General features: G+C 45.5%; 2 protein-coding genes across 2 annotated transcripts; one reads left to right on the top strand and one right to left on the bottom strand.

Annotated features, from left to right (window-relative positions):
• Window positions 1-48,129: 48,129 nt before the first annotated feature.
• On the top strand, window positions 48,130-138,072 carry CDC73 (cell division cycle 73). Its single transcript, XM_073642941.1, has 17 exons — window positions 48,130-48,368; window positions 62,120-62,225; window positions 64,377-64,446; window positions 68,698-68,760; window positions 68,855-68,907; window positions 74,994-75,082; window positions 76,712-76,928; window positions 80,851-80,949; window positions 83,854-83,932; window positions 84,618-84,682; window positions 104,516-104,573; window positions 114,850-114,885; window positions 114,972-115,059; window positions 117,788-117,949; window positions 129,970-130,070; window positions 136,166-136,307; window positions 136,586-138,072. The coding sequence occupies exons 1-17, from the start codon at window positions 48,238-48,240 to the stop codon at window positions 136,620-136,622; spliced, it is 1,596 nt and encodes a 531-aa protein (XP_073499042.1). The 5' UTR covers window positions 48,130-48,237; the 3' UTR covers window positions 136,623-138,072.
• LOC141156686 (beta-1,3-galactosyltransferase 2) lies at window positions 95,826-102,548 on the bottom strand. The gene is made up of 2 exons (XM_073642940.1): window positions 101,958-102,548; window positions 95,826-100,001 (listed from the first exon to the last, which is right to left on the bottom strand). The coding sequence occupies exon 2, from the start codon at window positions 99,872-99,874 to the stop codon at window positions 98,609-98,611; it is 1,266 nt and encodes a 421-aa protein (XP_073499041.1). The 5' UTR covers window positions 99,875-100,001; window positions 101,958-102,548; the 3' UTR covers window positions 95,826-98,608.
• Window positions 138,073-144,179: the final 6,107 nt, after the last annotated feature.

Here is a 144,179-nt window from a genome sequence, read left to right as displayed (position 1 = left end):
CTCAAGGGAGGAAATGCCGGCACATTGATACTTATGAGCAAACACTTTAACCATTCTCTTATTCTACAAGAAGATGACTCGGAGGGAAGGTGGCAACATTTAGTGATCACAGGGCCATTGGGTACTCTGAGCATACATAACGTATATGCACCTAACACAAAACAAGAGGAATTTTTTAGACAATTAGAAACAAACATTGCTAAAGATAATGAAACACACACAAAATAGTCGGAGGATACTTTAATGGGGTTCCTAACCACAAGGAAGATAGGAAACAGAAACCAGGAAAGACTTTAATGTTAGGGGAGAATGACGAACATATGGACATACCGTGGGAGGGTTCGGGTCTAAAAGACGTCTGGAGGTTACAACATCCAAGTGAGCGGGAATTTACCCACTACTCACATCCACATGATAGTTGGTCACGTATAGACCAAATCTGTTTGAGTGACTCCATGATTCCTAGAGCATATAAAAGTGTGATTGAATACCTTGTGATATCTGACCACAGTCCAATCAGCGTTAAGATACAGGATAGATGTCAAAGAGGGACAGCTATCTTGTGGTGGTTCCCGACGTTTTTACTTAGAGAGGAGAATTTTCACAGGATACTGAAGGAATGGTGGGTAGAGTTTGCAGAAACTAACAGAGAACATGAATTAAATGTCCAACTATACGGGGAAACAGCTAAAGCAGTTTTGAAAGGGCGCCTAGTGGGTATGCGTCCACGTTCAAAAGATAAACAATGGAGCAATATACTAAGACTAGCGGACTTTTGAGGGAAGCATACACAGTATTTTTGGCGGACCACTCCAACCTGACAAAAGAGAGATGGATAACAGCAAAAAAAGAGTTTGAGCTTTGGGCGGAGAGAAAAGAACAAATGACACGAACACAACAAGAGGTAGATCTAAATAGGTTCGGTGGCAAGGCAGCAAAAATGCTAGCTAATTTGGCAAGGGGATGTAGACCACTGACATTAATCCCTAGCCTGAATAAGAGAACAGGAGGCACCACCTGGGGAAATAAGCAAGATTCTGGGCGATTACTATAGAAATCTATATGATACAAAACAAGAGAAAGGGGGAGGGGGAGGGGAATGGTTAAAGAAGACTCACATGCAAAGTTTTACTGAACAGGAACTAGAGCTTTTGAATGCAGAGATCTCGGTGGAAGAGGTTAAGACGGTGATTGGGGGACTGAGAAATGGCAAGGCCCCGGGACCTGACGGGTTTGTAGGATAATTTTATAAGGCCTTAGGAGAACAAATATAGCCGGTGCTGACGGCTTGGTTTAATGCAATAATGGGAGGAGAGGCGTTACCTCAGTATACCAATTTGGCCTACATCAAATTACTGCCAAAAAATGCCAAAGAATTAGGTGATCTCTCCCATCACCGACCAATATGGATTATTAACCAAGACCTAAAAATGCTGTCAAAGATCATGTCTGATTGGCTAGCAGTGGTCTTGCCTAGAATAATTACGCCCCACCAAGTCGGTTTTGTGAAAGTACGGTTCGCCTTAACGAATATTAGGAAGGCCATGTTGATTATGGATGTGGTGAGAGGGGGACAGATAGGGGGCCTTCCAGCCATTGTCACACTAGATGCTGAAAAAGCATTTGACAACATACAGTGGCCATGGCTGGAACAGGTACTGGATGGAATAGGTTTGAGAGGTGCAATGCACACCTTCATACAGGGTCTCTACTCCAACCCCCAGGCGAGAATATATACACCAGGGTTTCTATCGGCCATCTTCCCTCTGAAGAAAGGGACGCGTCAGGGATGCCCGCTATCGCCTCTGCTATTCAACCTGACTATAGAACCACTATCGAGAGTCCTAAATGGTGGGGACAGTTTTGAAGGTATACCAATAGGGGGCAGGGAGATAAAGTCGGCACTGTTTGCTGACGATATTATCTTATTCATGAAAGATCCAAGAAAAGATCTAGGGAATACGCTAACTTTGATAGAGAAAATTTGGAGATTTTGCAGGTTTTAAAATTAATAAAAAGAAATGCAAAATTCTGGTACTTAATGATGAAGGGAAAACGGAGAGGTGAGCCGACATGTGTGGGAACCCAATAGCGAAAACATCCATTAAATATCTAGGGGTTCATCTGGGCCGCACCGCAGAAACAATACACAACCTAAACTATTAGCCTCTAATATCCAAAATGGAGAAGCAATTGCAGAGCTGGAGTGGTCTGCCACTACCCTTGCTAGCAAGAAAACACTTAATTAAAATTATGTGCTTTCCAAGATTGCTATACCCCTTACAGACAATTCCTTTACTGCTTAAACGCAAAGATATTCGTAGATTGCATAAAGCATTCACATCTTTCTTGTGGAAGGGAAAAAAAATTAGGATTAGTTTAAACACTCTTATGCAAGCTCCTGAGCGGGGAGGACTAAACACTCCTAGTGTCAGAGCATACAATTTAGCTTGCCTCACCAGACACATATTAGATTGGCTTAGGGGAACGGAGAGACATTCGGACATTAAACTAGAGGGTGAATTTTGTAGTCCTTGGGCCCTGGCCTCGCTGCTACATTCTCCTATGTCGCGTATTAGCCCGAAAATTAGAAACTCCATAATATGCTGCGACACGCTGTTAACTTGGAAAGCGGTACGGAAAAAGATGGGGCTTTCCCAAAGTGTCCAAATACTTGAAACCTTGGACATACCTGAATTTTAAACTGGGAAAGGAAAATAAACTCTTTAAGGAATGGAAGGAAAAAGAGGTGAGACGGATGAAAGATATTATGCATGTGACAGAAAAGAGATGGATGACTGAGAAGGAAGTGGTGGAATGATTTAATCTCAGTCCCTTTCAAAGTATACAATACTCACAGCTTAAAGGTTGGATTATGAAAGATTTGTGTTCGATTGAGAGGGAGTTATGTAAAAATGTTATAGACAATTTACTAGAGGGTGATCTGTATGCTCTGAATGTTTCAAGAATCTACGGCGCGTTGAGAGAAACTGTATCCCTGGCAGGCGAGCAAACAATTTTCAAGGGCTGGGCGAAACAGCTTAATGACCCGGACATAGCCAATAAGATCCTACAAGGTTGGGCAACAATGAAAAAAAACGTGATTAATGAGGCATGGAGAGATACCCAATTTAGGATTATTGGATTATTCATAGGGCCATTTATGGGTTCAATGTCCCGATTCGGGGGGAGGGTGGAACCCGACGGAGGTCCTGCCCGAAATGTCAAGAAGATAATACTGACATGTTTCACGGGTTATGGAGATGTAAAACAATTCAAATATTTTGGAAGAGTATTAGGAGCCTGATTAAGAGGATCTGGGGGGGAAATTGGGCATTAGATCCATACTTCTGGATTTTTCATTACAGAGGAGAAGGGTTTGAAGGGGAGGATATAGGTCAACGGGGACGCAGACACACTCTAATACACAGTATCATGATCTTAGCAAAAAAATGCATTCTACGAACTTGGATATCGGAGAAGGCTCCCTCCGTGAAGGAAGTGGTGTCCAACCTAAAACAGCTGATGCTTTTAGAAAAATTGGAGGCAGAAAGGCATAAGACCAAACTGACCGAGAAATTCTTTGAAAAGTGGAGACAATTCCTAGAAAGGAAATGCTCACAAGAGGAAATCATGGGGGTGGTTCAGCCATTTGCTCATTCCGAGTGGTACTTATTAAACGACATTCAAGGCACTTTGGGGATCTTGAAGATCTAGTCAGGTGGTTCCAGGACACTTGTAGCCATGTAACATGGACAATAGGGCGGACAATAATGAAAACGAAACATAGTTGCTTGGGTAGATGAGAGTTTTACTTCAGGTATGGAGGACGTTAGACATTATATAAATTGCTGCATTTTGGGAGGGGAGAAGGGTAGGGGGGATTTTCTATCTTTGAGTATTCATGTAAAGCTTTGATGTGAAATCTTTGTAATCATGCTTTATCCAAATGTTAAAACCTTTATTAAAAATGATTGTTCAAAAAAAAAAAAAAGAGGTGTAAAATTCATTAATTGGTGGGCGCCTCTCAGTGAATTCGGGACATCATGAGCCCTTCATTGAGACTGGCATACGAAAAGCCAGTCTTAAACAATTGGCCCAAAATACCCAATTTAGAGAAAAGCAGTGTATGTGCACTAATGCAACGTATCTGCGTAGTCAGATATCATCTCCATAAGGTAAAATTTTGCATGATAAAGATATGTATGTATCTGAGAGAGACTACAGCCGTGGTGAACTCCTCATGGTTGGGGCTACATTGATAAAGTATGAGTGGTGATCTAATAACTGTGTAAGTACACTACCGTTCAAAAGTTTGGGGTCATTTAGAAATTTCATTATTTTTGAAAGAAAAGCACTTTTTTTTTCCAATGAAGCTAACATTAAACGAATCAGAAATACACTCTATACATTGGTAATGTGGTAATTGAGTATTGTAGCTGCAAACATCTTGTTTTTATTGCAATATCTACATAGGTGTATAGAGGCCCATTTCCAACAACCACCACTCCAGTGTTTTAATGGCACATTGTGTTTGCTAACTGTGTAAGAGGCTAATGGATGTTTAGAAAACCCTAGAAAACCCTTGCACAAGTATGTTAGGCCAGCTGAAAACGGTTTGGCTGATTTGAGAAGCTATAAAATTGACCTTTCTTTGGGCTAGTTGAGAATCTGGAGCATTACATTTGTTTGTCCTACGAAACTCTCAAAATAGCCAGAAAAAGAGAACTTTCATGTGAAACTCGACAGTCTATTCTTGTTCTTAGAAATGAAGGCTATTCCATGCGAGACATTGCCAAGAAACTGAAGATTTCCTACAACGGTGTGTACTACTCCCTTCAGAGGAGAGCACAAACAGGCTCTAACCAGAGTAGAAAGAGAAGTGGGACGCCCCCGATGCACAACTGAGCAACAAGCCAAGGACATTAGAGTCTCTAGTTTGAGAAATCAACACCTCACAGCTCCTCAACTGGCAGCTTCATTAAATAGTACACACAAAACGCCAGTGTCAACGTCTACAGTGAAGAGGCGACTCCGGGATGCTGGCCTTCAGGGCAAAGTGGCAAAGAAAAAGCCATATCTGAGACTGGCTAATAAAAGGAAAATATTAATATGGGCAAAAGAACACAGACATTGGACAGAGGAAGATTGGAAAAAAGTTTTATGGACAGACAAATCAAAGTTTGAGGTGTTTGGATCACACAGAAGAACATTTGTGAGACGCAGAAAAACTGAAAAGATGCTGGGAGAGTGCCTGACTTCATCTGTCAAGCATGGTGGAGGTAATGTGATGGTCTGGGGTTGCTTTGGTGCTGGTAAAGTGGGAGATTTGTACAAGATAAATGGGATTTTGAATAAGGAAGGCTATCACTCCATTTTGCAACGCCATGCCATACCCTGTGGACAGCACTTGATTGGAGCCAATTTCATCCTACAACAGGACAATGACCCAAAGCACACCTCCAAATTATGCATGAATTATTAAGGGAAGAAGCAGGCAGCTGGTATTCTATCTGTACTGGAGTGACCAGCGCTGTCACCAGATCTCAACCCCATTGAGCTGTTGTGGGAGCAGCTTGACCGTATGGTACGCAAAAAGTGCCCATCAAACCAATCCAACTTGTGGGAGGGGCTTCAGGAAGAATGGGGTGAAATTTCTCAAGATTACCTCAGCCAATTAACAGCTAGAATGCTAAAGGTCTGCAATGCTGTAATTGCTGCAAAGGGAGCATTCTTTGACGAAAGCAAAGTTTGAAAAAGAAAATTATTCTTTCAAATAAAAATCATTATTTCTAACCTTGTCAATGTCTGGACTATATTTTCTATTCATTTTGCAACTCATTTGATAAATAAAAGTATGATTTTTCATGGAAAACACAAAATTGTCTGGGTGACCCCAAACTTTTGAACGGTAGTGTATATAAAGGTCACTATAGAGATTTCTCCTATAATCTGACTTTTCCAGGACTATAACTAGTTGGCATCATTTCCATCTAGTAGAAAATCATTAGCTACACAAATAAAGGGAATTCTTTACTGCGATTTCTTGAGATGTGAAGTTATTTTGGGGATTTCGGCTATGTGCCCACGTTGCATTTATGAAGCAGAAAATTTCTGCTGCATAAATGCAAGTCCTCTCCCGGAAAAACGCATGCGGAATTCCGCACGCGTTTATCGCGCATTTTTCGCGCGTTTATCACGCGTTTTCCACATGCGGAATTGCCTTGCGTTTTTTATGCATTGGACAAAGGCAATTCCGCTTGCGGAAACGCAAAATTAAATGACATGCTGCGGATTTTTGAACGCGGCATAAACGCTGCGGAAAAATCCGCAGCATGTGCATAGAACTTGCGGAATCCCATTGGGGACCATGGGGTGCGGATATACATGCGTTTTTCAAGCGTTTACGCTGCGGAAATTCCGCAGCATATACGCTTGAAAAATGCTACGTGGGCACACAGCCTTCTTCTGCCATATTTGGAGTTGGGAATAAATCTATAAATCTCCTTTAAGGTGCAGTCAGACGGCTGTATAAAATGGACTACGATCGCATTAAGGACGATGATCGCATCGCTGGGCATGTACTGGCTGGCGGCTCTCCTGACGTGAATGTGACATCTGCATTGAAATACATGTTTTCACGTCTGGTTCAGAAGAGCGGCCGGCCAGTCCGAGCATTGCAATGCGATTGTTGACCATGTTATACAGCCGTCTGACTGCGACACTAAGGTGAGGAAAAAATTTGTTCTGCCTCATGGAGGGTTCAGCTTTACAAATAGCATTACAATTAAAGGGGTATTCTCATATTATTATATTGCTTCAGTTATACAGCATGAAAATAAGCAAGTTTGTGCCTGACTTGCTTTTCCTATCTGCTGTCATTCTCCTGCTGTGAGAACGTGTATCTTTCATAGTGTACAGCTAGTTTCCATTGAGCTTGGCAACTATTGCCTGCCCAGACCCTGGCCAAGTGTATGCAGTACCATAACTCCCAACTTTTGTTGAACAGAAAGAGGGGCAAATTTTGGCCACGCCTCAGGCCACACACCAATCCACGCCCATTTACCATTATCTTTCTCCCCTGGCAGGAGGAGTTGTCAAAGGAGCACTGGTAGTGAGGGAAATTCAGCAGACGGCCGAGGCTGCAGGTTGTAGACCAAATCCAGGACTGTCTGCTGTATCTGGGACAGTTGGGACTAGAGATGAGCGGATGGATTCCCGGGTCTCTGGTCCAGTGTCCAGGTCAGTGGTACCTGGCGGCTGGAGGGAGGCCGCCAATCTCTTATCTTTCAGGGCAGCGTGACTTCATCTGTGCGTATGACTAGACCAGAGGATTTGGGATAACTCGGTACCCGGGCCTTTAGCCTGGCCTTTAGGGATGTCGCGGTGGTCGGCTCCCGGGCCCGTACCCTGGGCCTCTCCTGTAAAAGGGTTGGTGTTTTTGGTTGAGTTTATAAAAGAGTTCGTGACGCCACCTGTGGCTTCTGGTGAGGATCAGCAGCGCTGCGCAGTCCACTGAGGCTGATGATAAGGCAGCTTGATGGTATAGCTCCCCACAGGTGGAGCTGGGCCTCAGGGCAGTATAAGAACGGGGATGCAGGACAAGGAGACTCAGCCGGGCCAGAGCAAGAACAGGGATGGACACAATAGTTACTTCAGTACCTTTTACTGATGGAAATTCAGGCACTCCCCGAAGCACTGTAGGGTGAAGGGTGTATGTCCGGATCCTCCCCAATGAGCAGGTTTTGGGCCTCCTGGTTCTTGCTGCTGCGTAATAAGTTTCTGACCTGCCTGGAGCTAGGCCTAACTTTGTCTCTGTCCTGCGCTGGCTGACCTTGTGGTAGAGCCTTCTCTTGGAGTGCGCGCTCGCGACCTACGGGGCCTATGTGTCTCCTGGCTCTAGTACGTATCAGCACTTTAGCGATCCTGGGACCTGTAGTTCTCCAGGGATTCCGGTTTATCTTACTGGGTCGTGGAGATCCCGGCAAGCTCCGGACCCGGTGTCCGGTAACTACTTCTTCTTCGGGGTGAGCTAGTTATGCTCCTCTGCCCCCTATGAACTAACTCTCTACTCCTCCGCCTTCGGCCTACTCGGACCCTCAATAGGCTACTCACACTAACGGCAGCGTGCCGCTTTTCACCGATCTTATGGTGCCGGCACACCTAAAGCTCACCTCTCTGAGCTACAACTGAGTCTAGAACACGCTCCACTGCAGACTGACCTCTCTCAGGCTTCTACTGCAGGAACTCTCTCAACAGGTTTGCTTTCTGTCAACTCCAGTCTAGACTCAACTAACTGCTGCCTGGCTCCACCTTCCCTTATATATCTCCCTAACGGGCTCCCTCTGGTGGTCTGAGGTGGAAGGTGGAGATGTGTGAATGGTTATGGGGGCCTCTTGTAGAGGAATCCTTCAATACACCCTTCTAGGATCTGTGATACCAAGCACAGCTGGGCTTCACATTCCCCCCTAGTTAAACTCAGCACTCCCGGGCTGAAGTACATTTTATAAAAACAGTAACAATAGGAAATATAAGCAATACTAAAACAATCTTCCCTTTATGGGAGGCACAAATCTTAAAACGTTGCATAACAAAACAATTACAGAGTGTCCTCAGAATCTAAGTCTCTTGTGATGAGGTTCCTAAAAAGGATGTCCATCTCACAAGGTAGAGTACTTTGTGGTTTTTGAGGGACCTGTCCTAAACCCTCTACGTAGGCCCTGGGATGGCTGCAGGGTATGAAGATCCCGAATCGGACCTCCACACGTGCCACTCCAGACAGGTTTTGCTTCTGAGGTCACCTAAAAGGGCACTCCAAGGAGCGCAATTATATACAATAAGAGTTTTTGGGCTGCACACAGTCCTCAGCCACGCAGTTCATTATGCAAATAAAGAATTAATAGGAAAAAGCACAAATTGATAAACATAAGCATGCATGAAATCATACAACTATGCAACACATTACAATTTAATATACAATACCCCAGGGGTAACTATATATATTTTTCAGAAACTTTGACTATTTACTGAGTGTACCTAGCAGGGGGTTTACCTCTCGTGCTGCGTACTGATCTGCGCAGTGCTGTGGTTGGTGGAGTGTCAGTATCTGTATCCTCAGTTACTCTACCAGTTCTACGTGTAACCATGTTGTAAAGCTGCCTTAACCTCTCTCCTGGACTGGCAAGTCTACCATTGGCTGGGCCCTCTTGCTCTGCTCCTGTCGGGGATCCTTCATCCAGGGATACTTCTTGAGCTGGCTCTTCTGCAGCACTTACAGGTACAACTTCCTGTGGAGGGTTTTCTGGTTGTTCATAGAATTGGAGTACTGGAATGATTACTGCACCTCCTATCTGAGGCCAATCCGCTGGGAAGTCTCCAAGATCAGTGTGTATCACTGTTTCTTTAGGTTCTTCCTGGGTTGTGAGAGACACTTCTTCCTGAGTCTTTAGTAGATGTGGACACAATTTTAGATGGTCCCTGGACACTGTACCAGATGTTTTTCCTCCATCACGACTGATTATACATGTCTTTCTGTTGTCAAATCTTGACGGTAACACAGTGTAGGGGTCTTTTTCCCACTGGTCGTTGAGTTTGTGGTTGCGTCTTTTCCTTTTTAGTACTGTTTCACCAGGTGTGAAAGGTTCTGCTGGTGCGTTTTTGTTGTAGTGCATTTCCTGCTTTTCTCTCACCCGAGTAAGACTGTCCTTGACACAAGCTTGTACCCTTCTGTACTGCTCTTGTCTGGTGGTGTCCCAGTCCTCAGTGGTCATATCAGCTTCAGGTTCAACAACACCAAGCTCCAAATCCATGGGCAGCTTTCCTGGCCTTGCCCGCATGAGATATGCCGGAGTGCAGTTGGTGGAACTCACTGGTATATGATTGTACAGATCCACTAGGTCAGGTAGCAGGTCTGGCCACTGGTTTCTCTCTTCAAGTGGTACGGTCTTTAGCAGGTCGATGATGATGTTGTTCATCTTTTCACAGAGACCGTTTGTTTGGGAGTGGTATGGTGTAGTCCTGATCTTTTTACACCCGTACAGATGGCAGAACTCTTTGAACAATTCAGCTTCAAAAGCCAGGTCTTGGTCCATCAGCACCTGCTCAGGGTAGCCATGGGGTCTGCAGAAATACGCTTGGAACGTTTTTGCTGCTGTCTCTGCCGTCAGGTCTTTGACGGGGGGCGACCACCAGGAAACGTGAGTAGTGATCTACCATGGTCAGAGCATAGGAGTACCCTGACCTGCTGGGGGGCAGCTTGATATGGTCCAGGGCTACGATCTCCAGAGGTCGAGTCGTCTTGATGGGTTGCAGGGGTGCCTTCTGGCTGCTGAAGTCTTTTCTTCTTAGGCCACAGGGTCCACAGTCCCGGCACCACCTCTCAATGGAGCTGCGCATTCCTACCCAGTAGAATCGACACTTCAGCAGGGTCTCTAGCTTTTTCCAGCCAAAGTGCCCCGTTTGATCGTGGTAAGCTTCTAATACCATCTGGATGTCTGTCTTCGGGACCACTATCTGCCATACCATCTCATGGGTTCTTGGATTAACGTACCTCCGGCACAGCTTCTCACGGTAGATAAACAGCTGGCTTCTCTCGTTCCACAGCTGCTTTGCTTGCAGAGACGCATCTTTCTCCAGGGAGGCACCTTCTTGGGTTATCAGCTGTTTGATGCGGCTGACAACTGGGTCGCTCTCCTGGGTCTCTTTCCAGCTGTGGTGAGGAAGGGGGTTTAACAACTTTTCACGCGGCTTCCTGGAGGCTCGTTGCTCATGGATCATCCCACTCCGGTGAAAGGCAGGTAGCTCTATCTCATCCAGGTCATCCAGTTCTTCTTCTGTGTCTGACTGGTGAGGCATCCTAGACAGGGCATCGGCGTTGGCGTTCTTGCGGCCCGCCCGGTATTTAATTGTAAATTGGTAGTTTGACAGCCGAGCCATCCATCGTTGTTCCAGAGCCCCCAACTTAGCTGTTTCAAGATGGGTCAAAGGGTTGTTATCAGTATAGGCAGTGAACTTGCTGGAAGCCAGATAGTGCTTGAATCTTTCAGTGATGGCCCAGACTAAGGCCAGGAACTCCAACTTGAAGCTGCTATAGTTCTCTGGGTTCCTCTCAGTCGGACGGAGCTTCCTGCTTGCGTATGCGATGACTTTCTCTTGCCCATTCTGCTTCTGACTTAAGACAGCGCCCAGGCCTTCATTGCTGGCATCCATATACAGCAGGAATGGATGGCTGTAGTCAGGGTAGGCTAGGATCTCATCACTTGTCAGGATCTCCTTCATCTCCTGAAAAGACTCTGCTTGCTCCTTACCCCAGTGGAATGGAGGGTTTTTGCCTTTGGGGGACTGCCCTACCAGGAGGTCTTGCAGAGGAGCTGCTTTCTTTGTGTAGTCCTTTACGAACCTCCGTTAGTATCCTACTAGTCCCAAGAACTGACGCACCTCCTTGAGGTTCTTCGGCTCCGGCCACTTCTGGATGGCTGTGACTTTCTCCGGGTCTGGTGCTACGCCTTCCGGACTGACAATGTGCCCCAGGTACTGTACCTTCTTCTTGAGCAGGTGGCACTTTGAGGGCTTCAACTTCATCCCGTACCGGGACAGTGACTCAAATACCTCTGCCAGGTGTTTCAAGTGGTCCTCGTACATTCTGGAGTACACAATTACGACATCCAGGTAAAGTAACACAGTCTCGAAGTTGCAGTGTCCCAGGCAGCACTCCATCAATCTCTGGAACGTTCCGGGGGCATTGCAGAGTCCAAAAGGCATGCTGTTGAACTCGCAGAGTCCCATCGGGGTGGTGAAGGCCGTCTTCTCCCGATCCTCCTCAGCCACAGCTACTTGCCAGTATCCACTAGTGAGATCAAGGGTGGAAAAGTAATTTGCAGACTTCAAGGCAGCTAGGGACTCCTCTATGCGTGGTAAAGGGTATGCATCTTTATGTGTAATGCGATTTACTTGACGGTAATCTACACACATTCTCATGCTCCCGTCCTTTTTCCTAACCAGCACTAGGGGAGCCGCCCAGGGACTACAACTATCCCTTATCACTCCAGCCTTCCTCATGTCATGCAGCATTTCTTTTGCCTTCTGGTAGTGAGCTGGGGGTATAGGCCTATAGCGTTCTTTGATTGGGGAATGGCTGCCTGTGGGGATATGATGTTGAACCCCCTTAATCCTCCTGAAGTCTAGTGGATGTTTACTGAACACCTGCGAGTACTCTTGAACCACCTGGTGTACACCCTGTTTTTGATGGGCAGGAGTGGTGTCTGTCCCAACATGGAGCTGTTGACACCAATCCTCAACCTGGGTTGCAGGGTCATTATCCTCTACTTCATCTGGTGAGGTTAAGGACTCCGCCTCATGGATGCAGTTATTATTGACAGCATGTAATTTGGCAACAGTGGCATAACGTGGCAGTTTGACCTCATCTTCCCCTAGGTTAAGAAGACGGACAGGCACCCTCCCATTACGTACATCTACCACTCCCCTGGCAGTTAAGAGCGTGGGTCTGTGCTCAGAGCAAAGGGGTTCTACTGCCGCCTGGTAGCTCTGTCCTCTAAGACCTATGGCAGCTCTATCCTCTAAGACCTATGGCAGCTCTACACCAGATGAGCATTTCACTCATTGGGGGGATGACAATGGGTATGGGGTCTGTTACCCTCACGTTACCGATTTCACCATCTGTCAACCTTACTTGCTGTTGATACATCAGGACGCAGATCTCTCTCTGCAGTGCCCTCCTTTCTCTCGGTCTGGCAGTGTCAGCGATCTGTTGGAGTAAGAACACAACCTCTCCCAAACAGTTACCAACAACATTAGTGCCTAGTACCATATATGGGTTGCTGTCATCAGGGTTAGTCTCCACTACAATTAGTCCCTGGTCCTTCAGCTCCACTCTCCCCACTTTTACAGTCACATTCTTAACCCCGAGTAGGTTAAGGGGGAGTCCATTTGAAGCATATACAGACAAATTTGGAGCTGGCGGACGTAGATCGTCCATGGACCAGAACCTCTTGTAGAGGACTTCAGGCATGATGGTTACCTGAGATCCTGTGTCCAGCAGGGCATGCTTCGGGATCCCGTCCAGTACAATGGACAGGAAAGGTCTTCCTCCGACGAACCTGTTGTACCAGTCTGATGGGCCTGGTGAGTCTACTCCTGGGTGTCGGCCCTCGGACCCAGGGTTTTCTCGTTTAAAGGACACTTCTGGGCGAGGTGTCCGGTCCTACGGCATCGGTAGCAGGTAGGGTCCTTCGGTGGGCGGCGCTGGTCACTGGTCCTCGGCGAGGGTGGTGTTGGCCATCTCCTCCTCTGCATCCAGGGGACATCCTCAGGGCTGTCGGCTAGCAGGATCTTCCCTCCTTCCTCGGGCTCCGTCCGCAGCTGCAAGGCACTCAGCACGGTGGTCAGGGTTTTGCTCAACTGACGCACCTCAGAGCGCAGACTGTCCAGTTCTTTAGGGGATGTTGCTGTGACTTTAAATTCAGCAGCCACTGGGGATAAGGTGGGTGTAGCAGGCACTGGAGTAGCCCCACCCTGGTAACGTTGGATGGCATTTGTTTCCAGGGGCTGCAGTCCTTTTATAGCCATGTCCTTGAGATTGTCAAAGGTAGCATCCGGATGATCCAGGGACCACCAACGCACAGTCCTGCTCTCCTCTGGAGACTTCAGTCCCCGGACAAACTGTTCCTTCAGCATTTTGTTCTCATTCTCAACGCTGGTTGGACTAACCTGGTTCAGAGCCCGCAGGGCCCCTTGGAGACGCCAGGCGTAGTCCCGAACATTGTCCTCTGGTTGTTGGGAGCAGCTGTAGAACCTCATCCGGAGGTCAGCCTCAGTAAGGTCTTCAAATACAGTCTGTAGTTTTTGGAATATTGCGGACACTGACTCCTGGTCTGCGGCTGACCATGTTTCCACTTCCCGTTCCGCAGCACCAGTCAGTTGTCCTAATACAACGGCAGCTCTTTGTTTGCCGGTCATAGAGTACATGTCCAAAATACCACATATCTTCCGCTTGAATCCAGACAGGGTATCTGGTTTGCCGTTGTACTGGGGGAGCCACTTTGCTCCAGGAATGTACGGTAAAGTCATAGGAATGACAGGGGTTACTGGCGCTGCTGGTGGAGCGGCGGCTTCTGCCTGCCCATTATCGGGTGCGGGCTGAACTTCAGGGACGTTGACTGGTAGGTCGGCGTTCTGCTGTTCGACGGACATCTCAGCGCCCCCCTAGTTAACCGTGGCCTACCTTCTGGTTTTCTTCCGGTAGGCCGCAGCTCCGCAGGTGACGGTTGTGTTCAGGACCTTGCTCGCTTGCGTCCTACGTCAGAGCGTTCAGCGATGCTCCTTTCAGGACCTGGCGCTTCCCGATTTGACGTCGAGGCGTGGGGCGTGTCTGGGACTTCGCGCTCTTTTGCAGGTACGCCCCTTATTTTCCCACGGTTACGCCCTTCTTCTCGCTCGGCGACCCAACAATGGCGGCTATCTTCACTACAACTTTACGTACACAGTTCAGAATAAAGGCGCACAGTACCCGGTGGCAACGGGCAAAACACGGCGTCGTTGCAGCGGGCACGCAATCCTGTTCGTGACGCCAAAAGAGAGATGACTAGCCCAGAGGAATGGGGATAACTCGGTACCCGGGCCTTTAGCCTGGCCTTTAGGGATGTCGCGGTGGTTGGCTCCCGGGCCCGTACCCTGGGCCTCTCCTGTAAAAGGGTTGGTGTTTTTGGTTGAGTTTATAAAAGAGTTCGTGACACCACCTGTGGCTTCTGGTGAGGATCAGAAGCGCTGCGCAGTCCACTGAGGCTGATGATAAGGCAGCTTGATGGTATAGCTCCCCACAGGTGGAGCTGGGCCTCAGGGCAGTATAAGAACGGGGATGCAGGACAAGGAGACTCAGCCGGGCCAGAGCAAGAACAGGGACGGACACAATAGTCACTTCAGTACCTTTTACTGATGGAAATTCAGGCACTCCCCGGAGCACTGTAGGGTGAAGGGTGTATGTCCGGATCCTCCCCAATGAGCAGGTTTTGGGCCTCCTGGTTCTTGCTGCTGCGTAATAAGTTTCTGACCTGCCTGGAGCTAGGCCTAACTTTGTCTCTGTCCTGCGCTGGCTGACCTTGTGGTAGGGCCTTCTCTTGGAGTGCATGCTCCCGACCTACGGGGCCTATGTGTCTCCTGGCTCTGGTACGTATCAGCACTTTAGCGATCCTGGGACCTGTAGTTCTCCAGGGATTCCGGTTTATCTTACTGGGTTGTGGAGATCCCGGCAAACTCCGGACCCGGTGTCCGTTAACTACTTCTTCTTCGGGGTGAGCTAGTTATGCTCCTCTGCCCCCTATGAACTAACTCTCTACTCCTCCGCCTTCGGCCTACTCGGACCCTCAATAGGCTACTCACACTAACGGCAGCGTGCCGCTTTTCACCGATCTTATGGCGCTGGCACACCTAAAGCTCACCTCTCTGAGCTACAACTGAGTCTAGAACACGCTCCACTGCAGACTGACCTCTCTCAGGCTTCTACTGCAGGAACTCTCTCAACAGGTTTGCTTTCTGTCAACTCCAGTCTAGACTCAACTAACTGCTGCCTGGCTCCACCTTCCCTTATATATCTCCCTAACGGGCTCCCTCTGGTGGTCTGAGGTGGAAGGTGGAGATGTGTGAATGGTTATGGGGGCCTCTTGTAGAGGAATCCTTCAATACACCCTTCTAGGATCTGTGATACCAAGCACAGCTGGGCTTCACACGTATTGCTCATCTCTTGTTGGGACCTGTGGATTATTTTTTGTTCGTTCATTCACAGTTGGAGCTGCCAGAACTTTGTCATCATTATGTAGCTTCACTATACGACATCTGGCCTTTTTGTGTCTGTAAGGCCGTGTTCACACATTGCAGAAATACTGTGTTCTTTATTTTCTACAGATGTCCGCACCAAACTCCACAATAACAATCTCTTCCCCCTTATTTGATGCGTTTTGGTGCAGATGTGAAGTCGAGTTTTTAAGGTGCTTTTTATAGTACGGAAAAGCTTTGATTTTGCAGTTAATGAAGTACCTGCATTTTTTAGGCTCCACATAGAAGCGTCTGAAGACCCTACTGAACTCTGCGGTAGTGATGAGTGAGCGTGTGTTGTTAACCCTTTCGGCAAGCACGCTCGGCATTTATGTTAGTGCCGCGGCTGCATGTGTCAGGACACCCTGCATGTGTCACAGCTGTCTAACAGCCACGACACATACATCCGCAGCAGCTCAAACAGGTGCCAAACACGCCAAAAATACTCGGTGAACACCCAAGCGTGCCTGCCAAAAGGGTTAACAATACACGCTCGCTCATCACTACTCTGCGGATTTGGTGCATTTTTTCTCTATAGGCTTTTTCTGAATAAAACGCATGGAAAAAAAAAACGCTGCTGCAGAATCAAAGCTTTTCTGTACTATTAAAAAGAGTTAAAAATATCTTCCCCAAAATCGCATCAAATAAGCTGGAAAACGCATAAAAGAAACACAGCAAGCACGCCATAATCAGAGAAGAATCTTACTGCATTGTCTGCTGCTAACACCTGCAGAAAAAAGCATCAGAAAGAACGCAGCATTTACACTATGTGTGAACGCGGCCTCAGCATTACAGTTTTATTACATTTTTTATGGGTTTAATAAAGAAAAAATATCAATCACGCCATTTTTTTTTTTACGCCATTTACCGATCTCTGTAAATAATCTGATCGCTGTGTTCTGCGGGTCGTTACGATTACAGGGACACCAAATATGTCCATGTTATTTGCTGATTTGTGATGTTCATTATTTTTTACAAAACGCATTAAAAATTACAATATTTTTTTCATTATCAAATGTTTCTCTTTATTATTTTTTAGCAATTTCATAGGCTGAAAAAATCTCTTATTCTCTATGTAGAATAAAAATACATAGAAATACACTGCTGTGTACTATGTACTAGTGTATTTCTATCCTAGGCAGATCCTGCAGTACAGATCAAGTAGACAGAATTCTAGCAATCTATCACTGTAGCTTGTGGCTCTGCAGGACCCAGGACTCACAGAAAAATAAATATGTTCTTGTAATTGCTCACAAATTTACTACTTTTTTTTATAGGATCAAAAAAATAATTTTCTTCTGCTCAGTATACAGATACCATAAAAATGCATTGTTATACACAATGTATTTCTATTGAGATGTATACTCTGCTTCTGGAGTCATTGACTGCATTGTAGAGTCAAGATAACTAAATCCTCCTATACTCCCAATTGAGAGCTGTAGTTCAGTGGTTAGAGCTACAGCTCTCAATGGAAATCTGCGTTCACAGTTTGAGTCCAGGGCAGGTGTGGTCACAGGAGAAAGAAAAGGTGAGTAATATAATTTAATTTATTCACTGACCAGTGAGTGGCCCAGCCCCCAAGGAGGAGGAGCTACGGAGCAACATCAGAGAGGTGAGTATAAATAGAAGCTGGGAGAACAGCTGAGCTGTGACGGGACAGTCCCGCAGAATACGGGACAGTCCCGCAGAAAACGGGACAGTTGGAAGCTATGGCAGTACATTCCAGGAGAGGAGCCTTCAGAGCAGCATTGTAGACTTCAGCACAAACCACTGATAGCTGAATGTGCTACAGCAAAACTTGTACTGAGCTTTATAGTTCTACTACTACTACAGTTCTGCTCACCAGAACTGTCATTTAAAGGGAATGTGTCAAAAAATGTTTTAATTGTATAAAATTTGAAAAATCATTAAAAACATTTACGGAAGATATTTTCAACTTTTAAACACTAGGGGGAGCAGCAGCTGACATTTGCCATGAAGGCCTAGTGTACTGCTAGCACGACTTATGACTGTGATAAAAGTGTGTGGGATCTGCTCATGTGTGTTTCTGTCAGTTGATGCTGCACTATTCACTGTATCACACATGATAGTATTTTAGATACACAGAACTGTGTCATATGATTATATACATGGCTCATCAGATTGCATCACACATTGCGGTTGTAGATACATGGCTGGGGGACTGCATCCCACACGACTTGCTTAGATATACGGCTCCATCACAAATAATGGGACGCGACTCAGCTGACTACATCCCGCATGACAAGCTGGGATACTTGGCTCAGCGGTTCTTGTCACTCATAATGGGCTTAGATACACGGCTCAGAAGTCCTCGTCACACGTATATGCGATAACTGTCATGCTCAGACACTTAACAGCAAACAAAAATGGTATCCCCCAGTGGCTGCAGAAAAAAATAATAAATCCAGGTTTAAATACATTTTACCATATATTGTTTGTAAAATAAATGATTATATAATTATTAATTCAAAATCGCACCACATTCTCTTTAATGGGTAGAGCCAAGAGAGAACTTTAGAATACCCCTTTAAAGGGGTTGTCCGAAGGCAAATCATTTTTGCCTATTTCAAGGAGGGGCAGGGGTTGTGATAATGACCGCAGCCTCTGCCCCTGATGATGCTTTGTTTCAGGTGTTTCAGGTAGGGGCAGGGGCTGTGACAATGACCGCAGCCTCTGCCCCCTGATGATGCTTTGTTTCAGGTAGGGGCAGGGCTGTGACAATGACCGCAGCCTCTGCCCTTGATGATGCTTTGTTTCAGGTAGGGGCAGGGCTGTGACAATGAACGCAGGCATTGCCCCCTGATGATGCTTTGTTTCAGGTAGGGGCAGGGCTGTGACAATGACTGCAGCCTCAGTCCCCTGATGATGCTTTGTTTCAGGTAGGGGCAGGGCTGTGACAATGACCGCAGCCTCTGCCGTTGATGATGCTTTGTTTCAGGTAGGGGCAGGGCTGTGACAATGAACGCAGGCTCTGCCCCCTGATGATGCTTTGTTTCAGGTAGGGGCAGGGCTGTGACAATGACTGCAGCCTCAGTCCCCTGATGATCCTTTGTTTCAGGTAGGGGCAGGGGCTGTAACAATGACCGCAGCCTCTGCCCCCTGATGATGCTTTGTTTCAGGTAGGGGCAGGGGCTGTGACAATGAACGCAGCCTCTGCCCCCTGATAATGCTTTGTTTCAGGTAGGGACAGGGGCTGTGACAATGAACGCAGCCTCCGCCCCCTGATGATGCTTTGTTTCAGGTAGGCGCAGGGGCTGTGACAATGACCGCAGCCTCTGCCCCCTGATGATGCTTTGTTTCAGGTAGGGGCAGGGCTGTGACAATGACCGCAGCCTCTGCCCTTGATGATGCTTTGTTTCAGGTAGGGGCAGGGCTGTGACAATGAACGCAGGCTCTGCCCCCTGATGATGCTTTGTTTCAGGTAGGGGCAGGGCTGTGACAATGACTGCAGCCTCAGTCCCCTGATGATGCTTTGTTTCAGGTAGGGGCAGGGCTGTGACAATGACCGCAGCCTCTGCCGTTGATGATGCTTTGTTTCAGGTAGGGGCAGGGCTGTGACAATGAACGCAGGCTCTGCCCCCTGATGATGCTTTGTTTCAGGTAGGGGCAGGGCTGTGACAATGACTGCAGCCTCAGTCCCCTGATGATCCTTTGTTTCAGGTAGGGGCAGGGGCTGTAACAATGACCGCAGCCTCTGCCCCCTGATGATGCTTTGTTTCAGGTAGGGGCAGGGGCTGTGACAATGAACGCAGCCTCTGCCCCCTGATAATGCTTTGTTTCAGGTAGGGACAGGGGCTGTGACAATGAACGCAGCCTCCGCCCCCTGATGATGCTTTGTTTCAGGTAGGCGCAGGGGCTGTGACAATGACCGCAGCCTCTGCCCCCTGATGATGTTTTGTTTCAGGTAGGGGCAGGGGCTGTGACAATGAACGCAGCCTCTGCCTCCTGATGATGCTTTGTTTCAGGTAGGCGCAGGGGCTGTGACAATGACTGCAGCCTCAGTCCCCTGATGATCCTTTGTTTCAGGTAGGGGCAGGGGCTGTGACAATGACTGCAGCCTCTGCCCCCTGATGATGCTTTGTTTCAGGTAGGGGCAGGGGCTGTGACAATGACTGCAGCCTCTGTCTCCTGATGATCCTTTGTTTCTGGTAGGGGCAGGGGCTGTGACAATGACCGCAGCCTCTGCCCCCTGATGATGCTTTGTTTCAGGTAGGGGCAGGGGCTGTGACAATGAACGCAGCCTCTGCCCCCTGATGATGCTTTGTTTCAGGTAGGGGCAGGGGCTGTGACAATGACAGCAGCCTCTGCCCCCTGATAATGCTTTGTTTCAGGTAGGAGCAGGGGCTGTGACAATGACTGCAGCCTCTGCCCCCTGATGATGCTTTGTTTCAGGTAGGGGCAGGGGCTGTGACAATGACTGAAACCTCTGCCCCCTGATGATGCTTTGTTTCAGGTAGGAGCAGGGGCTGTGACAATGACTGCAGCCTCTGCCCCCTGATGATGCTTTGTTTCAGGTAGGAGCAGGGGCTGTGACAATGACTGAAACCTCTGCCCCCTGATGATGCTTTGTTTCAGGTAGGGGCAGGGGCTGTGAGAATGACAGCAGCCTCTGCCCCCTGATAATGCTTTGTTTCAGGTAGGAGCAGGGGCTGTGACAATGAACGCAGCCTCTGCCCCCTGATGATGCTTCGTTTCAGGTAGGGACAGGGGCTGTGACAATGAACGCAGCCTCCGCCCCCTGATGATGCTTTGTTTCAGGTAGAGGCAGGGGCTGTGACAATGAACGCAGCCTCTGCCCCCTGATAATGCTTTGTTTCAGGTAGGGACAGGGGCTGTGACAATGAACGCAGCCTCTGCCCCCTGATGATGCTATGTTTCAGGTAGGCGCAGGGGCTGTGACAATGACCGCAGCCTCTGCCACCTGATGATGCTTTGTTTCAGGAAGGGGCAGGGGCTGTGACAATGACCGCAGCCTCTGCCCCCTGATGATGCTTTGTTTCAGGTAGAGGCAGGGGCTGTGACAATGAACGCAGCCTCTGCCCCCTGATAATGCTTTGTTTCAGGTAGGGACAGGGGCTGTGACAATGAACGCAGCCTCTGCCCCCTGATGATGCTATGTTTCAGGTAGAGGCAGGGGCTGTGACAATGAACGCAGCCTCAGTCCCCTGATGATCCTTTGTTTCAGGTAGGGACAGGGGCTGTGACAATGACTGCAGCCTCAGTCCCCTGATGATCCTTTGTTTCAGGTAGGGGCAGGGGCTGTGACAATGACCGCAGCCTCTGCCCCCTGATGATGCTTTGTTTCAGGTAGAGGCAGGGGCTGTGACAATGAACGCAGCCTCTGCCCCCTGATAATGCTTTGTTTCAGGTAGGGACAGGGGCTGTGACAATGAACGCAGCCTCTGCCCCCTGATGATGCTATGTTTCAGGTAGGCGCAGGGGCTGTGACAATGACCGCAGCCTCTGCCACCTGATGATGCTTTGTTTCATGTAGGGGCAGGGGCTGTGACAATGAACGCAGCCTCTGCCCCCTGATGATGCTTTGTTTCAGGTGGGGGCAGGGGCTGTGACAATGACTGCAGCCTCAGTCCCCTGATGATCCTTTGTTTCAGGTAGGGGCAGGGGCTGTGACAATGACCGCAGCCTCTGCCCCCTGATGATGCTTTGTTTCAGGTAGGGGCAGTGGCTGTGACAATGACTGCAGCCTCTGTCTCCTGATGATCCTTTGTTTCTGGTAGGGGCAGGGGCTGTGACAATGACCGCAGCCTCTGCCCCCTGATGATGCTTTGTTTCAGGTAGGGGCAGGGGCTGTGACAATGACAGCAGCCTCTGCCCCCTGATAATGCTTTGTTTCAGGTACGAGCAGGGGCTGTGACAATGACTGCAGCCTCTGCCCCCTGATGATGCTTCGTTTCAGGTAGGGACAGGGGCTGTGACAATGAACGCAGCCTCTGCCCCCTGATGATGCTTTGTTTCAGGTAGGGGCAGGGGCTGTGACAATGAACGCAGCCTCTGCCCCTGATGATGCTTTGTTTCAAGGAGGGGCAGGGGCTGTGACAATGACTGAAACCTCTGCCCCTGATGATGCTTTGTTTCAGGTAGGGGCAGGGGCTGTGACAATGACTGCAGCCTCTGCCCCCTGATGATGCTTTGTTTCAGGTAGGGACAGGGGCTGTGACAATGAACGCAGCCTCTGCCCCCTGATGATGCTTTGTTTCAGGTAGGGACAGGGGCTGTGACAATGAACGCAGCCTCTACCCCTTGATGATGCTTTGTTTCAAGTAGGGGCAGGGGCAGTGACAATGACCGCAGCCTCTGCCCCCTGATGATGCTTTGTTTCAGGTAGGGGCAGGGCTGTGACAAAGAACGCAGCCTCTGCCCCCTGATGATGCTTTGTTTCAGGTAGGGGCAGGGCTGTGACAATGACCGCAGCCTCTGCCCCTGATGATGCTTTGTTTCAGGTAGGGGCAGGGGCTGTGACAATGAACGCAGGCTCTGCCCCCTGATGATGCTTTGTTTCAGGTAGGGGCAGGGGCTGTGACAATGACTGCAGCCTCAGTCCCCTGATGATCCTTTGTTTCAGGTAGGGGCAGGGGCTGTGACAATGACCGCAGCCTCTGCCCCCTGATGATGCTTTGTTTCAGGTAGGGGCAGGGGCTGTGACAATGAACGCAGCCTCTGTCCCCTGATAATGCTTTGTTTCAGGTAGGGACAGGGGCTGTGACAATGAACGCAGCCTCCGCCCCCTGATGATGCTTTGTTTCAGGTAGGCGCAGGGGCTGTGACAATGACCGCAGCCTCTGCCCCCTGATGATGCTTTGTTTCAGGTAGGGGCAGGGGCTGTGACAATGAATGCAGCCTCTGCCCCCTGATGATGCTTTGTTTCAGGTAGGGGCAGGGGCTGTGACAATGAACGCAGGCTCTGCCCCCTGATGATGCTTTGTTTCAGGTAGGGGCAGGGGCTGTGACAATGACAGCAGCCTCTGCCCCCTGATGATGCTTTGTTTCAGGTAGGGGCAGGGGCTGTGACAATGACTGCAGCCTCAGTCCCCTGATGATCCTTTGTTTCAGGTAGGGGCAGGGGCTGTGACAATGACCGCAGCCTCTGCCCCCTGATGATGCTTTGTTTCAGGTAGAGGCAGGGGCTGTGACAATGAACGCAGCCTCTGCCCCCTGATAATGCTTTGTTTCAGGTAGGGACAGGGGCTGTGACAATGAACGCAGCCTCCGCCCCCTGATGATGCTTTGTTTCAGGTAGGCGCAGGGGCTGTGACAATGACCGCAGCCTCTGCCACCTGATGATGCTTTGTTTCATGTAGGGGCAGGGGCTGTGACAATGAACGCAGCCTCTGCCCCCTGATGATGCTTTGTTTCAGGTAGGGGCAGGGGCTGTGACAATGACTGCAGCCTCAGTCCCCTGATGATCCTTTGTTTCAGGTAGGGGCAGGGGCTGTGACAATGACCGCAGCCTCTGCCCCCTGATGATGCTTTGTTTCAGGTAGGGGCAGTGGCTGTGACAATGACTGCAGCCTCTGTCTCCTGATGATCCTTTGTTTCTGGTAGGGGCAGGGGCTGTGACAATGACCGCAGCCTCTGCCCCCTGATGATGCTTTGTTTCAGGTAGGGGCAGGGGCTGTGACAATGACAGCAGCCTCTGCCCCGATAATGCTTTGTTTCAGGTACGAGCAGGGGCTGTGACAATGACTGCAGCCTCTGCCCCCTGATGATGCTTCGTTTCAGGTAGGGACAGGGGCTGTGACAATGAACGCAGCCTCTGCCCCCTGATGATGCTTTGTTTCAGGTAGGGGCAGGGGCTGTGATAATGAACGCAGCCTCTGCCACTGATGATGCTTTGTTTCAAGGAGGGGCAGGGGCTGTGACAATGACTGAAACCTCTGCCCCTGATGATGCTTTGTTTCAGGTAGGGGCAGGGGCTGTGACAATGACTGCAGCCTCTGCCCCCTGATGATGCTTTGTTTCAGGTAGGGACAGGGGCTGTGACAATGAACGCAGCCTCTGCTCCCTGATGATGCTTTGTTTCAGGTAGGGACAGGGGTTGTGACAATGAACGCAGCCTCTACCCCTTGATGATGCTTTGTTTCAAGTAGGGGCAGGGGCAGTGACAATGACCGCAGCCTCTGCCCCCTGTTGATGCTTTGTTTCAGGTAGGGGCAGGGCTTTGACAATGAACGCAGGCTCTGCCCCCTGATGATGCTTTGTTTCAGGTAGGGGCAGGGGCTGTGACAATGACAGCAGCCTCTGCCCCCTGATGATGCTTTGTTTCAGGTAGGGGCAGGGGCTGTGACAATGACTGCAGCCTCAGTCCCCTGATGATCCTTTGTTTCAGGTAGGGGCAGGGGCTGTGACAATGACCGCAGCCTCTGCCCCCTGATGATGCTTTGTTTCAGGTAGGGGCAGGGGCTGTGACAATGAACGCAGCCTCTGCCCCCTGATAATGCTTTGTTTCAGGTAGGGACAGGGGCTGTGACAATGAACGCAGCCTCCGCCCCCTGATGATGCTTTGTTTCAGGTAGGCGCAGGGGCTGTGACAATGACCGCAGCCTCTGCCCCCTGATGATGCTTTGTTTCAGGTAGGGGCAGGGGCTGTGACAATGAACGCAGCCTCTGCCCCCTGATGATGCTTTGTTTCAGGTAGGGGCAGGGGCTGTGACAATGACAGCAGCCTCTGCCCCCTGATGATGCTTTGTTTCAGGTAGGGGCAGGGGCTGTGACAATGACTGCAGCCTCTGTCTCCTGATGATCCTTTGTTTCTGGTAGGGGCAGGGGCTGTGACAATGACCGCAGCCTCTGCCCCCTGATGATGCTTTGTTTCAGGTAGGGGCAGGGGCTGTGACAATGAACGCAGCCTCTGCCCCCTGATGATGCTTTGTTTCAGGTAGGGGCAGGGGCTGTGACAATGACAGCAGCCTCTGCCCCCTGATAATGCTTTGTTTCAGGTAGGAGCAGGGGCTGTGACAATGACTGCAGCCTCTGCCCCCTGATGATGCTTCGTTTCAGGTAGGGACAGGGGCTGTGACAATGAACGCAGCCTCTGCCCCCTGATGATGCTTTGTTTCAGGTAGGGGCAGGGGCTGTGACAATGAACGCAGCCTCTGCCCCTGATGATGCTTTGTTTCAAGGAGGGGCAGGGGCTGTGACAATGACTGAAACCTCTGCCCCTGATGATGCTTTGTTTCAGGTAGGGGCAGGGGCTGTGACAATGACTGCAGCCTCTGCCCCCTGATGATGCATTGTTTCAGGTAGAGACAGGGGCTGTGACAATGAACGCAGCCTCTGCCCCCTGATGATGCTTTGTTTCAGGTAGGGACAGGGGCTGTGACAATGAACGCAGCCTCTACCCCTTGATGATGCTTTGTTTCAAGTAGGGGCAGGGGCAGTGACAATAAATGCAGCCTCTGCCCCTGATGATGCTTTGTTTCAGGTAAGGGCAGGGGCTGTGACAATGACTGCAGCCTCTGCCCCTGATGATGCTTTGTTTCAGGTAGGGTCAGGGGCTGTGACAATAAACGCAGTCTCTGCCCCCTGATAATGCTTTGTTTCAGGTAGGGGCAGGGGCTGTGACAATGAACGCAGCCTCTGCCCCTGATGATGCTTTGTTTCAAGGAGGGGCAGGGGCTGTGACAATGACTGCAGCCTCTGCCCCCTGATGATGCTTTGTTTCAGGTAGGGACAGGGGCTGTGACAATGAACGCAGCCTCAGCCCCCTGATGATGCTTTGTTTCAGGTAGGGACAGGGGCTGTAACAATGAACGCAGCCTCTGCCCCCTGATGATGCTTTGTTTCAGGTAGGGGCAGGGGCTGTGACAATGAACGCAGCCTCTGCCCCCTGATGATGCTTTGTTTCAGGTAGGGACAGGGGCTGTGACAATGAACGCAGCCTCAGCCCCCTGATGATGCTTTGTTTCAGGTAGGGACAGGGGCGGTGACAATGAACGCAGCCTCTGCCCCCTGATGATGCTTTGTTTCAGGTAAGGTCAGGGGCTGTGACAATGAAAGCAGCCTCTGCCCCTGATGATGCTTTGTTTCAGGTAGGGGCAGGGGCTGTGACAATGAACGCAGCCTCTGCCCCTGATGATGCTTTGTTTCAAGGAGGGGCAGGGGCTGTGACAATGACTGAAACCTCTGCCCCTGATGATGCTTTGTTTCAGGTAGGGGCAGGGGCTGTGACAATGACTGCAGCCTCTGCCCCCTGATGATGCTTTGTTTCAGGTAGGGACAGGGGCTGTGACAATGAACGCAGCCTCTGCCCCCTGATGATGCTTTGTTTCAGGTAGGGACAGGGGCTGTGACAATGAACGCAGCCTCTACCCCTTGATGATGCTTTGTTTCAAGTAGGGGCAGGGGCAGTGACAATGACCGCAGCCTCTGCCCCCTGATGATGCTTTGTTTCAGGTAGGGGCAGGGCTGTGACAATGAACGCAGCCTCTGCCCCCTGATGATGCTTTGCTTCAGGTAGGGGCAGGGGCTGAGACAATGACAGCAGCCTCTGCCCCCTGATGATGCTTTGTTTCAGGTAGGGGCAGGGGCTGTGACAATGACTGCAGCCTCAGTCCCCTGATGATCCTTTGTTTCAGGTAGGGGCAGGGGCTGTGACAATGACCGCAGCCTCTGCCCCCTGATGATACTTTGTTTCAGGTAGGGGCAGGGGCTGTGACAATGAACGCAGCCTCTGCCCCCTGATAATGCTTTGTTTCAGGTAGGGACAGGGGCTGTGACAATGAACGCAGCCTCCGCCCCCTGATGATGCTTTGTTTCAGGTAGGCGCAGGGGCTGTGACAATGACCGCAGCCTCTGCCCCCTGATGATGCTTTGTTTCAGGTAGGGGCAGGGGCTGTGACAATGACCGCAGCCTCTGCCCCCTGATGATGCTTTGTTTCAGGTAGGGGCAGGGGCTGTGACAATGACAGCAGACTCTGCCCCCTGATGATGCTTTGTTTCAGGTAGGGGCAGGGGCTGTGACAATGACTGCAGCCTCTGTCTCCTGATGATCCTTTGTTTCTGGTAGGGGCAGGGGCTGTGACAATGAACGCAGCCTCTGCCCCCTGATGATGCTTTGTTTCAGGTAGGGGCAGGGGCTGTGACAATGACTGCAGCCTCTGCCCCTGATGATGCTTTGTTTCAGGTAGGGTCAGGGGCTGTGACAATGAACGCAGTCTCTGCCCCCTGATGATGCTTTGTTTCAGGTAGGGGCAGGGGCTGTGACAATGAACGCAGCCTCTGCCCCTGATGATGCTTTGTTTCAAGGAGGGGCAGGGGCTGTGACAATGACTGAAACCTCTGCCCCTGATGATGCTTTGTTTCAGGTAGGGGCAGGGGCTGTGACAATGACTGCAGCCTCTGCCCCCTGATGATGCTTTGTTTCAGGTAGGGACAGGGGCTGTGACAATGAACGCAGCCTCTGCCCCCTGATGATGCTTTGTTTCAGGTAGGGACAGGGGCTGTAACAATGAACGCAGCCTCTGCCCCCTGATGATGCTTTGTTTCAGGTAGGGGCAGGGGCTGTGACAATGAACGCAGCCTCTGCCCCCTGATGATGCTTTGTTTCAGGTAGGGACAGGGGCTGTGACAATGAACGCAGCCTCAGCCCCCTGATGATGCTTTGTTTCAGGTAGGGACAGGGGCGGTGACAATGAACGCAGCCTCTGCCCCCTGATGATGCTTTGTTTCAGGTAAGGTCAGGGGCTGTGACAATGAACGCAGCCTCTGCCCCTGATGATGCTTTGTTTCAGGTAGGGGCAGGGGCTGTGACAATGACTGCAGCCTCTGCCCCTGATGATGCTTTGTTTCAGGTAGGGGCAGGGGCTGTGACAATGACTGCTGCCTCTGCCCCTGATGATGCTTTGTTTCAGCTAGGAACAGGGGCTGTGACAATGAACGCAGCCTCTGCCCCCTGATGATGCTTTGTTTCAGGGAGGGGCAGGGGCTGTGACAAAGAACGCAGCCTCTGCCCCCTGATGATCCTTTGTTTCAGGTAGGGGCAGGGGCTGTGACAATGACCGCAGCCTCTGCCCCCTGATGATGCTTTGTTTCAGGTAGGAACAGGGGCTGTGACAGTGAATGCAGCCTCTGCCCCCTGATGATGCTTTGTTTCAGGTAGGGGCAGGGGCTGTGACAATGAACGCAGCCTCTGCCCCCTGATGATGTTTTGTTTCAGGTAGGGACAGGGGCGGTGACAATGAACGCAGCCTCTGCCCCCTGATGATGCTTTGTTTCAGGTAGGGTCAGGGGCTGTGACAATGAATGCAGCCTCTGCCCCTGATGATGCTTTGTTTCAGGTAGGGTCAGGGGCTGTGACAATGAATGCAGCCTCTGCCCCTGATGATGCTTTGTTTCAGGTAGGGGCAGGGGCTGTGACAATGACTGCAGCCTCTGCCCCTGATGATGCTTTGTTTCAGGTGTTTCAGGTAGGGGCAGGGGCTGTGACAATGACCGCAGCCTCTGGCCCCTGATGATGCTTTGTTTCATGTAGGGACAGGGGCTGTGACAATGACTGCAGCCTCTGCCCCCTGATGATGCTTTGTTTCATGTAGGGACAGGGGCTGTGACAATGACTGCAGCCTCTGCCCCCTGATGATGCTTTGTTTCAGGTAGGGGCAGGGGCTGTGACAATGACTGCAGCCTCTGCCCCTGATGATGCTTTGTTTCATGTAGGGACAGGGGCGGTGACAATGAACGCAGCCTCTGCCCCCTGATGATGCTTTGTTTCAGGTAAGGTCAGGGGCTGTGACAATGAACGCAGCCTCTGCCCCTGATGATGCTCTGTTTCAGGTAGGGGCAGGGGCTGTGACAATGACTGCAGCCTCTGCCCCTGATGATGCTTTGTTTCAGGTAGGGGTAGGGGCTGTGACAATGACTGCAGCCTCTGCCCCTGATGATGCTTTGTTTCAGGTAGGGGCAGGGGCTGTGACAATGACTGCAGCCTCTGCCCCTGATGATGCTTTGTTTCAGGTGTTTCAGGTAGGGGCAGGGGCTGTGACAATGACCGCAGCCTCTGGCCCCTGATGATGCTTTGTTTCATGTAGGGACAGGGGCTGTGACAATGACTGCAGCCTCTGCCCCCTGATGATGCTTTGTTTCAGGTAGGGGCAGGGGCTGTGACAATGACTGCAGCCTCTGCCCCTGATGATGCTTTGTTTCAGGTGTTTCAGGTAGGGGCAGGGGCTGTGACAATGACCGCAGCCTCTGCCCCCTGATGATGCTTTGTTTCAGGTAGGGGCAGGGGCTGTGACAATGACTGCAGCCTCTGCCCCCTGATGATGCTTTGTTTCATGTAGGGACAGGGGCTGTGACAATGACTGCAGCCTCTGCCCCCTGATGATGCTTTGTTTCAGGTAGGGGCAGGGGCTGTGACAATGACTGCAGCCTCTGCCCCTGATGATGCTTTGTTTAATGTAGGGACAGGGGCGGTGACAATGAACGCAGCCTCTGCCCCCTGATGATGCTTTGTTTCAGGTAAGGTCAGGGGCTGTGACAATGAACGCAGCCTCTGCCCCTGATGATGCTCTGTTTCAGGTAGCGGCAGGGGCTGTGACAATGACTGCAGCCTCTGCCCCTGATGATGCTTTGTTTCAGGTAGGGGCAGGGGCTGTGACAATGACTGCTGCCTCTGCCCCTGGTGATGCTTTGTTTCAGGTAGGGGCAGGGGCTGTGACAATGACTGCAGCCTCTGCCCCTGATGATGCTTTGTTTCAGGTAGGGGCAGGGGCTGTGACAATGACTGCAGCCTCTGCCCCTGATGATGCTTTGTTTCAGGTAGGGGCAGGGGCTGTGACAATGACTGCAGCCTCTGCCCCTGATGATGCTTTGTTTCAGGTGTTTCAGGTAGGGGCAGGGGCTGTGACAATGACCGCAGCCTCTGGCCCCTGATGATGCTTTGTTTCATGTAGGGATAGGGGCTGTGACAATGACTGCAGCCTCTGCCCCCTGATGATGCTTTGTTTCATGTAGGGACAGGGGCTGTGACAATGACTGCAGCCTCTGCCCCCTGATGATGCCTTGTTTCAGGTAGGGGCAGGGGCTGTGACAATGACTGCAGCCTCTGCCCCTGATGATGCTTTGTTTCATGTAGGGACAGGGGCGGTGACAATGAACGCAGCCTCTGCCCCCTGATGATGCTTTGTTTCAGGTAAGGTCAGGGGCTGTGACAATGAACGCAGCCTTTCCCCCTGATGATGCTCTGTTTCAGGTAGGGGCAGGGGCTGTGACAATGACTGCAGCCTCCGCCCCTGATGATGCTTTGTTTCAGGTAGGGGCAGAGGCTGTGACAATGACTGCTGCCTCTGCCCCTGATGATGCTTTGTTTCAGGTAGGAACAGGGGCTGTGACAATGACTGCAGCCTCTGCCCCTGATGATGCTTTGTTTCAGGTGTTTCAGGTAGGGGCAGGGGCTGTGACAATGAACGCAGCCTCTGCCCCCTGATGATGCTTTGTTTCAGGTAGGGTCAGGGGCTGTGACAATGAATGCAGCCTCTGCCCCTGATGATGCTTTGTTTCAGGTAGGGGCAGGGGCTGTGACAATGACTGCAGCCTCTGCCCCTGATGATGCTTTGTTTCAGGTGTTTCAGGTAGGGGCAGGGGCTGTGACAATGAACGCAGCCTCTGGCCCCTGATGATGCTTTGTTTCATGTAGGGACAGGGGCTGTGACAATGACTGCAGCCTCTGCCCCCTGATGATGCTTTGTTTCATGTAGGGACAGGGGCTGTGACAATGACTGCAGCCTCTGCCCCCTGATGATGCTTTGTTTCAGGTAGGGGCAGGGGCTGTGACAATGACTGCAGCATCTGCCCCTGATGATGCTTTGTTTCATGTAGGCGCAGGGGCGGCGACAATGACTGCAGCCTCTGCCCCTGATGATGCTTTGTTTCAGGTAGGCGCAGGGGCGGTGACAATGACTGCAGCCTCTGCCCTCTGATGATGCTTTGTTTCAGGTAGGGACAGGGGCTGTGACAATGAATGCAGCCTCTGCCCCCTGATGATGCTTTGTTTCAGGTAGGGGCAGGGGCTGTGACAATGAACGCAGCCTCTGCTCCCTGATGATGCTTTGTTTCAGGTAGGGGCAGGGGCTGTGACAATGACAGCAGCCTCTGCCCCTTGATGATGCTTTGTTTCAGGTAGGGGCAGGGGCTGTGACAATGACTGCAGCCTCTGTCCCCTGATGATCCTTTGTTTCAGGTAGGGGCAGGGGCTGTGACAATGACCGCAGCCTCTGCCCCCTGATGATGCTTTGTTTCAGGTAGGGGCAGGGGCTGTGACAATGAATGCAGCCTCTGCCCCCTGATAATGCTTTGTTTCAGGTAGGGACAGGGGCTGTGACAATGAACGCAGCCTCTGCCCCCTGATGATGCTTTGTTTCAGGTAGGCGCAGGGGCTGTGACAATGACTGCAGCCTCTGCCCCCTGATGATGCTTTGTTTCAGGTAGGGGCAGGGGCTGTGACAATGAAAGCAGCCTCTGCCCCCTGATGATGCTTTGTTTCAGGTAGGAGCAGGGGCTGTGACAATGACAGCAGCCTCTGCCCCCTGATGATGCTTTGTTTCAGGTAGGGGCAGGGGCTGTGACAATGACTGCAGCCTCTGTCCCCTGATGATCCTTTGTTTCAGGTAGGGGCAGGGGCTGTGACAATGACCGCAGCCTCTGCCCCCTGATAATGCTTTGTTTCAGGTAGGAGCAGGGGCTGTGACAATGACTGCAGCCTCTGCCCCCTGATGATGCTTCCTTTCAGGTAGGGACAGGGGCTGTGACAATGAACGCAGCCTCTGCCCCCTGATGATGCTTTGTTTCAGGTAGGGGCAGGGGCTGTGACAATGACTGCAGCCTCTGCCCCCTGATGATGCTTCGTTTCAGGTAGGGACAGGGGCTGTGACAATGAACGCAGCCTCTGTCCCCTGATGATGCTTTGTTTCAGGTAGGGGCAGGGGCTGTGACAATGAACGCAGCCTCTGCCCCCTGATGATGTTTTGTTTCAGGTAGGGACAGGGGCAGTGACAATGAACGCAGCCTCTGCCCCCTGTTGATGCTTTGTTTCAGGTAGGATCAGGGGCTGTGACAATGAACGCAGCCTCTGCCCCTGATGATGCTTTGTTTCAGGTAGGGGCAGGGGCTGTGACAATGACTGCAGCCTCTGCCCCTGATGATGCTTTGTTTCAGGTAGGGGCAGGGGCTGTGACAATGACTGCAGCCTCTGCCCCTGATGATGCTTTGTTTCATGTAGGGGCAGGAGCTGTGACAATGACTGCAGCCTCTGTCCCGTGATGATGCTTTGTTTCCGGTAGGGACAGGGGCTGTGACAATGAACGCAGCCTCTGCTCCCTGATGATGCTTTGTTTCAGGTAGGGGCAGGGGCTGTGACAATGAACGCTGCCTCTGCCCCCTGATGATGCTTTGTTTCAGGTAGGGACAGGGGCTGTGACAATGACAGCAGCCTCTGCCCCCTGATGATGCTATGTTTCAGGGAGGGGCGGGGGCTGTGACAATGAACGCAGCCTCTGCCCCCTGATGATGCTTTGTTTCAAGTAGGGGCAGGGGCTGTGACAATGACTGCAGCCTCTGCCCCTTGCTCTGATGACAGTTTGAGTATCCCAGCATGCACTGGGGGCTCTCAAATGAATCGTCATCAGACAGGAAGTAATGAAAGAAATACAAAAGTAGTTAGTCTAGTTGAGGAATGGTAGGGAATTTTTTAAAGCAAGTGTGGCACCCCTGCGGGGTATTACCACAGGATCCATAGGTGCAGGGAGAGATGTACACTTGGGCACACCCAACAACTTCCACCCCAGGTCTGAGGGGAGGAGTCAGTTTCCAGGGAGACAGCAAAAGCGGCAGTTAGTCTTGTGAGGGATGAAGGAGGAGAGAGACACAGAGAGCTGTTGGCTGGGGACCAGTTAAGCCCTGAAAAACGATTATCCCTTTAGCTCACCCGGACACCGGAGTCCGAGATTGCTATTAATTCAGGAATAGCATAGAAAACCCGGACAGATCAGGAGGATCTACTCCCCCTGAAGAAGGGGAAAGAGTCGCCAAACTTGACCAAGTATAGGACCAGGGGCCCAGAAAGAGAATTGGTAGCCCCAAGGAAAGGTCCTCATTGTCAGTTGTGGAGAAGGACCCCAAAGAAAGTAAAAGGTGGCAGGTTCAGCTTAAGGCAGGACTGATCCCAAACAACGCACACATTGTTAGAGGAGGCCTCACAAATCTCCAGAGTGAATATCTCTACCTGCACCGAAAACCTGGTTACCCTCCTGAACTGTACCTGTTACCGGACATCAGTAAAAGAAAGGTACTGAAACAAAGACTTAATGTGTGTGTGTGCCTACTTTGACATTACTGGTTATAGTGTTCGTACAAGCCGTATGCCGATCACCTCAGCAACCATACACAACGCTGGTAACCGATTTTACCAGTTACCACAGGAGGCGTCAGGACACAATACTCCCATCATCCTGACCCCCATCCCTTTACTGACGGTCCAGGGCACGGAACCGGGAAGTAACCCATCCATCCCAGTATCCGAGTACCCCTACCCCTGTTGACCGACTCAGTTTGGCGTCACGAATAGGATACCGGGCCCGGTAGAACCGGGTAGTGTGTGCTTAAATTGGACTTTATTGAATGTTTGTGTACTGTAAAAAAAGGCCGTCATTACTGCGCCATAGAGAAATTAAACTGTGTCACAGAGCGGAGAGAGTCGCAGGGGCGCGGCTAAAGGAGCGCGAGGATAGCCCCGCCGTTTTTTTTTTAGAGTCACCGGTGACCGAAGGAGTTGATCGTAGCGGCTGGCAACGGTTAACTAGGGGGGCACCGTCTTGAGTGAAGCAAACAATATCCGAGACCTTGAGGGAGGGTATGCCCAAGACGCAGCTGCAGCCGGTTCTTCAGCTGGTGAAGGAGCCACAGCATCTGGAGCGATGGCCCCGATAATGCCAATTACCTTGCCGTATGTACCGGGGGCCAAATGGTTACCGACGTATGAAGGTAAACCCGGTACCTTAGCAGCTTTCAAACTTAAAATGTGTGCGGTGCTGGACATGTATGCAATGACAGGAAAGCAGCGAGCCTCCATTGTGCAGGGACAATTAATAGGTGCAGCGGAGCTAGAAGCTGAGACTTGGAGCGATGCTGATGGAGACTCTATAGAAAATGTATTTGATAAGCTCAAAGCTGCTTTTGAAAAATGCACACAGTCTGAACTAAGGATGCTATTCTACCAATGCAAGCAGAGACCACAAGATACCATCAGAGACTTTGCCCTACGTTTACAAGCGGCACTCCGGTCCATAAAACAGGTAGATCCAGCAAGTGTGCAAGACGAAGATAAATTGCTTTCAGAACAGTTTATGAATGGGTTGAGATCAGACTTTCACCGTCAGCAGGTGCACATGTGTGTCCTAGATCATCCAGATGTGGATTTTAATACCTTAAAGGACCGTGCTATAACTGTACTACGAGACCCATTACCTGCAAAACCTGCAATCCCATCCTGGCAGGTTAATACCTCTCACATGAACTTAGAGCCTACCCCTAAAGACTCTGTAAAAGCGGTAGGACAAGCTGTCGTACCCGAATCTGCTGATGACCTACGTAATCAAGTGTTACAACTAACCAAAAACATGGACTACGTGTTAAAACTCTTGCAAGCCAGACCGGAGGCACAACCACCAAGCAAAATCCAGTTAGCTGAATCCCCTGAGGATGTTCCGTGGATGAGGAGAAAGCTCATGTCGCCCGTGCAGGGGACCAACGCACCATTCCGACGCAGGGCCATGTCGCCCCTGGAGGGGATCAACAAGTCGCCCGTTCAGGGGACCAACGCACCATTCCGATGCAGAGCCACCAACCACACCTCAACATTACGCTAGAAGGAATCCCCACATCGGCCCTATTGGACACTGGGTCAAAAGTCACCACCATCCCACATATCCTTTACAAGCAATTTTGGTCTGATGCTGATCTTAGCCCCACAGACTCTAGTCTTGTCATTTTAGCAGCTAATGGTCAACCACGGAATCAGGTGGGGTTTAGAGAGGTGACAATAAAGCTGGGGAGGGTGGAGTTGACAGGCCAAGGGTTATGTGTGGTAGAAGATGACCCCAATAACAAATGTCCTTACATGGTGCTTGGTACTAATGTGATTGAAAACTGCCTTGAAGAAGTGCTGTTTTTACTCCAACAGATTACAGAGACTGCTGCCATTGGGCGGAGGAGAGTCCTTCAAAGAGAAATCCGTGCCTTAATTCACAAGCAACAGGTAAATCTGTCTGGAGGGGAGATTGGCAGTGCGTGGGTAACGGACCCGTTTCCCATTGTATTACCACCAAACAGTGAAATGATGATATGGTGTCGAGCTGCTATGGGTATCAGAAGAAAGGAATACCAGGCAATTGTAGAACCGGTATATTCAGAGCATAGACCTACACTGCTGACAGCTAGAGGGGTGGTGGATGTACGCAGGGGAAGAGTACCAATCCATGTGTTGAATTGTGGTGAGGAAGAAGTGAAACTACCCCGATATGCTACTGTAGCAAAGCTGTACACTGTCAGTAATAACAACATACAGACATTAGAGCCCTTGCCCCCGTCAAGTCAGGCGGAGGACAACAACCCCAAGGGACAGCTGGAGGAGTGGTGTCAGCAGTTGCATATAGGGACTGATGCCACTCCCGACCACCAGAAGCAAGGAGTTTACCGGGTAGTACAAGAGTTTAGCCAAGTATTCAGTAAGCATCCATTAGATTTTGGGAGGATAAAAGGAGTACACCATCACATACCCACAGGAGATCATCCCCCTATTAAAGTGAGACATAGACCCATCCCACCAAACCACTACCGGTGTGCTAAAGAGATGCTGCAGGACATGAAGGAGGCAGGGGTTATAAGAGATAGCTGTAGTCCCTGGGCAGCCCCCTTAGTCTTAGTCAGAAAAAAAGATGGCACTATGAGGATGTGTGTGGATTACAGGGAGGTCAATAAGATCACTCACAAAGATGCTTACCCATTACCCCGGATAGAGGAGTCTCTTGCTGCATTAAAGACAGCTAAGTATTTCTCCACATTAGATCTCACTAGTGGGTATTGGCAGGTCTCCGTTGCAGAAGAAGACCGGGAGAAAACAGCATTCACAACACCAATGGGCCTATGCGAATTCAATAGCATGCAATTTGGGTTATGCAATGCACCGGGGACGTTTCAGAGACTCATGGAGTGCTGCCTGGGACATCGGAATTTTGAGACGGTACTTTTATACCTGGATGACGTCATAGTGTATTCCAAAACCTATGCAGAACATCTGGAACACCTGGTGGAGGTATTTACAGCTCTAACAAAGTATGGAATGAAGCTCAAACCATCTAAATGTTACCTGCTGAAGCCAAAAGTCCAATACCTAGGGCATGTGGTCAGCGCGGATGGCGCAGCACCAGATCCGGAAAAAGTGACAGCTATCCAGGACTGGCAGAGGCCGACCACCGTCAGAGAGGTACGTCAGTTCTTAGGTTTGGTTGGGTATTACAGGAGATTTATTAAGTGCTACACGAAGATGGCAGCGCCCCTACAAGATCTTCTGGTAGGCCAAGCTAAGAAGAGAAGGTCTTCAGAGCCGCCGTTGGAATGGGGAAAGAAACAAGAAGACTCCTTCCAACAAATGAAATAGGCCCTGACCGGTGAGGAAATCTTGGCGTACCCAGATTATAACCTACCATTTGTCCTCTACACGGATGCAAGTAATGTAGGCCTGGGAGCAGTACTGTCCCAAATACAAGAAGGCAAGGAAAGAGTAATTGCCTATGCCAGTAGAAGACTTCGACCTACCGAGAGGAACCCGGAAAATTACAGTTCCTTTAAGTTGGAGTTCCTGGCCTTGGTCTGGGAAGTCACGGAGAGGTTCAAGCATTACTTAGCAGCTTCAAAATTTACCATCTTTACGGACAATAATCCGCTAACACACTTGGATACTGCAAAGCTTGGTGCATTGGAGCAGCGCTGGATGGCCCGGCTATCGAACTACGACTTTACCATCAAGTACCGAGCAGGCTGTGGAAATGCAAATGCTGATGCCCTCTCCAGAAGCCCTCAAGTACATTTGCAAGGGCTTGAAGAAGAAACAGATGTCTTGGAGGAAACAGAACTTCCAGCTTTCCATAAAAATGGAAAATGACAGAAACCCATATCTACCAGAACCGTCAGGATGTTGCACTAAACCCGCTGCCTCATTATAGATGGAAAGAAACCCAAGACAGCGATCTGGCAGTGAGCCTAGTGAAGAGGCTGGTAATCCAACCGGATTCCAAAATTGAGAAGAATGCTCCACCAGAGGAAAGAAAGAAGCAGTTTATTTATCTATAAAAACCAATTGTGCAGATGGTATATCAATCGAAGGACACATGAAATGGTATGGCAAGTTGTGGTTCCAAAGAGAGACGTCCAAATGGTATTGGAAGCGTACCATAATGGAGCAGGACACTTTGGATGGACAAAACTGGAAATACTGTTACGTGAGAGGTTTTATTGGATTTGCATGAGGTCTTCCATAGAAAAATGGTGTAAAAATTGTGGCCCATGCTCATTAAGAAGAGGAGATCGTAACAACCAGAAAGCACCACTCCAGCCTATCATAACCATACAGCCCTTGGAACTAGTAGCCTTGGATCATGTCAAACTCACACCCAGTAGATCAGGCTATACTTATGCTCTTACCAACCTACTATTTTATTTTATTTTTAAGTATATACCAGGCAGATTTCAGCATATACTTAAAAATAAAATAAAATAGTAGGTTGATACAGGGATTTATTCTGACTGCTGGTTTCAGAGTCGGAAGGGAATTTTTCCTCAGGTGAAGATTGGCTAAATCATTTGGGGTTTTTGCCCTCCTCTGGATCAACTTTAGCAATTACAGAACTAACAGGTCGAACTTGATGGACGCAAGTCTTTATTCGGCTTTACAAACTATGTTACTATGTTACCATGGTGGACCACTATTCCAGATTCCTAGTGGTAGCTCCTGTGAAGGATTTAACAGCTCAGACAGCAGCAAGAACTTTTCAAGCTTATTTCTGCAGGCCACATTGATATCCAGAACAGGTATTGACAGATCAGGGTCCTGCCTTTGAAGCGGAAATATTTCAAGAGTTCTGTAGCTTGTATGGATGCAAGAAAATTCGTACCATGCCTTACCATCCCCAAACTAACGGAATGTGCGAAAAAATGAATCACGTGGTAATAGAACTGCTGAAGACTCTACCCTTGTAAGACAGAAACAGATGGCCAGAGAAATTACCAGATCTTATTGACATCTATAACAACATCCCAGTAAGCTCAACTAATTGTACCCCGGCATACTTGATGAGAGCGAGTCCAGGAAAATTGCCAGTGGACTTTGAAATGGGCATTGTATTTCCTGAGGAAGACCCTCCAAGTGCAGATTGGGATACTAGAAGAACAGAACAATACAAGAAAATACAGGAGTGTGTTGAGAAAAGTCTAGCAAAATCCAGAGAAAGACAAGAAACCAATTTCAATAAAAACGCACAAGGAATCCCGTTAACCCCCGGAGAATTGCTTTTGAAAAGGAAAACAAGACTTCATAAGCTAGATAATCAATGGGAAGAAGAACCATACACTGTTTTACCATCCAATTTTGACAACCAGAAAACCTGTCTAATCAGCAAGGATAACGGAAAAACAACAGCAACAGTGTCCCGAGACCACTTAAAGAAGTGTCCTCAACCCTTACAGCAAAAAGAATATATCCCTTGTCCCATACCAGAAGAAGAGACGCCAAGGACAATTAAGACAATCTTAGGAGAGTTACCCGCGGATTGGCCTCAAATAGAAGGAGCATACTTAATTCCCATGTTGACATTCCCACAACCAGTAGAAGGATCAAGAGAAGAAGAACCACCCGCTGTAGCCGAGCCAGGGAATCCTGCAATCGGTGTACTTGCCATTCCCACTAGGGGAGTGGGAAGACACTCCGGCATACCTGTGCTACGTAGACCAACACATGAGTCAGTAAGTAGTGTTCGCTCCACACCAGGCTTACGCACCAGTGGGATACCAGTTTTACGGAGGTCATCACGTATTAATTTTGGACACCCACCACTCAGATACAGGGAGTAAACCATAACAAAAGGGAAATGTAAATAGGTTCAAAAATGTAAATATGTAGTTAAAGTCAGTATATAGAAGGGTGACGAGTAGACCAAAACAGGTTACACCAGGTACACAATATAAAAAAAAAGGGTGAGTAGAGTTGGCGTAAGAAGCTGTCAAGGGAGAGCAAAATCTTGGCCAATAGGTGACCCCAGGGCCAAAGGACCTACAGTGTTTGTCCTGCAGTACCTAGGACCCTTGCGTCGAGGCACATGTAGTAAATGTTTTGTTGTGTATTGTGAATTATTAAGTCTATTTGAATTTTTAAGCCTAAAGAGACTTTACCTGTTTGGACGTCTGAAACTTTTTAAAAAATTTTAAGAATGGACCGAAGCCACAGGACTGGTGGTAGCAAAAACACTTTCCCTTTAACAGCTTGCAGTAGATCGACTAGCGTTGAATGGACTGGTTATCCGTTTTTCCCATTTTCCTTGGTTATTGTAAATTTTATTTTGGAGACTCTGTTCAAATTACAAATATAAATGTTAATGTTATGTTATCTTTGTTAAAAAAAAAAAAAAATGTTTCAGTCAAGGAGGACTGAAGTTAACTAGGGGGGAATGTGGCACGCCTGCGGGGGATTACTACAGAATCCATAGGTGCAGGGGGAGATGTACGCTTGGGCACACACAACACCTTCCACCCCAGGTCTGAGTGGAGGAGTCAGTTTCCAGGGAAACAGCAAAGCGGAAGTTATTCTTGTGAGGGATGAAGGAGGAGAGAGACACAGAGAGCTGTTGGCTGGGGACCAGTTAAGCCCTGAACTAGGAAACTGGACTGTGTTGTGAAAGCGCCCTAGAGAGAGGGACGGAGGCTAGAAGGAGAAAGAAAGAGATAAAACTATTATCCCTTTAGCTCACCCGGACACCGGAGTCCAAGATTGCTATTAATTCAGGAATAGCATAGAAAACCCGGACAGATCAGGAGGATCTACTCCCCCTGAAGAAGGGGAAAGAGTCGCCAAACTTGACCAAGTATAGGACCAGGGGCCCAGAAAGAGAATTGGTAGCCCCAAGGAAAGGTCCTCATTGTCAGTTGTGGAGAAGGACCCCAAAGAAAGTAAAAGGTGGCAGGTTCAGCTTAAGGCAGGTTCAGCTTAAGGCAGGACTGATCCCAAACAACGCACACATTGTTAGAGGAGGCTTCACAAATCTCCAGAGTGAATATCTCTACCTGTACCGAAAACCTGGTTACCCTCCTGAACTGTACCTGTTACCGGACATCAGTAAAAGAAAGGTACTGAAACAAAGCTGAAACAAAGACTTAATGTGTGTGTGTGCCTACTTTGACATTACTGCCTATAGCGTTCGTTCAAGCTGTATGCCGATCACCTCAGCAACCATACACAGCGCTGGTAACCGATTTTACCAGTTACCACAGGAGGCATCAGGACACAATTCTCCCATCATCCTGACCCCCATCCCTTTACTGACGGTCCAGGGCACGGAACCGGGAACCGACCAACCGTGATCCCCACAGAAGTAACCCATCCATCCCGGTATCCGAGTACCCCTACCCCTGTTGACCGACTCACAAGTATATTAGAAAATACTTTAGATTATGGGATTAAATAGATAGGGAAAATGTAATTGCCTTCAGACCACCGCTTTAAGTTGATTAATCAAAAGTAATACTAGTAGAACATTTCTGAAATTGCCCATAACAACCCTTCAGATTGTGGTTTTCATTTTTAAAGAGCTGAAAAAAAATCTAGAATCTGGTTATTATGGATAACACTTTCTTTAGTTTTAGCACAAATCCCTCATAGACCAAGTCACCATAATAATAATAATAATAATATATTCAACCTATTTCATAGTACTTTACAATTCATAGGTTACATGTACAAACAAAATCAGACATGACAGAGTAGCAAACTCCTGAGCCCTGGCCAGAAGAGTTTCCAATCTATGAGGAAAATAGATATCCCCAGAGGTGCTGTTTTTCTACTTTATTAAGGAACAGGGTAGCACACATAAAGCAGCATAAGCCAGTCACCCAGCCAGTATCTGTGTGTACAGAGACATAAAGTACCAGCGTGCAAGGAGTGTGGGGGATTTTGTTGTAGTAAGGGACCAGGTGATTAGAATATAGAGTGGCCCTGCCTGAGATGTGATTTTAGGTAGGCCTATCTCTTAAAACTGTGGATGTTAGGAACTAATCTGATTGCACAGGGTAGAGCATTCCACAGAACTGGTGCTGCATGAGAAAAGGCTTATTAATAGGAGAGGGAGGTTTGATTTATGGAGGATTAGATTGACAGAACACTGACAAGTGGTGGACAGAGATGAGGATGGAGATGTAGGGCAGTGCAGCACTGTAGAGAATTTTGTGGATGAGAGTAATGAGTTTAAATTAGCTTCTAAAGCTGGCCATACTGCCTTATTAGATGCTGGCTCATTTTTCGTTAAATTGTTTTTATTGAAAAATTTTAAAGGGAAGGGGAATACAATACATATGAAGGATGTTAATATTAAAAACATATAACCTAAAAGGGATAGAAAAGTGGGGAAAGGGATGGGAAAAAGGGTATAGAAAGGGGCAAAACTTTAATAGGGCAAAAGGGAAAAAGTGGGTAAAGGAATGGAGAAAAGAAACACATGTAAAGACAGGTGGGGAGGGACAAGCATACATTTGTAATATTGAGTAATGAGTAAGAATTATGTAATGATATAATACTTTACTGAAAATTCCCTGTAATAAAAGAAAAGAAAAAAAAGCAAAAGCATGTTAGTATTAAGGACAAAAAGAATAAGACTATTGATTGTTACATACACTTGCCAGGATCAAAAAACATTGTTATTGACTCTGGGGGGGCGGGGGTGATATGCGGTTTAAAGTTTCCAGTATCAAGATAACCACCTATTGGAGGAAGACCAGAATAAAAGCTTGTCCAATGTAATCCAAGGAGCCCATAGTTGATAAAATGTTATTAATTAAGTTGCAATCCAAGGAAAGTGGTTAAGTTGAACCGATGTCCAATAATTGTAATCCAAGTGGGGCAATATAAGATTGTTGTATTCCAACATTGTAATCCATATACAGTATAAGGCTTGAAATTTAAGTACAAATTATACAACCATTCATAGTATAAAGATGGGAAGAAAAGAGATTCAGCCAAATACTAGATTATTAGAGTAATGCTGGCTCGTTTTTGACTCAACAGCTCTTCGTAACTTACTCCGTATAAAAAGGCATTTGGCCGTGTGTGAATGGGTTTTACATGAGATGGACATAGCCTCTGTCTGACATCTCTAGAAATGACTCATAGGTTTGACCAACCTCAGCTCCCTACTACTTACATGCAGTAGCCTGGTCTGTAAATAGAAAAAACTAAAAACTATTTAACTGGGATATGAATTGGTGTGCATGCAGCATGTCAGTGCATGTTCACACTGGCCACTAAACAGAAAAAAACAAAGACAGAAACATAATAAGCAAATACCCTGCAAATAAATAAGTAAACAGCAATAGTGTATGAAAATAATATAGGGTATAGTTAACATAATTTTGATCAAAATAATGCAAAAGCAATCCCACCACGTCCCGGTGACCCGATTCGGGACAGCCGAAACTCTAATATTTAAAATCTTACACTTTGTCAAGTGACATGCATGTGGATAAGGGCTGAGAAAGACTGAGCCCAGATAGTAGACACACTGCCATGGAAAACAAGATGAATAGATTTTCCATGTAAATCAAACCAGCACATGCTGCAATTTTTTCCATTTTTGTACCTGATTTCTATGTGTAAAATACACCATGTGCACATAGGCTAACATTGGTCTGTGTGTTCCTTTTGTGTGGTCATGGACATCACTTGGACCGAAAATACACTCATGAACTTAGCCGAAGTCTAAAGTGAGTGGCGACCTTAAGGGCTCATTCAGACAAGCGTATTATACAGACTTGTGCTGTTCGAGTAAAAATTAGACAGCACACTGACCAATGTAATTCAATAGGGAGGTTCAGATGACAGTCGTAGTATGCACTCTTCTGAGTATAGGATAAGAATCGCCTATATAAGTCTATAGGTGCCCAAAGAAATTGGATCCCATACAGATCATCTGTGTAGCATCCAATTTTTACAGATACATTTCCATTATTAACCTTGTAAACTGTATTTGGTCATGTACATCAGGGGTGGGCAATTAATTTTCTCGAGGGGCCACATGAGAGACCGTAACTGTTGTGGAGTGCCAAACCAATAAGCTGAAATTAATTCGGCTCAATATTAATATTAACATATTAATTACAATTAGTTATTATTTTATATTATCACTTAATATTCAGCAGACTTATTTGTTGACATTCCCCTACATACAGTATGAGCCCCCACATAGCCTAATATATACAGTATGAGCCTGCACATAGCCTCCTATATATAGTATGAGCCACCACACAGCCCACTATATAGCGTATGAGCCACCACATAGCCTCCTGTATACAGTATGGGCCCCCACATAGCCCACTATATACAGTATAAGCCCCACATATCCTCCTATATACAGTATGAGCCCCCACATATCCTCCCATATATACAGTATAATCCGCCACATAGCCTCCTATATACAGTATGAGCCCCCACGTATCCTCCCCTATATACAGTATAATCCCCCACATAGCCTCCTATATACAGTATGAGCCCCCATATAAACAGTATGACCCCCCACATAGCCCACTATATACAGTATGAGCCCCCACGTAGCCTCCTATATACAGTATGAGCCCCCACATATCCTCTCCTATATACAGTATGAGCCCCCACATATCCTCCCCTATATACAGTATGATCCCCCACATAGCCTCCTTTATACAGTATGAGCACCCATATATACAGTATGAGCCCCCAATAGCCTCCTAAATACAGTATGAGCGCCCACATAGCCTCTTATATAATGTACGTACATGCAAACATCCCATACACATATGACAAAAAAAGCAACAACACATACTTAGGTTGCTCCCTATTTCCCACATTATGTTCCTATGGGGCACTGACTCTCCATATAGCAGACGCGATGTAATGATGTCATCACATCTGCTCTCTCACACGCTGATTCGTGAAAGAATAAACCTTCGGCTCTGTCCTCCACCAATGTATTCACCAGTGTTTACATGCCGAGGTTTCAGGGAAGCAGGCGGCAGATGGGCAGCGGGTGAGGGCCGGATGTGGCCCGAGGGCTGCAATTTGTTACATGTCACACAGACGTAAAAAATGAACACACAGATGACAATTTGGATGAAAGTTTTCTACTTGTGACAATTTTTTCATTCCCTCATCTGAACCCAGCATTAAGTGAATGGCAACCAGTGCAATGACTTGCACAGAGTAGAGGCATCAGTGTAATGATTACATAAAAAGATGAGAGTGACTGCTTCATTCTGGATGGATTGGACAGGGGATTTACAGTAATCAAATTGATAAAGTGTTATTCCCATCTTTAGAAGTTATTACCTATCCATAGAATAGGTGATAACTTTCTGTTAGATGGTGTCCGATCACCGGAACTTTCCACCAATCCCGAGAAAGGAGCTCTGCAGAGCCTCCTCTGAATGGTAGAGGCCAGAAGAACACACCACCACTGCATTCATTCTCTATGAGACTGTTGGAAAAGTCAGTGCACTGTATTCGGCTACCCTAGGCAGTCCCATAGAGAATGAATGGAGCGCTGGCCAGCATGGCTGTCCACCATTGCATTCAGACAGTGCTGTGCTGAGCTTCATTCCGTTGTACAGGTGATAACTTGCCAGTCAGTAGGGTCTGACTGCTGGGACCCCCATGATCCTGTGAATGGGGCTCAGCAGAGCCTCATCTGTATGGAGTGAAGGCTGGACATGCACACCACTGCTGCAGTCATTCTCTATGGGATTGCTGGAGCATTCAGCCAAGTACAGCACAATCGTTTTCCAGCAGTCTCATAGAATGAACATATTGGTGTTATGCATGTCCGGCCTCCACTGCATACAGATGAGGCTCCATAGAGCCACGTTCTCGGGATCATTGGGTTCCCAGCAGTCAGACCCCCACTAATCAGCAACTTATCATTTATATTAGTGATAGGAGATAACATCTAAATATGGGAATAAAGCCCCCCATGTACGGTACATTAGACTTATGTTGGCTGATATTGACGGTTTCAACTGACAATGTAGTAAGTATGGGAGCCCTGGACAATTTATTTTTGACAGGAAATAGTGATCTGGCACATCACATTGTAATGTCTCCCGCAGATGAGCCGACCCAAGAGAAGTCTGGCAGCAGCTGCCTCATAGAGAAGACAGGAAAGCTCTGTAGTAAAGGAAAGATGGCCGCCGGCCCAACCATTGATCAGCCCACAGACATCTAGTGTGTATAGGGGGCTTTACTCAGGCAGCGGAGGGGATTGCACATGCTGCGCCAATGTGACCAATGGCCATACGGTTTTGAAACCATGATAAGTGGCGAGATATCATGGTGGAGTAAGACGCAGGTGGCCATCACCAGAGGAGTTTGGGCTGTTCCCAGACTGAGATAAGAGTCCTGCTTAAGATGCCTGAGGAGAGGTGCTTCCATGTCAGGAGGGTAGGCCTGAGCGCAGAGTAGTACTGTGGTGGCGCCTCACACAAATGAGAGGATGGAGGGCACAGGAAGAAAACGCCTTATAGTGCAGGTGTCACACACCGCCGCCTTATATTGTAGGCGTCACACACCGCCGCCTTATAGTACAGGTATCACACACTGTCGCCATATAGTGCAGGTGTCACACACCGTCGCCATATAGTGCAGATGTCACACACAGCCACCTTATAGTGCAGGTGTCACACACCGTCTCCTTATAGTGCAGGTGTCACACACCACCGCCTTATAGTGTAGGCGCCACACACCGCCGCCGCCTTATAGTACAGGTGTCACACACTGTCGCCATATAGAGCAGGTGTCACACACCGTCGCCATATAGTGTAGGCGTCACACACCGCCGCCTTATAGTACAGGTGTCACACATTGTCGCCATATAGTGCAGGTGTCACACACTGCCACCTTATAGTGCAGGTGTCACACACCGTCGCCATATAGTGCAGATGTCACTCACCGCCACCTTATAGTGCAGGTGTCACACACCGCCACCTTATAGTGCAGGTGCCACACACCGTCTCCTTATAGTGCAGGTGTCACACACCGCCGCCTTATAGTGTAGGCGTCACACACCGCCGCCTTATAGTACAGGTGTCACACACTGTCGCCATATAGTGCAGGTGTCACACACCGTCGCCATATAGTGTAGGCGTCACACACCGCCGCCTTATAGTACAGGTGTCACACACTGTCGCCATACAGCGCAGGTGTCACACACCGCCATCTTATAGTGGTGTCACACACCGTCGCCATATAGTGCAGATGTCACACACCGCCACCTTATAGTGCAGGTGTCACACACCGCTGCCTTATAATGTAGGCGTCACACACCGCCGCCTTATATTATAGGTGTCACACACTGTCTCCATATAGTGCAGGTGTCACACTCTGCCACCTTATAGTGCAGGTGTCACACACCGTCTCCTTATAGTGCAGGTGCCACACACCGTTCCCTTATAGTGCAGGTGTCACACATCGTTCCCTTATAGTGCAGGTGTCACACACCGTCTCCTTATAGTGCAGGTCACACACCGTTCCCTTATAGTGCAGGTGTCACACACCGCCGCCTTATAGTGCTGGTCACACACCGTTCCCTTATAGTGCAGGTGTCACACACCGTCTCCTTATAGTGCAGGTGTCAAACACCGTCTCCTTATAGTGCCGGTCACACACTGTTCCCTTATAGTGCAGGTGTCACACACTGTCTCCTTATAGTGCAGGTGTCACACACCGTCTCCTTAAAGTGCAGGTGTCACACACCGTTCCCTTATAGTGCAGGTGTCACACACTGTGTCCTTATAGTGCAGGTGTCACACACCTTATAGTGCAGGTGTCGCACACCTTATAGTGCAGGTGTCACACCTTATAGTGCAGGTGTCGCACACCATTCCCTTATAGTGCAGGTGTCACACACCGTTCCCTTATAGTGCAGGTGTCACACACTGTGTCCTTATAGTGCAGGTGTCACACACCTTATAGTGCAGGTGTCCCACACCTTATAGTGCAGGTGTCACACCTTATAGTGCAGGTGTCGCACACCATTCCCTTATAGTGCAGGTGTCACACACCTTATAGTGCAGGTCACACATTGTCTCCTTATAGTGCAAGTGTCGCACACCATTCCCTTATAGTGCAGGTGTCACACACCTTATAGTGCAGGTCACACCTTGTCTCCTTATAGTGCAGGTGTCGCACACCATTCCCTTATAGTGCAGGTGTCCCACACCTTATAGTGCAGGTGTCCCACACCTTATAGTGCAGGTGTCGCACACCGTTCCCTTATAGTGCAGGTGTCCCACACCTTATAGTGCAGGTGTCACACACCGTTCTCTTATAGTGCAGGTTCACACACCGTTCCCTTATAGTGCAGGTGTCACACACTGTCTCCTTATAGTGCAGGTGTCACACACCGTCTCCTTATAGTGCAGGTGTCACACACCGTCTCCTTATAGTGCTGGTCACACACCGTTCCCTTATAGTGCAGGTGTCACACACTGTCTCCTTATAGTGCAGGTCACACGCCATTCCCTTATAGTGCAGGTGTCACACACTGTCTCCTTATAGTGCAGGTGTCACACACCGTTCCCTTATAGTGCAGGTGTCACACACTGTGTCCTTATAGTGCAGGTGTCACACACCTTATAGTGCAGGTCACACCTTGTCTCCTTATAGTGCAGGTGTCACACACCGTTCCCTTATCGTGCAGGTGTCACACACTGTCTCCTTATAGTGCAGGTGTCACACACCTTATAGTGCAGGTGTCACTGTATAATGACTGACCAGCTGCAGGCAGAGGCCCAGCCTAGTAACACGCATGCGTCGTCCACATCTAATAACACACGGAACAGTGAAAAGCAAGAGACTAAATGAAACACGAAACTTCAGAGTAAACAAATAAACACGTGCAGAGTGCGCATGCGTACAGCAGATCCGCGAAATCAGGCTTCGGCTTGGTCACCTATGTTCTCTTGGTGGTTCCAGCGACAGGCACTTCACAGGACAGCTTAAGCACATGGGTCCTTACTGCGGACGAATCAGGCGCTTCCGCCAGTCAGCTTTTCTGGTGGGGTCCTTGCTGCGGCCAAAGCAGTGAGGAGTAGGAGGAGAAGATGGCGGACGTGCTGAGCGTTCTGCGTCAGTACAACATCCAGAAGAAGGATATCAACGTCAAGGGAGATGAAGTTATATTCGGGGAGTTTTCTTGGCCGAAGAACGTCAAGACGAACTATGTTATCTGGGGGTGAGTGATAGAGGCGCCGTGTGTGATCGCTCCTGCCCGGGCTCTGCTGTGTACGGGGCTCCCCTGTACTGCACCGTATGGGGGGGGGGGGGATGCGGGGCTCCCCTGTACTGCACCGTATGGGGGGGATGCGGGGCTCCCCTGTACTGCACCGTATGGGGGGGGGGATGCGGGGCTCCCCTGTACTGCACCGTATGGGGGGGGGGGATGCGGGGCTCCCCTGTACTGCACCGTATGGGGGGGGGGGGATGCGGGGCTCCCCTGTACTGCACCGTATGGGGGGGGATGCGGGGCTCCCCTGTACTGCACCGTATGGGGGGGGGATGCGGGGCTCCCCTGTACTGCACCGTATGGGGGGGGGATGCGGGGCTCCCCTGTACTGCACCGTATGGGGGGGGGATGCGGGGCTCCCCTGTACTGCACCGTATGGGGGGGGGGGGATGCGGGGCTCCCCTGTACTGCACCGTATGGGGGGGGGGATGCGGGGCTCCCCTGTACTGCACCGTATGGGGGGGGGGATGCGGGGCTCCCCTGTACTGCACCGTATGGGGGGGGATGCGGGGCTCCCCTGTACTGCACCGTATGGGGGGGGGATGCGGGGCTCCCCTGTACTGCACCGTATGGGGGGGGGATGCGGGGCTCCCCTGTACTGCACCGTATGGGGGGGGATGCGGGGCTCCCCTGTACTGCACCGTATGGGGGGGGGATGCGGGGCTCCCCTGTACTGCACCGTATGGGGGGGGATGCGGGGCTCCCCTGTACTGCACCGTATGGGGGGGGATGCGGGGCTCCCCTGTACTGCACCGTATGGGGGGGGGGGATGCGGGGCTCCCCTGTACTGCACCGTATGGGGGGGGGGGGGATGCGGGGCTCCCCTGTACTGCACCGTATGGGGGGGGGGATGCGGGGCTCCCCTGTACTGCACCGTATGGGGGGGGGGGATGCGGGGCTCCCCTGTACTGCACCGTATGGGGGGGGGGGATGCGGGGCTCCCCTGTACTGCACCGTATGGGGGGGGGGGATGCGGGGCTCCCCTGTACTGCACCGTATGGGGGGGACGGGGGACGCGGGGCTCCCCTGTACTGCACCGTATGGGGGGGACGGGGGATGCGGGGCTCCCCTGTACTGCACCGTATGGGGGGGGGATGCGGGGCTCCCCTGTACTGCACCGTATGGGGGGGGATGCGGGGCTCCCCTGTACTGCACTGTATGGGGGGGGGATGCGGGGCTCCCCTGTACTGCACTGTATGGGGGGGGGATGCGGGGCTCCCCTGTACTGCACTGTATGGGGGGGGGATGCGGGGCTCCCCTGTACTGCACTGTATGGGGGGGGGATGCGGGGCTCCCCTGTACTGCACCGTATGGGGGGGGGGGATGCGGGGCTCCCCTGTACTGCACCGTATGGGGGGGGGGATGCGGGGCTCCCCTGTACTGCACCGTATGGGGGGGGGGGATGCGGGGCTCCCCTGTACTGCACCGTATGGGGGGGGGATGCGGGGGCTCCCCTGTACTGCACCGTATGGGGGGGGGGGGATGCGGGGGCTCCCCTGTACTGCACCGTATGGGGGGGGGGATGCGGGGGCTCCCCTGTACTGCACCGTATGGGGGGGGGGGGTGCGGTGCTCCCCTGTACTACACCGTATGGGGTGGGGGGGTGTGTGGGACGCGGGGCTCCCCTGTACTGCACCGTACGGGGGGGGGGGGGGGTGTGTGGGACGCGGGGCTCCCCTGTACTGCACCGTACGGGGGGGGGTGGGACGCGGGGCTCCCCTGTACTGCACCGTACGGGGGGGGGTGGGACGCGGGGCTCCCCTGTACTGCACCGTACGGGGGGGGGGTGTGGGACGCGGGGCTCCCCTGTACTGCACCGTACGGGGGGGGGGTGTGGGACGCGGGGCTCCCCTGTACTGCACCGTGTACGGGGGGGGGGGGGACGCGGGGCTCCCCTGTACTGCACCGTACGGGGGGGGGGGGGTGGGACGCGGGGCTCCCCTGTACTGCACCTCCCGTAATCTGCTGTGTGTGGAGGGGGGACGCGGGGCTCCCCTGTACTGCACCTCCCGTAATCTGCTGTGTGTGGAGGGGGGACACGGGGCTCCCATATTCTGCACCGCGTGTGCGTGGAGGGGGGCGCGAGGCTCCCATATTCGGCACCGCGTGCGCGTGGAGGGGGGCGCGAGGCTCCCGTATTCTGCACGCGCGTGTGTGTGGAGGGGGGCGCGAGGCTCCCGTATGCTGCACCGTGTGTGTGTGTGTGTGGAGGGGGGACGCGGGGCTCCCCTGTACTGCACCTCCCTTAATCTGCTGTGTGTGGAGGGGGGACGCGGGGCTCCCATATTCTGCACCGCGTGCGCGTGGAGGGGGACGCGGGGCTCCCATATTCTGCACCGCGTGCGCGTGGGGGGGGGACGCGGGGCTCCCATATTCTGCACCGCGTGCGCGTGGAGGGGAGCGCGAGGCTCCCGTATTCTGCACCGCGTGCGCGTGGAGGGGAGCGCGAGGCTCCCGTATTCTGCACCGCGTGCGCGTGGAGGGGAGCGCGAGGCTCCCGTATTCTGCACCGCGTGCGCGTGGAGGGGGGCGCGAGGCTCCCGTATTCTGCACGCGCGTGTGTGTGGAGGGGGGCGCGAGGCTCCCGTACGCTGCACCGCTCGCGTGTTTGTGGAGGGGGGACGCGGGGCTCCCGTACGCTGCACCGCTCGCGTGTTTGTGGAGGGGGGACGCGGGGCTCCCGTACGCTGCACCGCTCTCGTGTTTGTGGAGGGGGGACGCGGGGCTCCCGTACGCTGCACCGCTCTCGTGTTTGTGGAGGGGGGACGCGGGGCTCCCGTACGCTGCACCGCTCTCGTGTTTGTGGAGGGGGGACGCGGGGCTCCCGTACGCTGCACCGCTCGCGTGTTTGTGGAGGGGGGACGCGGGGCTCCCGTACGCTGCACCGCTCGCGTGTTTGTGGAGGGGGGACGCGGGGCTCCCGTACGCTGCACCGCTCGCGTGTTTGTGGAGGGGGGACGCGGGGCTCCCGTACGCTGCACCGCTCGCGTGTTTGTGGAGGGGGGACGCGGGGCTCCCGTACGCTGCACCGCTCGCGTGTTTGTGGAGGGGGGACGCGGGGCTCCCGTACGCTGCACCGCTCGCGTGTTTGTGGAGGGGGGACGCGGGGCTCCCGTACGCTGCACCGCTCTCGTGTTTGTGGAGGGGGGACGCGGGGCTCCCGTACGCTGCACCGCTCGCGTGTTTGTGGAGGGGGGACGCGGGGCTCCCGTACGCTGCACCGCTCGCGTGTTTGTGGAGGGGGGACGCGGGGCTCCCGTACGCTGCACCGCTCGCGTGTTTGTGGAGGGGGGACGCGGGGCTCCCGTACGCTGCACCGCTCTCGTGTTTGTGGAGGGGGGACGCGGGGCTCCCGTACGCTGCACCGCTCGCGTGTTTGTGGAGGGGGGACGCGGGGCTCCCGTACGCTGCACCGCTCGCGTGTTTGTGGAGGGGGGACGCGGGGCTCCCGTACGCTGCACCGCTCGCGTGTTTGTGGAGGGGGGACGTGGGGCTCCCGTACGCTGCACCGCGCATGTGTGTGATATGGGGCTCTGCCCTTTGCTGCGCCAAGTGCTGTCTATGCTGCTGGATAAATGGCAGTTATGGAAGCGGACACTGGTGGCTGCTGTTAGCCCGGGGCTGTATAGGGCTATGTTCACATCATGTTCTATTCACGTGTCGGGCCTTATGTCTGAAGCCTGGAAAACTGGATTTGGGTGTTTGCACTGATGAGGCCATTGACTCTGATGACACAGTTGGAGACACTTTGTGCTCTTTTGGACATAATGTTTGTCAATATCTGTGTATTTGAGGTGGACAACAAGATGTGGTTGACAGTGGGTACTGCTGAAAAGGACCCTCCATCATCTCCCTTATGGGGGCTGTTGACTTCTGTTGTTGAATTTGATTCACAACATGGATCAAGATGTCTTGTAGTTTTTTTTTCTTGTGAAAGAAAGCGAACAGCTGTGTAAGCCATAACATGTGCCTTTGCAGAGCAAAAATGCAGGAACATGGTAGGTGGCAGCTGTCAGCCAGATTGGCCCAGTGTTGTCTGCTGTCAGTAAATCTCCAGGCAGTTTCTGGAGGGTGATGATGGTAGGCAGCTGCCACCCAGGTCACATCTGCCCATACCTGGAGTTGGCTGCAGTTTCGCCCTTTCCTTGTTTCCTGTGCTTTACACCCAGGATCACCTTGAATATTTGGACTGATCTATTTAACTATTTAAATGTGATCTGGCCGCACCTGTATGTGATGCCACTAATCTTTCCATAAACATGACTTGGCCAATGAGAGGATTAATCCTCTGGCAAAGCTGGCTTAGATTTATCTTCAGCGTGAGGAAAAGAGGATTGAAGACATTGAATTGTAGCTTGTCTGATTCCCTTTTCCTTGATATCTGGGGGCAGGGATGACCGGGAGGCCCCCTCTATAGTTGGCTTATTCCTGTAATGAAAATGTTCAAAGTTTGAACATTTTTTTTGTCATTTCAATTGGCGTAGATGCAGATAAATTCTGTATTCTAATAAGTGTTCTGCTTTTCTCTGGTTGTATGATGCCCTTTTTCTAAGACTTCTGTCTAATGAGCTTGTACACACAGCAATACTGGACATATATATGACCTATATAAGTGTAACTGCTGACGAAGGCACTGTAAAACTTTGTAAACCATCCAGTTCTTGGACTTGGAACACAGAATCGCCACCAGTTTGGGCTTCCTGATGCTTGGGCCGCACACAGTTAATAAAATAGGAAACATCACTGAAAAAAGTTGGACAGTTTAAAGTGCACAGCTCAGTGTAGACTGCTGCTGTCCTTCCATAGTTTAAGGGAATATTGCATATTGTACGGCTCTGTAACCCCATGGCATCATGGCCAGTTTTGGCTTTTGGCAACCTTTTTATTTATTTTTTTCCTGTTCTATTGTCAAAAGTTCCAGGAGTGATAACTTTTTATTTGTTTTCAGCGACCTATTCATTAGGGCTTGTTTTTGTTCGGCATCATTTTGGGTATATGTAACTTAGTAACTACTTTTAATAACTCTTTATTTCAAGGAATATGAACAAAACAATTCTAAAACTGTATTTTTTTTTCTTGCGTCTTTAAATTCTACTCTATTCACCAGCTGCATAAATAAATTATTCTGTGGGTCAGTGTGAACATGGCGATACCAAATTATAGTTTTTAATACTTTTGTATAATTAATACTTTATGAAAAAAAATTAAAAAAATTGTTTTTGGATTGCCATATTCTGACAACTTTCCATCAGTGCAGCTGTATGAAGCCTTCTTTTTTGCGGAACTGGCTGTCGTTTTCACTGGTGCTATATTGTGGTCCATGTGAGGCAGAGAACAAAAAACAGTAATCATATGTTTTGATTTTTGTTTTAAATACCATTCAATTCACGTTCAGTATGTTTTTAATTTGCGGGCTGATAGGATTCTGCTACACATCACCTTGTAACATAGATGGAGCTGAATGAGGGCATTTTTCTGGAGGGCAAGCTCTAGTTTTTAAGTACCATTTTAGGTCTATTTAACATTTTGATCACTGTTTGATTTCTCTTTTTTTTTTTTTTTTTTTTTTTTTAACATGCATGCAGATACAAAGAAAAGTACACTTACATGAAGGTCAGTCATAGTATAATTACAAAATACATTTTTGGTCACTTTTTTATTTTTAGCCTAAATTAACAAACTGCAATTTTGGCTCCATTTAATTTTTTAATTTTTATTTTCAACGGCGTTCACCAAAAGAGATGAAAATTACAGTATGGGTTGCTATAATTGCATCCATGACAAATATCAAATATGCCGTATTTGTAGGATGCTTGTTTCAACAAACCTTTTTATTCTTGATCCCCCCCCCCCCCCTTTTTGTATAACACTTCAAACACTTTTTTTCTTTATCGCTTCATTGGGGGACACAGGACCATGGGTGTATGCTGTTGTCGCTAGGAGGTTGACACAAGGCAAAAATAGAAATAGCTCTTCCTCCGCAGTATGCACCCGCCTACAGGCACCAAGCTCACCAGTTTAAGCTTAGTGTCTGTAGGAGGTAGACCTGGATCCTAACTGATCCAACCCTGTTGTGTTTTATTAATCTTTGTTCTTTATTTTTCAGATACAGCTCTTCAGGGTTAACCTGGAACACTGTGTCCCCTGTTATCCCAATTCTCAAGCGACCGAGAGAGCAGTGTGGCATTTCCCACATCGTCCACTCTCGGACCCGCTGGGCAGGACCTATCCCCTGTCACCTCCAGGTGTCTCGGGGTGATTCCCGGTGGCCAGTCCTTGCCTATTCCCCACCCCAGCCCCCTCCTCGGAGCGGCCTGGGAGGGAGATGGTGGTCACTGCGGTGACCTTCCCCCAGATTCTGGGGTCGACACCGTCTCCTGCACTGTCCAGTACCGGTCAGTGCAGGAAGGAGGAAGAGCCAGGATCCCCCCCTATCCACGGAGGACCTCCTGTGACCATCCTCAGAAGGGGAGAGGAAGAAGAGGCATCGGGACCTCTAACAAAGGTAATCCCTCCCACTCCTGCTGCCTTACAACTCAGCCCCCCAGGTCCCTCAGAACACTGGATATGGCACAGAGTTGCCTGCCAGCGGGTCCCGTAAATCCCGTGGATTATTAATGGGGGCATCACATCTCCACCGACGCTCACTTACAGCAGCGCTTCCCTGGCCACGCCCCCTCTCCTCGCATCTTCATGGCGTCCCCCTCAGCATGGCGACCCCACAACCCCCTTCTTTTTCCTTTTTGCGCTGCAAATCTGCCCGCGCTTTCTCCGTCGGGGGGAGTCTCGAGTGGGGCGTTCCTCTTATCGGCGGGTATACGCCCCCTCCGGCAATCGGCCAATCAGGACCGAGGAACAATGTGCTGCTTCCGCCACGCCCACAGTTCTCCTGGGGACCTATCAGCGGCTGGGTTCTTAAGCCCGCCCCCATTCCTTCTGCCTATCAGAGCCTCGGCTCCCCTAGGTTACTCAGGGCAGCGCGTTCTGCTCCTGCCCTGCCCCTCTACGCTGCTCTCTGTTCTGGCTCCGGCAGCATCACTCTACCTGACTGCCTCATCACCGCAGCCCTGCTCCTGTCTCCGCAGCTCCGGAGTTTCCGACTCTGAACCGTGGACATTCCAGACCGGGTAGGCCCTGCTCTAGCACCTACACCTTTCCTGTCCACAGGCTCCCTCCTATGCAGTATTACTGGTTAGGCACATATGCCCAAACCCAGGGAGCTTTCTGTCCGTCCCGATCACACAGTCACATACTACGCCTGTGCTCTTTGCAGTACTAAGTGGCCCGCTGGTCTGACAACTGCTTTCTGCACGACCTGCAAGCCTCCCACCATGCTGGCACCCCAAGATCCCCCTGCAGCCCAGGACGAAGTAACTCTCCCTTCTCCGGAGTGGGCTGTTGCTATGTCACAGTCTGTCTCTGACCTCACCAAGGTATCTCAATCTCTGGTGCAGGTCCTAGAACGCTTGCCTATACTATCCACGGCCACCAGTGCTCCGAACGTTCCCACGGACGATTCGCAGGCACCCCTGCCCCCTCCTCCTAAGGCCAGACCGAGGGCACCATCTCAGAAACTGACTCACACAAGTTCATCTTCCAGCTCGCCAGACTCCAAATTGCTCCCCGCATCTCACACATCTTCCCCAGAGGTCGCTCCGGGATCAAACACAGCATCAGATTCTGACTCTGGATCCGACACGGACCAATATTCTAGAATCCAGTTCATGGTTGACAGCCTTATATCGGTGGTGGTTATATTGATGGTGTCTTTCAGAAACAGTGGGAGCATCCAGAAAAGCGCTTCACTGGAAAGAAACAGTTAGACATGCTATACCCCTTTAACCACGACCTCGTCAGCAGATGGACGGAGTCCCCTTGTGTGGATCCTCCTGTCTCTCGGCTAAGACGGTACTGTCTCTTCCAGACGGTTCCTCCCTCAAGGACACTACGGATAGACAGATTGAGGTCTTGGCTAAGTCAGCCTTCGATGCTGCTGGCACCTCCCTCTGTCCTTCCTTCGCCTCAACTTATGTATCAAGATCTGGCTGACCTAGCGGATCAGATCGCCCACGCAGGGAAATATCTGCTCACGGCGTCCCTTGACGCAGCTACCTGTTCAGCCCGCGTCTCTAGCAATATCATCGCTATACGTAGAATTCTTTGGCTGAAGGCTTCGAACGCCGACCCGGCTTCCAAAAAATCACTAACAAATCTCCCTTTTCAGGGCTCCAGGCTGTTTGGGTCTAAGTTAGACCAAATCATCTCAGATGCCACTGAGGGCAAGAGGACTTCCCTTCCCCAGCCGAGACCTAATCGCCCCTTTCCTAGGAAACGTTCCCTTCAGTTCCGGTCCTTTCGTCGGTTCGCTCAACCGGGACCCTCCTCTCAACAGGACCGTACCCCAGCACAGCAAGAGAGACGTAAACCTACCTTTAGGCCCACTCCCAACTGGCGCGCAAAGGGTCGCTCTTCCAAGCCCTCTAGATCCAGATCCAACAGATTTTCCTAGGCATGACTGGTCACTCCCACCTGGGTTTTCTCCCAGGGTGGGTGGCCGTCTACTTCTGTTCCGAGACCCTTGGGTCTTGGCAGTAGAGGATGCATGGGTCAAGGAGATTGTGACCTCCGGCTACAAGATCGAGTTCAACGCCATACCAGGAACACGATTTCTCAGGTCCCGCCCCCCCGCATCCATCTCTGCTTCCCGGTTTCCTTCAGGCCATTGCCTCCCTTCTGCGCTCAGGAGTCATAGTTCCAGTCCCCCTTCAGGAAAGGTTTTCCATTTTTTACTCCAATCTTTTCGTCGTTCCAAAAAAGGACTGCTCACTACGTCCGATCCTAGACCTCAAACAACTAATCCCACAGGTACGCGTACGGCACTTCTGAATGGAGTCCCTCAGGTCAGTAATCTCCTCGATGGAGGCCGGGGAATATCTATGTTCAGTGGACATTCAGGATGCATTTCTTCATATCCCAATCTGCGCACCACGTCAGAAGTTCCTTCGATTTGCCTTCCAGAACGCACATTACCAGTTCACTACTCTCCCCTTCGGGCTTGCCTCCGCCCCGAGGGTTTTCACAAAGGTAATGGCGACGGTCAAGGCCATTCTACGAACCAGGGGGATTGTAATTATCCCCTACCTCGACAACCTATTGATCAAGGGTCCCACGTTCAGGGACTATCTCCACAGTCTCCAGATCACCCTGAACACGCTCTCTCGGTTAGGCTGGCTGATCAACACAGACAAATCCTCCCTGGTCCCATCTCCACTTTTAACCTTTCTAGGGATGCAGTTCGACACGACCCGGGTCCTTCTCCCGAAAAGATAAACTCTCTCCGTCCCAAGTCCACTCCGTCTTCGCCTGTGCCTGAGTGTCTTGGGAAAAATGGTGGCAGCTATGGAAGCAGTGCCCTTTGCCCAGTTCCATACCCGGCCTCTTCAACTGGCCCTTCTGTCTGCATGGGACAAGAACCCGTTGTCTCTAGATCGACGCTTCAGGTTACCTCTTCATGTGAGAAGGTCATTAATATGGTGGACTCGCCCTTCTTCCTTCAGACCCGGGAGGTCATTCCTACCACTTCGCATGCAGGTGGTCATGACCGATGCCAGCAGGTGCAGGGCCGTTGGAGTCCCCAATAAGTCTCCCTACCGATCAGTATATTGGAGATAAGGGCAATCTACCTGGCGTTGCGTCACTGGCAGGATATTCTTGCAGGGTTCCCAGTCCGCGTACAATCGGACAACGCCACGGCTGTGGTGTACATAAACCGTCAGGGAGGAACGTGCAGCAAGTCCGTCTTGAAAGAGGTGGCAAGAGTGCTAGTTTGGGCCGAGAACACAGTTCCGGCAATCTCAGCAGTCCACATTCCGGGGGTTGACAATTGGGCGGCTGACTTCCTCAGTCGGCAGGGCCTTGCCTCAGGAGAATGGTCTCTCCATCCTGAGGTGTTCCATCAGATTTGCTTACGATGGGGCACGCCGGACGTCGACCTCATGCCGTCTCGGTTAAACCACAAGGTTCCATTCATTGTAGCCCGGTCCCGCGATCCCCTTGTGATCGCTCAAGACGCGCTAGTCATTTCATGGTCTCAGTTCCAGCTGCCCTATCTTTTTTCCCCCTCTACTATTGATCCCTCGGGTCGTCAGAAAGATCAAGACAGAAGGAGTACCGGTAATTCTAGTAGCCCCGGATTGGCCCAGACGCGTCCGGTACGCAGATCTAGTAAACCTGCTCGTCGACTCCCCCTGGAGACTACCGGACCTCCTCTCTCAGGGGCCTATTCTTCATCAGAGTTCTCGTTCTCTGAATTTAATGGCATGGCCGTTGAGGCCGCAGTGTTGAAGAAGGCGGGTTTTGCGGACAACGTCATCCAGACCCTAATTAGTGCCAGGAAATCCGCAACTTCGCACATATACTACAGAACCTGGAGAGCCTTTTTTCGTCACTGCGAGAAGGATCAGCTAGCTCCCATGTCCTTTTCGCTACCGGCTATTTTGGCCTTTCTTCAGTCTGGCCTGGAAGCGGGACTCTCTCTTAGCACTCTCAAAGGCCAGGTTTCGGCCTTGTCCATTCTATTCCAACGTAACTTGGCTTTCCGTCCTCAGGTCAAGACGTTTCTACAAGGGGTGGCTCACCTGGCGCTGCCTTATCGCCCCCTGGTGGATCCATGGGACCTTAATATGGTCCTGAGCGTCCTTCAACAGCCCCCGTTTGAACCCATTCAGGACAGCTCAGCCTCTCTTCTCTCCTGGAAGGTGGCTTTTCTGGTGGCTGTTAACTCTATTAGGAGGGTTGCAGAGCTCGCAGCCCTCTTGTCGGTTGCCTTTTCTGGTCTTCCATCAAGACAAGGTAGTGCTCAGGCCAGTGCCTTCTTTTTTGCCAAAAGTAGTCTCCTCTTTCCACATCAATGAGGACATTGTTTTGCCTTCCTTCTGCCCGGCCCCAGTGCACCCATGGGAGAAATCCCTGCACAAACTGGATCTGGTCAGAGCTTTACGTGTGTACCTTTCTAGAACGGCTTCCCTTCGGCGTTCGGACGCCCTGTTTGTCATCCCTGAGGGGCGTCACAAGGGTCTTCCTGCTTCCAAGTCAACCATCGCCCGTTGGATACGTTCGACCATTTTGGAGGCATATCGCGTCTCGGACAAACCTCCCTCTCCAGGGGTAAGGGCTCACGCCACCCGGGCGGTGGGGGCCTCTTGGGCTGTTCGTCACCAGGCTTCAGCTTCTCAGATCTGTAAGGCCGCAACATGGTCTTCACTCCACACCCTTTCAAGGTTTTACAAGGTCCACACTTATTCCTTGGCTGATGCCAGTCTTGGACGGAAGGTCCTGCAGGCGGCGGTTGCCCGCAGTCAGACCTAGTCTGTGGCTATCTTTTGTTCTCCCACCCTAGGGACTGCTTTTGGACATCCCATGGTCCTGTGTCCCCCAATGAAGCGATAAAGAAAGAGGGATTTTTGGTACTCACCGTAAAATCTTTCTTGGAGCCTTCATTGGGGGACACAGCACCCTCCCAGATTTTGGGCATAGGTACAGTTGGCCCTGTTGGGCATCTAATTTAGTTTTCTCTTTTGTGCCCCATTGGGCATTGCATAGTTAATGTTTTATGTTCCTCCTACTGCTTTAGCCACTAACTGGTGAGCTTGCTGCCTGTAGGCGGGTGTATACTGCGGAGGAGGAGCTATTTCTTTTTTTGCCTAATGTCAACCTCCTAGCGACAACAGCATACACCCATGGTCCTATGTCCCCCAATGAAGGCTCCAAGAAAGATTTTTACGGTGAGTACCAAAGATCCCTCTTTTTTTTTTTTTCCTTTTTACTATACTTAGTAATCCCACAAGGGTACTTAGCAACGTGATCTTTTGGTCGCATTGATAATACATTGTAGTTTTCATGCACTGCAGCGCATTATCTAACTTGTCAGTGTTTGACCGACTGACAGCCTATCATGCTCCTCCAACTCTGTAGCTGCTGCTGCCGAGAACTTCACATCAGATTCTGTTCTCCTGAGGGAAGTGTCAGATGTCTATATAGCTTGAATGAGGATCTCAATGCTTGGACTGGCTGTCTGCTCTCCCAACTCAAGCTTGACCGTAGCATAGAAATGCATACTGTCATGCTCTAGTTGGGATAGTCGACGGCCAATCCAAGCATTGCATTGCAATCCTCATCCGAGTTATATTTTTGTCTGACTCTTCCCTAAAGGGAGCTCTTCTGCAGAACCCAGCAGCGGCTGCTACACTTTGAAAAATGCTGTTCTGTTCAGTTCCATTCAATGTTTACACCCAGCCACCAGAGCTAATAACCGCTGATCATTGGGGATGCTTGGTGTCAGACCCCCACTGATCTGATGTTGATGACTTATCTTAAAGACAACCTCTTTAAAATTGTGGCCTAATTTAGGCTTTTAAGGAAATTTGTCACCTTATAATGGTTCAAAACAGCCAGTGGAACAGATTCCATTATTTTATTTCTGTTCATGGTGCTGGCAGCCATCTTGCCTTCACTTCTGGTAACAGCATTTGGAGAGCGGGTGTATGTTGCTGTAGAGCATAGATGGTAGTCAACAGGATCAAATTCATTAATTTCTCGGAAAGGTGTGCTCTTTGATTTATGCAGGGAGGGGGATAACACAATTCACCTTATCTTAATTTTAAGTGTCACTTTTCTGTTTGCTACTGACTTTCTCTCTATCATTCTCCTGCAATAAGAGCTTTTATCATTCATCGCATACAGGTGGTTTCCATGGAGCTTGGTCACTAGTTCCTACCCAGATCTTGGCGAAGGGTGCCAGTTATTACATTCCAGTAGAGGAGTTGTCTCCTAACATACCAGCCACCTCTCTCTAACCCATTGATTTCCATACAGCAGTCAGCTGCTCGCCACCCTCCCACCTCCGCCTTTGACTCTTTATCACACTGCTCAGGTGGAGTAGTGAAATCCTGGTGACAGAAAATGGCTACACAATATTGTGTATACTTCTATACATTTAACATATAGCTTGCTAGTTAATACAGTGTCACCAATATGGTTAGCCTCTATAGCAATAATCAAAAACACACCCCGGTGGTGGCTGGGTAGCAAAGCTCCTTAACTATAATAAGTGAGTAAGAATCATGTTTGATCTTTGACAATTTATATTTAAATTCCTCCAGGTTGAATATTCTGAATATCTGATATGTGTTAAAATCTAAATAAACTTGGGCACTTGCATTTTAATGATTTATGCTCTGACACATATTGGCGCTTTGCACTTTTTTCATTATTTATTGCTGATATTAAACATATTTGAGTATTGATATTTATGATATAAAAGCACTAGCACTTTCAAAATTATTTTAGTATCTCTCTCATCTACATCGATTAGCACATTTAAACTTTAGAATTGAATTTAATTTAGGGAGGATCCAAAAACATTTAATCTAAAAAAATCAATTTGTTATATGCTGTGCTACCTGATTGCTACATGTTCTGATACCTTTGCTTATTTTATGTATGTTTTATATTTATTCATAATAAAATTACAATCTTTTTAAACAATTAATTTATGTCTCATTTCAATAGAGACACTATGGGTGCTCTGTTAATGTGTTTTTAAATATAGCTTGTTAGGTTTGAGGTTGCCTTGCTGTAATTCTTAGTGGTGAAGCACGCTAGCAAACATTTATAATTCTATTTTTTTTTTTTTTGTATAGTACTGGAAAGGAAGGACAGCCACGAGAATACTACACACTTGACTCCATCTTGTTTTTGCTCAACAATGTTCATCTTTCCCATCCTGTGTACGTCCGGAGAGCTGCAGTAAGTCTTATGTGAAATGTATTAAGTTTTGTGTGATGTTAATTCCCCCTTCACGGATATACCTCCACTTATGTTATAGTTGCTCTAAGGGTGATTAACTTTTCTAGCAATTCATTAGTCAGGCTTCTTTATATCAATGACTTCAATACTTTTGTTTTCTGATGGTTTTCTTATTGTACTAAACAAAATCCTCAGATCTTGATGCTTTTGTTTTTGCTGGCTAGTAGGCATAGTCCATTTTGCCTCTAAAAGCAACAGTGATGGGACAAAAATAATTTGTCCGACTGATGGGATGGCAATCCAATTAAAATAGAAAATATATAATAAATAAGTAAAGTATCATTATGAATACACTTCTAAATACCTTTGATTAGCAAGTAAGAAGAATTGCTGTCACAGACAACTTCCCAACTGCTGCAATTAAACAAACTGTAACTGTTCTAGTTTTTAATTCCTCAATCACATTTAGGGCTCGCTCTCATTAACGAATAAAAGTAGGTCCGATGCTGCTCCTGAAAAGTTGGGACAAGTGGAATCCATGTGGTTGAACTTACGTCATGCAAGTGCAATGCAAGTGTGCTAGATAGAGAGAGATCTTGTATAAAGATATTCTGTATTTTTCGGTTTGAGACGCACTTTTTTCCTCCAAATTTGGGAGGAAAATAGTGGTGCGTCTTAAAATCCAAAGTGAGCTTACCAGGGAAGTCGGCAGCAGGGTCGGTGCTTCAGGAGGGCATTAGTGGGGCAATGCTGCTGCGCTTAGGGGCTCATTAGCGATCGGCCGAGATCTCAGTCTGCGCATGTGCCACCTCTGGTGGCCATTTTCCCGAAGCCCCCCCCCCCCAGGGAACTAAATGGGAAAGGCAACTGTGCTCACCGGCGCCGACATCTAAAGAGCGCCCAGGTGCACCACAGCATTGCTACACTGCTGCCGTCCTCCTGAAGCAGCGACTGCCTCCTGTGATCTCCGCTCCACCGCCGCCACCCCCCCAGGGGTAAGCTACCGTTAAAATGGTTATGCGTCTTATAATTTGTTTTATTTAAAACATTTTTTTTCCCATTTTCCACCTCAAAATTTGTGGTGCGTCTTATAATCTGCTAAATACAGTAGATAGAATAGCTAGATGTCTTGTAGATACATAATGTCACAAGCCCCCTACATATAATAAACTTTCACCCTTTTATGTCACTAAAGGGTGATTTGCCTTATTTAAATGTAAAAAATAATGTGGGGCCCCCCCCTATTCTTGATACACAGCAAAGGTAAAGCAGACAGCTGCGGGCTTATATTATCAGGCTGGGAAGGTCCATGGTTATTGGGCCCTTCCCAGCCTAAAAATATCAGCCCGCAGCTACCCCAAAATTGGCGGATTACATTTGCAGCACCAACTCTGGTGTATTGCCCTGGTGCAGTGGCAATCGGGTAATTGTAGTTGGGTTGATGACAGCTGTGATTTGTCAAATTTTATGTGTTTATATTCATTTTCTAGCTCCCTTAAGGAACCTGCGATCCTCCCAATGCTTGTACTTTATACGCCAATACTTTACAATTGTATATAGCACAAATCATGTTCTCCTTAGAGAAACAGCCGCAGACTGGCATACAGGGGAGCACAGTCATGACAGGTACGGGGGTCTTCAGCAGACTCCCGTTACTCATGGCAACCCATCAGCCCAGTGTGAGCCGCCTCTTATTACCTCTTCACTCCTGGTATCTCCAGTATTGGATCAAAATAACCATAAGGACCACATCTTTCACATGAAGGATATTGGTGGAGCGTCCTACTGCACATGCTCCCAGGCATCGGACCGGTTTGCATTCTGGGACCGGTTTTTGTCAGTGTAACAATGCGGCATCCAATTTAAGATATTTCTGAATAATTCCTAATTACACTTCCTTTTTTTTTCTTTACCTGGAGAACCTCTTTTAAAGTTTTTTTCAGAGAATACCTTTTTAGCTAATAAAGTTTGAGGATGTTAAAACACTTTTTTAATGAAAGGTTTTCTTTTTTCTAAAGTGATGAGAAATACAATAATTCCTAATGTGAACCTGTTGTATTACTCTATTTTTTTTTTTACATCTTTCTTTCCACACTTAATGTTTTTGACCATTTTGTATATTGCTTTACATATCTCTCTTCCTCCCTCCAGACGGAGAACATTCCGGTTGTCAGAAGACCTGACAGAAAAGACCTTCTTGCTTACTTGAATGGAGAAACATGTAAGTATGTTTTTGCCCTTTTAGGCACACATTTATATGCCATGTTTGCAACACATCATTATAATTTAAAGACAACCTGTCATCGGGTCAAAATAGTCCCATTTTGGTTCATATTGTATTCCTGCTGCTCCCCTGACTATTGTGCTATTTCTTTAATTTCTGCCATCCGGATCTAGAGAGATGGGTCTTTATTTAGTGCGCCCAATATGCTAGTTTTCATGGTCTTTACCAAGGGGTGTCTCTGGGGGGGGCCATGTATGTAGACTGCTTTGCATTACTATCCTGTGAGCATCTCCCCCTTTAAAAAGTCTGTAAAAATTAGCACTAAATAAAAAGGCCAATATACTTGGAACCGTATGGAGAATTTTTGAAAGAGAAAAACTATTACCGCAGCTGTAACATAATAAGAACTGGCCAATTTTGACCTTATAAGGGTATGTGCACACATTAAATATTTGGTGTATTTTTAGTGCAGGTTTTTCCCCACTCATTATTATGGATGAAATCTGCACTAAATCTGCAAGTCACAAATACTGAATGTGTGCATGAGACATAAGGATGCTCCTTCACTTATTTGGCATTCGAAAACCCTTCAGGCTTTGTGACAAATCTGCAACGTGTGCACAGGCCCTTACGGGTAAAGGGGCAAAAAACATTATTATAGCGCCTTGGAATGGCGCTATAAATGTGAAAAGGGGTATACATGGCAAACAACAAGTACAATAATTTGAACAAAAACGAGTCACTGACTGGTACAGGAGGAGAGAGGACCCTGCCCGTGAGGGCTCACAATCTACAAGGGATGGGTGAGGATACAGCCAGTGTAGATGCGCACACTGCACCTCAAGAGGCGGGGAAAGAAAAGTTTGTTAGTATTGAAAAGATCATGTATGTAGGAAAGTTGTTGCAGACAGAGCAAGCGTTTCACATGGCACCTGTTAGAGGGACTCGGGAAGTGGGGGCTAGGCGGATGGGTATAATGTTAGAAAGGTTGTGGAAATTTGTAATGGATCAAGGATGGGAGCTAAAAGTGACTGTGGGGATGTGGTGAGGAGGACCAGGATTTGGAGAGATATCGCCGGCAGTGAGTAGGAGCAGAGAAAGTGTTAGTAGGTGGGAGCAGGAGAGGGCATGAGGTGACTGTCTGTGTTTGGAGGCAAAGGATTGTATGTTGAGGAACAGTTCTGAGGAAGAGGTGATATGGATGGGGAAGATGGAGGGAGAGATGACCAGTTCCTTACTAGGTGTTGGAATTAGGGGGTTGAGTAGGAAGTGAAGTACTATAGGGGAGAGAGTGAAAACAAACAGAAACCTTGTTTACTGTGACTGTGTATCCAGTTATCTTTAGTTCCCTTTTAGTTAATTTCTGGTATAATTCACAGCTGTACACTTCTGTGTTGCACTTGTATTGGTACACTGAGCAGACTGACGTCTATGCAGATGTAGTGCTCACAATATATTTGCTACAAAATGCATTCAGGTGTGAAACAGAGGGGATTGGCCTCTGCTCATCTTTATCAAATAATTTAAGACTGAAATTGAAAATCTCCACTCCATCTCCATTTGATCCCATCTGCCTCTTACTGTAAATTAAACTGGCAAGTATAGAAAGAATTCTTTTGTACGTGTCCCAGGATATCAGCAATTCTGCTTACATTTTATGAACATGTTTGTCTTCCAGCTATATATCAGAATAAAAAAACAAAAAACAACACTTTAAAACAGGGCTGTGGAGTTGGAGCCCGTTTTGGTGGAGTCTGTATAAAATGGACCGACTCCGACTCCTAAAATATATAATAAATTGGGTACAGTAATTCAATGCAGCTTGTGGGGAATATTTTTTTCATAAGAATTTGGGAATGTTATGAAATGTCCTATTCCTAATCTAAGGGTCTAGACTTTTAGCGGAGATGAATCTGTGCTACAGTAAATTTATCACTTAAACATGAGCCATGTATGAGGGAGTCAGATATGGAAATTGAGGAGTCAGAGGTTTGGCTTACCGACTCCACAGCCCTGCTTTAAAATAGGATGCACCACTAGAAGAATGTCTCTTGCTGCAACAATAGTAGATGAAGGTTTTTTTATTTTTATTTTACAGCATGTTCTTTGGGTGGTTGAGACTTTTTAGGATTGTTATGAACTAGATATGGAAGAATTGGCACAATTTAGTGACCCCTATTATTCATGTCTGAGGTCAGTTGACCAGTAAGGCCTGGTTCAGATGGCCGTATTTCAGAGTCCATATGCAGAGCAGAGTGCATGCACTGACCGCGGATCTCTTATCCCTGCCTCACAATTGCCTTTCAAGGCTGTCTTGTTCGGGACAGGGGAGCTGCAGCTGGTCTGTGCGTCACAGACTGCGAAACCTTAATGTGTAAAACCAGCCTAACTTTGGGTGTCTGTCACAGACACTTTATCCATGGCAACCAAAGACTTGAAGACTACGGACCTGATTCATCAAATTGTTTACATCACTTTTATGGCATAAAACAAAATTTTTGTACAATGTAAAATTGCGTAACATTTTAAAGACTTTTTCAAAGTTTTTTTATACCAGTCCTGGCCAGCTGTGCCAAAGTTGACTGAGCATAAGCGGACCGTGGCGGTGCCATCCGATTTCATTATAAGTTACTCCGCTTTAGTGGTGTGTCTTACACCAGAAATGGTACTACAACCCCTGACTGAAATAGCATTTCTGGTGAGGCACACGCCACTGAGAAGATGCTGCAAAGTTTCTGCTCCCTTTCTGCATCTCTTGATAGAAAAAACGCAGCATAGCATAGAATTTGCACATTTTTACTGCGTGTTTTACATGTGGTTTTGTTGCAGATTTTTCCCCACTCATAGTATGAGTGAACTTTGCAGCATAAAAGCTGAAAGAATCGACATGCTGCAGATCTGAATCTGTTAGGAAGAAATAAGCAACGTATGCATGACACTAAAGGAATCTTTCACTTTGCTGGTACTAGGAAATCCTTCAGGTTTTTTGACAGCTGTATAGAAAAAATACACATGACAAAAACAAAGTGTGCGCTGTCTGGGAGTGTGTATGTTACTGTGTGAAACTGTGTGTCCTTGTCAGTTAAGTGTGAATGTCCATGGTGTGTGTCTGTCAGCACCCAGAGCAGCTGAAGCTTATTTATATCCAGAGATAAGGGGGGCATGATGTTCCCTTCTGACACTGTTCGGAGATGGTGGCACATGGTCTTCCAGTGTCTGTCACTCTGTGAGTCTCTAGCCATGTGTGCCAGTACAAATGTCTACTAGTAAATGTCAGGATGGGTGTGTATGCCAGTCACTGACACCTTGATCTATATGTTTTGTCTATTGAGCATATCTTGTATGTTTTGCAATGGCTGACCGTCTGCTATGGACGGGGACTGGTGGAACATGGTCTGAGAGTATATTCTGACTCTTCAGACTGGGAGTCTGTGTTCTGTACACTACTAATGCTAATTCTGACATTACTTTAGGCCCCCTCTCTGTAACTCGGCTACATACTAATTTATACACAGTTATTCAGTCACAGTATCCTGATATGGAAGTCTAGCGTTCTGAACTATCCCAGCCCTCCTGTCAGCCACCTGCGTGGGTCTCGCTAGTTATGTCTCTGCCACAAGTGCACTGTGAGAGACCCATTGGGAGGATGGTTGTGACTTCATACAGAGCTGCACCAGGATTTCTGTGCAGCAGGACAGGAGCCTTAAAGAGGTTTTCCCACAAAGTTAATTTTAAAGTCTATTGTAATCAATAGATCTTGGAATAATAATAACTTCCACAATTGGATGTGTTTAAGAAAAATGTTCTTGTGCTGAGATGATCTTATAAATGTGCCCCTGCTGTGTACTGTGTAATGGCTGTATCTGACCATACAGGGACATGGTCTGATCATACCACAGCTCCTGGGCAGGGGAGGAAAAGAGTATACAGACAGGACAGCATGGGATCACAGCTGACTCGTTATGTGAGAAAACATTTCCCTGCCTGTTTTTAAAAAATGTTTTACTCCAAAGGATCAGCTGTGCTGTGCTGTAATGTCTGTATACTCTCTTGCATCCCCCCCCTGCCCAGGAGATGTGGTTTGATCAGACCATGTTCCTGTACGGTCAGACACAGACATTACACAGTACACAGCAGGGGCACATTTATAAGATCATCTGTTGTCGTTGTTCTAGGAGGCAGTCTGTGTTATGTCTTCTGGATTTTTTAATTGCCTAACGATGATTTTTTTCTTTTCTTCCTCTGCAGCAACTTCTGCCAGTATAGACAGAAGTGCTCCGCTGGAAATTGGTCTACAGAGATCTTCACAGGGTATGTATAAATCCTAATCTGTAAGGTACAGATTTTTGGAACTTGAGTTCTAAAAGTAACTAAACAAGATATTTCTTTTGCCTTGCTTTACTAGTGAAGAGGGCTACAGATGAAATACTAGCTGAAGCGAAGAAACCCAGAATAGAGGTAATATCCTACAAAAAAATAGAAATCTGAATGAGGCCCCACACAACCCTGACTCGCTGGGGTGCTGAACGTTTAGGGCTTAATGTTTTCTCTAGTTCTTATTTTCATTTTTAAAACTACAGGCAAACAAATAAATCCCGTCCCACCAATCTGCCACATTTAATAGCCCTCAAACACACGTGATCAATATATGACCAGTTATACACCAAACTTTATAGTTACAAAATATGTACAGGAACAGGGTCCAGAGACCTGGCCTCAAGAATGATGATAAAGCTGATATTCTCAGAAAACAGCAAAAACAAGGAACAGCTTAGGGGTTACATCTGATCTGCATCTGAGCTGTAGAGGCTCAATCTGTAACCCCCAAATCAAATTGCCCCACTATGCTTTCTTTTCTGGTAGACTCAGGTGCTTGGCCAGTTATATACAGTCATAGCACCTGCATTCTTTTATATTTAGCCGATGTACTGTACCTCTCTTGCAATGCATATATTTCCCCATACAGCCAGTCTCCTTAGATTCAGTCATGGTTAGGGGCATCTGGTCTAGCCAGTGCTGTGCTGGTAACTTCCTGGCCATGTACAACAATCTGGCCATGACAACCCTCACATACTCATGTTGTGACTAGTGATGAGCGAGCATGCTCTGGTGTTTCCGGAGTATCTTCAGAGTGCTCACGTGTTATGTTTTAGTCTCGCTGTGTGCATGATTTGCGACTGTTTGACAGCTTTAATACATGTGAGGAATGCATATTTCTTAAGCATTCCTCACATGTATTAAAGCTGTCAAACAGTCGCAAATCATGAGCACGGAGTGACAAAAACGCAACACCGAGCATGCCGAAGATACTCAGGAAACACCCGAGCATGCTCGCCAAAAGGGTTAACAGAACATACTCGCTCATCACCAGTTGTGACACATCTTCAGCAAATCCAAGCATGCAAACATAGGACATTGCAGTAATAGATTGTGGTTATCATATCTATTACTTCCCCACAAAATTGTCCTATTTTGGGACAACTCCACAACATTTGGAGAGCACTTCCAAGATCATTTTACATTAGTGAACATGGTAAATAAAACTATTGTGGAATGGCACTTTTTTTTTTGGACTCTTGGAAGAAGGGGAGGAAAAAACGGTAAATAGCTTGGGAATGTCTTGGGGGTGAAGGGGTTAAAGGCTATTGTTATTTATCCTCTATCTACATTAATGAATATCTACTGTGATAGTAAACTACTTTTATCTAATTAGTTGTAAACACATCGGCCAGCATAATTAGCATCACGGGTAGGAGGTATGGAAGAGACACAACTTATACCCCATAGCCGTGAAATATTGCCTACTCAAAAGTAAATGTACGAACACTGGAGAAAGCTAAGTACAAGGCATATATAGAAAAAGCTTTATTGAAAATAGAAAAATCACAATAAAAAGTACATATTCCAAATACGTGCAGGTTGCGGAGCAAATTAGTATACAGGGATAGATAAAAGAATGGCCATGGTCACACTGCAGCGAAGAATAGGGAATACCCGTAATAGTAAATAACCGGAACAGCGTCCTAATCTAAGCTGCAAATACGAGGGTCCTCACAAGACACAGGACCAAAAAGGCCTATATATATAGTAAAGAAGTAGACTAGAGTAAGAGCAATCAATAAATGATTATAAGAACCGATGACAACATGGATAATATATATGTAAACATGTAGACAGTTCAAAAGAGTGTCAGGCATAAAACATTTAGAAATATCCAAAGTATATATATTGTCAAATATCAATGACTCACCGATTATAGTCACCAACGATTGCTCAGGAGGGGGGAGGGAAGGGTAGGAAGGAGTGGAGGGGGTGGGCGAACAGGGCAGGAGCGAGCAAGTGTGGGACCTGCAAGCCTCGACGCGCGTTTCGCGGGATTGGCTTTGTCAAGAGGCGTCGCAATTCAAAACACCGGCGGCTTTTTTAAATATACCGCTCGATTGGTCTCATGTCCGATCATGTGACCGGAAGAAGATGGCCGCCGACTGGAAGACGTATACGGCGCATGCGCGGGGACCGTCAAAACATCCCGCCCCCCGCCGTGTCCGTCATGACAACGGCGCAGCCACGGAAGTGCCGAACAGACAATGTCCGGAGCGGCGCCGGCACCATGGAGACAGACGCGCGGGATCGCAGGAGGGTGAGTAGCCCCGCGCATGCGTGCCGCCTGCCCAGAGGGCTGCATCCTGCTTCCACCGTAGATCCAAGTCCATATTTTATGTACAATCACATCACATGGGAGTACATGTCTCCTAGATTATAATCAGTGTGCATAGAGCTAAAACAATAACAGGCATCCAAATACATATAGTCAAGTACGAGGACTAGGAATTTAAATTCCAAGGCAGGGAGTGAGCAGCCGAGGGGGCAGAGTCCGTAGAAGTCAGTCAGCCATTCCTTTTCTTTTTGTTCTGTAGAGAGCGGAAGGGGTTTCAACAAGATGGAAACATCAGAGCCGGTATAAGGACCACAAATGGAAAAACACTAAATAGAGGGAATATGAGAAAAAATGAAAGTTAAAATCAAGATTGTTTAAAAATAAATATTAAAATGAGCAGACCACAGGAGCTCGCCCCGCCACTACGAATATATAGAGCAGGGGCTACAGGAGAGCAGAGATTCAATACCAAGAGTATTGGCTTATACATGATGCAGGGAGAGATCAACCACCCCTGAGTAAAGGTTGGATGTAACCCTCCAAGAATATCAAATAGATAATAAAAGGAATAATAGTTCAACTGAGGCGCAGAACAACACCGTTAGGTGTCATAGAAAAGGTGAGAAGCCTAGATTTTCATTCAGACCCCGTGGTGCCAGGGTGTCAAGAGTAATGATCCATCTCGCCTCCTTTTGTGCCAGGAGGCGTTTAGCATTCCCACCCTGGGAGCCAAGGCACACTTTATCAATCCCTCGCACTTTGAGTGAGCGGGGATCACAGTTATGAACGACCTTGAAATGCCGTGGTAATGTCTTCAGCTCCCGGGGATCAGTGGCCGTTCGTGCTGCGCCAATGTCCCGAACATGTTCCCGAACTCTGATTCGAAGCTCCCTAGTGGTTAAGCCAATGTATATCAATTGGCACCCACATGTGGCAAGGTAAACCACATGTGTGATGCCACAGGAGATAAAATGGCTGATGTCAAATTGGCGGGAGCCATCAGAGCTGGGGAATGATGTACAACGAAGGACATTGGCACAAGCAACACAATGGCCACATGGGAATGAGCCCACCGTGGGATCACGGGATCCAAATGGATTAGGCCAGAAGGGGACATAATGGCTCGCAACCAAAATGTCCCCCAACGTTTGAGAGCGTCCTGGTGTCATGAGTGGGAAATCGCCTATCCGCTCCCGCAGGGAGCGCTCCGTGTTAAGTATACCCCAATGTCGGGAGAGGATCCGCCGCATAGCCCGCCACTCGTGGTTGAATGTGGATATGTAGCGAATCCTCTCTGATGTCCCATGCTTGGGCGCTATAGAGGGGTGGATAAGATGATCCCTAGGAGTATCTCGGGCTCTCCTGTAGCCACGACCGATACATCGATTACTGCAACCACGTTGTTTAAAACGCTCAGCCAGATCTGCGGCCTGTTTCTCAAAATTAGTTGGTGGAGCAAATCCGCCTCATCCTGAGGAACTGGCCGACCGGGACAGCTCTGATGGTAGAAGGATCATGAGCCGAAGTGGCATGTATCAGGGAATTTACTGCAGTAGGTTTCCTATACACATCAGTCTGGATCCGGCAGTCAGGATCCACCACAAGCGTGACATCCAGAAAGTCGATCCGTTTAGAGTGATGGGCATAGGTAAGTCTTATCGCATATGTGTTGGAATTCAATCGTAGCATGAAATCATCAAGCTCCTCCACCGTCCCCTGCCAAAGGAATACGCCGGTGTTTTGAATTGCGACGCCAATCCCGCAAAACGCGCGTCGAGGCTTGCAGGTCCCACACTTGCTCGCTCCTGCCCTGTTCGCCCACCCCCTCCACTCTTTCCTACCCTTCCCTCCCCCGTCCTGAGCAATCGTTGGTGACTATATTGGTGAGTCATTAATATTTGACAATATATATACTTTGGATATTTCTAAACGTTTTATGCCTGACACTCTTTTGAACTGTCTACATGTTTACATATATATTATCCATGTTGTCATCGGTTCTTATAATCCTTTATTGATTGCTCTTACTCTAGTCTACTTCTTTACTATATATGTAGGCCTTTTTGGTCCTGTGTCTTGTGAGGACCCACGTATTTGCAGCTTAGATTAGGACGCTGTTCCGGTTATTTACTATTACGGGTATTCCCTATTCTTCGCTGCAGTGTGACCATGGCCATTCTTTTATCTATCCCTGTATACTAATTTGCTCCGCAACCTGCACGTATTTGGAATATGTACTTTTTATTGTGATTTTTCTATTTTCAATAAAGCTTTTTCTATATATGCCTTGTACTTAGCTTTCTCCAGTGTCCGTACTTTTATCTAATTAGGTATGGTCCAAAAAAAATGATTTCTGCCAATAGTTTTTAGATATTTTTAATGAATAGATACTGTTTGTTTTCATTTATTGTTGTCAAGGTCTCAACGTGGTTAGATGTAAATCTGTCCATGGTCCCGTGATGATCACACAGGAACTTGGCTCGTCATACTGTAACCTGTGTGGCCGTTATGAGAACAGGACAAATTGTATACCCCGCAAGGACCACAAGCTGCAAGAAACTGAAAACTAACACTTCACTATCTGCTATAAAAAATATACATGGTTAATCAGAACTACATTTTTCTCTTCTATATAATACAATATTTTTTTGCTAATGCAGTATTTTTGTAGTGAAGTAAACATATGCCATAACTGTATAGCGCCTGCTTGCCCTCGCTTCTCCTGTTACTGTTCTGTCTCCTGTTTTTCCTTGGCTTATCGGGTTTTGTGGGCAGTATGAAGCCTTCCATTATTTGACAGCAGGTGCGCTCCTGATACAGCTCTATAGTATTCATAACAGCGCTGTCAGGTTCCAGCAGTATACAGCTGCCTGCAGTACAATGCAGGGTGCATAGATTTCTGACACCTAATGCCTTATGTGAGTAAAGCCTGGTTACAGCACCCACTATTCACCAGGAGGCAAAGATGTTCACCCCAAAGTGTCTTCCTGGACACACAGCGTCAGCACTGCAGAGCTGCTTCAATATCCACTTTAACAACCTTTGATGGTCATTTTCATCATAAAGAGGTTGTCCAGACTTGAGGTTAAAGGGAATCTGTCACCAGAAAAAAAAATATTGATGTTCAGGTTAACAGCATTACTAATCTGCCCGGTGCCTGCACTTAGCCGAATGCTGCGGGGAGAAAATTAACTTTATTTTCCATGCAGCGTTCCAGTTTCAGTCACAGCAGGTGCCGTAACTGCGCCCTCCACATTGACTGACAGCCGGCCCTAATGCAGTGCCAGTGTCATTCAGGGCCGGGGGCGCGCTTACAGCCGCCACTATATAGAGCATTGACTGACACCGGGACACTGCGGACGGAATAAAGTTCATTTTCTTGCCACAACATTCAGCTAAGTGAGGCCGCCGGGCAGGTTAATAACGCTATTAACCACATATCTGAAGGTTAATATTGCTTTTTCTGGGGATGGGTTCCCTTAAAACTGGCATAAAAATTCAACTTTTTTGGTCTCTCATCAAAATGTTATAAAATTCTGTGAAACACCAGTGGGTTAAAAATGTTCACTGCACTCCTAGATGAATTCCTTGAGGGATACGGCCTCAAAAATGGGGCTCTTGTGGGAAAATTTGCTGATTTGGCATCCTGGGAGCTCTGAAAATTCGACATGGCACCCGTTATTCATTTCAATGAAATGAAGTGTATTTTTAGTTTTTTCTTTCATAGATATCAGTGATTTAAAGTATTACAGGTTCGCACTACTGTCAGTCAGGGTTTTTTCTTTTTCCTTCTTGTCCAGCTCACAATACAAAGTGCATAACATAGTTAATCTCTGCTTTATAGGCTATATAAATAAATAATAATGGGGATCTGCTAACTTCCTAGGATGAAGAACGTGTCCGCCTTGACAAAGAGAGACTGGCTGCCAGGCTGGAAGGCCATAAAGAAGGCATTGTGCAGACTGAGCAAATTCGGTAGGCTGTGCTTTTAATGAGTTACCTTTTTGGCTTTGTTTCATTCACTTTCAGTAGAAAGACTTAAATTGCTCTTTGTATCAAGCTGACTGATTTGAATGGTATAGAATAGAAGACTATAGTTTTATATATTTTTGGGGGGTTTAAAACCACTTACATTTTCAAAAATGTTACACATAAAAACAACAATAATAAAGCACAAAGAGATCCTATAAATTCTCCAACACCAGGACCTGGGTACCAATGTGTCCAATCCTTTCTGATTCGGGACGCAGATCTTCTATGTATTTGTTTTTTTGCCCATAAACCATGATCCCTTTAATACTCTCGCTAAAAGGCGCTACTGACGTCTTTAATATGAACCCCATGAAATTATCTTGTAGTGCAATTGTATCTGGAAGGAAAACGTTGATTTCTGGAGTATTTTTCTAGCTGCTTTTAAAGGGAAACTTTTGACAGGTTTTTGCTACCTCATCTGAGAGCAGCCTAATGTAGGTAAAGAGACCCTGAATCCAACGATGTATCACTTAGATTACAGGGTGCTGCCATTCTAACACTGTTTTTAGCATGCAGCAGAGCGGAAAAGCTGCCCTCATCCACACCAGGCTCTCTATGTACACAATCTATAGACAGTGAGCTGCTTATCACAGCACGGGGCAGAGTCGCACTTGCTAGTCAGAGCAATGTTAATCACAAGGTGATTAAAGGGAATCTGTCACCACATTTGACTTCTGTAAACTAGTAAGATGGGCATACAGGTTTATAGACTACTGAGGAGAGTAATACATGTATGCCTCATATCAGATGGTTTGTGGAGAAATCCTCTTTTATCACTTTATGTAAATGACCTCTTCCAGGCTCTCGGGAGGATGCTGCCTGGAAGATAACTCTGCCTCCAGAGCTTATTTTACCTGAAGGGGGAGCTACCAGTGTGAGACATGTAACCAACACAGAACCGGAGAACTGAACTTTGTCTTCTAACAAACACATTTTTCCTTCTCTCTGAGCTCTGCTGTATTGTAACAATATTACAACCCTGTCTGCTGAGAGTTGGAAGCTGAGAGGAGCCTGCAGATGTGTCAGGTATAGTCACACACAGCTCTGCAGGGAGATCAGGAGAGCAGAGTGGTCATCACACTGGGAACTCCCCTTCATGTATCATAAGCTCTGGAGGCAGAGTTATCTTCCAGGCAGCGTCTTCCCGAGTGCCTGAAAGATGTCATTTACATAAAGTAATAAAAGATGATTTCTCCAACAAGCCATCTGATATGAGACATACAGGAATCGCTGTCCTCAGCAGTCTATAACCTGCATTCCCTTATTAATATTTTACATAGGTCAAATATGGTGACGGATTCTCTTTAAAGCGTCAGCGTAAGTAAACTGCCAGACGTGACACATCTTTGAGTTCTGTTTTAACCCCTACCTCATGCCATCCTCAGTGTACATAGCAAAAACTTGCTGATGGATTTTCTTTACGTTGGGTAGGTGAGATGAGATGTATTTACCAGTTTGTATTTAGATGTGTCCTACTGTAAATCTGTATTCATAGAATGTGTAGTAAATGGAGCTTTTAATATTTTCTTTGTTTTCCTTTTTTTTTTTTCTTCTTCTCCCCGATATATTCAGATCCCTCTCGGAAGCCATGTCTGTTGAAAAAATTGCTGCTATCAAAGCCAAAATTATGGCAAAAAGAAAAACTACAATCAAAACAGATTTGGATGATGATATAACTGCATTAAAACAGAGAAGTTTTGTGGATGCGGAAGTGGATGTTACCAGGGATATTGTCAGCAGGGAACGGGTATGGAGAACCAGAACGACCATACTGCAGAGTACAGGGAAAGTGAGTGTTACATTCCTCATACTGTCTCTACTGAATTTTACTTTATTCATTTTGGCATTGCTGCGTCTATAACTACCTATACTATAAAACTATATTAGTTTTCATCGTTTACTGTGAACGCTGTTGAAAAACTGCCATGTTTGCTGTTTTTTGCTAATATGGCTCAAAAATATTAGTGATCAAAAAAGATAGACTTGAAAAGTCGTAGAATTATAAAGATCATGGGATCAATAGACGTGCAGATGATGAATAAATAGAAACACAATTTTCCAAGCTTTTTTTTTTTTTTTTTTTTTTTTTTTTCATTCAGTATGGAGTATAGGCACCACACACTGAATTCTCTGCACTTACAGCCTTGGCTGCTATTAATGAGGTTAAGGATTGTCTGAGGAACATTTTGCCACGCTGAATGCACTTGGGCACACAAATCATCAAGATTCACTACTGGCGGCTCCCTGTGCAGTTGATTTCCAATGACGTCCCAGATGTGCTTAATGGGAGACAAGACCAGAGACGCTGCCGGCCACATGAGGACGTTTAGGCCACACATGCAGCCTGGTGTTGACAAACGACCCCAGGGACACTGGAGAAATGACCATACCACGGATTCCACAAATCACTGTAATGCTGAGCCTTTAGTGTATCTGTCACACTAAAGCCCCGCTAGTTGTACTGATCTGACAACACCAGGCCACATGTGAGCAAGCTGTGTAGCCTAAATTCGCCACCATAGTCTGCAGCGTCTCCGGACAAGTCTCCCTTTTGGGATACCATTGCACAAGGAACGGCCACCAGCGAATTTTGATGCCTTTATATGCTCAAGTACATTCAGTGTGACAGAGCATTTCTCAGACCACCATTAACAAGCTTTTTGATGGCAAGCTGAGGCATGTACATGTATTTGCGAGTGGGTCATCCATCTGCTGCTCCTTCCTGTTCTTACACATGACTGTTCATCAATCAGGCTGTATTTTGCATGATGCCAGAGAAGTGCAGAGATGAGTGTTGGCGCTCCTGACTAGTCCTGGATCAGGAGTGCCAAGATTAAATTTCAGTTTTGCAGCAAATTCATAGACATTTATACAATAAAAAAATTAAAACCAAAGTTGTTTGGCATATTCATAAACACGCTGATCCACAAAATAGTTAAAGGGGTATTCTCATTTCCAAGATAGTATCCCAATTTGTAGCAAATGTAATATTAGCAAATGCCTCCAATTAGAAATGTAGTATAGTTCTTCTGATTCGCTATGTCTTAGTCCATGTGCAGGGCCTTGCAGTAGCTGATGTATCAGTGGTTACGACCACTAACAGCTGTCACTGTTTAAGTGGTTGTAACGATGGGTACCTAAGCTACTGCAATGCCCTGCACATGGTGGAAGCGACATAGCGAATCAGAGCTCCTCGCTTCTTCTCAGCCTACAATCCCTTACATCTCCTGCAGTCGCTCTCACCCGTGGTCACCACTCACCTGACTAAAATATTTAACCTCTTCAGGTATCTTTCCCTCATGCCATCATAACCCCTTTACTTAAAAAGCCATCCCTGGACCAGAACTTCACTGCTAACTACAGACCTGTCTCTAACCTTCCTTTCATCTCTAAACTCCTGGAATGCTTAGTCCACTACCGTCTAACCCGCCATCTCTGATAACTATTCTCGACCCTCAGTTTACATGGCAAATCTGGTTTCTGCACTTTACACTCCAATGAAACTTCCCTCACTAAAATCTCTAATCTACTAACAGCTAAATCTAATGGTCACTACTCCCTGCTGATTCTCCTGGATCTCTCTGCAGCATTTGACACTGTGGATCACAAGCTCCTCCTCACCATGCTCCGCTCTATAGGCCTCAAGGACACCGCTCTCTCCTGGTTCTCCTCCTACCTCTCTGACCGCTTCTTCACTGTATCTTTTGCCGGCTCCTCTTCCTCTCCTTGTCCCTTTAATATCTGGGTCCCGCAGGGCTCAGTCCTAGGCCCCCTCCTCTTCTCTATACACTGCCCCTTTTGGACAAATCAGCAGATTTGGGTTCCAGTATCATCTCTATGCTGACGACACCCAAGTAAACACATCTTCCCCTGACATCACCCACACACTAATACAAAATGCCAAGGATTGTCTGTCTGCTGTGTCTAACATCATGTCCTCCCTCTAAAACTGAATCTCACCAAAACTGAACTTCTTGTTTCTCCCCTGTAATAACCTACCTCTACCTGAAATTGAAATTGCCTTGGAGGGTTCAACCATAACTCCCAAGCAGCAGGTTCGCTGTCTTGGGGTCATATTCAACACTAAACTTTCCTTTACTCCCTATAGCCGATCACTCACCCGCTCTTGTCACTTGCATCTTAAAAATATCTCCAGAATCTGACCTTTTCTCACCTTTGAAACTGCTAAAACTCTTACTGTCGCTCTTCTTCACTCTCGTCTGGACTACTGCAATTCTTTTCTGATCGGTCTCCCTCTTACCAAAATTCTCCCCTCCAATCCCTCCTGAATGAGGCAGCCAGGTTCTTATTTCTGTCCAGCCGCTTCACCGATGCTTCCATCTTTTGCCAGTCATTACACTGGTTACCCATTCGCTACAGGGTTCCAATATAAACTCTCACCCACAAAGCTCTCCACAGTTCTGCACCGCCTTATATCTCTTCTTTCATCTCTATCGCCCTACACGTGCCCTCCGTTCTACAAATGACCTAAGACTAACATCACCCATAATTCGAACCTCTCACCTCCGTCTCCAAGACTTCTCTCTTGCTGCACCAATTTTCTGGAAAGCACTACACCAGACAATCCGACTGATGCCGAGCCACAACGTCTTCAAGCGCTTTAAAAACCCATCTCTTAAAACAAACCTACCTCCTCAACGACTCAGTAAAATAACTTTCCTCTGTTCCCTCCTTCAAAATATTCAGAATCTGCTCCCTACTATTCATCTGTCTCCACACCCTCCATGCACACAACTGCACTCAATACTTGATAATTGCACTTAAGCATACTGGCTGATGACTGGATCATGCAGCTCTATATGAAAATCCCTATTTATTATGATTGCCAGACCTGAAATAACAAGCACTTTTCACCTATTGTGTCCACCCATTTCATTGTAGATTGTAAGCTTGCGAGCAGGGACCTCACTCCTGATGTAACTGTTTAAACTCTTACCTTGTATTGAATTTATTGTCTGTATAGGTCACCGCTTAATTGTAAAGTGCTGCGGAATATTTTGGCGCTATATAAATAAAAATTATTAATGGTTGCTCTCATGGTCTCACTGCAGAGCTGTGTGTGGTTATTACTGACACATCTGCTGGTTCCTCTCCGTTTCCATCTCACAGGCTGACAGGGTTGTAATAGTGTTGCAAAACAGCAGAGCTGCAGCTGATAACATGTTTGTTATAAGACAAAGTTCAGTTCTACTGTTAAACTGGTAACTTTCTCTTTCATTTACATTAATCTCTGGAGGCAGAATCTCAGGAACACTAGGAATTAACTCCCTACCACAAAACTCCAGAGAATGCGTCATAAATTCATCCACGGTCTTAGACCTCCATCTGTACTTATTGTGAGGTTTTTTCTGTTGTCCACTTCGTACTCTATTTTCTCTTGTGCAGTAGGGTGGCCTGGGGCTTTTTGAAAGCGTTTTAAGGCATTTGATTTTTGGGCTGTGCTTTTGGGTGTACTAATTCAGAACAGAAGGGGTGCTACAAGATTACTTTTTGGTTTTCATAATCTAGACTTTGACATTTGTTAGATACAAATGTTAACACTCTACATTCTACTTGATGTAAGTATTTGAAATCATGACATTACAGGTTTACATGTGCCTCCTCTCACAAAAATATTAGATAAATACTAATTTCATTTTAATTGGAAATGCTTTTTTAAAATGTAGTATTCTCTTTTTTTTGTCTTTCAGAATTTTGCAAAAAATATATTTGCAATACTTCAAAATGTGAAAGCAAGGGAAGAGGGGCGTGCACCCGAGCAAAGACCAGTACAGACTACTGCACCAACGGTGGGGAAATACCTGGTGTTTGGCTAAAGTGTGATGATTTTTTTTTGCTGTTGAGTATAAATTAAACGGTAATTTCAGTCCCCAGGTGGCTACATATGTGGCGATACCAAATCTGTATGTGTTGAACAAAAATGTGGGTTTCTTGCATATTTTGTGATACCCTCACCCATCCTATGGAACATGAACATGTGATCATTTCATTGCTTTTATAATTCATTTTAATTCTGCTGTGTTGTGGTGCAGATTTGTTGCAGTGATATCTGGCTTAAAAGCTATTCCATTCCCCTGAAAGGGGTTGTTTCTGCTGAATTTACTTAGAGAATCTGTCAGCAGGTTTTTGCCACCTCCAATGAGAGCAGCATGATGTAGGCAGAGACCCTGATCCAGCGATGTATCACCTAGTTTACTGGGTGCAGCCATTCTGACAGCGCTTTTACATTTAGAATGAAACAATGAGGCTCTCCATGTACAAAGTCCATAGACAGTGAGGAGCTTAGTTGCTGGACTCCAGCAGTGTTACTATCTTGGTGATAAATCCTTTACAGTTAGTAAACAGCATGCACTTTGACAAGTGATAGGCTGAAACACAGAATTCAGGGATGTCTCCTACGGTCTTCAGATTACATAGACACTAAAAGGGAATCTGTCAGCTGGTTTTTGCGGAGTCTAATTCAGATGAATAGGATAGTCACAAATTTCTACAAGTCTGCCGCTTGTGAACTTAACCTTACGTAGTCTAATACTTACATATAAGCCATGGCAGGCCTTCATCTTTGTTGATTTCTGTGTGCTGCGCTCCCCAGGTACATGGTCACTTATCGTATGATCCAGCTTTCTCTTTGTTTCATTCCAAGGCACAGGACAAGCTTCAGACTGGCAGCAGCCTACTCGTGCTCTTTCTACACTCCTCTGCCATCCTTTAGTTGGGGTCATTTTTGTATTCCACTTCCTTTTTATAGGTGGGTCGCTTGCTAAGGATGCTGGGCCTCTGCTGCTTTCCTTCAGGTTCCTCAAGCAGTCTCCAAAACACATCAGCAACCTTTCCCTATTTATACGGGTGCTTGCGGTTTCTAGTGAGGAGGATATGATCTAATGGTTCAAAAGCCCAAACTTTCAGATATTCTATCCCTTTGGGCACCAAAAAGTGACCACATGGCCATTAAAGCTGCTGACTTCTCTGACAGGGCTATTCAGACCATAGTCGAGGTATATAAACAGACGGCCTCTTGTCTATAGCTTCATCTCGAAAGCCTACTTCTGTTGGTGTGAAGAGATCAGTCCCCCCATGACACTTCTGGCCTACTTAGTCTGGCCTGCTTCTCTGAATAGTTTTGAGTCTTTCAAAGCTTACTGGCTTCTGTGTCCAGACTACATGTAGTTCTGCCATGCAGACCTCCAGCTCCCCCACGCGATATACACTTGGTATTGAATGGCCCTAGGCTTCCACCTTCTAAGGTTCTCCTCTTATGTCTCACATTGTGAAAGGTGGCTTCTCCCTGTCACTCCCCTATTTCCCGCCTTGCACTCTGTGCATGCCTTCTGCTTTTGCACCGTTGCAGTGGCTTAATCTCCCTAGTTTTTATTCAATTTTTTTTTTCTTCCTTTAAAGCTGTTGTCGAGTGAAAAACAAGTTTTCTCCTAGCCACAGATTGAGTGATAACTTATTGATCAATGGGGTTCCTATTGGCAGAACAAGGAACTTTTACCCCCTTTAAAATGGAGCGGCATTGTGCATGTGTGACCTGCTCTCCATTCATTCCCTATGCTGCTTTTTCCAGTAGCCCCTTAGAAAATGAAGAGCACAGCTTTTGGGCGCCTGACCTGCCATGTAAATTTGTATTAGGGACACAAATTTCCAAATCTGCCAAGAAGTGCCATATCCCCCCTCCCTCCAGTGATGGGACATCTTCTGATCAGCAATTTAACACTGCACCACCCTATTAAGCTCCTGCTTTAGGATATCTCATGGTTTTCCCTTGTCCCCCACTGAATCAAATCCAATTTTTTGTTCCCTGTGAAATCCCCTTCTCATAGTCTTCATTTGGGGACTCTGCTCACGTTAGTGTTGGTCCTTCATATTTGTTTTCTCTCCTGGCAATGTCTCATTCTCTTACTGCTGAGATATAAACTGATGAGCTGTTAGCCAGTAGGCTGGGTATATTACCTGCAGAAAACGAGTCCTCCTTTCCCCATACACTTTAGATGAAGGACACCGGACTTTTCCCAACCTTCACCCAACATATGGGTACAGACGGATCAGGGCAGTGAAACTTTAAATGCAGGATCCTCTTGTTTTCGGGGAGAGGAGTCTGACAGCAGCTTTCTTCTGCCTTATCAATGAAGACACTAGCACTTTCTTCGTGTATGGGCATGTGATGAGGGGGGTATCTGTCATTAGACCTAGAGATATCTCATATGTATGGCCAGCTTAGAGGTTAGACACCCCCTGCTTATTCAATTCAGGTCCTTAATTAAAATAAAAACCATCTACACTTTGCATCGGGTGCTGCTGAGCGACCTGACTTACTGTATGACGTGCAGGCTAGAGCCAGTAAGAGGCCGCTTTGTGGCTACAGCCCATCAATATTCTGTCAGGGTGGTCATCCACTCTGATAAAATAGTAGAGACAGCGGCTGACGGGCGGCTGTCCTTTGGCTGCAACCTGCACGTGACAATAAGTCTGGTCACTCACTCTGGGAGCAGCAGCGCCAACATCGCTAGAATGGCGCCCCCTGCAGGAGCTGAGTATACACTGTTTTTATATGGTGTCCTGAATTGATTAAGCTGGTGTTGTCGAGCAGTTGACAAACCCCGTTAAGAAAAATGTGCTGAGTGCAGAAATCCTCTGCAATTTATAAGCTCCCAGCTTTTATATTGGCTAAAAAAATGAAACTTATTTTTCAGGACCCAACTTTGAGAAACAAACAGCCTGCTCCACAGATATACAATCGATACGATCAAGAACGGTTCAAAGGGAAAGAGGGTAAGTGATTGTTTGCTGTAGAAGGTGTACATTCTTGTCATCCTTTATAAATGGCTATTATTGAGCTATAGTGTTACTAATCTGGGCTCATATTTCCCTCTTAATTATCTCTCTGGTCATTAGGCCTATTTATCCTCTCCTTCTTTCAACTTTTTTTTTTCTGAAAGGTTTCTATTGTAAGGATATATAAAATATATAGGTAATCTGTCACCGGGTTTTTGCCACCTAATGTGAAAACAGTATAATATAGGGGCAGAGACCCTATTTCAGTGATGTTACTTGCTGGGCTGCTTGCTGTGGTTTTGATATCACTATTCAGCAGGAGATTATCACTGGAGGACTAGTAAACCTGCCTAGTATTCCTGCATACTCATCAGCTCTATATAACCGTGCTCACAGCCCTGTTAGACAGTGTTTTGGCTATGCACCGTGTACACAAAAAACTACCAATCCATGGAAGTGGATTTACCGAGCTCAGCATTCAGAGAACTGCTGTGACAATAGCTTTAAATTACGATTATTTTAAAGTTTTGACACTTTCAAAGTGCACCAGCCCCATAAAAACTACAATCTTTGTAATGGAGGAGGTCAGCAGATTTCACAATACGATCTTCATACGTTGTTTGTTCCCTTGTATTTTGCTTAGACAAAATAAAAACCTCTTCATATTTTCTTCTCCCAACAGAAACTGAAGGCTTTAAAATTGACACAATGGGGACGTACCATGGGATGACACTGAAATCTGTGACTGTAAGTTGGACAGAGCTTGTTTTGAATTTTTAAAATTCTATTTTTGTGAAGAGAAGTGTACAAAATGTAGCAGATCTTTTTCAGCTTTTCTATTTGTATGCCTGCTTTGTCGCTGCTGTTTTCTAAATGTCACTTCGTACATCTGCAGAAGAGATGGGTGCTTATGGCCACATAATAGCCCTTGTTAAAAGGTCTAGAAAAGTATGCAGCTAGTATTTCTGATTTCACAGTTTCTCTCAGGTTAGGTATACTTACATTTGTGAAACTTGTAAGTTTTCTGTTCAGTTTTAGGAATAAACAAACTTATTTAATGAAGCACTCCCATCAAAGTTTGTATCCTCTTTAATTTATTGTAATCCTCATATAGCACTGTGTACTTAAAATTGCTGATTTTTCCTTTCTACCCAGCTAATTCTTCTCTTTTCCTTTCGGTCTATGACGTGATTAAAAACTGACTAGCTGAATCCTTCTAAGCTCTATGTAGAAACAGAAAGTCAATTTTCCCTGCATGAGTCACAAGTCGCTGCAAAAGTCCCTGGAGGTGGGAGGAGGGAGCAGCTGGGTCAGGAGTTGAAGAGGGGAATGATAAATGCAGGGACAAGAGACTTCCTGTTTCTATATAAAGCAGGATAAAGAGAAGAATTACTTGGGTACAAAGGCAAAATGAGCAATTGTAAGTACACAGTGCTATATAATATGACTGCAATATATTAATCGAATAAAAACTGATAGGAGTGCTTCTTTAAGTTTCTAGAACAAATCCGTTGCATAAATGATGCAAATCAAAGTAGAAGGTCCCCATTGGTAAAAGAACTGATAAAAAGCACATCATGCAGATTTTTTTTTTGTGTGTTCTAAAAACTAACACAACTCTGATGGACCTCATATTAAATAGTCAGGCCCTTCTCTTTCTGTTTTCCTCCGTTATATACTGGATCAGTTTTGGACATGAATCTCGTTTGTTCTTGTAACAGAACAGACAAAATATATTACCGAATGCAGGTCTGAACACTGCCTCGTTTTTATATAAAAGTACGCAGTTTTAATTTTGCGAATTCCTTATATATCCTTTCATTACTAAAGGGGTCAGCCACTTTCTCTTACATGGTCCTCCACCAGCAGCCATTGTATGGACAGGTCTGGTCACATGGTCCTCCACCAGCAGCCATTGTATGGACAGGTCTGGTCACATGGTCCTCCACCAGCAGCCATTGTATGGACAGGTCTGGTCACATGGTCCTCCACCAGCAGCCATTGTATGGACAGGTCTGGTCACATGGTCCTCCACCAGCAGCCATTGTATGGACAGGTCTGGTCACATGGTCCTCCACCAGCAGCCATTGTATGGACAGGTCTGGTCACATGGTCCTCCACCAGCAGCCATTGTATGGACAGGTCTGGTCACATGGTCCTCCACCAGCAGCCATTGTATGGACAGGTCTGGTCACATGTCCTCCAGGAAATTCAGCAGGAGAGATTATACTAGGGAATATTTCATATAAAATATGACTTTTAATAAGACCATTTAAAACAACCATACCTATGATTCAAATACAAAGAAAGTGCAGTTGCTCCACAAAGTGATCAGTGCCTTAAAAAAAAAAAAAAAAAAAAAAAAATGGTTTGATCTCACCACTCAGATGAAGTTTCACAGGCCTGGGGACCCGAGGTTCCAAGACCATAGGGGCTATAAAAGATAATCAGGACTTCGCAACGATCCGGAGAAATGTTAGTAATATGCTACTTTACCCTGTCGTGCCCTTGCAAAGCTCCCACACTTACAAGGGCAGTCCCCAAGTTTGAGACTAGGCCTAATGATCACACCAAAGCCATAACTTCTATGTATGCAATCCCTACGCGTTTCCTCCCCCATAGGGGGAATTCATCAAGGCATATAGGAGTTTAAGTATAAGGGTTCCTGCAGTGGCAGTTCCCATAGACGTAAAAAAAACTGCCTAGCATTGTCCTGCTAGTTAAGAGCGGTACATACGACTTTGCAAGGGCACGACGGGACAGTAGCATATTACTAATATTTCTCTGGGACGCTGTGAAGTCCTGATTATCTTTTATGGTCTTGGAACCTCGGGTCCCCCGGCCTGTGAAACTTCATCTGAGTGGTGAGACCAAACCATTTATTTTTTTAAGCACTGATCACTTTGTGGAGCAACTGGACTTTCTTTGTATTTGAATCCAAGGTATGGTTGTTTTAAATGGTCTTAAGTTATATTTTATGTGAAATATTCCCTAGTATGATCTCTCCTCCTGAATTTCCTGATAGTATACTGAGGTTTGTCATGGGGACGGCTATAGGTCATCATCCTTTGCTGTTTTTTCACATGTCCTATACCAGCAGCCATTGTATTAGCATAAGTGCTGGTCAGTGTGTGATTAAAGGTGCACTAACACGAGAAAGTTGCTGACTAGGGTTGAGCGAGTATGTTCTGTCCGAGTATGCTCGGGCCGAGCTCCGAGTAATTACAGCTGCTCGGTGATGAGGTTAAATCGCTCCCGTGTGCATGATTTGCAACTGTTTGACAGCTTTATTACATGTGAGGAATGTGTAAGAAATAGACATTCCTCACATGTAATAAAGCTGTCAAACAGTTGCAAATCATGCACACGGAGCAATTCAACCATATCACCACAGCTGTAAATACTCGGAGCTCGGCCCGAGCATACTCGGCGAAAGGGTTAATAGAACATACTCGCTCAACACTATTGCTGACCCTTTTAAATTGACCTAGGCCACTTAAATTGATAGCATGCAGAGGTACGATGATCACTTTAATGTTGGCTAGATGTCAATTAGTTTTCTTATTGCAAACAAATCTTTGTTAACCCCTTCATGACCGGAACATTTTCCATTTTTGAGTTTGTTTTTTGCTCCCCTTGTTCCCAGAGCCATAGCCTTTTTATTTTTTGGTCAATATGGCCGTGTGAGGTCTTATTTTTTGCGGGACAAGTTGTACTTTTCAACGCCATTACTAAATTCCAAGTGCGGTGAAATTGCAAAAAAATGCAATTCCACAGTGTTTTTTTTTCTTTTTTTTTTTCTTCTTTCCACGTTCACTGAATGCTAAAACTGACCTCTTATTCTCCAGGTCATTACGAGTTCGTAGACACCAAACATGTATAGGTCCTTTTTTATTTAGGTGGTGAAATTTTTTTCCAAAGTTTGCTAAAAAAAAAAAAAAAAAGCTCCATTTTCCGAGACCCGTATCGTCTCCATTTTTCAGTCTCTGGGGCCGGATGAGGGCTTAGTTTTTGCACGCCGGGCTGATGTTCTTATTGATACAATTTTGGGGTAGATCCGATGTTTTGATCGCCTGTTAATACATTTTATTGCAATGTTGCGGCGACCAAAAAACGTATTTCTGGCATTTGGAATTTTTTTCTCGTTACGCCGTTTACCGATCGGATTAATTTTTTTTTTATATTGATAGATCGGGCGATTCTGAACACGACGATACCAAATATGTGTATGTGGGGTTTATTTTTTATTTTATTTTGAATGGGGCAAAAGGAGGTTGATTTAAACTTTTTATATATTTTTTTTTTTTTTTCTTATTTTTTAAAACACTTTTTTTTTAATACTTGCTTGCTTCTATAGTCTCCATAGGAGACTAGAAGCAGCAACTGTCTGGTCACCTCGGCTACATAGAGGTGATGAGCAGATCACCTCTATGTAGCAGAAATGCTCCTGTGCTATGAACGCCGACCACTAGGTGACGCTCATAGCAATCTTTACATGACAACCACTGGAGTCTGCTGCAGACCCAGGGTTGTCATGCCCACCCATGAGTGACCTGTGATCACGTGACGGGGTCACCGATGAGCGGGGTAAGTGACATGCTTCCGGCACGGCCCTGTTAAATGCTGCTGTCAGAGATTGACGTCAGCTGTAATAATCAGCTGACATGTGCCTGGTTCAGTGCGGGCTCAGCGCCGGAGCCCTCACTGAACCGGTCTTTCCGACGTGGGGCATACTATTACGGACCACGTTGGAAAGGGGTTAAAGAACTGCTCCACTACTTTTATTTTGTTGTGGGTGCTGGGTGTCGTAACCCTGTCAATATTGATAGCTTGTCTTATGGATAAGTCATCAATAAAAAAAGTAATGGAGCAACCCTTTAAATTTTTGTACCTGAATCGATGAAAGAAGGATGGTTAATGACATGTTCTCTATATGTGAAAAGGTAAGGATTTTCTTTGCTCAGCTATATTTCTAGTATGATGTCTCCATTAAGATAGAGACTTGTATGCCCAAACTACAAAAAGATTAAAGCGCAATGTTTTGTGTTGTACCCATCTGTCTCCTAAACTCCATTGCATTAATTGCAGTCTTACAATAAGAACCAACCTCCTCCATGATGTAGCCCTAGAATAGCGGTCTTGTTGCAGCATATTTTCCAGATGTTTGGCCGTATTATTTTCACAGCTAGATGGTTTCCACTTTCGGCATACACCTGGATATTTTCTGAACATTAGAATAGTCTGAGGTTGTGTTTTTCTAACCACTGTGCAGAACTTTGTTTCCTGTGCTGATTGTCTTAGGCGAGCACTAATATTGGGGTTACACAGTGGATTTCAGTCATAGGACATTCCTAGTTGGCAGCCCAATGTGCAAAATGTCAGGTTAAGAATACTTTATGTATATACGCAGGACCATCAGTATTTCTTTAGAAAAAAGCATTTTATAGAAACCTTTGTGCAAAAATGGTACAACTTTTCAAAGCTTCTTACATGAGAATTCTGGCTAATCTTTAACCCCTTTCTGACACTGTGTGTAATACGTCACTGTAGCCTGGGCCTTATGGACCAGGTAAATATTATGGCACAGCTTCTGTGATTGCTGCCGGGTGTCTGCTGATGCGGTCACTCTAACCCCCTAAATGCTGTGATGACAGCATTTAGCGAGCAGTGGGACAAAAGCCCCTCTACTCTTGGATCGGAGACCTGCGTCTTCATCGCGGGGTCCCGATCGTTGCCATGGTGACCCTATGTCGGCATGACGACATCCGGTCACCAGGGACTAGCAAGCATTGCATGATCAAACTAGCTTGTGTCCGCAGCACTGACAGTTATAAGGTATAGTAGTGATCCTGCACTGCTATACCTTTATAACTGCGATCAGACGCAGAAACTGAAAGTCCCATAGTGGGACTAAGTAAAAAAAAAAGTTGTAAAATATTTTTAGATATATAGATATTGTACCCATAAATAAATCTTATGAAAAAAAAAAAAAAGCAATAAAAGTGCTCATTTGGTATCACCGCGTCCAGAGCGACCTGACCTATGAAACTGGACCACTAGTTAACCCCTTTAGTGAACACTGTAAAAAAAAAAAAAAAAAAAAAGAAAAACGGTGCTTTATCATACCGCCACGCAAAAAGTGGAAGAAAAAAAACGCAATCAAAAAGACTAATGTAAATAGTACCACTGAAAACGTCATCTTGTCCTGCAAAAAACAAGCCGCCATACAGCTCCATCAGCTGAAAAATAAGTTAGAGCTCTCAGAATAAAGCGATGCAAACACTTTTTTTTCTATAAAAGTATTTTTGTGTAAAAGCGCAAAAATTCAAACTATATAAATGTAGTATCGCTGTAAACGTACTGACCAGAAGAATAAAGTTGTCTTATCAATGTTACCACATGCGGAACGGCATAAAAACTAAAACCAAAAAATGTCCTGAATTGTTGGTTTTGATTATTCTGACTCTCAAAAATCTGAATAGAAAGCGATCAAAAAATATCAGCTTGAAAATGGTACCAATAAAAATGTCAACTTGTCCCGCAAAAAACAATCCGTCATAGGACTCCATATGACGGCCAAAATATAGAAGAATTAGAGCTCTCAAAATATGGTGATGCAAAAACTAGTGTTTGGCAGTTGTCACACACTAAAAAAAAGTTTGTTGTTTTTTTAAATTTGCACGGCTGTACGTTATTAACTTCTGTGAAGCACCTGGGGGTTCAAAGTGCTCACCACACATCTAGATAAGTTCCCTGCAAGGTCTAGTTTCCAAAATGGGGTCATTTATGGGGGGTTTCCACTGTTTAGGCACATCAGGGTCTCTCCAAATGCAACATGGCGTCCGCTAATTATTCAAGCAAATTTTACATTCAAAAAGTCAAATGGCGCTCCTTCCCTTCCGAGCCCTGCCGTGCGCCCAAACAGTGTTTTTTCCCCCACATATGGGGTATCGGCGTGCTTAGGAGGAATTGCACAAAAAATTTTGGGGTCCATTTTTTTCCGGTTACCCTTGCGAAAATAAAAAAAATTTGGATCTGAAGTAATACTTTAGTGATGAAAAGTAAAATGTTCATTGTTTTTTTTTCCACATTCCAAAAATTCCTGTGAAGCACCTGAAGGGTTAATAAACTTCTTGAATGTGGTTTTGAGCACCTTGAGGGGTGCAGTTTTTAGAATGGTGTCACTTTTGGGTATTTTCTGTCATATAGACTCCTCAAAGTCACTTCAAATGTGATGTGGTCCCTAAAAAAATGGTAATGTAATGTAAATTTTGTTGGATAAATTAGAAATCGCTGATCAACTTTTAACCCTTATAACTTTCTAAGAAAAAAAATTCTGGTTCCTAAATTGTGCTGATATAAAGTAGATATGTGGGAAATATTGTTCATTAACTATTTTGTGTAAACTCTGATGTAAGGGCGTAAGAATTTTAAATTTTAAAAATTGTAAAAGTGCAAAATTTTCTCCAAATTTCCATATTTTTCACAAATAAACGCAAGTCATATCGCAATTTGACCACTATCTTGAAGTGCAATATGTCACGAAAAAAACAATCTCAGAATCAGCGGGATCCGTTGAAGCGTTCCAGAGTTACCTCTTGAAATGACAGTGGTCAGAATTGTAAAAATTGGCCTGGTCATTAAGTACATAATTGGCTCCATACTTAAGGGGTTAAATCTAAGTCCCCAGGCACTGGTCATTTACTCACCTTCTGGCGTCTTCAGTTTTTTCTCTGCCACTCCGGTCCCCTTGCGCCATCTTCTGACTGTCCGGAAATCAGAAGCTAAGGCACACTTTCTCGTTACAAGTCTGAGAGCCAGAACAAGACTCTCATAGACTTGTATTGAAAACTGAGTTCTGCAAAGCTCCATGAAACACTGGCAGGTCAATTTTTGCCGGAGACCGACCGGAGCAACGCTGGAAACTGATGAAGGCGGCAGGTGACTAAGACATGGGGCAGGGGACTTGCATTTAAAGCACCACTCCAGCGATGCAATAAAAAAACAAACCAGCTGGAGTGGTGTTTTAATGAATCTGGCTCCTTGTCTTGAGTGTTTGTGGGTTCTAACCCACTGACGTCAATGAAATGTGTCTATGGCAAGCAAAAAACCTTTAAACCACATTGTGGAACCCTTTCTCTGATTTTATATAATTTTTTTGAGGTCTTTTTGGCTTTTTTTAAGTGTTGGTGTGATTCTGCATCTCTTCTGCTGTGTGAGACACCATGCAGTAAAATGAGCTGAACCAGTCTTGTTCAGCAGCCGTTCATTGGCCATTTTTAGGATGATTGGGTGACCTACAAGTTGATACATTTTTTCTAGGATGGTATGTGAGCATTAACAAAATCCGCTCTGCACTCCCATACATGTGATAACCATTGCCGCTGCTCTTGTATATTTTGTAAGCCTATTCCCTATTGCTACATGAAAATGTATAAACTGTATCTAAATCCTGCCTTTGAGTACCCGACAAATACTGTGTGCACATCCAATTATGGCTGGAAATCACCAGCCGCCTGAATGCATTAGTACATCGCAAATTCAGGATCTTCAGCAGCAAAATGGTTGAATTGCGCAGCAAAACCAAAGCCATGCTATCATTCAGGATCAGGCTTCTCTTGAGGCTGTTGCAATTTAAACACACTGCAGATAGCTTTTAGAACAGTTTCCATGGTAATTTTGTTCAATTCCATCATGATTTTCATTTGAGTATTTACTGTTGAATATTTTACTTTTGTTCTTTACTGACATACACCTATTTTTCAATGAGGCTTAGATGAGAAGTGCCTGCATATACAAGATGTATAAAATCTGCTCTTTACATGTAGATTCTCCCTTTTTTCTCCCCTGGTTTCAAGTGTCCACTAATGCTCCCTTGCCTTTTTATGTATTTTCCCTGGCTAGCAGCTGCACTTTGAATATATGGCACTTGTGGTCTCGATCATAGCCTGAGATTGTTTGACTTGCAGCACATTAGAAAACCACACATTGTGTTGTCACGCATTGGGACAGTGGAGGAATATTTGGCTTGTAGTCTCAGGCTCACATACAATACAGTATGTGCATGTGTATACTGTTACAACGTAACAGAATGCATGTATGTTATTAGTCATACAGTGTGACATAATCAGGAGAATCTCAGACCTAAAGAACTCCGCAGCTATCTGTGCCTCTGCCTTCTGCTATGGAGCCTTTATATGTGGGTAAAAAAGGACCAAATTGTGCTTGTCTACTGCTGTGCACATCATGACCGGCTTATTACCTTTCATTATAACCAGGGCTGTGGAGTCTGTATAAAATGGACCGACTCCGACTCCTAAAATATATATAATAAATTGGGTACAGTAGTTCAATGCAATTTGTGGGGAATATTTTTTCATAAGAATTGGGGAAAGTTATGAAATGTCCTATTCCTGATCTAAGGCTATGTGCCCACGATGCAGAAATGCTGCATATTTTTTCAGCTTCTCCCTGGCAGGAAAAGTGCATGCGGATTTTACATGCGTTTTTGCCGCCAGGTAGAAGCGTTTGTCAAGCGTTTTTGCATGCATTTCTGCATGCGGGTTATCAAGAGCTTTTCCAAGCGATTTCAGCATCACTTGGAAAGTGCTTGACAACTTGGTCACACTATATAAATCCATGCAACCGGCATGGATTTATATAGTGTGACCAAGTAATAGTTTAAAAAAAAAAAAAAAAGAGAGAATAAAATGGTCAAAAATAAAAAATAAGGATTAAACTTACCTTCCGATGTCCCCCGGCCTCCTCAGTGATGCGTCTGGTCTGTTGTATGGGTCGCGGTGGTGTGAAAGGACCTGCCATGATGTCATTTAATCATGTGACAGGTCACGCGACCGCTGACGTCGGTGGACCTGTCACATGACTAAATGACGTCATGGCAGGTCTTTTCACACCATCGCGTCCCATACAACAGACCAGACGCATCACTGAGGAGGCCGGGGGACATCGGAAGGTAAGTATAATCCTTATTTTTTATTTTAAATTCTTTTTTTAACAGGTTCTATGGTATCTAGGTCTGGATGAGAGTCTCCTCTTCTCCAAACCCGGGTACCATCCGCACATTGAACCGTATGACATCCGCTTGTGCAAATGTGTTCATAGGGATATTATGCGGTTCAATGCAAGTCCGTGGCGGCAAATACGCTGCGTGTCCGCAAAATTAATGGACATGCTGCGTATTTTTCCGCAATGATAATCCACAGCGGAAATTTTCTCAGCATGTGCACAGCACATGCGGATTATCATTGGGAACCATGGGGCACGTATTACCAAGCATTTTCGCTGTGGAAATTCCGCGGCAAAAACGCTTGAAAAACGCATAGTGGGCACACAGCCTCAGGGTCTAGACTTTTAGCGGAGATGAATCTGCGCTACAGTAAATTTATCACTTAAACATGAGCCATGTATGAGGGAGCCGGAGTCATGGAAATTGAGTCGGAGGTTTGGCTTACCGACTCCACAGCCCTGGTCATAATGCTGTCGGGTTATTTCACAAGTACTGTACATACCAGGACCTGCTCTTCTGGAGACTGATGCTTCAGTTAAACAGCGCTGTGTTGTAGTAAACTGTTGTACAATACCTGCTCCAAAGTGTGAACACTTTTTTTTTTTTTTTTTTTTAAAGCTTTAAAAACGGTGCATATTAACCCTGCAAGCAGTGATTGACAGAGGGTCAGAGAAGCCCCTCCTCATGTAGTCACCTGACTTGGGGTATGTGCACATGCAACGTATTTACAGACATTTCTGCATCAAAAACATGTCTTTGGCAGGAAGAAAACATTGCATAAGGAGTGTGCATTTTTATGTGTGGTTTTCCCCATTCAAATGGATGACAAATGCTGCAAAACACAAAGAATTGACATTCTGCAGATCTGAAACTGCTTCACATCTGCAAGAAATAAAATAAGCATCCAAGTACATGAGACCTCCAAAATCTCATTCTCTTTTCTGGGGCAGTAAAATGCTGCATATTTTGCAGGAAGAACACTGCAAAAAAACACGTCTTGTGAACATATCCTTAAACTGTGTCTGTCCAGTTTATTCAGTATGCTTTTTGTGTTTTGGTTGTTAGAAGTAGCAACGTAGCTGTAATAGTCCACCCGATCATTGAACACTGTTAGGCTTCATTCACATGTCAGTGTTTAAGCAGGAACTTGAAAAAATACTACCTCTGTCATCAATGTCTGGTCCTCGTCAGCTTTTACATCAGTATTTTTGATGGATGGCTAAATATATTTCTATACTGTTCAGTGGTAAATACATACAGCCCATGGAATGTATACTGATGCTGTCCGTGTTTTTCACTGACCCATAGACTTGTATTGGCCCTTTTCGTCTGTGATACCGAATTAAAACTGACATGTCTGAGTAACACCATAGATTATAATAGGTATATGGGCTATCCGTGAAAAAACCTGATATAACATGTACGTATCAATGAGGCCTTAAGCTGACCAATTCTTTGCTGTTTCTACTATCGGTGTGGCTGGCAGGGATGCATGCCCAGGCTCCTGCCCCTCGCCATAGATGGGTGCCCTGCATTGTACGCTGTCAGCCATGCTACACGTGTTCCCAGGCCTCCAGGTGGATGTGTGTTTTAATTCAATCTCTCAAACACATTGAACTATCTGGCTTGTTTTACTGTGGGACAAGACTTTTTTTTTTTACCCGTACATTTTGGGAAACCTAACCGATTCTTAACTTGTACTCGCTTTATTTTTTGGAGGGAAGAGGGGGGTGGGGAAAGCACAAATTTTATCCTGGTCTTTTATTAATCCTTTGATAATGTAATATAAACATGTTGTCTTTATTATACAGGAAGTGTTTAAGCCAATACTAGATAACTATGGTTTTTAATATCTTAATTGTTTTGCACAGTAAAAACATTTTTCTTTATTAAAAAAAAAAAGTTCGCATCATCACATTCAGCCTCAATGTAACTTAAAGGGGGGCTTGTTTTTTCTGTCAAGTTATTTTTCAGGGGGGCCTTTTTGGGGTCACTTATAATTGAAGATTTGCTTGTTTTTTTAATGTGTACATTTCTGGTGGTATAAAGCACTTCAGTTTTTATTATCGCCTTGCTAAAAATGTATCAAATGGTTTTTTTTTTTTTTTGTTTTTTTTTAAATCACTGCCATTAATTCTTTCATATTAGAAGTAATTTTTATATTTTACTTTTTTAATTGTAGCATAATTTTAACCTAGCCTTGTATTCTGTAATGCAAGTAAGGCTTCTTTTCATTTTCTTGGTACAAATGTGTCTGGTCAGGTTAGAGGAGCCTGTAAGAGGAGCCAGGCCGCTTGGCTTTGGTCTCTCCCTGCCGGTCATGCCCTGTGCGTCTATACGGTCCTATCAGGCTGTGTAACTGCTCATGGCTGAGCCAGTACTCCTCATTCTAGAGAACTAGTACATCGTAATGAAAGAATATTTAATATTCCTGGTGGTAGCAGAATGATATATACACTCTCAGAAAGTGGTTACACAGAATAGAATAAACTGCAGAGCTGGAAAATCACTTAAATGTTGTCCTCTCCAGCTGGCACATACATTTCTATATACAGAACCATATTAGAGAAACGTTGTATCCTTAAATACGACCTGTTAATTATACAGGAATCCCAGGTCAAACACACAGAAGCTGAACTGGGAGAACTGCCAAAGCACCTGGATCAATGCTCCTCAAAGCTTAATGCATGCTCTTCTAATCCAGTCTAAGTGTGTGAGATTTAGCTCTCTTAGTTTTGTTTCTGGGGGGTTTTCTTCTTGGTGGTCTATAAAACACCATGGAGAAACTGCTAGACTCCTTGATTTACCTATCCTGAAGCAAGCTGCCTCCTAGGTGTGCACACAGCCAGAGAACACTCCTCCTTGGGGCACTCGGCTCAGTTTATTTCCCCCACTTAATGATTGCTCCCCTGTTGCATGTTATCTGGGGATTAGAATCCAATCCCTTCATTCTCCCAGTGATTGGAATATCTTCAAATATGATACACAATTTGCCTGGAATTACATTCCAGCAAAGGATTTAAGAGATGTAAAGTGCTTCTAGTGGAGGGATGCCAGTGCTCAGAGTCCTTGTAAGAAAGGTCTGCATACATTGACGTGATTTTGTTAAGCCCCCTCTTTACTACGTTTTTTTTCTTTCAAAATAAAGAATGAATTTCATTACATTGTTTCAGGTCATTTTTTTTCTTTCTATGGTGGAGCAGCCTATAATTTTTTTTACTCTTTGAAATGAAGTCAAATGCCTGAAAAGCCCTACATGGAGCATGTTACATTTGAAAAACTCCATGGACTAAAATTGAGGAAATGCTGCAAAATGCCCACTTTGAAATGTTTTTTCAGATTTGCTTAACTCTAAGACCAATGTTCTTTGCATAAGTAACAACAAAATGCCCATAAAAATACCCCCTAAAATGTCATCTTTCCAGCATGTTATGGACTGTTCTCACGTTGGAAGTTTGCATCAGTCTCTGCAAATGCTCAAAATAATCTGTCCATTCCATGAACTGGTCTCGTCTTAAAAAAACAAAACACCCTGTATAGTATCTGCATGTATAGACCCCTGGCACATGTTACATCTGGTCATTCATTGATCAGTGTTTTTTGTTTTTTCCTTTTAATCTACTTTTGTGTTACATCAAATTACACTATTCACAACATTAAAAGGTTTAATATGGCAATTACCACACATTGTTTGCCCTTGATTTAAAAAGGTCTTGTTCACACTGGATTTTTGCAGTGTTTTTCCGCGTGATTGTGCCATGGAACTGTGTAATGTTTTACAGTGCCTGCGACGTGAATGAGATTTCTGAAAGTTTGAACCACGCAAACGTTTTTTTCCAATCTGCAGCATGTTAATTCTTTTAGTGTTTTTCACTTATTCAAATGGAAAAAATAATAAATCTGCGCATTTTGCACGGTGTTTTTTTCTGCCAACACTGTGTTTTTGCTGCAAAATACTCAACATGTGCATATAGCTTTTATGGTTTGAGGTTTTTGGCGGTGTATATATAAGTGAACATTGTACTGGAAACAAAAAAGGATGGCTCAGCCAGATGTCTCCATTAACACTTTATTAACTGAGCTAGTTTTGCGGTATAGTGATGTGAACACTGTGTAGTATAATAGTCTGGTTTGGTAATGCGCCCTCCACTGGAATACTTGTGCTGTGAGACAGCAAACGTGGGACATGTCCTTCAGTAAGACCCGATGCCACATGCAGTGATGGATGACGTTTTTGGTTTCTTAGGACGTGTAAACGATACTAGCTTACTTTTAGACTGCACGTTGGTTCAGATATGAGGGTATTTAACCACTCTCACAGTAAAAGGCACCTGCAGAAAGCACAATGTGTTCTACCAAAGTGCAGATACATGTATGTTAATGTTTTTGTGGGAAATGTGTCCAGTTGGATGCTATTGGCACGTACAGTAGCAGCTGGACCACTGAAGTGTGCATGCATCTTATTGCACAGATTAAACACACAATATTTTTATTAATGCGAGGTTTCATTTTTTTCTTCCCCATATAGTTTTATATGCTTTTTGAAATAAAAAAATAATTTCTCACCCCATTTACATCTCACATACATTTGCCACTGCACATGCTTTTGTTTCTGTAAATTGCACATAGTCCATACCATTTCCCTTTTAGTGCATTTTACGGTGCCGATACCTACTCGCCTTCTCCTTGGCTGCGTTGGCACAGGCATTGTGCTTATTCTGTTGTAAGTGGTTCCAGTACTTGATCAGTTCACCAGGCTGGAACTGATGGGAGGTAATTAGGTGGCTATACTTACAGCTAGAATAGGAAACTCTCCAGTGATTAAATACAAACTCATTGGGTGGGGGGATGGGGTCAATACGCAGTTTAGCTAGACAGATACCAACATAGACGTCCTCCAAGTGTAGCCGCCTAATACTTAAAGACACTCTGAATACCTTCTCTGCCAAGTCTCCAGAAAACACATAACCAGTCCCAGAACAAAATACAGGGTAGCGCTCACTTGGGTACAGATCGGGTGCCATGTACCATTTGCTGTCTTTGTTGCGGTTGGGTGCATAGCCTCTCATTAAGTACCCAGTAAAGTAGTTGGATCTCGGTGGTTGGTCGGGCTTCAGTAGCTTATTTATCAAGTATTCAGTGTTCACAAACATGTCACTGTCTGTCTTCATGACATATGGCACTTGTGGGCAGTAGGTTGCTACCCAGTTCATGCCCATTAGCGTCTTAATAGTTAGATTATAGTAAGTATCTAAATATTCCTGTTGGATGATATCATGGTATTGCCTGCTTTCATCCACAATGGCCTGTTCAATTAACCCGTTTATCTTGGTGTGCAGACCCAACAGAAAGAGCCTTACGATATGAATGCCTGGTGCCAGGCTCTCGTTGCCCCAGGTCTGTCTTATAGCCTGTCTGGCCTCGATTTGCCGAGGCTCTGCTGCTATGAGCAGTATAAGGAAAGGCGTTTTCCCTTGGCATTTTCCCGGCTCGTTTATGACATATTTGTAATGGTATAAGTTTTGGTGACCCAAGCCCTTTTCACTGTAAATGCTTCCATTGGTGCTCAAAGTATTCTCCAATCCGGTCACCCCTTGAGGCTGCGATTCAGCGTTACTTAAATTCAATGAGGTGTGTGGTCTGAGGGTCTGAGGCATGGTCTCCTTCCAGATATTCCTTAGGGAGCTGCTGTTCTCACTTTTTGTTGCCTTAAATCCACGTATTGTGTGAGTCACTGGATTTTCTTTCATTCCAACTCTGCCGGTGAAGGAGTTGTGGTGGCTAAAAAACAGGAACATGGCAAACAAAAACACAAGTGACAAAAGCCCAGTGAGATGGGTCCGAAAGAGCGAGCGCTTGCTATTCCAGGTCATCTTGGCAAGGCAGCAGTGACGTCTCCTCCACTGAAGCATGCTGCTGAAATCCTGATGCAGTTATACCGCATCTGCTCCAAATGCCCGCTTGTTAATCCACACCCACCAATGTGGCAGTATTTGGAAGGTGGCAGTCTGCTTGCTTCAGCATTTCCTAGAGGAGACCCTATGGACAACAAAGATGAATAGGTTAGAGAGCTGTAACATTTTGCCTGTCTCCTGAATACATCCTTCACATGGGAAAGGTGGAGCTGTTATGTAACTGCTCCTGCATGCGCACCACCTGCTGTTAGCCCTCATCACCATCATGGTGTGCTGTCAGATATGATTTGTTGATGGGGTGTCTGATAGATTTGCTGTATGCAGTATATTTTTTTGTCAAACCTCATTCTGGCAGCTGCATAGTGGAAAATGGCTATTTTAGAAAGGTTGATTGGAGCTGCAATGTCTTGGTCACACTACACTGCTTGGCATGTGTTCTCTGACGGACATTGTGTTTAAAAAGTCAATGAGAAGATGCCGCTGTCAAAGCTAATTTTCACAGTTCAGCAGTCCGACTATTTAGTCTAATTTCAATTACAGTGCTTGCATCTAAATGACTTTGCAGCCGCTGTGTACACAATTGGTGTTTTCTCATTTTCATTTAAGATAGGTAGAAATTAATATTGGCCTGCTTCCTTTTTATCTGCACTCGCCAAGTGTTAAAATGCTTGATCAATACATGAACAGACTTGACTTATCCACTAGATGGCGCTAGAGGCCTGTGCATTACACTCCTCTCTCGGCAATGGGGGCCCTTCATCTACAACGCGGCAGTGACTGGGAGTCTGAATTCTGCTAACTAGTGCCTGAAATGTACTGCACTCTGCATACAAGTCTATAAACCACCTCACCTTGATAGATCGCTGGAAAAACCGCCTGATGCCTAAACACTACTCCACTCTATATTTTATAAGGAAACCTTACTTTAAATTGTTCAGCTTTATTACAGTCATAATGTGTTAAATTAACAGGTTTATCATTTGTGTAAACACTTAAAAACCGGTGAGCGGAATCTCCCAGCATTGGCAAACTCATGAAAACAGTACAGAAATCAGTCACATGAATTATGTACACAACTTTTTCATCTTTTGACACGTAACAAACTGCATTTTCTTCTAAAATGTATCGAATACTATTTTGGTTCTATAAACCCTGGAACCGTTGCCTGGTTTATCCACCCCCTCTTTCATTCTGTAGTACTTGCTTTTTTGTGGTTTTGTATATTGAATTTTTGTGCTAATTTTATATCTAACAATGTGTGAAATATTCTCCAGCTACAATCCAGTCATTTATGTATTTCAGCTAGATATTCCGACTTCCTAACTTCTCGATTGTTAAGGCTCGGCCGTGTGAACTAGTGATAGTGTGCTGTGTTTCTCCGTTGTTTCGTCTCATATAACACATACATACATCTTTTTTACATTCTTGACTTTAATGCATTTTCTGCAGGATAAATGTTTTATTCTGGCAATGACCTGTTTAATCTGTGTCTTAAAATATCCCTCCTGGGGCAGGAGCCAGTAGGATTTTTGTAATGTAAAACCATTTTCATTACCAGCTCGCGGTGCCCAGGGCAAAGTAAGCACATTTTATATTGGCTACACTTGCATGATTTATTGTACCCTGGTAACACTCAGGATTAATGCAATTTCTGCAGTGCGCTGCATGCAATATTTACATCCCTGAAAGGGAAAGTAATTGTCATTTAATCGCTACCTCGCATATTTTCTATAGATTTATGCCGATATTTATAGTTACAAGAAAATATCGGCATATATTGTGTAGAGCTAGAGATTCACTGATCTTTTCAGCTGGATTGTTCCAGCGCAGGCTGAAGATTACTTTAGATAAAGATTAAATATGACCTACTTTGTAAGGGGATTTACTTCCTCTAATATTGCCGAATTTTCCCTTCTCTCCCAGATTCCCAAACTAATCTATTTTGTGGCTTGTCATTTCATATGCTCCCAAGAGTGCATGCTAAACGCATCTCTGCAGATAATCTCCCCACCAAGCCTAGCCCCGAGTCAGGCCGCACAAATCTAGAAGGAATTAAATAAGAGGGAATATGGTAACATACCTTTTTTTTTGTTTTTATGAAGCAATTTACGGTGCTGAAATCCACCTATTGAGAATAGTTTTGGCACGTAATCATTTGAGGGGGGTGATGCTGAACATGCGCACTTGCTTCAGAATTCTCCCTTCTGTGTGCTTCTGCCGCTGACCGTCTGTAAGCCGCTTGCCCTCTCTGCTCTCCCACTCATGGACATTCTGTATATCCCTCCATCACCAGGGGGAAAAGATCCCCAGCGTCTGTAGTCTCCGCTCAGATGCTCGGGCAGCTCCCTCTGCATTGAAAGCCTTCACATATCATTCCTTTTGTCCCTAATGCAGCGTTCAACCGTCTGTATCCATGCCAAATCCACCTGATCTCAGCCGCGCTGGAGAAAATGCCAAAAGCACATAGTAGTCCTGTTGAATTAAATAGTAGAGGATTTGCCTCCTTTCTTGTTGCTAGGCAGCTTGTGCAGAAGCCGGAGCTTGCAGGGGGAGGGATGTGGTAGAGAATCAGGCTGCTTCCCAGGCTGCTGCCTCCTCTCTCGCAGGCAGTGGTTTATATGTGGGCTTTGACAGATGCTGTCTTCTGACAGAGCAGAATTCAACGTCACAGCCTGAAGAACGCTCACGTGACACTTTGCATTCATTGCTCCTGCTCTGGAGGCAGGCAGCCTCTATGCTTTCCACTTAGGATGATTATTACTTAGACTGGTGGGATTCCTGTGTATATAAAGCAGCCATTGTTAACCTTTTCCTGCTTTATATTGTGCATACTTTCCTATCAAACCTGTATGGAATTTACCAGAAAAGTGCATTAAATAAAGATGTTCCCTGTGCTGTCATTCTGATTGTGCTGGCTTCATTACATGGCTCGTGGCTTACATGCTGCAGCATTAATGCTTTATGCATGGCCTCCCGTCCAAGCTGCACAGCTTGTTCTAGTGCTGGGGGCCAGATGACATGACGCATGTCAGGCTGTAGTCTATTGCTGGCTGCTATGAATACAGGTGACCACTGGTGTCAGGCTTGGCTGATTTAAGACTTGCTTTCATTAAATCCTGATGTGAGCAGTAACTTTACTGCTTCCATCTATTGAATTTATATTACACCTCGTATATCCACAGGATAAGTCAGAAATCTATACTAGATGCGGACATCACCAGTGGGGTGCCATTGCATGCTTATGTCCCTGGCGAGGTGGTCGACCTTCCCATACAGATGAATAGGATAGTCCACCACCTCTCCACTGACGATTGTGCCCATAGCTGCAAGTCCCATTGTTGTGACCTGAATCTCCTATATATAACTTGTTGTGAAAAAGCCGTATATCTCTGAATTATCATCGATGTTGTGACGTACGTTGTCTCCTGTTGTAATATGTCCCATATAGCACCATCTGCCTTCTATGCACATTAGAATGCATCGCTTTTATGTAATACAAGATGTTTTTGGATTTGATCTCTTGCAAACGCAAATTAATGTGGAGATTTTTCAAAATTGGTGCAACAAAAAAAGGTTAATAGTTGCTCATAGGAACCAATCAGATTCAAGCTCTGACATTTCCCAGGGTTTTTTTGGAAATGAGGGGTTGTCTATTGTGGGAAACTATTCCACTTTTTTTTGCATGAATATTTATAAATTCCCCCTATTTTTTCTGTAAATGGAGTTAAGTTAGGACTTCTTTTTGTGTGTGTGCACAGAATACCTACTTTTTGTCTAGCATTGTTTTGGTGGGCATGTCTCTAGTAAATGCATGTGATGCACCTTAGTTATTAATTCTGTAGCCATTTTTTTGGGATAGTGTATAATTAAACCATCCTCATTATTAGCGGTCTCTTGAGCAGGGCCCAGAACTGTTCTTTGAATTGTGTTTTGTGCTTCGCAAGCAATTTCTAGAAAATGATAGTCCCCCATTGTTCTTTAGTAATTGATTTGTAAAGTGTGGAAACTACTGCTGGGTGGGTTGGTACAGATACTTCTTCAGGTTCTAATAATTCTTGTACTAGTTTAGCTTGTGTTTCTGCTTGAGCTCATTCCCAGCACAGGGAAGGAACTATTTTCTGCTGTTCCCTTTCTGGCAGGATGTGGCTGTAGACTGTAATCTGGTGGATCTAGTGTGAGCATGCTTTATAATCTCAATTTGATTTGTGTGCAGCTGTTGCCGTATGTTGCAGGAACGTCCAGAATTTTATAACCTTTCATTCACTGTATTAAATGTGCAGCATGTGATCACAGTTTTTAGGCTTATTCACTCAGCCCTTTTTCCACATCTCTCATTATAATGCATTTCTAAGCTTTTACAATTGAATGAATTAATGAATGGCTTTACCGTTATACTGTTTGCAATTGTCAACCAAAGGTTCCCATCTCACAAACCATAAGTTTCTGAAGCTGAGGTAGTCGATTGCTGTGACGTCACATAAATACCATTTACTATGGAATATATTCACTAAGTCAAGAATCTGCTGATCACGTCTTTGATGGCTTCAGTTTGGTTTAGAAGTTCAGTATGTTTCTTGCTGTGAACTGTATAAACACATCTGATATTCTAAAGCAATTTTACAATTTCTCTTTTTCTAGGAAGGCGCTTCAGCTAGAAAGACCCAGGCTCCTGCCGCTCAGCCAGTGCCGAGACCAGGTACTTCCAGCATAATCTGCACCTGCAGGTTTCCTCCAAACATACCTTTTCTATTAATTACTGACTTACTGTCAACTTATTGAGAATGGTAAATAGTTGTATAGGTTCCTAGACCAGGTATTTTATGCTGGGGCATATTAGGCTGTGTGGATGCTTTCCTTTCTGAACGGAGGGTCTGGTTGTATATGAGCAGTTCTAGCTTTATATACTTCATTTAATTTAAAAGGTAGTCTGTCACTCCCCCCACCCTTGATGCTGTGGATTATGCAGCTTCAAACCTGCAGCATCCAGATGTTACAGCATAGTGGATGGGATTTATAGAAATCCCATGTCCACTATGTGTCTGCGGCTCACCCGTGGAAACTGAAATGCGGCACGCCTTCCAAACCGCAGCATGTCGATTTCTCTAGCAGGTCTGCATGTGGGCTTTCCCCGTAGACTAACCTCTAAGGAAAGTCCACATGTGATTTAAAAAAAAAAATGGCCGCTGCTCACTTGCATAGATGAGCGGAAGCTGCCGCCGGCTCTTCGGCAGCGTCTGGTCGGCAGGCTGGTACGCATCGTGCACACACATAATGAGCGCACACTGTGTGTGTGCAGGTGTCCTCTCATCTCCTGCCTCCATCAGTGGATGACTACACACAGAATCACACAGTATGCTTTATGATGTGGTTATCAAGCTTTTATTCATTCATGTGTTTGCATCTTTTAAGTGGCATTTCTAAGGGTGTAACTGCCCCAGTGCGATATATTGTAGTACAAATAACATTCAAAGGAAGAATCAAATTATCACCCATTGCATGATAAAGTAAAGCCACGTGTCCTCTTATCCTGCCTCCATGTTTTATGAAGCCATAATAAGACACCTGTTGAGATGCACAGGCCCAAGAGCTACCTGTGCATGCTTCCAAATTCCTGCTGCTCCACATAGAGGCCAGGTACTGTCTCCATTCAGCATATGCTTCTGCCATGTGCAAGAGGCCATAGAGACAGTGTCTTGTATGTAGTGGGTGACATGAAGCATACAGAAAATCTCACTTTAATTTTCTAACATAGCTGGACTTTAGTAACAGAATACAGCCTCCTGCTTGCAGCCCTAATTGTTAGTGTGTAGGTCCACTAGCAGATATTGAAGAATTGTGTAGGTAATAGAATAAATGAGATGTGCACTGGGGAGTGTTTAGGCGATACAAGTGCCTGGCTGCAGGGAGCAGGCACAGCTGTCAGACTTACAGCCGAGCCTCGGGGAATAGGAATCCGCCTCCTCGGATGCTCAGCTGCTTATTGAATTGCTCTCATTACTATAGGGAGCATTTTGAGGGTTTTTTAAATTGGGCTATATAAAATGATGCGGAGAGTATTCTCCAATATGTTAGTGTAAGCACAAGTGGTGTATAGCATACCTGTGACTGGTGTGGTATAGCAAACTTAGAAAAAAATAAATAAATAAATAAAAATATATATATATATATATATATATATACTTCAGTGAAAAGGTAAAACATCTTTTGAGGTTTTTAGATGCAGGATTAAGTACACTGCTCAAAAAAATAAAGGGAACACTTAAACAACAGAATATAACGCCAAGTAAATCAAACTTCTGTGAAATCAAACTGTCCACTTAGGAAGCAACACTGATTGACAATCAATTTCACATGCTGTTGTGCAAATGGAATAGACAATAGATGGAAATTATTGGCAATTATCAAGACACCCTCAATAAAGGAGTGGTTCTGCAGGTGGGGACCACAGACCACATCTCAGTACCAATGCTTTCTGGCTGATGTTTTGGTCACTTTTGAATGTTGGTTGTGCTTTCACACTCGTGGTAGCATGAGATGGACTCTACAACCCACAGAAGTTGCTCAGGTAGTGCAGCTCATCCAGGATGGCACATCAATGAGAGCTGTGGCAAGATGGTTTGCTGTGTCTGTCAGCGTAGTGTCCAGAGGCTGGAGGGGCTACCAGGAGACAGGCCAGTACACCAGGAGACGTGGAGGGAGCCGTAGGAGGGCAACAACCCAGCAGCAAGACCGCTACCTTCGTCTTTGTGCAAGGAGGAACAGGAGGAGCACTGCCAGAGTCCTGCAAAATGACCTCCAGCAGGCCACACATGTGCGGGTGTCTGCACAAACAGTTAGAAACCGACTCCATGAGTGTGGTATGAGGGCCCGACGCCAACAGATGGGGGTTGTGCTCACAGCCTAACACCGTGCAGGACGCTTGGCATTTGTCACAGAACACCAGGATTGGCAAAGTCGCCACTGGCGCCCTGTGCTCTTCACAGGTGAAAGCAGGTTCACACTGAGCACATGTGACCGCCATGGGGAGCGATCTGCTGCCTGCAACATCCTTCAGCATGACCAGTTTAGCAGTGGGTCAGTAATGGTGTGGGGTGGCATTTCTTTGGAGGGCCGCACAGCCCTCCATGTGCTCACCAGAGGTAGCCTGACTGCCATTGGGTACCGAGATGAGATCCTCAGACCCCTTGTGAGACCATATGGTGGTGCAGTTGGCCCTGGGTTCCTCCTAATGCAGGACAATGCCAGACCTCATGTGGCTGGAGTGTGTCAGCAGTTCCTGCAAGATGAAGGCATTGAAGCTATGGACTGGCCCGCCCGTTCCCCAGACCTGAATCCGATTGAGCACATCTGGGACATCATGTCTCGCTCCATCCACCAACGTCACGTTGCACCACAGACTGTCCAGGAGTTGGCGGATGTTTTAGTCCAGGTCTGGGAGGAGATCCCACAGGAGACCATCCGCAACCTCATCAGGAGCATGCCCAGGCATTGTAGGGAGGTCGTACAGGCACGTGGAGGTCACACACACAATACTGAGCCTCATTTTGATTTGTTTTAAGGACATTACATCAAAGTTGGATCAGCCTGTAGTGTGTTTTTCCACTTTAATTTTGGGGGTGTCTCCAAATCCAGGCCTCCATTGATTATTTTTGTGTGATTTTGTTGTCGGCACATTCAACTTTGTACAGAACAAAGTATTCAGTGAGAATATTTCATTCATTCAGATCTAGGATGTGTTACCTTTATTTTATTTTTGTGTGTGCATTTTTTTTTTTTCATGCCATCATATTCTACGGCACTTTACAGACATTATCACTGTCCCCATAGCGAATTTAGGTTGTGAGCCCGAATCAATGTGTTTCCAGTGTAGCACCTGGAGGAAGCCCATACAAACCGTGCAGATGTTGTCCTTGGTGGGGTTTGAACCCAGGACCCCAGCGCTGTAAGGCTGCAGTGCTAACCACTGAGCCACCGTGCTGCCCAATAATCATGTAGAAAGGCTGAGCCTTCAGGATTTGTTTTTTTTTTTTGTTTTTTTGTTTTTTTTCATCCAGTCTTCTGTTTGGATTAAAAAATTCCATCCATTCCGGGTGTGTCCAGACTTCAGGTTTAAGGTGCTGAGTCTGTGGAGTTGGGAGAGTTTTTTTTTTCTTTTTTGAAACTTCTATTACTTTGGAGTTCTGGTAGGTGAAAGCCTGTTTTGTAGACTTGGTATATTTTTAGCAATGAAGCATTGTCCTAAAGACTTGAAAATAGACTGAGGCTTGGATGGAATAGAAGGGAGTTGATGAGCTGTGTGATAAAACAGTGAAATTAGAGCACGCTTTTAATAAAACTACAAGCCTGAAACAAAATCTTTCTTCTTGCTGTTTGAGTGAGCTGTGCCTTAGGTATTGTCCAGTTTTTTACCAAGAGCTTTTAACATGCCTTTAACACTTTCATTACTGTGGGAGATTAGAAATTGTCTTGACTACTTGATTTGCAAAATATCTAGACTTGTGACTAGTGTTGAGCGAGTATGTTCTGTCCGAGTATGCTCAGGCCGAGCTCCGAGTATTTACAGCTGCTCGGTGATATGGTTGAATTGCTCCGTGTGCATGATTTGCAACTGTTTGGCAGCTTTATTACATGTGAGGAATCTATAAAAAATAGACATTCCTTACATGTAATAAAACTGTCAAACAGTCACAAATCATGCACACGGGAGCGATTCAACCATATCACCGAGCAGCTGTAAATACTCGGAGCTCGGCCCGAGCATACTCGGCGAAAGGGTTAATAGAACATACTCGCTCAACACTACTTGTGACCTTTATAAATACGAATTGGGTTACGTTCACACATTACTTTTTCCTCTTTTTTTTTCTTCTTGAAGCCCGTTATTCCAAAGGGAGTTTAAAAAGGTGCTTGGAAAACAATTCCTATACATTTCTATTGAAAAAATCTTTGTTGTGCATACATTCAGGCTTTTGATAATCTTTTTGCTGCTTTATCAAAATGCAGAGCAGTTAAACAAATTGATGGACCCTTCTTTTAAGAGTTTCCAGCAATGAAGCCGCACCATACTTTGCAATAGAAGTCAATGGGAAAGCTAAAAATGCACCTGGAAGATGCCTGGTGTCTTTTTGTTCAATTTGTAACAGTTTTCCCCTCCAAAAAGCTCTGTTTGGGTTATAAACTGGTTGTTATAATAAAGCAAACTAATTATCACTCTTCTATCCTGGGTCCAGTGTGCCTTAGCGCTGTTGCCCCAGTCTGTTTGCTGCAAATCACTGATCCACTGAGCTCACTAGCCCATCAGACCTGTTTGCCTTTTTTTCAGGTGAATGATCTTTTGTTAAAAAAATATTTCCTGAAAGATTGTTGTTCACACAGCGTCACTGAACATGTATGACCAAGTGAAATGACTATAACAGGCAGTATTGACTAAAATGTGGATGGCTGCATCAGAATTACCATCGGTGGTTAAAGGGGTTGTCCAGTCCAAATCAATGAGTCTGCAGTCATTCTGTGTGACTGCAGACTCATGAATCCCCCCAGTTGCTGCGGGTATTCGCCAGTTTCTGACCCGGGGCCAGAGGGTATGTATGGGTTATGGATTTGGTGTGGCTTCGCTCAATACAAGTGTATGGATCAAGGTCATGCCCACTAGTCGAGCCCTGGCCGGAAGTATGTATAACACATACATACCCTCTGGTCCCAGGTCAGAAACCGGCGAATCCTCGCAGCGCACAGTGTTCATAGGTTTGCAGACTTATCGATTTGGACCGGACAACCCCTTTTAAGAGCTCACCTTATGCACGTCACTGACAGCGTGGGAGAATTCTCCTGCACTCAGCGCTTCAGCGTGAGAATTCTCCCACGCTGAAGCGCTGAGTGCAGGAGAATTTTCCCACGCTGTCAGTGACGTGCATAAGGTGAGCTCATGTCCAATGAACTCAGCTCACCTCCTGCACGTCACTGACAGCGTGGGAGAATTCTCCTGCACTCAGCGCTTCAGTGTGAGAATTCTCCCACGCTGAAGCGCTGAGTGCAGGAGAATTTTCCCACGCTGTCAGTGACGTGCATGAGGTGAGCCGAGTTCATTGGACATTAACTCGGCTCATCTGGATGCCCTCACAGAGAGACACACTGGAGCGCAAGCAAGCCTGCGCTTCTCAGTGTCTGCGGGATGAGAGGCTGGATGGCAGCGTTCTGCTGCGGTCCAGCCTGTCATCTCGATGTAGCAGAGCTGAAGCTGTCATGGGAACCATGGAAAGGTAAGGATGATGTTGCTTTATTATTTTTCTTTTATTTCAGGAGATCGTTGGCTTCAGCTGGAATGGGCGTGATGGTAAGTATGGTTTAATTTAGAACAATAAAGAATTGTGTGTTTATTTCAATTAAAGGACTTTTTTCTGGGTGTTGTGTTTTTTTTAAATACTTTACTAGAAATTCATGGTGGTCATGTCTAATATTGGCGTGACCCCATGAATTTCGGGCTTAGGGCCAGCTGATAATGCCAAGCTGGCCCTAACCCCTTTATTACCCAGTGAGCCACCGCATCAGGGCCCTGGATGAGTTGGGTACAGCGCCAGAAGATGGCGCTTCTATGAACGCGCCATTTTCCGGGGTGGCTGCGGACTGCAATTTGCAGCGGGGGTGGCCCAGAAAGCTTGGGCCTCCCTGCGCTGCGGATTCCAGCCCCCAGCTGCCTAGTTGTACCTGGCTGGACACAAAAACAGGGCGAAGCCCCACGTCAATTTTCTTTAAATTATTTCATGAAATAATTAAGAAAAAAAGGGCTTCCCTATATTGTTGTGTCCGGCCAGGTACAAATAGGCAGCTGGTGGTTGGGGGCAGCCCGTTACTGCCTGCTGTACCTGGCTGGACACAAATATAGTGCGAAGCCCCACGTCAATTTTTTTTAAATTATTTCATGAATTTCCTGAAATAATTTAAAAAAAATTGAAGTGGGGCTTCGCCCTATTTTTGTGTCCAGCCAGGTACAACTAGGCAGCTGGGGGCTGGAATCTGCAGCGCAGGGAGGCCCAAGCTTTCTGGGCCCCCCCCGCTACAAATTGCAGTCCGCAGCCACCCCGGAAAATGGCGCGTTCATAGAAGCGCCATCTTCTGGCGCTGTACCCAACTCATCCAGGGCCCTGGTGCGGTGGCTCACTGGGTAATAAAGGGGTTAGGGCCAGCTTGGTATTATCAGCTGGCCCCAAGCCCAAAATTCATGGGGTCACGCCAGTATTAGACATGACCGCCATGAATTTCTAGTAAAGTATTTAAAAAAAACACAACACCCAGAATAAAGTCCTTTAATTGAAATAAAGACACAATTCTTTATTGTTCTAAATTAAACCATACTTACCATCACACCCATTCCAGCTGAAGCCAACGATCTCCTGCAATAAAAGAAAAATAATAAACCAACCTCATCCTTACCTTTCCATGGTTCCCACGACAGCTTCAGCTCTGCTACATCGAGATGACTGGCTGGACCGTAGCAGAACGCTGCCATCCAGTCTGTCATCCCGCAGACACTGAGAAGCGCAGGCATGCTTGCGCTCCTCACTGTCTCGCTGTGACGGCATCCAGATGAGCCGAGGTCATGTCCAATGAACTCGGCTCACCTCATGCACGTCACTGACAGCGTGGGAAAATTCTCACGCTGAAGTGCTGAGTGCAGGAGAATTCTCCCACGCTGTCAGTGATGTGCATGAGGTGAGCTCATGTCCAATGAACTCAGCTCACCTCCTGCACGTCACTGACAGCGTGGGAAAATTCTCCTGCAATCAGCGCTTCAGCGTGAGAATTTTCCCACGCTGTCAGTGACGTGCATGAGGTGAGCCGAGTTCATTGGACATGAACTCGGCTCATCTGGATGTCGTCACAGAGAGACGCTGAGCAGCGCAAGCAAGCCTGCGCTTCTCAGTGTCTGCGGGATGACAGGCTGGATGGCAGCGTTCTGCTGCGGTCCAGCATGTCATCTCGATGTAGCAGAGCTGAAGCTGTCGTGGGAACCATGGAAAGGTAAGGATGAGGTTGCTTTATTATTTTTCTTTTATTGCAGGAGATCGTTGGCTTCAGCTGGAATGGGCGTGATGGTAAGTATGGTTTAATTTAGAACAATAAAGGATTGTGTCTTTATTTCAATTAAAGGACTTTATTCTGGGTGTTTGTGTTTTTTTTAACTTTGACTATGGGGTTAGTAATGGGGGTGTCTTATAGACGCCTCTCCATTACTAACCTGGGCTTGATGTCAGCTGGCATTATAAGCTGACATCAACCCCAACCCTATTACCCCCTGCCACCGCACCAGGGCAGCGTGGAAGAGCGAGGCTAAGTGCCAGAATTGGCGCATCCTATGAATGCGCCATTTCTGGGGCGGCTGACGGCTGGTGTTTCTAGCCTGGGAGGGGGCCAATATTCATGGCTCCCTTCCTGGGCTATTAATATCAGCCCCCAGCTGTCTGCCTAGCCTTTGCTAGCTATTAAATTAGGGGGGACCCCACGTCATTTTTTTTGGGGGGTCCCCCATTTTAATAGCTAGTAAAGGCTATGTATTCAGCTGGGGGCTGATATTAGTAGCCTGGGAAGCTCCGTAGGTATTACCCCCTTCCCAGGCTTAAAACATCTGCCCCAGCCGTCTGCTTAACCTCCGCTAGAGCCTAAAATTAAGGGGAACCCCACGCCAATTTTTTTAATAATAAATCCTTTATTTTAATACTAAATGACAAGTACAGTAACCAACACTATCCCTGTACTTCATATATATGTGACTGACATGTTTCTATCTATCTAATCTATGTGTGATGCTCTATCTTTCTGTTCTAAATTGTCGGGTACCGCTGCTGAATTGCCGGCCGGCTTTTTTAAAGAGACAGTGCATGAAAACACTATTATTTTTTTAAATAAATCCTTTACACTAAATGACAAGTGCAGTAACCAACACTGTCACTGTGCTTCTTATATGTGTGACTGACATGTTTCTATCTATCTAATCTATGTGTGATGCTCTATTCCTTCTTGTCTAATTTGTCGGGTACCGGTGTATGCCGCTGCTGAATTTGCCGGCCGGCTTTTTTAAAGAGAGTGTCTTCTGAGCAGTTTGTCAGCTTTTGGACACCTTTGCAGGTGTTTTCTATGTGTTTCTATGTGGTTTTGTTTGCCTGCCATTGGTTTTAATGGTGTTCGACGAACAGTTCGACGAACAGTTCCTCGAACATCCCGGTGTTCGACGAACCGAACCGAACCCGAACACTACGGGGGTGGCTCAACACTACTCCTGATGCCTGCACCAGCTCAGAGTCTTGGCACTACTGCTGCCTGTCATCGTCTACAGCTGTCAGGTCATTACAAAAGCGGGACATCAGAGAAGCACCCGATGGCAAGTTTTTCTGGTCTCTTCACCACTGGAGCCAGTCACAGGCTGCAGCGGTGCTGTGACTTGTGTGCAGCACAGACCCTTCCTCCAGAGCTGATTCCGATCTCCAGGCTGCTCTGGCATCGCAGGATGGAATGCCTCTTTTTAATTTATATTTAGTCAATCCAAGCCTTTTATTAAAAAATAAAAATTGCCATTGGTCAATTACTTTTACAGCGTAAATGGGGGGTCAGACCTGCTGTCAGTCTGGGATTTCCAAATATAATTTCTGTGGTATTTCTTTTCCAAATTTTCGTCTTTCAGGCCAGTCTTTGTAATTGATGTATGCATGGAAACTGCACAACATTCCAGCGCTTTGTGTCTTGAAGCTGCACTTCATAATTGGGCTTTCTTACAAGACTAAAGACAGAGAAGCCATAGGCCTGGTCATGGAAATGTGACGTTTCTTATGGGTCATGTTTGCTCTGGGGTTTTGGACCTGTGATCTTTCACTTTATTACAACTTGGCCATGTTCACTTGCAAGTGTCATTGGGCAAATCTGGTCCAATTAACACAGAATGAGATCAATGATTAAAAGTTGACTGATTGAATTATCATAGGCTATGTCCACAGGTCCCTGAATTACTGCAAATTTTCCATCTGTTTATGAACTGAACATCCAAAGCATTTTACAGGAGAAGCAAAGTGGATGAGAACTTGAAATTCCCATCCACCTATTGCTGGGATTTTAATCTGCAGTGAGTCAATTTCTGCAGATTGCTTTTTTTATTGCAACTTTTCCATTGAGTTCAATAGTAAAGTGAAAATAAACCAAAGCCCAGTTTTTGTGGATTTTGCAACAGATTTACCATTGCTCTCAGCATTTCTGAAAATCCAGAATAATTAAAAATAATTTTGTAAAGTTAAAGAAGCCTACCATTAGGTTTATTAAATGTGTGTATGTGCATGTAATGTATTGGGAGTATTAATATACTCGTCCAGCGCCGTTCTCCGGTGTCCAGCGCCGTTCTCCGCTTCTCAGTAACATCACCACAATTGTGATCAGCCGCCTCACTCCGCTCTGAGTGACGTCACCCCACTGCACTCTCTGGGTAACAGAGCAGAGATGTATATCTATCTCCCATAGAATTACTGATCATATATGATGTGTGATTGGTAATTATATGAGAGATCGGATGTGCGTATATTTGTATATAATTTATACATTTTAGTCTGTGTATTGTGTTAAATATCTACATGGATATGCTACAGTATGATGATAAACTGAACCCTACACATGGGTTTTCCAAAATATTGCACATGGTCTTATTTTAATAAGACTTATTGGAAGGACATTTGGTTAGTAAAGTTGAGATGCTCCTGTCACTTTTCTTATAGCACGTGGCACGTCTTTGCTTGGTATATGGAGAGCCCCTTGAAAAAACAAGTGGTGATCTTTTAACTAGGCTTGCAAATCCTTAAAATACTCCAAACGAAACCATTTTATTTCACGTGTTTGTACATGCAGCTGAAAAAAAAATCCAACATAAGTTAATTATCCTAAGTAGGATTAACTCATTTCCCCCCCCCCCCCTTTTTTTTTTTTTTTTACCCATCTAGTATCACAAGCAAGACCACCGCCCAACCAAAAGAAAGGTAAGATCTGAAATGCTTTAAATTAGTAGACCTAATTACAGCATGAAATGACGAGAACATGATCATGTTTTCTACCTTTTGTGCAGGTTCTAGAACTCCCATTATTATTATACCCGCGGCTACCACATCCCTTATAACCATGCTAAACTCTAAAGATCTACTGCAGGATTTAAAGTAAGTAATTGTCAGGAATATTGATTCTTTCATCCATTGATTTGTGACAAGAAGATATAAAAGTCTGTATATACGTGTCCTTTTCTGCCATGTTTCTGTTACCCCTTGAGCAGAAAAGAAAAACTTGATAGATCCGTCATTGTTTTTATGTTGTCTAAAGTGTAACGGCCAACAGACTATTCTGTAAAAGGTTTTAGTTATCCTGAAAATAGACTACAGTTGTCTTACTGATTTGCATGTGTTCACTTTAAACACTATTTTACAGGCTACACATATGTATAACATTCTGTTAAAGGGTGAACAACGTTGTCAGTACTTTGGATAACTTTTACACCTGAAAAACAAAATTTGCTTTGGACTATTGTACTGGCTGTATTTCTGAGCCAGTACAGGGAAAAATAATGTGGTGTGGTTATAGTAGCATAGCCCTGGCATAGCAGCGTGCAGTGGGTGCAGCCTCCCACACTCCTTGTAGTGCCCATGAGACCTTAATCTAGTCACATTTTTCAGCCCGTTTTGTCCGATCAATGGTCTTTATTGTAGCTATATGAGATTGTTTGCTTTGTGTATCACTGCACGTTGTTTTCAAAATTTTACCCCTCTACTTGACTGTTTTGCTAAGTGCCTAGAAAACACCGTGTAAGTCCCATAAAATGCTATAAATTTTCCGGATTTTCATTTTTTGCAAAATATTGTTGTGAATTTACATGCGCTGTTAGGCTGTGTGCCCACGTAGCATTTTTCAAGCGTATATGCTGCGGAATTTCCGCAGCGTAAACGCTTGAAAAACGCATGTATATCCGCACCCCATGGTCCCCAATGGGATTCCGCAAGTTCTATGCACATGCTGCGGATTTTTCCGCAGCGTTTATGCCGCGTTCAAAAATCCGCAGCATGTCATTTAATTTTGCGTTTCCGCAAGCGGAATTGCCTTTGTCCAATGCATAAAAAACGCAAGGCAATTCCGCATGTGGAAAACGCGTAATAAACGCGCGAAAAATGCGTGCGGAATTCCGCATGCGTTTTTCCGGGAGAGGACTTGCATTTATGCAGCAGAAATTTTCTGCTTCATAAATGCAACGTGGGCACATAGCCTTAGGCTTGCAGAAAATCTCCGTCCCGATTCCTTAGGTAAGTAAAAGCAGAGCATGTTAAAGGTGATAATTAACCTCTTGCATGCTCTGCTTTTACTTACATAAGCAATCTGCACCGGATAGGTTTTGTTTAGAGTTGTATTAATCTTTGTGCACCCTGCCCTTCTTCCTCCTGGCTTACTGTGTGCCCGAGGACTGCTGTGCCCCTGAGCTAGACATGCCAGACAAGCAGTATGGTTGCGTCACTGCTGTAAATTGCACATTCTCCAAAGCCACCAGCAGAGGAAGATTTGCATTGGAGGAGCACAGGGGTTCTGATGCCTTCTGCATCCAGCCATCCGGCCAGCTAAGAGGCACTTGCAGGTTGTATAACAAAGAGGATGCCAGCTCTGTTACTGACTGTAAAGGTGGCCAGTAACCTAAGCAGCTGGAAAATATAGAATTAAAATTCTCTTCAGTCTTGTTCTTGAGAATGTTGAGGATTTTTATTAAGGGGAGAATTGCAAAGTGTCTTGTTTTTTACAAGTGCTTTTCAATTTTAAACATATAATGGAGTACCTGTCTCCTAATTCATGCTGCCCAAACTGGGAGCAGCATGAATCAGGCTGGCAGCACGATTGCAGCCAGGTACATTTTACTCTGCAGCGCTCTGCTATTTCAGACAATATATACTTGAAAGATTTGGCTGGGAATACTATCTGGAAACAAAACTAGTCTGACTTTTCCCAGCGCTGCTGGAGGTGAATGACAGGTTTCTTCCATAGTGAGACCTGTCAATCACCTGCAGTAGCACTGGGAAGTGGGTGCCTATGGTTTTCAGCTATGGTCCCCAACCCAGATTTTTATAGGGGACCTCCGAGAAATATGATAATATAAATAAAATTAAAATACTTTTTGGATACTTAAAATTTTTCTAAATGCCTTATTTAGCAAAAAGATATGCTTTATTTAGTGCGCTTTGTTAGGATTTTAAAGATGGCAACTTCCATCTAGCAATGTGCAGCAGACCTTGGATGGACTGCGTGAGGAACAAGACAATGTACTCGTTGCACTGTACTATAACTGTTAGGCTGACTTAGGTGGATGTTCTCAGTCAGATAAATGAAGTGGTCAGTCAACCTGACAGGCATTCCTCTGTCTGGACAGGACGCGTCTCTGACCTGACGGCTGTCTCGGACAGATGTTCTTTATGCAGCCCGTCCTACTGTGTGTCCTCTGCAATATAGGCCGGGTGCACAATGATTTATGGCAGTTGTCATCTATAAAATTCAGACAGTGCTGTAGATAAAGCATTCCTTTTTGCTAAATAAAGGTATTTAGAACATTTCTTTATTTAAATGTGTATGTATTTTATAACCGTTCTCGGAGAACCCCTTTGAATTATATTTTCTCTGAAACGACAAAGCATTCCAGAGTACCTGGCTGCAATCATGCTGTATTTTATCTCTGCTTGGCTTGATAAGGCAAGATACAAGCGAAACATTGGCATGTATTGTTGCTGCTATTTATTTTTAAGGATGGAATATTTGTTAAATATATAATATACATATTTTAGCTAGATATAATAAACATTTCATTTTCTTTAGTTATAACAGGTTTCCTGTTATATTAAATTTGTTTCTTTTATTTAAAAGGTTTGTTTCATCAGACGAAAAGAAAAAACAAGGCTGTCAGAGAGAAAACGAAGTTTTAATTCAGAGACGAAAGGACCAAATGCAGCCTGGTGGTACAAGTATCAGTGTAACGGTGCCATACAGAGTGATCGATCAGCCCCTGAAGCTGCTGCCGCAGGACTGGTGTGTTCACTGCTCTGTAAAGTTGTTGATTACATTTACCTTTCCACATAGAGAACTATTTCTTTTACAGATGGTTTGTTTTAACCCTCTTGCAGTTTGGGCAATATGCATGCTTTTTTGCACAAAGAAAATCACAATCTAAAAAATTTTATTTGCTCCATACCTATGTGTTACTGGCATAATATTGAAAACCCACCCAGTGCTTTAACCACTTCGCACCAGAGCCTGTTTTTGCCTTCGTGACCGGGCCAATTTTTTCAATTCTGACCACTGTCACTTTATGAAGCAATTACTCTGGAACGCTTCAACGGATCCCCCTGATTCTGAAACTGTTTTTTCGTGACATATTGTACTTCATGATAGTGGTAAAATTTCTTTGATATCACATGCGTTTATTTGTGAAAAAATCGGAAATTTGGCGAAAATTTTGAAAATTTTGCAATTTTCAAACTTTGAATTTTCATGCCCTTAAATCAGAGAGATATGTCACACAAAATACTTAATAAATAACATTTCCCACATGTCTACTTTACATCAGCACAATTTTGGAACCAAAATTTTTTTTTGTTAGGGAGCTATAAGGGTTAAAAGTTGACCAGCGATTTCTCATTTTTCCAACAAAATTTACAAAAACATTTTTTTAGGGACCACATCACATTTGAAGTCACTTTGAGGGGTCTTTATGACAGAAAATACCCAAAAGTGACACCGTTTAAAAACTGCACCCTCAAGGTGCTTAAAACCACATTGAAGAACTTTATTAACCCTTCAGGTGCTTCACAGGAATTTTTGGAATGTGGAAGAAAAAAATGAACATTTAACTTTTTTCACAAAAATGTTACTTTAGACCCAATTTTTTTTATTTTCACAGGGGTAACAGGAAAAAATGGACCCCAAAATTTTTTGTGCAATTTCTCTTGAGCGTGCTGATACCCCATATGTGAGGGAAAACCACTGTTTGGGCGCACGGCAGGGCTCGGAAAGGAAGGAGCGCCATTAGACTTTTTGAATGTAAAATTTGTCTGAATAATTAGCAGACACCATGTTGCGTTTGGAGAGCTCCTGATGTGACTAAACAGTGGAAACCCCCCACAAGTGACACCATTTTGGAAACTAGACCCCTTAGGGAACATATCTAGATGTGTGGTGAGCACCTTGAACCCCAAGGTGCTTCACAGAAGTTTATAATAATCAGCTGTAAAAATAAAATTTTCACATATTTCCCGCAAAAACGTTTTTCATCCCTTAATTTTGCATTATCATAAGGGTAATAGGATAAATTGCACCATGAAATTTGTTGTGCAATTTCTCCTGAACACGCCGATACCCCATATGTGGAGGCAAACCACTGTTTGGGCGCACGGCAGGGCTCGGAAGGGAAGGAGCGCCATTTGACTTTTTGAATGTAAAATTTGTTTGAATAATTAGCGGACGCCATGTTGCATTTGGGGAGCCCCTGATGTGCCTAAACAGTGGAAACCCCATACAAGTGACACCATTTTGGAAACTAGACTCCTTAGGGAATTATCTAGATATGTGGTGAGCACCTTGCACCCCCAGCTGCTTCACAGAAGTTTATAATATTGAGCCATAAAAATAAAATTTTCACATTTTTCCCACAAAAAATGTTTTCCTTTCCCTAATTTTGCATTATCATAAGGGTAACAGGATAAATTGCACCATGAAATTTGTTGTACAATTTCTCCTGAACACGCCGATATCCCATATGTGGGGGAAAACCACTGCTTTGGTGTACGGCAGGGTTCAGAAGAGAAAGGAGCGCTATGTTGGCTGGGATAGGCAGCAGACACCATGTCACATTTGAAGACTCGCTGACATGCCGAAACAGCAGAAACCCCCACAAGTGACCCCATTTTGTAAACTACACCTCTCAAGGAATTCATCTAGGGAAGTAGTGAGTATTTTTTAATTTTTAAATTTATACCATTGGGCAGTGAAAAAAGCATAATTATATTTTTACCACAAAAAAATGTTTTACCCTCAGATTTTACATTTTCACACAGGACAATATGTAAAAATGGTGCCGAAATGTGTCACACAATTTCTTCTAAAAGTGCCAATACCCCATATGTGGCTGTATCGTACCGCTCAGCCATATGGCGAGATCTGGGGGGGACGGAGCGCTATTTGATAATTGGAGAACAAATTATTGTAGAATAGGCATTTGGATTTGGGAGCACAAAATTTTTTGAATTTCTTTTGGGGGGCAAGGGCCATTTCGCTTTTCCAGAGCCTTTCTGCTACCAGTAACTTGGAAGTCCCTTATATTTTTAACAGATGACGGACCTGAGTGGGGACTAGCTTTTTTTGAGGACTGAGTTGAAGCTTTTATTGGGAACATTTTACGTAACATTTATCCGGCGCTCTAGGCTGAGCACTTACATCGGGGTTTCCATCTAAATTTCCAAGTGATGTAATTCAGATGAAACCCCTGCCGGATCCATTCACTGTAATGAGGCAGCAGAGTTACTCTGAACTCCGTCTGGCCTCTGTTTAGCGGTGTCCTTTTTTTCAGAAGTGCACAAAACTGTGGCCAACCGCACTTTTATGCACGCCTAAAACAAATGACACCGTGGGATCACAGGCCAGACGGCATCCACAGTGGCCTATATCTGCCTCATTACAGGGAATCTTCCGTCATGGGTTCCGGCTGAATCACATATTTCAGAGATTTACATGGAAACTCTGGCGTAAGTGCTCAGCGCAGAGCGCAGGATAAATGTGTGCCGAGCCATACTGCGATCTTTGGGAGACATAATAAACAAATCAGTAGCAGGTGAAGAATTGGTTTTATTTATTTTTTTACGCCGTTCCTAGTGTGATATAACTGATTAGATTACTTTATTCTTCGGGTCGGTGCGATTACAGAGATACCAGATTTATATCGGGTTTTTATGACTGACAGCTGTCACACACTAAGACGCTTTTTTTTTGCAAAATCTAGTTTTTGCATCGCCATATTTTGAGAGCTATAATTTTTCCATATTTCGGCCGACAGAGTCATGTGATGGCTTGTTTTTTGCGGGACGAGTTGACATTTTTATTGGTACCATTTGTGGGTAAGTGACATTTTTTGATCGCTTTCTATTCCGTTTTTTTGGGAGGTAAAATTAACAAAAACCAACAATTCAGGAATTGTTTTTTGAGGTTTTTTTTTATGCCGTTCTGCGTGTGGTAAAAGTGATCAGGCAGTGTTATTTTTCGGGTCAGTACATTTACAGCGATACACTTACTGTATATTTTTTTATGTTTTGGCGCTTTTACACAATAAAACAATTTTATAGAAAAAATATTTTTTTTGCATTGCTTTATTCTGAGAGGTATAACTTTTTTATTTTTTGGCTGATGGAGCTGTATAGCGGCTTGATTTTTGCGGAACAAGATGACTTTTTCAGCGGTACCATTTCTATTTCCATTTTGCTTTTTGATCGCATTTTTTTCCACTTTTTGTTTGGCGATATGAGGAAAAAGCATAGTTTTTTGCTCCGTTTTTTATTTATTTTTATTATGGTGTACACATAAGGAGTTAATTAGTGTGACAGTTTTATAGCTCGGGTTGTTTCGGACGCGGCAATACCAAATATGTGTACTTTTTTTTATTTTTGCATAACTATATGGATTTATCGGTTTAATATTTTATTATTTTTATTTATTTTGTATTTTTTTTTTAACAGTTTCAAAACATTTTTTTTTACTTTTTTTTTTTACATTTTTACTTAGTCCCTGTATGGGACATTAATTTTTATTTTTCTGATCCCTGATCTCATGTAATGTAATAGACATATATTCCATTATGAGATCTTCACTGACTGTTTCACAGTCTCCTGTCTGGCATCAGCTACAGGCTGAAGCCAGACAGGAAGGACACCATATATGGCAGAGCTGGAGGCGGTCATGTGACCTCCAGCTGCCATAGCAACGCCAGGTCCTGAAAGCAATCAAGGGGTCGTCAGAGAGGTAAGTGGACGACCCCCTCTCCTCCTGCTGTCTCCTATATGCCGCGATCACTATAGATCGCAGCATATAGAAGACAGCAAAGGGTTAACATCACTGGGACCTGATCTAATCAGGTCCCGATGATGTTCCCTGTCAGAGCTAACGCTCTGCACCGCTCTCACAGCGCTTGCAGGACCCAGGGGGTCCTGAGCACTGCGAGACCACCCACCGTTTTTAAACGTCCGCGCTGCACAGAGCCCAGGCAGCGCGGACGTTTATCTACAGTGGGCGGTCGGGAAGCGGTTAAATCAGTGAGCACCTACATGCAATATTTCATCCTTCTATCTTTGTGTCTTTGTTCTTCTCGAAGCACAAGCTGTTCTGCTTTACAGCCAGGATCGAAGTAGCCTCCCTCCAATTCCGGCGTCTTTGAGGCATATTAACCCCTTTAAGACCTATGACCTCTAGGTCATAGGTCGCCTCCCCCTCTTTGCGGGCTCCGGCGCTGAGCTTGCATCTTTTCAGGCACATGTCAGCTTATCTGATCAGCTGTCATGTGCCTCTAACAGCCGCGGGTGGAATCGCAATCCACCTGCGGCTATTAACATGTTAAATGTCAATCTCTGACAGGCATTTAACATGCCCGCATCGGAAGCATGTCATAAGACCCGCTAATCGGCACACCTGTCACATGATTGCGGGGCTCCAATGGGTTCACATGACAACTGGGGGTTCTGCAGTAAAACACCCATTCTTGTCAATTCAGATCTGCTATGAGCGGCGGCCGCTGGCCGACATTCATAACAGGTGATCATTTCTGCCTCACATAGGCCTGAAGCCCTGCTATGTGTAGCACAAGCGATAAGACTATTGCAGCTTAAAGTCTCATAAGGAGACTATTAAAGCAAATGGGAAGTAGAAGAAAAAATGCTAGGCCAGTTTTTACAATTCTGACCAGTGTCAGGTTATGTGGTAATAACTCTGGAACGCTTCCACAGATCCCACTGATTCTGAGATTGTTTTTTCGTGACATATTGTACTTCATGATAGTGGTAAAATTTATTTGCTATGACTGGCGTTACTTTGTGAAAAAATCGGAAATTTAGCGATCATTTTGCAATTTTCAAACTTTGAATTTTCATGCTCTTAAATCAGAGGGTTATGTCACACAAAATAGTTAATAAGTAACATTTTCCACATGTCTAATTTATATCAGTACAATTTTAGAACCACATTTTTTTTTGGTTAGGAAGTTGTAAGGGTTATTTTTTTTAGGGACCATCTCACATTTGAGGGGATTTTATGACCGAAAATACCCAAAAGTGACACAATTCTATTAACTGCCTTTCTCAAGGGGCTCAAAACCACATTCAAGAAGTTTATTAACCCTTCAGGTACTTTACAGGAATTTTTGGAATGTGGAAGAAAACAATGAATATTTAACTTTTTTTCACAATAATGTTACTTTAGGCCCAAATTTTTTTATTTTTGTAGGGGTAACAGGAAGAAATAAACCCCAAAATGTGTGGTGCAATTTCTCCTGAGCACGCAGATACCCTATATGTGGGGGAAAATCACTTCACTTTTTGAATATAAAATTTGCTTAAATTAGCGGATGCCATGTCGCGTTTGGAAAGCCCCTGATGTGCCTAAACATTGGAAACCCCCCACAAGTGACACCATTTTGGAAACTAGACCCCTCAGGGAATTTATCTAGATGTGTAGTGAGCGCCTTGAACCTCCAGGTGCTTCACAGAAGTTTATAACATTAAGCCGTAAAAATACAATTTTCGAATTTTTCCGGCAAAAAATGTATTTTGGCCCCAAATTTCAGATTTTGCTGGACTGTATTGACGGTGCCATTCCACATTGGCAGAGCCCCTAAGGTGCCAGAACTGCGGAAATCCCCATTTTACGAACTACACCTCTCAATGAATTCATCTAGGGGTGCAGTGAGCATGTTGACACCACATGTGCCTCACAGAATTTTACACCATTGGGCGGTGAAGAAAGAATAATTACATTTTTATCACCAAAGTTTTGTTTTAGTCCCAAACTTTACATTTTCACACTGGGAAATGGGTAAAAATGGCACCAAAATTTCACACAATTTTTACTGAATGCAGCAATACCCGATATGTGGCTGTACAGTACTACTTAGCCACACAGCGAGACTCGGGAGGGACGGAGCGCTATTTGCCCACTGGAGCAGATTTTCCTAGAATAGTATGCAGACTCCATATAAAGAGACCCTATGTGCTAGAAGAGCAGAATCCCCCCCCCCCCCCCCCTCAAGTGACCCCATTTTGGAAATTATACCCCTTTGGGAATTTATCTACAGGTGTGGTGAGGATTTTAACTACATGGGTGTTTTCCAGAAACACACAACAGTGGATGCTGCAGAGTAAAAATTGCAAACTCCCGTTGTAGTGACCAGCTTGTTGTTGTGACCAGTGCATTGTAGTGTACGTTGTGCCCAGCTCATGCTTCTGGAGACACGCACCTGTAAATTAGGCGGGCTCTCATCGCTACAGAAATGCCAAACATGTGGATGCACACTGTGGGGAAGGAAGTTGGGCATTTGTATTTGGGAGCACATAATTTACTGAATTTCTTTTGGGGGGCAAGGGCCATTTCGCTTTTCCAGAGCTTTTGTGCTACTAGTAAAGTGGAAGCCCCCTATATTTCCGCTAACAGATGATGGACTTGAGTGGGGACTTGCTTTTTTGTGTGGATTGAGTCAAAGTTTTTATTGTGATCCAAAATGTTATGTCGCCATGGCAGCGATCGGGACCCCACGATGACATCCACGGGGTCTCCAATCCAAGAGCAGAGTGGCTTTTGTCCCTCTGCTTGCTTGCTAAATGCCGCGATTGCAGCGAAGGCAGTATTTTAGGGGTTTAAAGTGCCGGGAGTACCAGGTGTCAGCTGTCAAAATCAGCTGACACCCGGCGGTGATCTCGCTCGCACAGCTTCTGTGCGGGTGCGATCGCCGAGAAGTATCTATACGTACCTGATCCTTAAGGCCCAGGCCACAGTGACGTATAGATATGTCTCGCGTCAGAAAGGGGTTAAAGAAAAAAATCCAAAATATACATATTTGGTATCGGCATGTTTAGAAACACCCGAACAATCAAAATATACTAAGAATTCGCTACGGGGTCCTGGAAAATGGTGCCTTTTTTTTTTTTTATTACGAACTTTGGAATTTCTTTCACCACTTAAAAAAAAATAAAAATAAATAAAAAAGAACTCCTACATGTTTGGTATCTGCGAACTCATAATGACCTGGAGAGCCATAAAAAAAAAATTGTGGAATTGCACTTTTTTTGCAATTTTACTGCACTTGGAATTTTTTACCCATTTTCCAGTAGACTACATGGTAAAATCAATGGTGACGTTCAAAATACAACTCCTTATGTATAAAAAGCCCTCATACCGCCACATTGACTGAAAAATAGTTATAGCTCTGGGAATAATGGGGAAGTAAAAAAACGAAAATCCCAAGTAGGTGAAGGGGAAAACAAGAGCATTCACGCACCCAATCGAAGACTTGTCAGGGTTGGCATTTCAGTAAGCTCTGCTATTAGGGCTTACTGAATAAATAAATTGCATTCATGCAGCTACGTCAATAAAAAAAAAAAAAAAAAAAAAAATTACGACTGCTGAAATACAGTAAGATGCAGACAAAGAAAAATAATTAGCTATTCCTTGAAGGGATATTTCAGCACTAGTCAGTTTTGTATAAGGTGGTTGAGCAGGGCCTGGGACGTCGCATCTACTGCTCCCTTCAGGGACAGGTGTACAATTCGGAGATGTAGTGTACCTCTTTTCTCCGTGGTTGTGAGCAACGCCCTAAAACCCCTTTTAAGGCGTAAATACGGTTGGTCATTGAACGGTTAAGCGATTGGGCTTGACTGAGAGAGGTGTCATGAGCAGAACCATGTGACTTTTGTGTTGATGGGAATCTCCGTTGTGACCATGTGGTTCCTCCAGGTCTCTCAGGCCATGATGCAGATTGTAGGATGCCTTCAGCAGGTCCAGTAGCGCCCTCTAAAGAATGTCAGAATCGTGTAGGTGTAGATTCTGTTATACATGTAATGTGTAACTACCATCACAGGAGAACATGCAGCCTCATGTCTATGTCTGACCCACATTCTCAAGCCTTTCTCCTCTGTACATAGACCAGGGCTGTGGAATCAGTAAGTCAAACCTCAGACTCCTCAATTTCCATGTCACTGACTCCACGACTCAGACTCCCTCATATATGGCTCATGTGATAAATCTACTGTAGCACAGATTCATCTCCGCTAAAAGTCTAGACCCTTAGATCAGGAATAGGACAGACATTTATAGGACATTTCATAACATTCCCAAATTCTTATGAAAAAATATTCCCCACAAACTGCATTGAACTACTGTACCCAATTTATTATATATTTTAGAAGTTGGAGTCGGTCCATTTTATACCGGCTCCGACTTCACAAACCAACTCCACAGCAATTGTCATCACATCTGTGAGCTGATGGGATAATCTGTAGTCATTGAGGACAGATTTTACCTATGAATCCAGAGTTAAAGGTCTGTCTAGGAGGTGACGCAAACAGATTTCCCTAATAACATCAATTACAAAGTTTCTCAATAGTTCTACTAGACAATGATGCATTAGATTATATAGAACGCTAATTTATATAGGTTCAGAATAACTTGGTGATTGTGGTAGTAAGTATTGCTCCACTTTAATGAGCTAAGTTACCAACATAGCGGTACTATACTTCGTTAAGATTAGAGAGTGCTGGACCATTAGTGTATACAGTAGTAGAAGATTATGTAAAAATAAGCTAGGTTGTAGTGTTGTACTTCTGAATCCATGGGAGCCAGGATTTTAGAAAAGCAGGATGATGTGTGTTTCCCAACTGGTGATCTCTTCCATTCTAAAAACGAATCAAATTTTGTCGATCCATTCTGAGTGTGAGGGAGGGGTAGGGCTTTTCCAATGGATTGGAATTAAGTGCTTTGCTGCACTAATCATTAAAGCGAGAGGGTTATGTTTTATAAAATGAGTATCTGGTGAAGAGCAGGAGAGTAGGATCTCTTTTGCCGTTAGATCCCTGTTTATTAGTTGTAGATTTTTGAGTGTTGCATTGATATCCATCCAGAACTTTTGTAATAGTGGACAAGACCAAAAGAGATGTCGTGTTACCCACCCCTGAATTATACCTCCAGCATATTTTCGAGTTAGATAGACCTAAGTGGTGTTGGCGTTTGTGTTCTGTACCACCTTGTTAGTGTTGTCTATGCATTTTCTTGAAGGAGTGTGCGCCTAGGAAAACAAAGTGAATTATTCAGAATTTTTTGGACCTCAGTGTCTTTTTTTATATATAAAAAAAAGAGATGCCTAGTTCTTTTTCCCAAGAAAGTGTGTTAGTTGGTTTGAACATTTTTGCAGGGGAGATTAGATTTTTGTAGATTATAGAGAGCATTTTGATAGACTGGTCAGGAAGTTTGGTCAAGAGGTCAATCCAGGACCAGTCTTTAGGTTTTGTGAATTTGGTTCTGAATTGTGTAAAAGTTTCATTCACAAGTGCTTGTTGTAAGAAGTTGGTTGGTTTGTTGCACTCAGTGGCCTGTTATTTTTTAGAGGAACATTATTATTAATTAATAGGGATGTTGTATAGAATGGACGTTGGTGCCATAAGTTGTATACATATTTAAAGTCTGGGTTTAGTAAATAAGGTATAATGCTTATTGGAGCTAGTGCGGGGGGTAAGTCTGATGGATTTAAGGTTTTGTTTAGGTCTTTCTTCATTTTCAAGGTGGTCAGCGTTAGGGGGTCTAACTGTGAATTAGAAGGGGGCAGAAGATCATTCCAAATGTAATGATCTTTATCCAGAAGGATTATTTCTATATTGTTTTCATTTGTTTGGATGAGTTTGCCAATTTGAGCCATATTGATGTGGATGGCTTTATAATAAGAATATAAGTCTTGTAGATTAAGGCCTCCAGATGATTTCGGGTAGGTGACATGTTTGCAAGAGAGTCTTGCTTTCTTGTATTTCCATACATATTGTGATATTAGCTTTCTGATGGAGGAGAAAAGGGATTTAGGGAGTAGCATAGTCATGGTATATAACAGTTTTGGGAGGACATATGATTTAACTATATTAATCCTTCCTATTCAAGAGAGAAATGGGTGGTCATAAGTGTCGAAATGGTATTGATTAATTTTTTGTAGTTTTCTTCATATAAGTCGTTGGGATTGTTAGTAATATATACTCCTAAGTATTTAATGTGCTGGGTGGGCCATTTAAATGGCATAATGTGTTTAAGTTAGGACACCTCTTTTATTGGAGCAGATATGTTCAACACTTCTGTTTTTATCCCAGCTTATTTTAAAATTTGACAATTCCCCAAAGTTGTTCAGAGATTCAATTATTTTAGAGAAAGCTGATTTAGGTTCAGTAAGAATGAGGAGAAGGTCATCTGCAAAAGCAACAGCTTTTTGTTCAGATTGCCTTATTTGAAGTCCTTTGATTGAGGGGTTTTGCCTAATTGCTTGGATTAAAATAAAGTTTGGGTGATAGGGGGCAGTCTTGTCTTGTGCCGTTCCGAATTCCAAAGCTCTGTGAGTAGGAACCATTAATCTTAATTTTTGCTGAGGGGGATGAGTACAAGGAGAAGACCACTTTGATGAAGCTCTGAGGAATGGCAAATTTTTCCAATGTTTTTTCCATAAAACGCCAGTTTACACAATCGAATGCTTTTTCTGCGTCAGTTGAGAGTGAGGTTAGAGGCGTTTTGTTTTTTCGAGCGTAGAAAATGGAATGGATTATTTTAGCCAAACTCTCCTCGCCTTCTCTGCCCTTCACAAATCCAGATTGGTCAGGGTGGATAAGTTTTGAAGATATTTGCTAATTCTAGTTGTTAATATTTTAGCCCATAATTTTGTGTCTGCATTTAAAGGGATATGGGACGGTAGATGCTGCAAAGATCAGGGTTTTTACCTTCTTTAGGCATGATCGTAATAAATGCTTCTAAACCTTGCTTAGGAGGGTTAGCGCCTTGTAGAAGGTCATTAAAAACTTTGACTAGGTGAGGAATTAGAGTTTTATTACTTTTTTTATGATTGACCATTGGGAATCCATCAGGAGCCTGGTGATTTTCCTTCGAGGATTGTTTTGAGTACATGAAGAATTTCTTGTGGGGTGATAGGTGACCGTAACATTTCATTATCGTTAATTGACAGCTTAGGCAAGTTTAGTAGGCATAAAAATGTGACAATTTTGTTGTCATGGTTTGGAGAACCAGTCGGATCTGGTGGTGGAGGTAAATTTATATAAATTTTCATAAAAACACTTAAAACCTTTTACTATTTCTTCTGTTGAGGAGACTATTGAATTTGCGTCTGGTTTAATTTTTCTGATAAATCTGTTTTAAATGCTTCTTCAAAAGAGAGGTGGTTAGTTTACTCCCCTTGTTGCCATGTGTGTACAATTTTTGTTTGCAGTATAAGTAGGTTTTGGCTGTACATGTTTAGGATATCCTTCAATTTGTTCCTTAGATTTTTAAGGTTCTCCTGAGCGGATTTAGCTAGGGATTGTTTATGTACCGTTTCAAGTGTTTATTTGGTGTATTAGCGATGGCATTTCTTTGTTCCTCATCTTTTTTTGTAAAAAAGCCTAGAGCGAAGCTACAATTTTTAAGCAGCTTTTCAAACAGAAGCATCCGTAAAAACTTTTATAACATTAGGAATCGCTGATGTTTTGGTCGGTTTTTCTCATTTAGTTTTATGGTACAAATGCAAAAGTAACAATCGTGTAATTTCAGATTATACTATTCTGTATGTTACAAATGAAAATGTCTTCATTGAACTGGAGGAATCCTCATAGAGAGCATAAATGTAATTTATAATGTGAAAACAAGTTAAGTTAGTCAGTCAGAGAATCTGTTGGAACTTGACTTTAGGGTTTGAAACTGGGTAATGTGAATGGCTCCCATGTTCCTTAGACCCTCTTTATTTCTGCATGTATGTTTTGTAACAAAGCTTGCTCCTCTTTCTCCAGGGACCGTGTGGTAGCAGTGTTTGTTCAAGGTCCCGCTTGGCAGTTCAAAGGCTGGCCCTGGCTGTTGCCGGATGGATCACCTGTAGATATTTTTGCAAAAAGTAAGCTTTTTTTATTTACAAGAGTTGCTGAAACAATCAAATTTTCAGAAAGGAAGAGAACTATAACTCTAGTGCCCCCTATAGGAAGTAGCAATCCTAAAAGTCAATATTGACTCTCCAAGGAGGCTTGTCACATGACTTGGGATAATAGCCTAAACCATAATCTCAATTATCCTAAGTCATGTGACAAGCCTCCTTGGAGAGTCAATATTGACTTTTAGGATTGCTACTTCCTATAGGAGGCACTAGAGTTCTAGTTCTCTTCCTTTCTGAAGAGACAGTTTGCATATTTCCCAGAGGAGTATTGCGGCTTAAGTCTCCTCACCTTGACGTGCTTAACGTGTCACTCTCCGCAAGGAGTAACTTTAAAACAATCAATAAACTGGAATGTCAGTGTTGTTATTTTCTGAACGTCTGTGGTAAAAATGTCAACTGTTGTATGTGTGGTTCCCGTGGTCAACACTTTGAGGACAAATTTTTTTTCTATTTAGGTGACTGCCTTGCCTCCAGCAGTTGTAAGCTACAATAACCACCTATTAATGCTGGGAAAGCTGCAGCATTGCCATGCAAATGTGTACTAGGTCTTCCTATAATATACAGCTAACATAGTGCTGCAAAGGCTAGATTTCCCTATCCTGGTAGCTTAGCCCCCTGCGTGTCGCAGGTTCTTATCAACTACTATAAAACCTATTGAGTACAAGTAAGAGATATGGGATACTAATATATAAAAAATATCAGTTTATTGACAAATGAATAATTTACAGATAAAGGTATACCTATCCAGGTAACCATGTATTGTAGACAGAAACAACAAGATATACACACTGACGGTAATACCATATTGGGGAACAACTATGCAGCATATGCACAATCACATCAAAAATATTTACATCATGGAAAACCATATATAGAACAATATATACACATAAATATTGCAGTTATGGTAAATTATATAAATTGCGGCTTAACTTACGGTGCTGAGAACGGTAAATAAAGGTATATGGTTGGGGCAATATATAACTACAATAATGCCCTTGGCCCACACCTATACCAAAAGCTAACCATCACAGTTACTGCAACCTGTGTGTTCCCAGCATACACCTATAATTCTCATAATGCAAACTCTATAGTGTGAATCCAGCAGATTCTTTGCTGCTGGACCGAGGAGGGGAAGAGTGTGCAGATGCCTCGACACGCGTTTCACCGCCTAAAGACGTGGCTTCGTCAGGAAGCCACGTCTGTGGGCTGTGAAACGCGCGTTGAGGCGTTTGCACACTCTTCGCCCTCCTCTCCTTGGTCCAGCAGCATGAATACAGGTATTTAACCATTTCATTGCAACCTCACACTATAGGGTTTGCATTATGCTCACTATAGTGTTTGCATTATGAGAATTATAGGTGTATGCTAGGACCACATAGGCTACAGTAACGGTCATGGTTAGTTTTCGGTATAGGTGTGGGCCATGGACATTATTGTAGTTATATATTGCCCTATCCATATATCTTTATTTACTGTTTGTAGCTCAACATATGGTGCTGATATTTATATAATTTACCAAAACTGCAATATTTATGTGGATATATTGTTCTCTATATGGTTTTTCATTATGTATATCTTTTTGATGTGATTGTGCATATGCTGCATAGCCGACGGCAATACCATATTGGGGCACAGTGTTTATCTTGTTTCTGGCTACAATTTGTATACAATATATGGTTACTGGGATAGGTATACCTTTATCTGTAAACTTTTATTAATTTTTTTTAGAATTTGTATCCCATATCTTGTACTCGATGAGTTTTGTATGTTCTGTTGAAAGAGGGGATTATACCTATACAGAGGACTATTATATGTTCTATATCATATCAACTACTATGTCTAACAATCTAAGGCAATAGGAGTAAGTTATAGTGTAAAAGGATTACAAATGATATACAGTTAGGTCCAGAAGTATTTGGACAGTGACCAAATCTTGGTGATTTGACCTCTGCATGCCACCATTTTGTATGTGAAATGAAACAACTGAGATACAATTGAAGTGTCGATAATCAGGATTAATTAAATGGATTGAACAAAAATATCCTGTGAAACATTTTGGAATTGCAACCATTTTTCTACAACGCCTCCTCATTCAGGGCTCAAAAGTAATTGGACAAATTAACTTTGCCATAAATAAAATGTTAATTTGTAATACTTTTGTAGAGAATCCTTTGCAGATAATGACTGCCTGAAGTCTGGAAGCCATGGATGTCGCTAAACGCTGGGTTTTCTCCTTTGTGATTCTTTGCCCGGCCTTTACTGCAGCTGATATTATTTGTTGCTTGTTTGTGGGTGTTTCTGTCTTTAAGCTTTGTGTTAAGCAGGTGAAATGCTGCTCGATGGGGGTGAGATCTGGTGATTGACTTGGCCATTACAGATTTTCCACTTCTTTGCCTTAAAGGGATTTTCCCACAAACAAAAGTTCATTTTAATCAATACATTTTGGAATAATAAGTTCCACAATTGGATGTGTTTAAATAAAATGCTCCTGTGCTTATAAATGTGCCCCTGCTGTGTACTGTGTAATGGCTGTGTCTGACCGTACAGGGACATGGTCTGATCTAAATAAACTGGAGCAGTGGGCTGCAACCAACAGGATGGTTTTTAACAGGGAAAAATGCAAAGTACTACATCTGGGCAATAAAAATGAAAAAAGCATATACAGAATGGGAGGAATAGAGCTAAGCAACAGTACATGTGAAAAAGACTTGGGTATACTAATAGATCATAGACTGAACATGAGTCAACAGTGTGATGCAGCAGCAAAAAAGGCAAATACAATTCTGGGATGTATTAACAGAAGCATACAGTCTAGATCACGTGAAGTCATTATCGGTCTTTACTCCTCTTTGGTCAGACCTCATCTGGAATACTGTGTACAGTTTTGGGCACCACATTTTAAAAAAGACAAAGACAAACTGGAGCAAGTTCAGAGAAGCGCGACCAGAATGGTGACTGGTCTGCAAACCATGTCCTATGAGGAACGGTTACAGGATTTGGGAATGTTTAGCTTGCAAAAAAGAAGACTGAGAGGAGACTTAATAGCTGTCTACAAATATGTCAAGGGCTGTCACATTGTAGAAGGATCATCTTTATTCTCATTTGCACAAGGAAAGACTAGAAGCAATGGGATGAAACTAAATGGGAGGAGACACAGATTAGATATTAGAAAAAACTTTTTGACAGTTAGGGTGATTAAGGAGTGGAACAGGCTGCCATGAGAGGTGGTGAGTTCCCCTTCAATGGACGTCTTCAAACAGAGGCTGGACAGACATCTGTCTGAGATGATTTAGTGAATCCTGCTTTGAGCAGGGGGTTGGACCAGATGACCCAGGAGGTCCCTTCCAACTCTACCATTCTATGATTCTATGATTCTTCAGATGTTTTTTTTTTCTTTGCACAGTCTAATCTGGCCTTTCTATTTTGACGCCTGATTAATGGTTTGCACTTTGTGGTGAACTCTCTTTATTTGCTCTCATGAAATCTTGTTTATGGTAGACTTAGATACTGCAACACCTACCGTATTTTTTGGACTATGATGCACCTAGGTTTTAGAGGAGGACAATGGAATAAAATTTAAGCAAAAAATGTGGTCCTGGTGCACGGTTATGGGGGAGTGGGTCTGCTGCTGACACTGTTATAGGGGTAAGGTCCTCCAATTCTGTTAATATCCCCCATCCTGGTATGTGTGGAACCCCTCATCCTCCATTCTGGTATGCGTGGAACCCCTCATCCCCCCATTCTGGTATGCGTGGAACCCCTCATCCCCCCCATTCTGGTATGCGTGGAACCCCTCATCCCCCCATTCTGGTAGGCGTGGCACTCCCCCCCATTCTGGTAGGCGTGGCACCCCCCCATCCTGGTAGGCGTGGCACCCCCCATCCTGGTAGGCGTGGCACCCCCCCCCATCCTGGTAGGCGTGGCACCCCCCCATCCTGGTAGGCGTGGCACCCCCCCATCCTGGTAGGCGTGGCACCCCCCCATCCTGGTAGGCGTGGCACCCCCCCATCCTGGTAGGCGTGGCACCCCCCCATCCTGGTAGGCGTGGCACCCCCCCATCCTGGTAGGCGTGGCACCCCCCCATCCTGGTAGGCGTGGCACCCCCCATCCTGGTAGGCGTGGCACCCCCCATCCTGGTAGGCGTGGCACCCCCCCCATCCTGGTAGGCGTGGCACCCCCCCCCCCATCCTGGTAGGCGTGGCACCCCCCCCATCCTGGTAGACGTGGCACCCCCCCATCCTGGTAGGCGTGGCACCCCCCCATCCTGGTAGGCGTGGCACCCCCCCATCCTGGTAGGCGTGGCACCCCCCCCATCCTGGTAGGCGTGGCACCCCCCCCCATCCTGGTAGGCGTGGCACCCCCCCCATCCTGGTAGGCGTGGCACCCCCCCCATCCTGGTAGGCGTGGCACCCCCCCCATCCTGGTAGGCGTGGCACCCCCCCCATCCTGGTAGACGTGGCACCCCCCCCCCATCCTGGTAGACGTGGCACCCCCCCCCCCAATCCTGGTAGGCGTGGCACCCCCCCATCCTGGTAGGCGTGGCACCCCTCCCCCCCATCCTGGTAGGCGTGGCACCCCTCCCCCCCATCCTGGTTGGCGTGGCACCCCTCCCCCCCACCCTGGTTTGCGTGGCACCCCTCCCCCCCCACCCTGGTTTGCGTGGCACCCCTCCCCCCCACCCTGGTTTGCGTGGCACCCCTCCCCCCATCCTGGTTTGCGTGGCACCCCTCCCCCCCATCCTGGTTTGCGTGGCACCCCTCCCCCCCATCCTGGTTTGCGTGGCACCCCTCCCCCCCATCCTGGTTTGCGTGGCACCCCTCCCCCCCATCCTGGTTTGCGTGGCACCCCTCCCCCCCATCCTGGTTTGCGTGGCACCCCTCCCCCCATCCTGGTTTGCGTGGCACCCACCCCCCATCCTGGTATGTGTGGCACCCCTCACCCCCCCCCCCCCCCCCATATCCTGGTATGCATGGCACCCCTCACCCCCATCACGCTGCACACAAAAAATAAAAAATAAAGGATTCTACTTGCCTCCCCTCTGCTCCAGTGCTGTGACCTGTTCTGCTGCCAGCAGCTGATGTCATGCGCAGCACACATGGTGAGGTCACTGCCATGCGCCCTCACACTGAGATGAGCTGCCGAAAGTTTCACTGCTCTCCACTCTGGGACTATGGTCGTGGGGAGTAGTGACTACTTTCTTAATAGCGCGCACACTGTAGCCGCAGCCTCAGCTCCTGCAGCTGCTCTGTGATCTCGTGTGCCCGCTACTAAAGAGCATGAATATTCACTACTCCCGATGCCCGTGGGAGTGGGGAGTCGTGAATATCCATGCTCTTTAACAGCGGGCACACGTGACATGGGTATGGAGAGCAGTGAATATTCATTTTCTTTAGTAGCGGGTAGTATTTCTTCACATGACAGCCATGCCTCTGCAAGCGGCTAGCTGAGGTTTGTGTGATACAGCTGTGGTCAGTTGACACACATCTCGGGAGCTATATGACTTATTTTATCTCCTCTTCGGAGAACCCCTTTAAGAATAAAAATGACATTAGAGATTGAACAATATTTGGCGTTCCCCACAACCCCCTAACTATACAGCTATTATGTTATTTATTCCATGCAGTGAATCTGGTACATTCCAGAAAACCGGAAATACAAGCCCTAAAAAAAAAATAATAATTTACGTATTAAAAGTAAAACTAAAACTATACAAATTTGGTATGTCTGTAATACGATGGACTGTCATTTATACCACACGGATTGTCCCTTATGGAATTACTGACTTTTCCCACCCAAAAAAATTTACAAAAAGTGTCATAAAAATATTCACACTGCAAAAAAGGAGCAATCCTACATCTGTGACAGAAAATAAAGTTACTGCTCTTAGTGAGCAGTGATGACATGTGCAAGAAAAATGCCACTCCTTTTTGTCCTTTTACTTATGAGGGTACTATGCTTTCTCTGAGTATCTAAATGTGTCCTGTTATTGTGACATTTGTATTAACATTGTAAGCAAAGAAAAAAGAACAACTTTTGATCTTGTTCACTTTATGCAGTTAAAGCCTTCCACCTCAAGTACGACGAAGTTCGTCTGGATCCCAATGTACAGAAATGGGATGTGACAGTGTTGGAGTTAAGTTACCATAAAAGACATTTGGACAGACCTGTATTCCTGCGATTCTGGGAAACCCTGGACAGGTAATGATAATTATTCTATTCTTTGTTATAGAAAAAAAATGGGCATAAACTTTTAGATTTAAATTTTTCCATTTAAATTTGACAGTTGTAATGGCTTTTAATTTGAAGAAGGAAAAAAAACCAAAAGCAATGTGTTGTGGAGTCCTGATAATGGATTCATTAATCCTATAATCAGTTTATACTAAATTTCCTGGAAGACTTGTTTTGTTTGGTGCAGACACGGCTATGTTGTCTGTAGTATAGTATAGATTGATTTATTGATTGTTTTTCTCTTACAGGTATATGGTGAAGCACAAATCTCACTTACGATTCTGAGGAGCTGGAAGTGCTTTGTTTCTGTGTTTGGATGGCTAATTGTGGCATCACTCTCACTTAGAGCATGGAAGTCTGTTAAAGACGGCAAAATGAACTTACCTTGATCAAATGATCTTTGTGGTCTAAAGAGAGAGTGTCGTTTATTTACAACCGGAATGAACAGTGTACTATTTTTTAAATATTTGCATAATGTCTGCAATTCAAAATGTATATTTTGATAGTAAGAGATCCTTTCTTTTAACACCGCATTTTGGTTAGATCTTGTTTACTGAAACCACCAAACTGTGTGTGGAAGATGCATTCTCTCTCAATTTTCTTTTTCCCTTATATCCTTGTGCATAAATCTGTTTTCCGTAGAAAGCCCTACTGCACAATTCAGCATGTCGTGTTGACAGACTGGTAAAGTATGGAAGTGAAGAATGTGTGCAGTGGGAGGATGGTATGTTAAAGGACTGCTAGCAAGAAGAAATACTCTATTTTTTGTTCATGTGAAAACAAACTTGCTAAACTTTACCATTTTGAAAATTAAAGTTTGAGTTTTTCTTTTTCATCAACAAGTATGATAAAATATAAATCAATAAACATGCAGCTTCATCTGTCTGTTGATCTGAAAAACTGTTTGTTTTGTTATAAAAATGATATTTCTTCTGAACTGTTAATTTAAGGTGATATACACTTCTGTACAGCACTGAGCAGCTCTGCAGGTGGTTTTCCCACTTGAGCTTAGTTGTCAGAGATAATTGTTACTACTTCAGAAGTGTTTGAGTAGGATTAAAGGTAACCTGTCATGTAAAAAAAAACTATTAGCTTGCAGATATGGGGTTAATCTGCAGGTTAATGGCATTCTAAAGCCATGCGGCCATTTCACTGAAGGCCCAGCTGCTGTGAGGAAATTAACTTTATTCCCCCTGGCAGCTTCCAGCTTTCAGTCATGGAGGTGTCTTCAGTTACCACTCAGTATACAGGGATCAGCGGCTGAAACCACGCCACTACACTGACAGACAGATGATTGAACACTGATGCCGGGGGTGTGATCTCAGCTGAAGCTCACAATGTTATGAGCGGTGACTGAAGCTGCCCCTCTAGGACTGAAAAGCTGAGGTTGCCAGCAGGAATGAAGTTCATTTCCTCCTGGCAGCTGGGCTTTCAGTGCAGCGACCGTACAGGATAATATTATTTTGGGACATGACAAATTCACTTTTTAAAGTGTTTTTGTTTTGTTTCAGTATTTTTAACTATTTTTCCCCAATGGGCTTTTAAATATTACACTTTACCCTCCTGCTTTATACTCTGGTATACCAATATATTGAAAATCATCTGTTTTAAAAACAAATCTTGCGTTTAAACACACCTGCTAGTTTTGTGGTTTTTCATTGCCTCAATTTGTATGTTGCGTATTCTTTAATATAAGTAAAATGTCTAAATAAAGTGTCTCATACATAATGGTGAATATTTCCCAGATAGCAACAACTTGAAATGTGAACCCAATTCATCACCTCCAAGGGCCTTCCTGACCCTTCTTTGGTAAGGAGAGTAACAATACATAATCTACAGGCTGAAAATGGCAGAAATCAATCTGCTTGCCTTGTAAATTGTCTTTTCAGAGAGGCAGAGGACTTGAACTCTAGTGCCACCTATTGGAAGTAGCAATTCTAAAAGTCAATATTTAACCTTTAACGAGCCTTGCAATATTACTTGGGATAAAAGCCAAACCAGAATCCCAAATTGCAGACATGGTGTTTCGGGGTATTGCCCCTCGTCAGTGCAAAGTATGAGATCTGATTTGGCTACCTTGTGTAATTGAGCTCAACTGCCTGGGAAGTTGCCTGCCTGTTTTAATGCTTCACATGTTTCCACATCCATACACCCATCAGTCCTTTCTGAATTGGACGATGTTCAACCTCCATCTAAATGCAGCTGCTTTACAATATTAAAAGTAATCTCTCCTATTGCCTCCACTGTTATCTTTAAGAACTCAGATCAGCTTACTGCAGTCAGTCACTGGTATTATCTTTGCGTAGATGCTGACACAGCTGCAGCAAATTGTTGCACTCTGTCACGTCTGGATGGTAGGAGCAAACTGGCTGCTGTATTGGGCAATCTGTACAGTGAGCTCATCCAACCAAATCAGACCTCTTGCTCTGCACTGATGAGGCGCAAACATCCTGAAACGTGTCTGTAAATAGCAGGGCTGGGGAGCCTGTGTCCATTTTGGTGAAGTCGGTATGAAATCGACAGACTCCTAAAATATATAATAAATTGGGTACAGTAGTACAATGCAGTATGTGCTGTAAATCTTTTCATAAGAATTTGGGAAAGTTATGAAATTTCCTATTTCTGATCTAAGGATCTAGGCTTTTAGTTGAAATGAGTCTGTGCTGCACTTTATGTACATGCTCAGTAGTGAGGCAGTGGTGTTGGAGTTTGGAGTCAGGGAAATTGAAGAGGCGGAGGTTGGACTTACCAACTCCACAGCCCTCGTAAATAGTGTCTGGTTTGGCTTTTAGCTTAACTCATGGCAAGGCTCGATATTGATGTGCTAGTAATCAAGTTACTTATACAATAATCTCCTGATCTTTGTAATTATTTTTGTTAAAACTATATTGGACAAGTGTCAAATTCTTCATAGTAGGAAAGAGTTGAATCTTGGATAGGATAGTAGAATATTTGGAATCAGATAGGATTCACATTGTTTCAACCTGTTATCCGGCATATATTGATTTTGAAGTCTCTGGTAACAAGGGGGAATTTTTTGTTATAAAACTACCTAGATGTTGTAAAGAATAGAACATAGCAGGGAGTCTTAAGCGCAGGCAGGGATAGTGAATGAGGCAGGGTGATTTTTAGAACTCTGAAGCAGGGGTTTCTTTGTCTCAATAAAACAATGCACTTTGCTGCACAACCACCGTACTCATTAGCTTACTCAAATATATATATTTACAGTGATGTGAAAGTGTTTGCCCCCTTTCTGATTTCTTATTCTTTTGCATGTTTGTCGTACTTACAGTCATATGAAAAAGTTTGGGCACCCCTATTAATCTTAAGCTTAATGTTTTATAAAAATTGGTGTTTTTGCAACAGCTATTTCAGTTTGATATATGTAATAACTGCTGGACACAGTAATGTTTCTGCCTTGAAATGAGGTTTATTGTACTAACAGAAAATGTGCAATCTGCATTCAAACAAAATTTGAAAGGTGCATAAGTATGGGCACCCTTATAATTTTCTTGTTTTAAATACTCCTACCTACTTTTTACTGACTTACTAAAGCACTTTTTTTGGTTTTGTAACCTCATGGAGCTTTGAACTTTATAGCCAGGTGTATGCAATCATGAGAAAAGCTACTTAAAGTGGCCACTTGCAAGTTGTTCTCCTGTTTGAATCTCCTCTGAAGAGTGGCATCATGTGCTCCTCAAAACAACTGTCAAATGATCTGAAAACAAAGATTATTCAACATAGTTGTTCAGGGGAAGCATACAAAAAGCTGTCTCAGAGATTTAACCTGTCAGTTTCCACTGTGAGGAACATAGTAAGGAAATGGAAGAACACAGGGACAGTTCTTGTTAAGGCCAGAAGTGGCAGGCCAAGAAAAACATCAGAAAGGCAGAGAAGAAGAATGGTGAGATCAGTCAAGGACAATCCTCAGACCACCTCCAGAGAGCTGCAGCATCAACTTGCTGCAGATGGTGACACTGTGCATCGGTCAACTATACAAGGCACTTTGCACAAGGAGAAGCTGTATGGGAGAGTGATGCGAAAGAAGCCGTTTCTGCAAGCACGCCACAAACAGAGTCGGCTGAGGTATGCAAAAGCACATTTGGAGAAGCCAATTTCTTTTTGGAAGAAGGTCCTGTGGACTGATAACTCAATCTTGATTTCATTTGGTCATACAAAAAGGCGTTATGCATGGTGGCAAAAAAACACAGCATTCCAAGAAAAACACTTGCTACCCAAAGTAAAATTTGGTGGAGGTTCCATCATGCTTTGGGGCTGTGTGGTCAATGCTGGCACTGGGAATCTTGTTAAAGTTGAGGGACGCATGGATTCCACTCAGTATCAGCAGATTCTTGACAATAGTGTTCAAGAATCAGTGATAAATATGAAGTTACAAAGTGGATGGATCTTTCAGCAAGACAATGATCCAAAACACCGCTCCAAATCTACTCAGGCATTCATGCAGAGGAACAACTACAATGTTCTGGAATGGCCATCCCAGTCCCCAGACCTGAATATCATTGAACATCTGTGGGATCATTTGAAGAGGGCTGTCCATGCTCGGCGACCATCAAACTTAACTGAACTGGAATTGTTTTGTAAAGAGGAATGGTCAAAAATACCTTCATCCAGGAACTCATTAAAAGCTACAGGAAGCGACTAGAGGCTGTTATTTTTGCAAAAGGAGGATCTACTAACTATTAATGTCACTTTTCTGGTGAGGTGCCCATACTTATGCACCTGTCAAATTTTGTTTGAATGCAGATTGCACATTTTCTGTTAGTACAATGAACCTCATTTCAAGGCAGAAACATTACTGTATCCAACAGTTATTACATATATCAAACTGAAATAGCTGTTGCAAAAACACCAATTTTTATAGAACATTAAGCTTAAGATTAATAGGGGTGCCCAAACTTTTTCATATGACTGTAAATGTCTCAAATTACAAAACAAATTTAAATAAAGAATAACACACCAGACAAAATGCAGTTTTTAACCCTCCGTCAGGGGCAATATGTTTCATAACGAGTTTAGGGGCATTGCGCCTATCAGGCACAGGCTAGAAAATTGGCTATATTTTCCTTTTTTAAAAATTTCAATGCTCTAAAAGTGATCAGTTACCTTAATAGGAATGTAATAAATGAGAATACACATAATCACACAGCCTTTAAAGTTAGGAAGGTACTGGGAGGAGGGTGTTTCCCTGACAAACCACTGAAAATAGAGAAATGAAACTAAGTGAGCTGCGCCTGTCAGATCAGTTGCCCCTGACGGAGGGTTAAGGGAAAAAGAAATCCAAACCTACAGACATATTGGTAGCTAATGGGTTAACTGCATCGGCTAGATGTCTGCTTATGCATATTTTCAGCGCACCTGTGATGCAGTCCACATACTGAACCTTACCGGCTGTGCACTCAACAAGGTAGATGACCCATGCGGTATTACAGTTCAAAAAATCGTGAATTTTATATTTCTGATTATTTTTAAGCGATAGCTTCTTATCTGTTTTAACTGAATGTATACAAGTTTTACAGCGATTAGCTCCACATTTGAAGAAGCCTTTTAGATTGAGCCGAGTCTGTTGTCTAGGTAGATGGTGTGGTTCACTCATGAACAAACTGGATGAAAGTATCATCCCTAGTGTTGGTGCTTTTCTGGCGATAAAACATGTAATTTATAAGAATATTCTTAAGCTGTTGATCCTGTTATAAAATCGGTATGTATTTTTTGATCGATACTATTCTATTGTATTGGGAACTATAGGTTGTGAAAAATGTAACCTTACGGTCTGAAAAGGTAGTATTTTCTCCTTACCCCATGACAGCACTACAGAGAGAGGGGATCTGCCCTTCAAGGACAGGAAACCTACAGATAAAAAGGGCAGTACCTCTCCTGCATCGGTTAGTTTCCTGTCCTTGATGGGGAACCTGCAGTTGGCATACCGGAAGAGAGAAGACGTCAAGGATTCCAGGCCTGGTCCAACTGATCCAGGCAGTAGGGGTTCCCTGCCTCGGCTGTTGCAGTGCCCTGAAGCGCCACCGGCGGGGTCAGTGGGCCTTTAGGGTGTGCGGAGAGGTGCAGCAACGGATGGAGCTATTCCAGGAAGCGGAGGTCTCTGCCAGGAAGGGCAGCGGCGGGTGATGTCGCAGGGTCCCGCTGCCTCCTTATGTGACCGCAAGTTGCCGGTCAGAATGCCGCTGCCCTGAGGAGAGCGACCGGAGAGGCAGCCGCACCGCTCTTTTTCCCGGACCCCCAGGTTCCACTACGCGAGTGCGGGGACATGCCAGGGGCGCATCCCTATGACACAGCATCACATGGCAGGCCGGGTGCCCCTCTATAATGGGCCATGTGACCGTAGGTGAATGTGGCACGTGCCCGGAAATAGATCCGACAGGAAGTAAGGGGGGCCCACAAGGTGTTAAAGAGCACTAGGAAGCGCTCTGGCGGTCCCCTGAATGAGTGAGCAGGAGCACTTACAGGTGCAGATTCTGCAGCCTCATCCGAACCGACAGGCAGAACACTTGACAACAGTAGGACCCTTCCCATCATCAATCGTGGCAGCAGTGGAAGTGGGCGTTCTGGTAGGTCTTCCCAGAGCAGCAAAGACTCAAGTGTGCCGTCAACCTCTAGAAGAAATCAATCTACAGAAATAGTTCCTCCTAACCCTGTACCCTTTCTTCCGTTAGAATGGTAAGTGATCTTCCTGAAAGTTCACTTTGTTATTAGGGTCCCCCCTTTTTTTTCTTTCATGCCGGGAAGGAAAAGTGTGTGCAAGATCAAGCACAGGACCTGTGCACTTTGCACGGAAGACTTAACTCATTACATGGGAGAAAAGACTGCAGTTCTTGCATAGAGCAAACAATCTGTGAGAAAACCCCAAAATTTGCCTCTGAGCTTAGATCCATAATAAAATCAGAGGTAGAAAATACCTTTTAGATTCCTTATGGGTAAAGAGAAAAAACAGAAAAAAAAACAAAAATGTATTCCCTGAATCCGGGTCTAGTAGTCCAGAAGAGCAAGAGCAAGAGGGAAATTCAGATGCATCCAATTTATCGTCATCTTCATCATCATCTGGGGATAGCGGTGGACGAAGCTGTTTCCCGTTAGAAGAAACGGATAGCCTCATTAAAGCCGTAAGGTCTACTGTGGGGCTGATAGACCCTCGTCCAAAAAGATCCGTTCAGGATATAATGTTTGGCAGTCTGGAACAGTAAAAATGGAGATCATTCCCTCTTAATGAACTCTGATTAGGAGGGAATGGAAAAGACCAGAAGAGAAAAGGGTCTTTTATCCGAAGAGAAAGTATCCCTTTGACAACCCTGTGTGTTCATTTTGGGAGAAAGCGCCAAAGCTTCCAAATAAATTTCCATTCCATTTGAGGACGTGGGGGTGTTGAAGGAGCCCATGGATAAGAAGGCTAACCCCTTGTTAAAAGGATCCTGGGAAGCTGCTGGAGGAAGACTAAAACATGCTGTAGCGGCAACCTGTATGGCCAGGTCTCTAATGGTTTGGTTAGACCAATTGGAAACTCAGCCTAAAGAAAAAAACGTCCAGAGAAAAGGTGTTAGATACCATTCCATTAATGAAAGGGACTGCTGCCTGTTTGGCTGATGCATCTCGCGACTCAGGTTGACAGCCAGATCGGCACTTTTTTCTAACGTGGCCCGAAGAGCTCTCTGACTTAAGTGTTGGCAAGGGGACCTCCAGACAAAATCTAGGTGGTTCTTCATTCCCTGTGAGGGTGAATTCTTATTTGGCCCAATGTTAGATGATATACTGCACAAAGCCTGTGATAACCAAAAACGTTTCCCCGTCCTCTCCACTACCTCTTTTTATAAA

The sequence above is a fragment of the Phyllobates terribilis genome, unplaced genomic scaffold, assembly GCF_046119375.1.
Source record: "Phyllobates terribilis strain yellow unplaced genomic scaffold, ASM4611937v1 Scaffold_8__6_contigs__length_399053987, whole genome shotgun sequence".
NCBI lineage: Eukaryota > Metazoa > Chordata > Amphibia > Anura > Dendrobatidae > Phyllobates > Phyllobates terribilis.
This window is presented reverse-complemented; position numbering and strand designations above follow the sequence as displayed.

Coding starts and splice junctions, on each gene's coding strand:
- LOC141156686 (XM_073642940.1), bottom strand. CDS start 99,874: ATGCTTCAGTGGAGGAGACGTCACTGCTGCCTTGCCAAGATGACCTGG.
- CDC73 (XM_073642941.1), top strand. CDS start 48,238: ATGGCGGACGTGCTGAGCGTTCTGCGTCAGTACAACATCCAGAAGAAG. Junction 68,908..74,993: donor CGAAGAAACCCAGAATAGAG/GTAATATCCTAC, acceptor CTAACTTCCTAG/GATGAAGAACGTGTCCGCCT. Junction 115,060..117,787: donor GATCTACTGCAGGATTTAAA/GTAAGTAATTGT, acceptor TTTATTTAAAAG/GTTTGTTTCATCAGACGAAA.